The sequence below is a fragment of the Heloderma suspectum genome, chromosome 2, assembly GCF_057233095.1.
Source record: "Heloderma suspectum isolate Gila_16-S chromosome 2, 16-S_ref, whole genome shotgun sequence".
In the NCBI taxonomy this organism is placed as follows: domain Eukaryota; kingdom Metazoa; phylum Chordata; class Lepidosauria; order Squamata; family Helodermatidae; genus Heloderma; species Heloderma suspectum.
The window spans coordinates 49,134,126-49,278,304 of record NC_139459.1 but is presented as its reverse complement, the minus strand read 5'-3'; the positions used below and the strand labels follow the sequence as shown (position 1 = coordinate 49,278,304).

Genomic DNA, 144,179 nt, shown 5'->3' with positions numbered 1-144,179 from the left:
GTAAAAATATTATTTTCCCTAGAACTGCTTAAGCCTGCCATTACTTCGGCTTGTTAGAACACTAGATAAGCACGAGTGATAAAAATTGCCAGTTTTTATTTCAGCACGTTGACCAAGGTTCTTCATTTTGGCCACTGGAGAATTCCAGAACCACATTCTGTCTGCTCCTGCTTCCTCCCGCCCCCAGCCCCAGTTTCTCCTTTATTTGATAGATGCCTGCAATTCAAGACGTTTAGACTGTCAAATTCTTTCCATTCATGCATTCTATTTTTGCCTTCTGATAAGTGACATAATTAATAGTAATTCTGGTATTGTACTTCACTCTAACATAATCAAATATAATGTTTTAAGAGAGTTTATAACAATGCACTACATATTCACAAGTAGGAGACCCCAAGAATCGGTCCATCATTAAAAACTACTTCACTTTAAGCAAGCAAGCACCAAATAACCTTAAAAACCTAGTGAATAAAATCACTTTGCATTTCTTCCTAAACCTCACCAGGCACATCAGTTGAGAGTAAAATCTACCATAGGGATCCCCAACCTCTTTGGACCCGTGAACACATTTAGGAATTTGAGAAACTGCTGTGAGCACCACTACAAAATGGCTCCCATGGGGGATGCGGCCAGTCACATAATGTCACAATTGGCCTTTCCCTTTACAATCAACACCACAATAGAGAAGGCTTCAGGCTAATACGACTTTATTTTGCTAGTGGCTAGTCTCTCTACAAATGCAGATTCCAGGAAAACTCTCAGGCTGCCCCCAGGCTCAAAACAACTAATCAACTATCTCTAAGTAGAGGAGATGAACCGGAAGGAGAGAAGGTTGTCAGCAGTTTGAGGTATGAACCTCCTGGCCAAGCTAGCTTTGCAGTGATGCCCCTCTCTTAGGATAGCTTCCTCCTACGTTGGCTTCCAAGAGTGGCTATCTGGGCGGACCATTTGAGCCCTGCCCCTAACTTTTCCCACTCTGCTTTGCGTCGTGCCCTAGCATCTGTCAAGTCACACCCCTCTTCCTCCTCCTCCTCAGAAACTTATGTTCTCACGGTGGAGGGAGGGGTCAAGGACTCAGTCTGGGCCACCTGTTGGTCAAGGTCTTGGGAGGACTCCCTTCCAGAGTTTTGGCTCACTGGGGAGGGTCCCTCCCCCAGCCTCTGATCTAGCTGCTGCTCCAACTCTGATTCAGAATTGGAGCTGTCAGACATCTCAAGGCATTTAGACTCATCCCTAATGGCTGCTGTGAGGGGCTAGCTAGTCAAAAGAGATGTGTGTGTGGGAGAAATAGTGAGGCTAGAGGATGGGAGAGAGGAAGAAATAGCAAGGCAAAATGATCGATGGGAGAGAAAGAGTGCAGCTAGAGGCTAGGAGTGGGAGAAACAGCAAGGTAAAGGGGGGGGGGGAAATAGCTAGGCTAGATGCTGGGTGTGGAGAGAAATAGTAAGATAAAGAGGCAAGTGGGACAGAAAGACCAAAGCTAGGGTCTAGGGAGATAAGAAGGCTAGGGATGGGGAAGGCAGAGAAATAACGAGGGAAGGGGTTGAGTAGAGAGAAATAACAAGACTAGAGGTTGGGAGTGGAGGGAGGGAGAACAAAGGAGAAAGGTCTGTGTGGACAGAAGATTGGGTGGGCCAGGAAGCAACTCTTTCCTTCTCTTCCTGCCTGCTGAACAGCTGATCAGCAGCAGGTTCAGGAACAGCAAGGAGGACTTGGCTCGATAACATTTTTCATGTTTTTTAAAATTAAAAATACATTTTTTTTAAAGTGGCAGGGAGCGGAGAGCTGCCCAGACATCATTGGAGCCCGCCTCCCGCTGGGGCACCATGGTGCCTATAGCCACTGCATTGGGGACCCCTGTCCCCTGTTACCCTTTAAGTAACTTGGTCCCAAACTGTTTAAGGCGTTAAAGGTTAAAAACAGCACTCTGAATTGGGCTCAGAAACACACCAGTAACCAGTGCAGCACAAACTGAACAAATAAAAGTTCAGAAAGCAATAGTCCAGGTATGAGATTATTTGTGTTTGAAATGTGACATACAAAGGCAGGACAGAAGTGCCTAAATAAAGAGATATGCAATTAAGTGTGTGAAGGCTAGAGTCGCCAAGGGAGTGAGAGTGGACCCCAGAGAAGAGGAGAAGGAGGCTGGGTGATTTCAAACTCCCTTCCCTACAGCAGAGGACTTTTCCCATCTCAAGTGCTGAAGGTGGGGATCAAGTGAAAACTCTCATGACAGGATTGGGACCAGAGGGATCAAACAGTGACTGCAGGCAAGGGAGTTGTCAGCAGCAAGGAGGAGCAGCTGCCATCCAGTAGCAATTTTGGACAGCTCAGGTTGATGATGGGCCCCAGCAGATGCACAATGATGCCAACCTCTGACATGGGCCTAAAGACAATACTTACCTACTTCGACCTGACACAGCAGCTGCATATACATCCACCCTTGTATATAGCTTTGTGAACCTATAGATCCCGGGGCGGGGGGACCTCCAGGAGCCAATTTCCCCCTCTGGAACCCACTGGGACTACCTCCTGCCCCGTTACTGCTGCACCACTGAAAATGCTACTGAAATTCAGTGGCATGGTGGCAAAAAAAGCCCCTGCAATTTTGCTTTTAAACAAGGTCCATGCTCCCCTGATTTTTTTGCTGCCGTTGCTGTCACCACAGCAGCAAATTCAGTGGTGACAGTGGAGTGATGGTGGGTGCCGAAAGTCCAGGGGGGCATATGTGGGCCACATGTGGCCCACTCCTGCTATAGACATTAGTAAGTCCAATCCTTGCCCCAAATGCCCAACTACATTGGAGAGATGAAAGCAGAGGTATGGAATAATTCATGCCATGCTTGATTAGATTTCTGCTTCTGACACATATGTGCCATTGCATCAGTGTGCTTTGCTTCACAGTTCTCAGTTCCAACACAGTTAATTTGTTGCCATAACTTCCAGTCTTGCACCAGTCTGCCACACAGTCTGTTTCATTGGGGCCATAAGATTACCCATCTATCTTCCTGGAGACAGACTGTCATCAGGCATTTGAAAGGTCTGGCCAGACCAGTGGAAATAAACTTTCCTTGGCTTCCACACTTTGCAGCTAACTGGAGGTTTTACCTTGCAATTTCACTTCTCCCCCTGCATTTTCTCAAGCAACCTGGATTAAAACGGTTCCTTTTCTTCATATGTCCACTACGTGTTCTTGAAGTTTCACAAATACAATGAAGGGAATTCAAATCAGCACTACAGCTCTGGATATTCTTCAAGTTCATCTTCTGTCAACAACAGTTACAGATGTTGGTTGTGACTATTTGAATTGCAAGTTCAGCAATAATATTTGACTTCCCAATGCTTCAAAAGAATCTCCGTTTATCCACCACCATGTTATCCATGTGGTTACCAATGATAATTTCTGGTGGAAAATAAATCTTACATAGAATGAGTTGAGATCAAAATTTTGACTTATGTAGATTAATGACCAGCCTAAAATGGGCACATGTTTCTGAAAAGTGGTTATTACTTGCATGTCCTCTTTGACACGAAGAGGACATGCAGTTCCAGGACCATTTCTTCAACCACTTGCATTTTAGCTTGTAGCCTTTTGAAGTTAAAGAGCTGTTCGGAATCTCATATTTATTCCCACATTTATATCATAAAAAAGTAAATAAAACTCTAAAAAGAGCTTTTTGAGAGCACACTCCTTTGTCTCTGTTAATTACAGAAAAGGCTTTAAAAGCATACTTTGTCTCTGTCATCACCACCATTCCACTGGAATAGGAATACACCAATACTATTAAACATTTCCTACTTCCCAGAGCAGTAAGAAGTCCAGGAATAGCACATCACGGTTTAGTTTCTTTTGAATGAGAATGATGGAGTCTTTGAAATATCTGCTTATTTACAGTTGAACATATTGGAAGCAAATGGGCTTATAATGCAGATAGCAAAACCACTAATCCTGTGTGAGATCCCTAAAGAGCAACTGAACCATAGGGAGGCCTCAGCATTAGCAAAATCCAACTAAACGTTCCCAGCTCCCCATCTGTTTCTCTGCCTAAACTGCAAATGTTTTCTGTCATCCCCCGCCCAAACTCTGATGACACTAATATTCCAAAGGTTGGAGGAAGTTTCCAGCCAGGTTTCTCCACGACAACAGAAGGAGAAGCGAATGGAGGATTACCCGGATTCTTTCAAGGGATTGGCTTTAGTGTGCTTGCATCTGTGCAGGGTTCCACAAGCGAGTTCACCACACCAGTATAAGTCACTTCACAGAAGATACTTCTTGGGGCGGGGAGTGAAGGTCATCTGACTGGCAGGGGCTGTTCAACCTAAAAGAGAGGCTCCCCACGCGCTTTGTCCTTTGATAAAATCCTGGGAGGTGTTCTCCAGTATCTTGCCAAAAATCACTCCCCCCCCCCGCATTAAGTACTTCCTTAAACTAACAGTCATCACAGGAACATAGTGTTCCCCATGCCTTGAAGCTGCCGAAGCGGTGAACAATCACCTTCTATCTCTCTCCCCACCCACCCCCACATTACTTCCTTCCTTAAATAAACAATCATTATAGGAACACAGTGTTCTCGATGCCCTGCTGTGATCAATCAAAACTTCAAAGCTTTGAAGCTTTGACATTAAGGCTCTCTAAGTGTGTTATTTTGACTCACGAGAATCTCAGTAACTTCAGGAGTGCACATTTAGGGAAGAAGTCTCATTGACCACAATGGGAGTTACTTCTGAGTAGACACACACATGTTTGTGCTGGGAAAGACAGGGAGGGGAAACAAAGGGATGGGAAACCAGCCCCCTCTCTAACCCAATGGTGCACAGGAACAAAGGTGTGAATTAGTTACTTCCAAAGGGAATAAACCAAACAATGGAGAATCGCAGCTTTGGGAAAGCACTTTACAGCCTTTAGGGAAGTAGTGCTTTAAAATGTGCTATTTCAGCTGAGGGGGATCTTTGTAAATGCTGGTGTGTGCATTCAGGGGACAAGTCTCATTGACCACAATGGGAATTACTTCTGAGTAGACACTAAATGGTTTGTGCTGGGAAACACAGGGACAGGAAACACCCCTTGACAGGGTCACCTGGGCAGGGCTAGCATACCCAAGGTAAATGCAGGGGTTGGGGCACACAACTATACTGCAGAGAACCTGACCTAAGGAAAAGAATTGGACCTTAAGCAGTCTCAGGAAATCCGGTTTTTCCGTGATAAGCTCCAGGGTGACTGCTGGATGGCCACGACGTCATGTATCCCTACCGACCTCCAAATGTAGCCAGATCAGAGTAAATTGCTGGTGGAGACATCCCTCAGGCTATTAAGGGCTATCCAGTTCTTATTAAGCCCCTGACAAAATCATAGTCAATGATAGGCCCATTCACAATCATTGAGACAGCCAAATTCATATGTAAACATTCACATGAGCCTCCGGGTCTAGCAAGCAGTTTCCAAAAGCTGTACAAAATGTCTGTAAAATCAGCAACTAGCACTGAAAGTGTGTTGTCCTTTGCATTTGTGATGAATCTAATCTACCTCTCTCTCTCACCCAAAAAACCCTCCCAAAACAAGGTGCTTGTGTTCCCATATTTATTCTTTCTGAGCTCGAAGATCTTTTAGGGAAGCTCATAGGCACATGGCTACAAAGTCTAGAACTTTCTTGTTGGTGGTCACTATTCTGTGGAATGCCTGAATGGCTCAAGAAAGCCACTTAGCTTGTTCTTTGGCTTCTTTTAGAAGAATACATTTATTTAGGCAAGGTTTTGTGCTCGCTGATTATTAGCTCTTCCATACTGGAGTGATAAGTTCGTAAGAAGGGCCCTGCTGAATCAGACTAAATGCCTAGCTAATCCACATCCACCAGCAAGATGCCTCTGAGAAGCCCACAAGCAGGACATGACGGCAATAGCTCTCTTCCACCATTGCTCCACAGCAATTGGTGTTCAGTGGCATATTGCCTCTGAACATGGAGGTCTCAGCCATCATGGCTAGTAGCCATTGACAGACTTAGAATTTTGTTCCGCTTTGCTGATATTTAATAGGCTAAGAGATGGTGACTGGTCCAAACTCACCTAGTGGGTTTCATGGCTGAATGGGCACTTGGACGTGGGTCTCCCTCGTCCTAGTCTGACACTCTAGCCTAGCCTTCCTCAATCTGTTGCCCTCTAGAAGTGTTGGACTACAATTCCCAGGATTCCTGACTATTGGCCATGCTGGCAAGGATTGATAGGAAATGAAGTCCAAAACATCTGGATGGCACCAGGTTGGGGAAGGCTACTCTAACCACTACACTACATTGTTTTTTCACATTATGAAAATTTTCACATTATGTGCACTTTTAACAGATTGTGAGCTGCTGTGAGGGTGTTTACAGTCTCAGTTGGTCCTGATATCTTTTTTAAAAGATAAATAAATACTTTATTTATTTAATAAATAATACAATCTCCAAACTGCCTCTGCCTTTCCTAAAACCACATTGGTTGTCAGGTTCAAAATCTCTCAGCCAACATGTGTCAGAAGGCAATGGCACTTCATTCGTGGCATGATCCCTTCCATCTGTAGCTAATAAGGAAACCTCTCTGTGGTTATTATTGCAGATGAAGCAATTTCCTTTCTTTTTAGGCTGCCAAATAACAGAGGCAACTTTATGCTCTTCAGGTATCTCTTTTCTCGATGCCACATTCGTTTTTTGGGGGTGGGGGGGATCAGAAAGATGTTAAACAAGATATCTGTGAATTGTTTGATCAATTTCAGGCGGTGTGCCATCAGTACCGGGTGCTTTTCCATTAGATAATGACTTAATGGCCTCTGTGGTTTCAGCCACAGAAGATTCTTGGGCCAGAAGTTGATTGTATCATGCTGAGGTAATTCCTGTATAGCTTTCTTTCTTTTTCTTTCTTTTTTTTCTGATAAGTGAGTCATTATTCAGTATGTTTTTCAAAGCTTCAGCCTGCCTCTCATGCATTTGATTCTTATCGCTCAAAAGAGCACTACCATCTGGGTTCCTAAAAGGAGCTGAACGACCCTAGGCGGACCTTGCGCAGTCTTTTTATGTGCGTTATTAACTCTTTATTGGGTTATTGATAAAACAGCTAATCTTAAAGCGAGCTTTGCCATTCTTCCATCAGTGTTGAACAGAACCTATTATACTAACAATCTGAAAAGTTATGGCCAGAACATAATATTATGGCCGTTGCACAGCTGCTGCCAAAAGGAGCTGCCCAGCATCTCATCCTCCCCTCTTCTATGATGTTTGGTAATGCAAAACAAAGTTCTGTCCAGTCCGTGATAACCCATGAGGCAAGGCAGCAAGGGCAGGCTAGGCATGGTTGAGCACCTGCCAAGGGCCCACACATCTGAGCAGGGGCTCGCTGATAAGAGCCCTCAAAATTGGCCCTCCTCGTCACCATTGCAACCTGCTTGCTTACCTGCTTCTCGCACTAGTCCAGACAGTGGAAAGGAGGAGCAGTAGACACCACTGCCTACTTGCTCATTGGCTCTGTGCCTGTCAAGCAAAATAGAGCACCAGTTAGAGATATTCCCAAAGCGGGTCTGCTGTTTTGGAGGAAAACCAGGCTCCTAGCAGTGGCTGGATGCGTCAACATTCAAGCCACAAAATGTGAAATCAATTAATTGATTTGACTTTGATATAACTTAGCAGCCGTACAAATAATAAATACATATTTTGAAAAAGGAACTTCACACAAAACAAAAGAAATTCTCTAAGGTTTGAACAGATGACCAATACCAGTATGTCCCTAAAGGAAGATCAAATTTGAGCATGACCGTTTTCTTGACTAGCAAGCACCAATAGCAATTTTACTTCCACAAATAGAAGCTGGGGAAGATGGGAGAGGGGCTGGGGAAGATGGGAGAGGGGCTGGGGAAAGGGTTAATCCCCTCCCCATGCATCAACATTATCTCAACCTCCACTGGGGGCACCACAGCTACTCTAAATCCCAGACTCATTAAACCCAGTCATGCATTTAAAGTATCATGTAGTTCATCAGCTGCTTGGGACAACTACTCATGAGCTGATGGTGTACATGGAGACTTCCATGCCACTAGTCCTCATTATTTGGCAGTTAGAGCAGCTTGAGATAACAATGCTCTCACTTATCTTGCAGTTTTGGCATGAAAGCTTTTGCTATCTCCTTTTCTGCGGGGGGTGAAACATCGAGGCAGTTGGGAATATCTGCTTCAGTGTTAACAGATTTCTTGGTAATACAAAGCAAAATGATATTACAAATAATAGGGATCCCGTTTTTTGCTTCTGGATCCTAAGTGCGTTATCTACTTCCAGATAACTAATGGGAAGTAAGTTGCATTTATTTCAGTGCTATCTACTCTCAATTAGTGGCCACAATCCAGTGAAGTATTCCCCAACTTGCTGGTCTCCAAACGTACGTGATGGGAACAATCATCATTCCTAGCCGCAGTCAAAAGGAATTCTCGCTACCTGAACAAAATTGAATTTTCAGCCCTGAAATTAAATACAGCAAAATAATTTGCCACATTTCAGATTCCTTACCTGCGCTGCCTTCCGATCACATACTGTGCATTGGGGGGGGGGGCTTCTCTCCTCCCTTTCTCCATTCCCACTTGACATCTTTTGCAGTTAGCAGCATGGAGAGGATCTTATTTTCAAAAGCAGAAAAATAAGGTGGTGTTCTTTGGGCAGCCGATAGAGACAAGACAGATGGTCTAAGGAAAGCCGCACTTCTCTTTGGGACCTGCTGGGAATTCCAATCTTCCTGTGTGTTCTGTTAAAACTGAAAGGAAGTCTGGGGACCACCTGCAGCCTTGGCAGAAGACCGGCAAAAGCCCTTGCAAAACCGCCACAGTAGAAGTGGCGAGGCCCGCTGGATTCTAATCCCTTCTCTAACAAGGCTTTCATTCAGGCCTTCCCCCAGATTAGAAGGTCTGGTTTCTCAGAAACCTTTTTGAGTGAAAACAAGGCACTCCTGCTTTCAGAGGTCAGGATCCGATTACAATGCTAGAGAATTTATAGGTGGCTACAGATCCTGACTTGAGACCTGTGCTTAGCCTTAGATAACTACAAATAAGGCTGCTAATCAGATGGAGAGGCCTTGCTTTCTCCACCACCCTCCTTTCTCAGGGCTTCAGCCTGATTTCAGTGAGCCTCCTGTAGCTTCTATTGTTTTTCTACAGGCTTCAAAAATGGGGGGGGGGGAAATAACTTTCATATTCTGTCGCTAAATAACTGTTTGCATAGACACAAGCCAATTCTAGTTTAATTGATCGTATTTTGAATAACTCCACTGGATTATGGAATAATCACATGCCCATCTGAACAAACAACAGAGGGGCAGATTTTAAACTTGGGGAGTTTCTGCATGACCGTTTCCCTTGCATCCCCTTTAGCTTTGATCACAAAAAGTGGGAATGTGAAAAGTGGTACCTGGAAGATCAAAAATAAGGTCATGTTTCGACTGATTATTCCAGAGAATGGGGAGATTGTGCCTACCACCGCTAGTACTACATGTGTCTCCCACTCCAGTGCAAACAGGAGCATGACCAAGATGGAAAGGAGGGGCTTAGTCAAATACCTGTACATATAGCCCTTTAAAAAGAAAATAGTGCACAGCTACCTCTCTCTGCCAGTAATGTCTCAACTTAACAGGATGTTATCTTTCTTTTCCTTTAGAAGTTCCTCTTGGGAGTTAAATTGACTGGACCAGAAACTGTTTGCCATCCAGTTTAGTCAATTTAGAGCACAATCCTATTGAGATAGTTGGCAGCCTCCAAAGCTGGAGGCTGCCGAGTATCCAATGCAGGGCAGCTGTAGCACAGAGGCATTCCTCATCTCTGTGCTCTGGCCAGCCTGCATTTTTTACTAGATGGCTGATTTTGGCAGTCTAACTGTGGCTTCGGGGAAGGAAGGAGGCCAAGTGGTGCATAGGAGGCCATGTGGTCTCTTCCCCTCCCCACCCCTGGGACCGCCCTGGGACTTTCCCCCCTTTTCCACGCTGTTTCCAAGTGCGGAGACATAGTGGGCCAAGAGAGAACTGTGCCAGCTCTGAGGGTGGGGGGGGGGAGAGCTGGGAGCATGGTTTCTGGGAACCACATTCAGAGCCCAGGCTCCAATCTCGTCTCCCAGAAACCAAAAAATCCTATGGCTTTCCAGACAGTGCTCACTTATTGTGCTTCTAGCAGTGAAGCCTCTAGCACTCATCTGTTGAGCTGGTGTGATGGCATGGAATGTTCAACTGTTTGCCAACCCTGGTGAAAGGAAGGAAGGAAGGAAGGAAGGAAGGAAGGAAGACTCTGTGCACGTGCAGCTTTGCCTTCTAAACATAAGCATGCTGCCCTGATGCTTAACACATTGACTTAGGAATAACCATCATTTTGTTGTAGAAAAGGATAATACATTTATATGTAAAATAAAAATAATTATAAAATGAGTATCTGTAACCATGAACATGCCTGGCCAGGCACCCCCTGACAATAAAATGTAAGAAAGAAAGAAAGAAAGAAAGAAAGAAAGAGAAAGCAAGCAAGCAAGCTCTGGTGAGCAGCATCAGCCCCAGTGAGCCCCAGCATACCTATGCCAGCCTAGGTGCTGACTCCTGGCCTGTTTGCTGCTGTCCCCTCACCTGGCGATCACTGGGTGGTCATATGGGGGGGCTAGGCCGAGGGGCCCTTGTTTATAGCCCCAGGTCCACACCGAGCTGCACCTCCGGCCAAGTCTGCTGCATGTGCACCACTGTTTGCAATAGTGAACTGCAAAGCATGTAGGGGAGGCATATCGATGTTAACATTCAATGTGCTCAATGGATATGTGCCACGGAGCAAAGGCGAACTGGAAACGTCATTTGGAAGACACCAGTGAACACAGTGTACATGAGACTGCCATGTAAAATGCATATCAGATCCAAGATTCGCACTAAGGTCGAATCTACAATGAATTCAGCGTCCCGTCAGGTTAAACTCTCTCGCATTAAAACGTGATTATTCACATTCACCCATTTTCCCCGTTGCGATGCTTCATCAAATGCGTGAGCTCAGTTCACTCTTGAGCACTGTGCTGTTTTCCTGCATGCACTTGTCTGATCTTGGAAGCTAAGCGGGGTCAGCCCTGGTCAGTAGTTGTATGGGCGACCGCCTGGGAATCAGGCTTCCTGCATTGAGCAGGGGGTTGTTCTATCCCTTCAAATGAGACTAAGTTTTACCCCCTCCTATCCCCCGCTCCGGGAGGGGGTAAAACTTAATCTCATTTGAAGGGATAGAATAACCCCCTGCTCAGTGCAGGAAGCCTGATTCCCAGGCAGTGGCCCATCCAACTACTGACCAGGGCTGACCCCGCTTAGCTTCCGAGATCAGACAAGCGCACGCACATCCAGCCCTTTGCTTGTTGCTGAGGAAACAGGGGCTGCTGAGGAAGGTATGTGGAAGAAGACATGGGGCCATCGAGAGCTGTGATTGGACAGGAGGGAAATACAAACACCGCCGTATATGGACAGGCAGGGGCGAGGTCTATGACCAGATATGGTAGCGAAGGCGGAAAATCAGAGCACATTAAGGGGAAATACTGGGATATTAGGGTATTGAAAGCGGGAGCACAGAAGTTGGAAATTCCGGTTCCAATTCAAGGCGGCTACTGCATAGTGTGAAAGGCGGGCGGTGAAACCTCATTGGAAGTGAAAAAAAGTGGTAAGTGTAGATCCAGCCTAAGTCGGCAAAAACAGTTAAAGAAAAGTACTGCTGCTTTTGCTAGTTTTTGCTTGCAGCAATAAGGGTACATGAACTGCATCGATTTCATGGATTTGTGCCTAGCAGACTCCAGAGGGATTATATGTAGGTGTTTGACATACGCACCGGAGAAGAACATTTGAAGGAATTTTAAGTTAGATTTACACCGCCCTCAGACAGCTGTTTGCTTGGCTATTGTTCTTCATTTAAAAATAAGGGAGGGAGTAAATTAATACATAAGAACTGCTTTAGAATGAAAAGCCAGAATTATTTTCCATTGCTTAGCAACCACTCCTAAATCTTTTATTACCTGCAGTCACCATATCTTGCTGGGTAATGTTGCAAACCTGCAGTAGAACTGCTATCAGCGTGGGCACCTATATCTCTTCTGTTTCTTATCAACCGCCTTGAGATAACTACAGAACAGCCATCGCCAGGGTCCGGGGGGGCAAGGTTTCCTTCCGTGAGCCAAGTATGAAAGAAGTAAGCTGGACTATTTCTCTGGGGGCAGTGCTCTCTCCTATAAATATTCCGACAACTTATGCCAATAAGCAAAGACAGAAATCTTCCTGGAGGTTGAAGGGAGTGTATTTGTACCAGAATAGTATTTTTAGAATAGCATTGTGTCACCAAACTGGAAAATACTACAGTTTTATGTTCCCTCCTTCACAACAGGATATCCTTTGGTCTAGTACCTATCTCTGGGCTTAACTACCTCACTGTCTTGAGCACACAGCTCAGGCAAAGCCACTCAGTGAAAACTGCTAACCTAACAAAGGCCTGAGGAGAGACTGAGGGCTTATATAATGCCTGTCCCAGGTTCACCAGTTGCAGCTGGGTCTGCTTCTTCAGTGGCTACACCTGGGCCTTCATCCTCATGTGTAGACCCTTGTTCCCAAGTAGACCTTTGCTCCTGAGTAAACCCTGAGCCATGGGTGCACGAACCTCAGGCCCAAGGATGAAATCCAGCTGGTTTCATGTTTTTGTGCAGTTTTTCTCCCATTCAAAAAGGTTGAAATGCCTCTCCTAAGTCTCGGACCCTGTCTCCATGACAACAGAAAGAGAAGCGAAGGGAGGCTTACCCGGACTTTTTCAAGGAATCACTTTAGTATGTTTTGGTCTGCACAGAGCTCCATGAGCGAGTGCACCATACACCGCTCCAGTGTAAGTCGCTTCACAGAGCATACTTCCTGGTGGGGTGCAGGGACTGGAGTAAACGTCATCAGACTGGCAGGAGCTGCTCAACCAATAAGAAAGCCTCCCCCACCCCCATCCAGGCTCTCCTTTCTCCTTCCCCTGATACTCCCGTAAAGCGATGGATGGAAGCTTAGCCTCACCGACCACAATGGGAGTTACTTCTGAGGAGATCCCCTTCCCCAAGATATGCCCAAGTCCACCAATTGTTTTTTATTTCTCCCCCTCTAAAACCACTATCTCACTTTGTCACTATCACGCAATAGCACTAATGTGCAATAGTGACATAGTGAGAGATAGGGGGGCATAGCTGTTGCTAGACAAATGCGTGATAGTGACCTAGTGACTTAAAAAAAACCCTTTGTGGGTGTGATTGTTTCAACCTGAGAGCCAGTGTAGTGTAGTGGTGAGAGTGACGGACTGGGAGGCGGGAGATCCGGGTTCTAGTCCCCACTTGGCCATGGAAGCTCACTGGGTGACTTTGGGCCAGTCACAGACTCTCAGCCCAACCTACCTCACAGGGTTGTTGTTGTGAGGATACAACGGTGAGGAGGAGGATAATGTAAGCCGCCTTGAGTTCCTTGCGAGAGGGAGAAAGGCGGGGTATAAATGCAATAAATAAATAAATAAATAAATAAACCTTCCTTTCTGGATGGGTGATTTGTTTCATGTCTCTGTGCCTCTATCACACATTTGCTCTATCGCGCAAATGCTGTATCGCACTATTGCAATTGCATGGTAGAGCAAAATGCGTGATAGAAACATAGAGACATTATCCCTAATGACGTCCAAATGCAGCCAGTTTGGAGTAAGTCACTTATGGAGACATTCCCTTGGTTACTGGTGATAAGAGCTTTAAGCTAAAATATGCTGGTATTTTTAGAATTTTGGCCCCACTGCTTTGCCTGCAGCCCCATCCACCACTAGAATGCAGCCCCTGCAAGCTTCTCCAAGATGGATTTTGGCCGTCAGGCTGAAAGAGCTTCTGAAAGAGGTTCTCCTGGGTCTTCTGGCAGCCGGGTGGGCACTCCAAGGACGACTCACAGTGTCCCACCTGCTCCCTGGCTGCCCGGGCTCTGGTGAGCCGTGTGATGAGTGGGAAGAGCCAGAAACCATGACAAGGCTCACAGTGGGGTTGAAGGGGTTTCTCGAGACCTTGGGCAAGTCATCCCTGCAGTGGGACCGCTCAGGTTGTCCCGTGTCTTCTGTGGGAGTGGGGTTGGCTGAGGAATCCCAGTCCTCCTCCAAAGAGGCCTCCTCTTCCAGGAGCCTGACACTCACAGAATGGGTTAATCCATGTCACAAAATCCAGCCTTCCCTCCCCCTTCTAGAACATGGCTCTGAACAAAGGACATACCCAGGCATGCCAGGCATCTGTAGGTACCATATTTTGTATGACCACATATCCGAGGTTTATTCTTCCTCCTCATCCCACTGCCCTGGCTGAGTCATTTGTTAACTAAGGTACATAGAGAAATCACTGCCTGATCAAGTCGCCTCCACCTACCAATTGGTCACTTTGGAATTCCAAGTCCTCTCTGCAGTGCCGGCTTCAGGTTTTTGACGGCATGGCCTTGGGCATGATGCCCTCAGTGAGCCCTATCCCTCAGTGAGCCGACCGTCTCACCGCCATTGTCACAGCTCCTCTTGCTTCTCCTCCTCTTTCTCGTCATTGCTGCCATTTGATGGTGTGACAGGTAGGGATGTACGAAAGTTCCGCCACGGATCTCGGGGAGGCCGAATGCCAGCGCATTTGGCCCCCCGAAATCGGTGGCGGAATGGCCCGCCACCCTCCCGGGACGGGACTTACCTGGGGCGGATCTTCCTGGTGGCGGCGGCGGCGGCTCCGGCGGCGGCGGTGGCAGCCGGTCTTCCGACCGGCTGCCGCCACCGCCATTTCCAAGTTTAAAAAAAAAAAATCGTGATAGGCTACGTAAATGTTTACGTAGCCTATCACGGCTGATTAAAAAAAAAACCGCGCGTACGCAAATGGCGGCTATTTGCATTCCTTATTTTGGCACGTCTTAGTCTACGTAAACATTTACATAGACTAAGACGGCAAAAATAAGGGGAACGCAAATAGCGTAGACGCTACACTATTTGAGTTCCCCTTATTTTTGCCATCTTAGTCTACGTAAATGTTTACGTAGACTAAGACATGCCAAAATAAGGAACGCAAATGGCGGCACCCATGGGCACCGCCATTTGCGTACGTGCGTTTTTGTTTTGTTTTGTTTTTTTAAAATCAGCCGTGATAGGCTACGTAAACATTTACGTAGCCTATCACAGCTGACTGCAGGGACGCAAACAGCAGCGGCTATGGCCGCCGCCATTTGCGTCCTTGCTAGCCAGCGGCTGGATGTCCGGCTGCTGGCGGAGCCGGCCAGCAGCTCTGCAGAATCGCTGCGGAGCACAGCCGGTCGGCCAGGATTCCAGGGGGGGAGGAACGGAGCGCCTCCCCCCCCAGCGAGGATTCCGGGGGCAGGGACGGAACACCTCCCCCCGCACCATCAGCATAATCCCCGAAAGGTAAGTGATTTTCGTACATCCCTAGTGACAGGCAGAGAGCCAGTGAGCAAGTCGGCAGCGGCCTCTGCTGCTCCTCCTTCTCACCACCACTTGGGCCAGAGCGAGAGGCAGGTGAACAAGCCGGTTGCAATGGTGAAGAGGAGGAACAACTCCAGGGAGCTCTTGTCAGTGGGCCGCTGCTGCGGCATGGGCCTTTGGCAGGTGCCCAACCATGCCTACCCTTGAAGCCGGCCCTGTCTCTCTGGGAGTTGTCCACACACGCTCATAGCGAGACCTGTGATTGTTAAATCTCCTTTTGTCTTTCATGCTACGGGCTAAGAGTCACTTAGCTCTACCTCCAAAACATTTTATTTAAGTGATGCTCATCCATCCATCCATCCATCCATCCATCCATCCATCCATCTGTCTGGCTGCCCAATTGCCACACAGGGGAGGTAGAGCTGCCACTACTCCACTTGATTAATAACCACTAAGATCCACTTTCTGCCCCTCCCTGTGCTAAACCACTTCGTACATCCTAGCCTGATTTCAGGTGCTTCTAGATAGAGGGCTCCTAGTGCTACCAGTCAGAAGGCATTGTGCAGCTGTTCTGACTTTTCTTCCTTAACAGATTGTATGTGGAAAGAAAAAAAAGACAGAAGAAGCAGCTGGAAAACATAGGAGGGTTATCACTTACAAGTGGATGATGTGATCATCTGGACCTCCCATGAAATTCTGTAAATGAGGCAGGGTGACAGCACATTCAAAGCCTTGTCTGGAAGCACCTTTCGTGGCCTATCCTTCTCTGCACATACAAGCCTTAAACCAAGATTGCCTGTGTGTTCAGGTTAAGGGTTATCAATCATGTGGGATAGTGGCAGCTCTACCTCCAAAACATTTTATTTCTTTATTTTATTACTTTTGAAAATAATAGGCTGCCTTTAAGGGAATCTTGCCACCTGTCCTACTTCACGAGGTTAGACGTGCAGGCTCCTGTTTGTCACAATTCCCATATATGTCCTTGTGAGTTCCCTGAATGAATGCAACAGACAAAAAGACAAAGGGGCTGGGAAACCCTGGCCCATAGGCCAGATACAGCCTGTGGCTCCTTTGGATCTGGCCAAGAAAGAAAGAAGGAAAGAACCTAAGAGATCCCTGCTGGATCAGACCAAGGGTCCATCCAGTCCAGCATTCCGTTCACACAGTGGCCAACCAGCAGTCGACCAGGAACCCACAAGCAGGGCATGAGTGCAACAGCACCCTCCCACCCATGTTCCCCAGCAACTGGTGTACATAGGCTCACTGCCTATGGCACTGGAGGTAGCACACAGCCATCAGGACTAGTAGCCACCCTCCCTTCTTTGGCCCAGCTGCTGTACATGGCAATTAGGCTTAGAAAAAGGGTCCCATTCAGACAACCTTGGTTTCCTAAACCTAATCACCATTTGAGGAGAGTGGTATCTGAGAAAGGAAGGGTTAACCCTCCCCAGCCCAAATACTGAGACCCCCCTCCCCCCCCCACTAATCTCCCCTCTGCGGCAATTGAGAAGACAGATGGATGGATGGATGGATGGATGGGGGAGGGGAGAGAGAGAGAACTTGAATGGCAACTGGCCTTTGAGTGGCCAATAAGAGTATGCTACTTGCATAACTTCTATTATTCTTTATCCGGGGTCCCTTCTGAGTGCCAGGAGCCATGCTGGGTCCAGCTGGCTTGGCTCAGTAGGCTCCTCAAACATCCATCCATCCATAGTCTTGCCTGGCTTGGGTTTGCTGGGCATTGGTACTGACCCTTCCCGCTATACAGAGGCTAAAACAGAATCTTGGAAAACACTCCCAGCTCTACAGAAAGGAGGAGATCCAACAGCTGCGTTAACCATGACTATACTGCAGGTGGTATAATTCCACTGAAATGTCTCCTTTTAGTAGCTCCACACTGAAGCCAGCCATGAGAGTTTTCTGTGAAATTAAAAGCATCAGAAAAGGAAGTATTTCTTCCACAGCATTGCAATGGTGCAATGTTGTGCAGCACTGGCACAGTATCAGAGGATATTTCCCAAGTACCACCTAATATGCAAGTGTAAAATAGCAGCAAAAATCTGAAGACATCAGAAAAGGATTAGCAAGAGCCTGTCCTGAAATTTCTCCTGCTTTCCTTCCTTCAGGGCTCCCCGCGTCTTCAGAGATAAAGATTATGGTTGCTAGGGTAACTGAGCAAAGTAACATAGCGGAGAAAATTTTGCCTAATTTAGTTTCTCAGGATTCTCAAAGTACTATTAGTCCAAAAGCCTAGCCTAAACCTGATTATAAGGGATCCGTGATTTGCTTAACCAAACACATTATAATGCCTAGTCATGCCTTATGCTCATTTCTGCTCCAGAGATGGATTCACACACTTAACTGTATGGTCTCCAACAAATGCTTCACATTTGTGAACTGTTATGAAAGTCACATACGAGACAGATGGCCTTGTTGTCAATTTGCACATTTTAGGCACTGCAGAGAATGGCATTTTATGCACTTAAACAAAGGGAGCCTAGTTCACTTGCTTAGCTCAGTTGACAAGGGCATGTTTTGCATGTAGAAAATCCTCAGTTCAGTCCTTGGCATCTCTGTTTAAAAGATGCCATCTAGGGTGGCCATATGGCTTACTTTAGAGAGGACTGTCCTCTGTTTGAAGGGCTGCCCTGTCCAAGTCTGGTTTAAAGATAAAGAACCATATGAACCTTTCAGGAGCACCTTCTCCCATATCAACTTGCCCATTCACTGAGATGCACAGATCAGGGCCTCCTGGTTGTCCCATCATCTGCACAGGTACATCTGATGGCAACCAGGAGAAGGGTCTTTTTTTGTTGTGGCACCCCATCTTTGGAATTCTTTCCCCCCAGTAGTGTGACAAGCACCAACCTGGACCGTGTTTAGGCACCTGTTGAAATATATCTGTATACCCAGGCATTTGCTGGTTTTAATACCTAGCTTGGCAGATTTTCTTTGTTGTTTTTACCTTTGTTTTTTTATTTTAATTCTTGTTTTAATACATTTTGTACATTGCCCTGTGATTTGATAATGAAGGGCTGTATATAAATATTTTAAATAAATAAATATAAAGGAAGTCCACCAGCCTTGAAGCTTCCCATCTACAGCTAGCCCTTGGACAGCTGTCTGAACAGGCAGCAACACAGGTCAGATGGTCACCATCTTCGCCACTATGGTGAAATGAACTGCATTTCTATTTAAATTGCCCTAATTATTTCTACATTTGCATCTATACGTATACATTAGCATCTATGGGTCTTGTCTATGAGTGTGTGTAGGACACAACTGAAGGCACTCACGGGCTGCCCAGTTATACACACTTAGGCCTAGCTCCAGTGCTTAATGTTTTTGAGGGGCCTTGGGCAAGACACCGTCAATAGGCCCCCTCCCTCGGTGAGTCTACCCTCTCACCGACATTGTCACCAGCCGCTATTGCTCCTCCTTCTCTTTCTCATCATTGCTACCATTTGCTTGCTTGACAGGCAGAGAGCCAATGAGCAGGTAGGCAGTGGCATCTGCGTGTTGCCCCCCTCCCTCCCAGCTCAGAACTTGCTGTGTTGAGCCAGCAAGGTCTGAAAGGGAGTTCTGCTTGTGTTTACTTGAATGCAAGAAGGAGCATCTCTTCATTAGCCTAAAATCTCACATTTAAAAGGGGTCTTTCTGCTTCTGTTTTAAATGCAGGATCACAGCGGAACTCCCTTTACATGTGCTTCCTTTCCTCCCTCCCCTTTCCCCCTCCTTCTCCCCCTTATCTGAGTCTTCCATATGTTTCATTGGTCTCGCTCCTCTTCTTGCAGCTTTCCTTTTTTCATGGACAGAACTCATGCGGTATTCAAGTGCAATAATTCAATAGCTCATTATCTCCAATCTTTTTAGCAATGGAATAAGGGTCATTTAGTGCAGGAGATGCTCTGGAGGTTAACGGCATCATCTAAAGGGCCCACAAACTTCCGTGAGTAACCGATCTCAATAGCAGGATAAAAGTGCTGTGTGAAGGAGCCCTAGAACTCTCCACTCAATTGTGGACCCCGACTGATCAGAGCTCCAGATGAAACGACTTCTGCCAAAGGAATGCATTCCCCTTTCCCCCTGCAGCCCACTGAACCCCTACCCCAAATCTGCTCTGGAGATTTTGGGGATCAAAGAGGGCTAAAGGGGGGAGGAAGAGACAGGAAATTTCCATTCCATTTGCTCATGTTGTGTTGGGCCTTAACACATAAAGGGCCCCTATAGCACGGTGTTGATCCTCTTTCAGCTCAAGGGCCAAATTCAATTTCAGAGAAGCTCTTGGGAGTGACATTCTAGTAGTGGGCGGGGCTGAAGGCAAAAGGGGTGGGGCCAAAATACAGAGAAAGGCCAGTATGTTGTAGTGTAGACCTCTTGTAGCCAGGTTTTGGAGAGGCATTTCAACCTTTTAAAAAGTGGGGGCGGGGGGGCAGGACTGCACAAAAGCTGGAAAACCACCCAACAATCAGTGGTTGGGGTAAAGGGGTTGGGGCTGGGGAAAAGGGACTTGGCCTTCTGAGGAACCATGGAAGGCCAGACTGGGATCAAGGGGCTGGAGCATCTCTCCTATGAGGGAGCGTTAGAACAGCTGGGATTGTTTAGCTTGGAAAAAAGGAGGGTAAGGGATAGGGATGGGCGGATTCCCTACCTTCCAGTCCATGGGGAATCTGCCCGCAGGGGGGAGGCGATCCATTCCTCCCCCTGGAATCCCCTTCGGCCAGCTCCACTCTGCGGCAATTCTGCAGAGCCACCAGCCACCTCTGAAGCGCCAGCGATACGGCCGCCATGCCGTATCGCTGGCTGAAGGGGACTGACTGCAGGGGACTGACTGTGGATGCAAATGGCGTCCAAGACACCATTTGTGGCCGTAAAGGTCTTAGTTTAAGCTAAATGCAGCCATTTACGGCTGCATTTACCTTAAACTAAGGCCTTTACGGCCGCAAATGGTGCCTGGATGCCGTTTGCGTCTGCAGTCAGTCCCCTGCAGTCAGCGATACAGCATGGTGGCTGTATCGCTGGAAATCTGGAGCCGGAGAATCCGTCCAAAGAGGATTCTGCGGGGAGGTGGAGGTAGGTGTTCCGCTCCACCACGGACTCCAGGGGGCCGGATTCTTTAGAATCCAGCCTCATTGGAGTCCATGGCAGAATTCTCCGCCATCCCTAGTAAGGGGAGACATGATAGAGGTGTACAAAATTATGCATGGTGTGGAGAATGTGGATAGGGAGACATTTTTCTCCCTCTCTCAAAATACTAGAATCCAATGAGGTCATCCCATCAAGGTGATTGGTGGGAGACTCAGGACAAACAAAAGGAAGTACTCCTTCACATAGCGCATAGTTAAACTATGGAACTCACTACCACAGGATGTAGTGTTAGCCACCAATTTGGATGGCTTTAAATGGGGGTTGGACAAATTCATGGAGGAAAAGGCTATCAATGGCTGCTAGTCTTGATGATTATGTGCTATCTCCAGTACCAGAGGCAATAAGCCTATGTACACCAGTTGCTGGGGAACATGGGTGGGAGGGTGCTGTTGCGCTCATGTCCTGTTTGTGGTTTCCTGGTCGACAGCTGGTTGGCCACTGTGTGAACAGAATGCTGGGCTAGATGGACCCTTGGTCTGATCCAGCAGGGCTCTTCTTATGCTCTTATGGATTGGGACCCTGGACCTGAAGGTCAACACTCCTGCCATATAGAGAACGTAGGCCCAATTGTACATTTTTTGTTGTTGTTGTTTATTCAGTCAGTCGCTTCCGACTCTTCATGACTTCATGGACCAGCCCACACCAGAGCTTCCTGTCAGCCATCGCCACCCCCACCTCCCCCAAGGTTGATTCTGTCACCTCCAGAATATCATCCATCCATCTTGCCCTTGGTTGGCCCCTCTTCCTTTTGCCTTCCACTTTCCCTAGCATCAGCATCTTCTCTAGGGTGTCCTGTCTTCTCATTATGTGGCCAAAGTACTTCAGTTTTGCCTTTAATATCATTCCCTCAAGTGAGCAGTCTGGCTTGATTTCTTGGAGTATGGATGGACTGGTTTGATCTTCTTGCAGTCCAAGGCACTCTCAGAATTTTCCTCCAGCACCACAGTTCAAAAGCATCTATCTTCCTTCGCTCAGCCTTCCTTATGGTCCAGCTCTCGCAGCCATAGGTTACTATGGGGAAGACCATTGCTTTAACTATGTGGACCTTTGTTGTCAGTGTGATGTCTCTGCTCTTAACTATTTTATCAAGATTTGTCATTGCTCTCCTCCCAAGAAGTAAACGTCTTCTGATTTCCAGTGAATAATGTTGGTTTATCTGGGGAAGAGATTGTCTTTGCTGTGTCTGTAACACCTGAGCGGAGGTACAAAAGGTCTTAGGGGGAAAAAATACTAGAGTAGCAAGTTGCTAGACTTTGTATTATGTGGGTTCATAAAATATTTCCTTGTGTGTTATAAACAGTATTATAAAGATATCACATCAGGCATGTCCTCCAAATTATTCATGAACTGCAATAATCCAAGAAATTATGCATCTATAAATGGATAAAACATGTTGGGGGAGGGGGTACTAAAACTTAGTAAGAAGTATAAAAACAACACGTTATACCTTTTTATAGATTTAGAACTTATCTAGAATTTTTACAGTATATGAATAATGTGAAATACATGCTTTGTGTGGTATCTTTATAATACTGTTGTTTTAGCTGACCACATATTTAAATGCTTTGGCTGTTCTTGACTTGGCCTTGATTGTCTTTAGCTGTATGCCAGTATTTTTTTTCTCTTTTATATCCATGTTCTGTGGTTTCGCCCTGATGTAGAGGAGTTGCCTAAAAACACCTTGAGATTTTGGAGCTTTGGGAGTAAAGAATGGAATCAGATATTACATTCTATTATGGGGTTTTCTTCAGTACTTTGGATTTACATCTTTGGCTTTGCAGGTTTTTTCTTGCGCATTTGAACAAGAAGGCGACAACAATTCCCAAAATGCAGTTTGCAACATGGTCTTAGAGGTTTCACTCACTCAGCATCCCTGGTCTCTGCAAGCCACATGATACCTGTGCATAGCCTGAGCCTGTCCTGAATCTTTCTGCACAGTAGTTGCAGGGGACCATGAGATAAACAAGGTTGAGACGATCTATGTGGAGAAAGGTGTCCGCTCACCAGCAAGCCAACCCCTGTGCCACACTGTACCTCTTCTGGGTTCTGTTTTCCACACTTCCAGTTCAGTGCTAGTAGCAAACCAGACTCATATGGAAATGTCATTCAGATGTCATTAGAAGAGAAGCCCACTCTGCCTTCTGCTATCAGCCAGGAGACCTAGGGCCACTGGGAGGTTGCATCCCCTGCTTCCCAGGAAGAAGGCAGAGACCGCCCTGGCCAAGGCGGAGACCAACCTGGCCCATCCAGAGAAGGAACAGTAGCAGGGAGCTCATCTCCAACTGACAATTGTCCTGAAACTGCAGAAGCAAGGGGAAAGACTGCTGTGGCCCCATCCACTAGCCAAAGGAACAAGAGCCAACCAATTGCTCCTCAACAAGACCATCAGCCTGGCCTGCATTTCAATGCCCACTTAGAGCTCACCACCTTGTTCTGGCCATGAAAAATTGATCTCCCTCCTCTTCCTTTCCCCTCTACTCCCCTTCCTTTGTGTGTCGTCATTTTAGTTTGAAAGCCTGGTGGCAGGGCCTGCCTCTCTTTTTGTATTGATGAGAGTGAAGTTGGGAGACAATAGTTGTCTAAAACGTGGGATTACAATGCAGTAAATAAATGAATATAGCCGCAGGGAGCTTCGATGTAAGAGTAGAAGAGGGAATCTGACCAAAAGGCTGGAGACTTCTGCAATCGTTTAACTGACTTTGTGTCTTGTGATCAATAATGAATCTATTGACACCACAGGTGGAGGAACTGGGACCTGCACTCTGCAGACACTCCTGTGTTGCTTCCTTAGGTTACAGCACAATCCTATGCATGTTTAGACAGAAAAGAAGCTTTACAACTCCCAGCATTCCCTAGCCAGCATGGCTAGCTGGGGCATGCTGGGAGTTGTAGGACTTTATTCTGTCTAAACATGCCTAAGATTGCACTCTTAGTTTCTCTTTTGTGCTCTTCCACGTACATCACTGATTGACTGCCTCTTTATTATAATCCTCTAGGAATCCTTCTGGCTGTTCCATTTGGTAGCTAACGAGGAAGCTGTGCTTACTTCTAAAATTAAATTGGAGGAGTATATTGTTCATCATTGGGATACAGAGAAGCATATTTCAGTGCAAGGTTTAGCCAATTAAGGGCGCAATCCTATGCATGTTTAGACAGAAAAAGCCTTCAACACTGAGCATGCTGCAGCCAGCATTGCTGGATGGGGCATGCTGGGAATTGTAGGCTTTTTCTCTGTCTAAACATGCATAGGATTGCGCCCTTAATTCTTAAAAATGATCATGCATATGTGATCCCTGCTGATCCCTTGGTAACAACAGGTGTGCAACACATTTGGCAAGGTTTTCTTTGCACAAACTCCCCTCCTGCACTATTAATGTACTCCCAACAGAAATATACTAGTTTGCCACCATTGCTTCAACCTGCTATGTTTACAAGTAACATTAATACTATTCACTCTGTCAAGAAGTTCAGATTGTAAATATCAATCTGTGAGTACAATAACTAATCAAACTTTTGATACGTAGAACCACGCAAAAGAAAAGTGACATCTCACAAGGGTCAAGATAGTAGAATCCCGTATTATTAGGATACCCTGTATTTGTTTTGTTTTTAAAGCTGTCTCTGCACATTCTCATTCAGTCACATCTATGAATCTTGAGAAAGGAGCATCATCATCAGGGTCAGCCCTGTCATAAGGCAGAGTGAGGCAGCCACCTCAGGCAGGAGATGATGGGTGTAATGAAAGGGCAGCAAATTGTTATTTACTTTATTATTGTATTTTTATTGCCAGGGATGGGGAAATGAGCTTGTGGAATTTTCCATGTCATGTGACAAAATAACTTAGCTAACCTTGGGTATTATGCACCTTGACTTGGGGCAATCACTTCTCCACCTCAGGAAAATGTCTTGGTCTGATCATCTTCATCATTACTCCGGGGCGGGGGGTATTTTACAAAGGAATGTCCCTTGAGAGTTTATCCTCTTGCTTTAATTTAAAAAGAAAGTTTTAGGAATCTCTCTAAATTGAAACCTAACATCTCCTCATTCTTCTTATATAGGAAATTGACATTCAATGTTGCAATGAAATTGATGTCTACCCAATTCGAGAATGAAACCCAACCTTTACTAGAAGGAATGGCAACTCTCCTAACTTTTAGTGGAATTGTAATTTTACCTTAGGAACAAGACATGCTCTCGTTTCATTGAAAGATTGGAAACTAAGGGCACAGTCCAGCCAAAATTAAGCAATGTTAAGTTCTATTGATCTCAGCGCGGAGGGACCTAATGAGCATTTATATCTCTCGCCCAAATCATTGGAACTTAAACATGCTTATCTTTAGCTGGATCTCAAGAGTTTGTAAACTGCATTCAAGACTGAATGCTTTTGAATTTCTACTCATCATAATCTCTGCCTAGATGTTAAAGTTTGGAATAATATGGTCACTTGTTTCTGCAGTGGAACCAATGCATTACAAATTCACCATTGTTCAGTTTATTTCCAAATGTTGTAGAGTGCTGTGCATGCAGTTTGCCACCATGTCCTGTTCTTTCATGTGTTAAATCCATCCCCCACATTATCAATTCACACGTGAACATTGGGAGAAAATACAACATAAAAAACAAGCTTAAAAAAGGTAAAGGTGTCCCCAACCAGTCGTGTCTGACTCTAGGGTGCGGTGCTCATCTCCGTTTCTAAGACGAAGAGCCAGCGCTGTCCGAAGACGCTTCCGTGGTCATGTGGCCAGCAAGACTAAACACCGAGGTGCACGGAACGCTGTTACCTTTCCCGCTGAGGCGGTACCTATTTATCTACTTGCAATTTCTTGCTTTCGAACTGCTAGGTTGGCAGGAGCTAGGACTGAAGACGGGAGCTCACTCGGGTCTCGAACTGCTGTCCTGCCGACCTTCCGGTCTGCAGTTCAGCGTCTTAACCACTAAGCCACCACGGCCCCATAAAAAAAAAAAAAAAACAAGCTTAGTGATTGTCTATATAATTCCACTGCAATTCCTTTTTGTACAGTGTTTATAGTGTAAAAACTATCTTTATGAAATGATAAAACTGTGTAACAATGTACAGGAGTGCATGCGCATATCAGTAGAACACTGTACAAAAGGAATCTTGATACAACCATATGTACAAACATGTTGAAATTGCTTTATTGCAATGTTTTATCCATGAGCACGTGCTATTAGTAAAGTGGAAGGTTCAGATGCAAATGAATGGAAAACTACAGCAAATTCTACATGTTCCAATTCTGTACCTAAAATTAAGACAATCTCCTAGTTAAACTAGTATTCAGGTTTACTGGAAGCATACAGGGCAGAGCGAACCCACAGAAGAATCAATGAATGAAATGGGGAAGATCTGCTCATCGCTAACTGGAACCACATGTGTGCTAAGGAAACAGTAAACTATGGATTGGTTCTAGACTTAGTTGTGCTTAGAGTAGACCCATTGAACCCAATGGGACCTAAGTTAGTCATAACTAACTTAAGACCCATTGAGTTTAATGAGTCTACTCTGAGCATGACTAAGTCTGGATTCAAACCAATACTATTTATGACACATTAATAACTAAAAGGCATAAATTATATAAAAATGCACTTATCTCCCCCCACCACCCTTCAGGAATAATTCTACAGGATTTGACTTGCATAATTTCCTTCTGAAGTAACATCAGTCGCTAAGCCATGCTTCAAGAGGTAGAGGATTTACAAACTCTTGCATTTCCTGTCCACAGAGCCACCTTAAAGCTCCTGTCATTTTAGCTGTGGAACTTTCAGAGCTAGTTCATAGGAAAAGTGACAGGAAAGAACAAAGGAGAGCATTCCAAGTGTAACTGAAGCAGACATTTAAAACAAATCAGTGAACTCCTTGTAGGATATGCCCTTTTTATTAAGACACAAGTTATAAGTGGATCCAAACATTTTTGCAATGAAAGTAAAAACTCAAGAACTTGTTCATTAAAGAGAAAATCTCTAATAATTTATTGACCTTCAGTTTCACATTGTGAAAAAAATGCAGTTTTACAAAACCTCAAAATGTGGTGGCAAACAGAGAGACACAACATAGACATTTCACTTCTTCACTTGTACAGTTTTCCTTTTTCTTTTTGTACGTGAACCGCATCTTCAATTGTCAGACAAGGGACGCTATTCAGCTCTAATCACTCTTATTCAGACAGGTGTCAGGCCTAGAGAAAAGGGGCTACACAATTATACCAGAAGTGGTAGGCTGTCCTTTGTTGCCTGTCTCCACAGCAACCAGCCCACAAAATACGAAGAACTTTCTTGTCTTATGCCAAGGTTTTTGTGTGCACTCTTGTGCGAATTGCATTTGTCTCAGAAGTGTGGGCTGTTTTTTTGGACTGGAATCGCCAAGTAGTAAGTCGGGATTCCCACGTCAATTGAAAAGAACAGGAGCCCAAAATATTCGCCTGCAGGGCTAAAGGCCCACCCTGATTTTCAGTTTCCTCCAACCTATACCCAGGAATTAAATCCAAGGACTTGAAAGCAAACCACTGCTTTGAAATACAACTGCAGAAACTTCAGATGCTTTAGGAAATTGGATGGTATTACAAAACAGATTTGTGTCATAAGCTAAACAGCTATATAGAGAGCCACTGCAGACAGAATTCTGTCACTTCTCTCAACAAAGAAAACAAAGGATTTTTGACCCTTTACTCAAAACACCTTGAGTCATTAATGCCTGTGCTAAGTGAACACAAGAACATTCTTACGGTTCAGCACTACTTCACAGTTACTTTGTTTGCATGTAAATTTTTAAAAAGGCCAAAGACACCTCCAATCCGATGAAACTGAGGAACAACTCTTGCATAAAGGGTTTATGGTGGTCAATTTTATTAGAATTGAATTTAATGTGGGGATGTTCCTGGTAAAAATTAATGTTCTAAGGATTTCCCAGTTTTTAAACAACCAATGATGTATAATTTGGAAGATGATTTATTATTTTACGTTATTAATCTAACACATCTTTCTATTGGCATTTTTTGTTGTTTAGGGTGCAATCTTATGCATGTTTAGACCGAAAGAAGTCCTACAACTCCCAGCATTCCCTAGACAGCTATGCTAGCTGGAGCATGTTGGGAATTGTAGGCCTTTTCTTCGTCTAAATGTGCATAGGATTGCGCCCTTAAGAGGCTTTTTTATAGTCAACTTCCACAGTGATTCTTAAACCTGCAAAACCGACTAATAGTAAATGTCAATGGCCATCTCCAGAGCACAAAGTGGCCAATAGCAAATTGCATCTGTACTCGTTCTGCACTTCAGTGCAGCTGTACTGAGTGCATTGGTCCAGAATAGCAGTGTCTTGACTGACAAATATCTCAGTGTCATGAACATGCACAAACCTAGCAATGCCTAGCAACACTTCACCCTAGGCACTCAGTACATCTGAATCAGAGTTTTATTCTGGAATCCTCTCATGCAGCCTTCCTTGTTATAGTGATAATGAAAAAAAATGTGAGCACTTGTCAAAAATTTGCAAATCAAAACAGTGGTTTGCAATACAAAGTTTATGATTTGTGTAGTTCAGAATTTCTTAAAAACCTTTCTGCTAACCATGCTAAGAACAATTCACTATTTGTAAAATTGCACACACACTCCTTTCTTAAGAAATGCATATATTGAGAGTCAGGAAAACTAGCCCTTGGCAGCATGAGAAAACTCTTAAAGACTGAGATGCAATCCTAAACATACCTCACCCTTCCCCAGCTTGATGACTTCCAGATGTGCTGGACTACAACTCCTATCATCCCCAGCCAGCATACACATCAAAGGGCACCAAGTTGGAAAAGACTCTACTAGGGAATAAGCCCCACTGAACACAGCAGAACATACTTCTGAGTTAAGACATACAGGATTTTACTGTGAACACTGTTAAAATGTTGTTCCATATGATATAAGCAGTTAAGAGTTGAGCTACATCATCATAATCATCATCATGTAGGCAGGCATTACCATTATAACTCCTTTTAGGCATGCATGCATGCAATTCAAAGTAATTTTGTTTATACAACATTAAGACAAGACAAGACAACCAACCACAATGGAGGACTGGCAGCTTTACTTTGTCTGGGCTATATCAATTCTTATGAAAATCCTATCTAGAAGTCTGCCAAAGAAATGATGTGTGAAAAACAAGAAAGGAATTATCAGGTTTGAAAAGTAAGAGTAAACTAAGAAAATAAATTTGTTGGGGAAGGCATTTCAAAATCCTTTCTTTGATCAGGATTCTACGTGACACTTCCAGCTACTACACATTTGAAAGTGTGACTTGCTAATTGATGCAAACTAATACAAATGTTTGAGGACGTAGCAACTTTTTCCTTTGTCATCCTAAAAATTATGCCAAATCTTGTAAGAAACTGATGGGGCAGAGTGGGAGGGCAGTAGGTGTTTATATTATTTCAATCCAAAAGAGAAGATCCAGTTGAATTAGTGATGATTTTTAAAAGAAACACAACACTTCTCTCTCTCCCCCCGCCCCCCAATTTATGTTGTTTCAGATCTGTAAATCAGAAAGACTTCCCTTGGTCAGATAAATGGGACAATGGTAAGCATCCCATCAGCTGAAAATAAATAAATAAATAAACAAAACAAATGTTGGATAATGCCATGAATAGGGCTCTGTGTAAAGAAATTCTGCAGGGTGTTTCCCTCCCTTTCCAGTAGCGATGAGGCTGCACAAAAAGAAAGCTGTAAAGCGACTGTGGCTGTTTCCAGATGAGTTCATTCGAAAAGGCATGACTAGGCAAATAATGTGTAACAGGGATACGATCAGCAAGCCACACCACATGTAACCTAGAAAGTCAGCAGCCTGAGAAAGTGACCTCCATGGCTTCTTCCTTCAGTACATATGTAACTTAAGATGCTACCTTGTAATCCTTCCATTCCTGACCCCTACCTCATTCTCCTCTCCTCAAATATTACACAGCCTTTTTCTTGTGCAGCACAGCAAGTCAGAGATCACAGAATGTGCAAAACATACGATTCACATACGCCCTTATAACTTGAAGACGACTCTAGGCATTGTTTCAGCATGCAAGCACTGAACAATAAATAGCTATATCTACAACAAGTAACCATTTAGGAATAGGAGAGTAATTAATAAATACAAGAAGAAATCAAATGCACAAGGGGAAAGAGTAATTTCCCTTCACCCACTAATGCTGCAAAAAAAGTATTTTTTAATTATTATTTTTTTAAGATGAGCTGCTGCTCTTCAGCAAGTAGAACGCCACTTGCCACAGCAACATCAATGCAGCTCGGCAATTGGAATGGATGCTCCAGGCACTGCCTAGGAGAACAAGTTCACCCCTGTAGCCAGGGATACAGCTGCATCTTCATTCACAAAGACACACAACTTGTTGCTCCAGACCCAGCCCACTTCCTCTGCAGCTGCTGCTGACATGTCAAATGGTTACAAAGAGAGGTGACAACCATTTCAAATCTCGCACACAAACAGCAAAGTCCATGAAAATTGAGGGTTGTGCTGCGTTGTGGAGCCCTGAAAACTTCAGTTCCCCCCCTTCCTCCCCCTCCCCAGCTTTGAAGGGCTGATTAAACTTGACATTAATCCACAATTACTAACACAGGGGCCAGATCATACGTTCATTCACTCATAGTTAAACCATGTGCTGATATACTGAAGACAATATTCCCCTCCCATTCCTTCATTTCCAGCTTTAAGAATTTAGAAGGTGCAGAAGATTTTCTTCAAACTCAAAAACACACGCACACGCAGGAACAATTTTTCTTCATTAATAACCGCTTCTCCACAGTTGGTTCCAACATTTCTTCACCAAATCATGCAGTAAACTAAGAAAAGAAAGGAAAACGTTTTAGAAGATTATGTTGAAACAACATACTATATACGTTTTTTGTCAAAATTCAAATAGATATTAAAAGCCAGGTCTAGCTCATAGAATTCTGGTCCTTACCTGCTGATAGCTTGTTGACCCCCCCCCAAAAAAAACCCACCTTAAAGCCAAAGTCTGCACCTCCAGTTAATCACTCTGTATTCTGACAGTACTCAAAGCAAATGTTTTTACTTAATATAAATAATGTGGGGGTAGGGGGAAGAGGGACGAACAGTGCTTGAATATGATAGATTCAGCATCAAATTTTCTCATGTACTATATAAGCAGATAACATGGCGGAGATAGAGTAAAAAGAAGTCATCTAATGCAACCTTTCTCAAACACACACAAAAAGTTGCCTGGCAGAAATAGCAGGATACCACTTTGGTCATGGGCCAAATCAAACTAGCAAAGGAGGGAGACGAAAGACAGCCTGTTGGAGAAGAGAATTGCCAACCAATACCCTATTAACCATGGAGAATCCCGAATAAAATTGATTCAGAATATGAATGGCAGACATATTAATCCCCTTATTTAGAACGTTTCTACTATTCATTATGTCAGGACTGTTTCGCTAGGTTTTGTCATGCGACAATATAGTACGCTTGAATGCCTCCCCATTGAAGCCTTTTCTGTATGTTGATTATTCAGTACAAAATATTGGCTTTGGATGCCACCGTTTGGCGTCCATACTCCGCCTTCTCACTCCATTATGCTCAGAGCCAGTTTTCAAACCAGGCACCATGCTGGTTTTTAAAATAGCAATTAATAGCTCTGCCAGAATGTATGAAGCCAAGTTTGATGGGATTTCCGCTGGTGTAACTGCAAAACTGCTCCAGTTAAATTGGTGCAACTGGTTTGAAGATGCACGCATGTTACTGAAAGCAGAATTCAGCCTCAGACCAAAAGGAGAACCTCAATACAGAAGGGTGCATTCAAGATAATGCTGCAGCCCTTGCTTACCATCTCTCTCAAATTAAAGACAACGCCCCTTTTGTTGTTTTTAAAACATTTCCCATTGATTTGAGTCTTTTACACATTTCTGTGAATGGTGTGCTACTTCTTCCCCTCTGCCTCAACCACTGAAGCCAATATAATGACTCCAGTCATAATGTATAGATTATATAGATTTTTTTTCCTTTGTAGGGTTGGGGAACTCTGCTCAAGACAGCCTGCAAGTCTGAAGGAAGAGACAAAGCAGACTTAAGGTTTTCCCAACTGCTGTCAGGCCAGGGCCACACAATGCCAGGAAAACAGAGCCCAATCAGAAGTAATTTCCTTTCTGTCTCTCCCTCCCACTGACAGAGCAGCAGGAGCCACTAAAAACCTCCTGGATGGATGTGCATGCAGCCCCAGAGACGGAGTTTACAGCTACATCCATTCAGTTATCTCAACACATTACAGAAGCTAAATAATAGCTTTATGGGGGGAGAAAACAGCACAGCAAGGAAATGTGCTCTGTGCCCTTATTAACTCAAATGGGCAGCCCTTTGGATATACACATGATATACATTCAGGGGGGGCGGGATTAAAGAACAATTCGGAGAAAAGTTGAAAGAGCATGCAGTGTTTCTCTTGGCACATTTCTGAGTCTAAGAATTTGTTACTACTAAGTTGGTCGTATTAATGAGCATTTAAATCACCACAAATGGTGTGATTTGAAGAGATGTGGCCAGCTCTCTCACTATTGGCCTCTAAGAGGCTTGATGTCTTATTTGCTTAATTTTTGAATTATGGGAAATTTGCAATTAGCCTTAGGTATGCAAGATATTCTCAAACTCAAGTGTTTGCTATTATTGGATGGAAACCAGCATTTTCCTTTAAAAAGAAAAAAGATGTATTTTAAAAGCCTCAGCCTGCCTGCCATCCCCACTGCTTTCTGCAATATGGAACAATAATACTGATATACCTTACAAGGTTGTTGTAAGAATTACTTTGACAACTTATATGAAGCACTTTATAATACTGTAAAAGAGTGGGAAGATCAAGCATGGGTGAAAATGAGGATGGGTGAGTTACAAGTGGTTAGCTGTTCAACATGAGGGCAAAACTGTTATTACAGACATAACCCTGGGATGCCAGTATGGAAGCCTGAGAGCCAGCACAGTGTTGTGGTTTAAGTGTTGGACTAGATCTCGGGAGATCTAGGTTCTAGTCCCCACTCAGCTATGATGCTGACTGGGTGACCTTGGGCCAGTCACTGACTCTCAGCCTAGCCTACCTTACAGGGTTGTTGTGAAGATAAAATGGAGAGGAGAACTATGTAAACCACTTTGGGTTCCTTGCAAGATGAAAAAAGGCAGGATATAAATATAATAAATAAATAACACAATTAAAATATACAAGTCAATTCCTAATAAATTTCAGCTCACAACCTCTACAGTGCAAAAACCTAACTCATAAGCAGTAAAAGCTTCAACTGGAACCAAAGAAAGATTAAGGCTCAGTAAGATCCACCAGGATATCAGTGAATCATCTGGGAGCATCTAATCCTATAGCCCTGAGAAAGCCAAAGTGGGGCACAGCCGGGAACACCTTGTCAACAATTCTTGACCAGGGAAACTTCTTCACGGGTTCGTAGAAAATAAAACTAGGCAAACCACATATGCACCACCCTGAGTTGTTTGGAATTAAGGTTGCAATCCTGCAACCATGCTGGGTGATGGGCTTGCACTTTGGTGGCCCAATTCACAATCACTATCCCTAAATGGTTCTCGTTATTTATTTATTTCTGTTACAAAGGCAATATGTTGCCCTACTTTTATTGCAAGAGCCACTTAGCCAGTTTCTTTTAATCTCGCCACCAATGTCACAAGAAGATAATAAGGGCACGGAACCTTTACAGCCTGGCTGGTTTTATGGATCCACAATGCAGCTTCCAAGTGCCAGCAGAAATTACAGGCTTGTGTCTACTTGGACATCTTGAACTGCAATGCCTGGATTACTAATACTGGAGTAGCCCCACTGTCAACTAATATGTGGGTTGAAGCTTTGTTTGTTTTTAAGATTTTTTTTTACAAAAGCAGAAGCGGTTGTGAGCAGGATTCTAAGAAACTCAAAAAAATTGCGCCCCAAGCCCAAACATTTCAACTCAGACCCAAGCCCCGCTAAATTCAATGGCTCTACCTTCCTGTGTTTAGGATTGCAAATTAAGGATTAAACCCAACCTTGGGTTAGCAGATGTCTGCTAGCACAACAGGAATTTCTCCCTCTCTCCTCCCTACTGCAGCCCTCCATGCCTCTCTGACATCTACTCCAGAGGGTTTTCCAGCCCACCAGAGCAGGTTTTGAGTGCACACAGCGGTGGGGGAAGGGGAAGCAGCCCTTTCCTGGTTTTCTTGGTGGAACCGCTTCTGTCAGCAGAATGACAGCTTTGGATCCAACCCTCAGTTTAAAACAAATCTTGCAATTTTGGAAGAGTGAAAAAGGGATGGAAAGGCAAGTTGAGATTAAAGAAATAGCTGGCCATTTCTTAAGAAAAGGATATATTGCAAGGTTTTATTGGTATTTCAAAGTGGGGGGAAAGATCAGAAGGCAAAAAACATTTACACCAACAGCAAGAGAACTGTACAAGCACCTGCATGAGCTAGTTCAAATTCAGAGTTGCTTGTAAGCAGATGCCATTCCACTGAAGTCACCAACTTTGCACCTGCCCACATCATCAGGTGCAAACTGGGCCATAGCACTAAACTATAACGTAGAATTTATGGGCTTTGGAACGCTCTGAGTCGCAGACCAAATTATTACTTGTGCCAAATGGCATGTCTTCTTATAAACTGTAAGGTCAGCATGATTCACCAGCCGACACAGGAACCAAACTCCTTTTTCTCCCTCTGAAGCAGAAGCTTTTTCCTTACATGTTATAAATAATCCTGATTTCACCAAGTTAAGCTACGTGAACCCGCAGCATTTTCATTTGGTGATATACTCCTAAGGTCTTTTCAAAAGATAGTCCATGCAAGCAGATGATAGTTGCCCATTTATAAATCAAAGTTAACAACTATACTGCTTGCTGTACTATCATAAATATTTTTATTTGCAATCAGTTCCACTGATTTCAATTTAACTTGTTTTCAAGTAAGTGTCATTAATAAACAGTGGAGTCAGGTAGGCAATGGTATGAACATGCTAATCTCATGGAGTTCAAGCAACATTATCTGTTGTAAGAAAAATATATTAGTTTGAACTTGAACTAATTCAATTATACCATCTCCCTCCAGATGTAATTTTATCAAGATATTTTGTAATTATATATAGACCAATTCACACAAGACTTTTTTCCCCTATATGCGAGCAACCCCCCAACTACCCTGAAGGAAATGCTTGCATAAACATATATAACATGTAAACCAGACAATCATGGATACATCCAGAAGCGATTCCTGGGTCATGAACACAAGTATTATGGATGGCTGTATCTGTGCCATTGCCCAGTTCAGACATTAGATCACTCACACAGATACTTAACAGGGGCAAGTCACAGTACTGAGCTGAACAGTTCGTGCAAACTGATCTTATACTGCATGCCAATGAGGTTTAATTAAGAAAGTGGGGAACTATTCCTGATTCTGTCAACAATGGGACAAGCTGAATCATGAATATAAGAATGTAAAAACAGTGATGCTGAATCAGACCAAATGCCTATCTAGTCCAGCATTCTGTTCACACAGTGGCCAACCAGCTGCCCCTGGGAAGCCTACTAGTAGGACATGAGTGCAATAGCACCCACCCATTCCTGTGTTCCCTAGCAACTGGCATATAGAGGCATACTGCTTCCGATACTGGAAGTAATATACATCCATCATTACTAACAGCCACTGATAGCCTTACCCTCCATTAATTTGTCTAATCCCCTTTTAAAGCCATTAAAGTTGCCACTTTTTAAAAGCTATCCAAGTTACCACCAAGCCACCTTTTCTGCTCCCTTCAGAAAAAGCACTACAGTTGACATTTATACCTATTTAAATGTAAAACAGCCATTTCTATTTGCAGGTGTGGTTTCTCACCTGTATGGACACACATGCAGTTAAGAAGGGAGATGCTTCCATGTGCTCACAAACGCAGTGGGAATGAGTGAATAGGGCACTGTGGTTATGCTGTTCCACACATCTAGCGTTGGGTCATAGCAATCTAGCGTTTTGCATCTCTGGATGCCAAAATATCCCCCAACAACATACAGCTTGTTTCCAGATGCTACTGCATGACAGCTCATTCTCTTAGCTGTCACATCTCCCACTTTAGTCCACTGGTAAGTTTCACTGTTGAATTTATATGCTGAGCATGCAGAGAATTCAGTATCGCCACCCATAATAAAAATCTGGTTGCCCAGAACAGCTGCAGCTGTGTATCGCCATGGCTGAGGACAGGTAGCTGGCACTGTCCATCTGTTTTCACACAGGTCATAACATTGAACTTTGGGTAGCTTATCATGGCTGACACTGGTTCCGCCAAAAGCAAATAGCTTCAACTTTGCACTGACTACCGCTGCATTGCTGACTCCTTCTCGAAGCGGGGCAACCATTGTCCATTTGTTGGTCACAGGGTCATACTGTTCTACTTGCTTTAAGGACACTGAAGGAGAAGCTGGAAGACAACCGGTGGCTGCTGTGTGCCCTCCTACAACATAAAGACAATGTTTGAGTTCAGCAGAACCATGACCAAACCGAGCAACTAGCATGGGAGCAGCTTTAGACCACTCTTCATGAAGTGTATCATACACCCAAACATCTTTAGAGACTCCATTTTCAGACCCCCGGCCACCAGTAATATAGACTTTACAGCCAATCGCACAAGCACTGAACTCTTTCCTTGGGCTTGGAATGTCAGCTTTTGGAATTATCTCCTTTGCTTTTTGGTCAACCAGGTACAACTTGTCACACATAAAAGTTTGTCCTCCCAAAAGAAATAGGGCATGGCCCGTTTTTCGAGGCCTTGCACACAAACTGGTGACTACGCCATCATTCTGCAAAATCTTCAATTTGCACCTTATTGCTTCTTCTACAATCTCCTTGCTCTTCCTCTGCTTGGTGATAAGCTCCTCAGTTGCTACATTCTCCATTAGATAGATGGCCGGCAGAAGAGCAAGTCTCACAGTCTGCAACAATTCCGGCAGGTAACAGTGGCGTTTATTCAGATCATAGTTAATCCAGTTCATGGCAGACTCATATACTAACCGCTCATCTTCAGTCTCTAATTCTTCACTAGACAAGAGCTGTACAACCATGTCTTTGGGAAGCTGGAGAAAATCTTCGCTTTTGCTGATGGTTTGGAAGTTGCTAAGGCACATCCTCCAAGAGAGATCATAAAGTTTGGTACATTGGTGAGCATCTGATAGAAGCAGCATGCCAAGGCAGTTAGTGGGATGAAGGTTCTTCTCTAAGAATTCTGCACAAGCATCTCTGATGTCTTGGAATTCTAACATGTCACCTGCCTCTAGAAGAGATTCTGCATTTTCTTCATTAATGATGACCCTTGAGGAGTAAGCATAGTCCAGGAGAAGTTCCAGAACTTCCGGGTGGATGGAGTTATGGAAGTTGACCTCACTGGCTTGGCTCTCTTTGAGTCCTCCACTGAACATGGCTTCAAAATAGCGACTGCAAGCTGCTAGGACAGCTCTATGGCAAGGAAATGATTTGTTCCCAGCATGGAGAAGCACATCTGTAAAAAGACGCTGCTGACGCAGGAGGTTGAGATGAGTGAGGACGCTATCAGCATATGAAGATTTGTGGAATAAATATATGTTTATGGAACCGGTGCTGGCCCTAGACTTGCGATTCTCATGCATGCTGACTGACATTTTCTTCCACACCTAAACATAAACAATAAATACAGTTAAGAAGTCTTAGAAGAACAGTGTAAAACATTTTTTTTTTAAAGCAGCAATTAAACAGCACAATCTGATACATTAATTTTTCTGAACCGGCCCGGACAGCTTTGGCTATTGGGTGGTATAGAAATGTAATAGACAGAATAAAATTAATAAAATATACATGTTCAGTGGAGCTTATTCACAGATAAATATACAGCCTCTAACTTCTCTTTTTACCAGCTTGCAAAGCATAACACTATTCTGAGCAATGTTAAACAGAAGCTGAGGTCAAAGAACTCCATGCCTGTTTGTATTTTCCTAATACAAATGTCTTAAGTGACATATCTAAAAATTATTGCTCAAGACAGCAGGTTTATCTTGGCAAACCAGATCTCCCAGTTCCATGGCAATATAAGGTGACAGTATAAGTCAGAATGTGTGTGTGGGGGGGGGGGAGCCCTGTTTTATTTCACACCTCCCCAGTGTAGAACAGCTGATTCATTAAATATGCACAGATACACATACTTAAAACATTCTCCTGCTTTGAATCACAGCAGGAAAAGCAAAAGGGCACGCTACATTCAGGAATGTGAAAATACTAAAAGGAATACAAGCATCCACAAATTAACCTCATTAAGATGGTATCCTGATAAGACTGCTCCACCCACAGCAAGAAGGTATGTAAAAGGTAAGGCAGAGATAGATCAACCATAGCATATTTTTACTTTTACTACCCTAGTGCAGCCTTCCGCAGCCCAGTTCCCTCCAGACTGTTGGATTACAATCTACATGGTGTGGGCTGGTCCATGAAGAGTCAGAAGCAACTGAACGAATAAACAAACATCCCCAACCAGCATGGCCAATGGCAATCTGGTGGGCACCAGACTGGGGAAGGCTGGAATGCTAGGAGTAGACTCTGCCTGAGAGCTACACCCCCTTGAGTAAAATCCAACATGTCCTACTTAGAGTAGACCCATTGAAATGAACAGAACATGTTAGTCATGACTAACTTAGGACTACTTCATTTCAATGGATCCACTCTAGGTAGGATTTATGTTATTTTACCCCATATCTCCAATAGAAGATATTCTAAACTACAAGCACTGTGGTTTAGCACAATGCTAAACCAAAGTACAGCCCCAATTCTGGAGTCTCCTCCCATTTTTAGGGGGGAAAGAACTACTAATCTTAGGGGGAGTATGCTTACAGAAAGCATAGAGATTCATATTTTTCCCATAGGACAAATCCTTGGGGTTGATTCACTGGAGAACAGGATTTAGATGCTGCTGAAAAACTGTGGGTTGGATTCAGCCTTTATTCCATCAACAGGAGCAGCCCCTGAGCAGAGTTCCATTCAGAACACTCCTGCAGATGGAAAAGAGGGGAGGCGGCTTTTGCTGATTTCCCCCTCCCTCTGTAGCCCCCAGTGCCCCCTCCCCCATTCTTCCAGAGGGTCCACCAACCCTCCAAAGCAGATTATCAAGGTGCATAGAGAATGGGGAATCAACAAAAGATCACCTTCCCCTCACTCCATCCAAGAGAATTCCCCTGCCAGAGTAAGTAGCTCTTCTATTCATGGCAGGCTTACACTGGATCCAACCCAATAAGATTGGGTGATGATAGGGATACAAGCTGTAGCAACATGAATCTACAACCCAGCACCCAAACAGGTCTTTAATATTGCTTCTAGGTTCAAGCTGCACCATTCTGTTCTATTTAGGAAGGCGCAAGAGACGGGAGGGTTTGGGTGGCCAGGAGAACACATTTGTGAGCTAGGAAGGGAAGCAGCTAAGTGGAAGGCATACCACAAGTGACCACAATGGAGAGCTCTCATGCTCATAACAGAGTTTAAAAGTCCAGTGGGGTTGGGTCTGCCTGCTGCACAAGTCCAACCAGCTTTGATTCAGGTTTCATAGAAACCACCACAGCCCACAGAAAAGAGCCAATGTCTCCACAGCCTAGGCCAAAGGTAGGAGTGAAGGAAGTTTAAAGGACAGAAAGATATAATTTGCCATGACCTCGATGAAACTTTCCCACAAGACTAAGCCTGTCACCCAATCAGAAAAAGTCAACATAACCTGGAGAAAGAGAAGCTAAACTATTCATTAGTCTGCTTCCAGGTGATGAGTCAGAAGCGACACTTGGGAGGACTCAGCCAGGCCCTAGAAATATAGAAACTGGAGCTCAGGGAGAAAAGGCCTGCTTTAGAACATGAAATGTCCACAGTGCTCCAGTTGTGAGGGGCCATTACAGGTGAAGAAAGAGCCCCACTCCCCAACACCTCCTTTGATGCCTGAGAACCCTCCTGTTTTGGAGACTCATGGAGACAGTGTTGGCTCTTATTCTACCTCAGAGGTGGGCAACTTGTGGCTCTCCAGATGTTCTGGCATACAGCTCCCATCATTCCTCACCACTGGCTGTGCTGGCTAGGGCTGATGAGTGTTGTGGGCTAAAATATCCAGAGGCCCACAAGTTTCCCGTCCAGTTACAGCTCATCTTGATTCATAAGTGCTGCTCCCCATTAGGCACATGTGGAAACTGATATGAGTCCAGATGTTTTTTTAGCTTTACAGTCCAATCCTAATCATATCTACTTGAAACTAAGTATTACTGATTTGGGAAGCATAGTCTCAACTTGAAGGGAAATCTGTAAACTGGCAGCAATAACATACAATGAAAGACGCATACCTCAGTCAGTGCGAGAGGTATGACATACCCTAATCGCTGAACATGCAATAATTGTTTTATTATCTAGCTTTTTGGTTGCTTAGTGACAATCATAAGGAATGAACAGCACTTTAATTATGTTTCTGGCTTACATTTTGCAAAACAGTCATATTTTATTTATTTTATTCTATCTTTATTTATGTATTTATTTATTAAATTTATATACAGTCCAATAGCCAAAGCTCTCTATAATTTGCTTTCTGGGTATAATGTTTCACATTTCTGCATTAGCCAAAATGTGGTACAAAGTAAGTTATCAAGAATGATATTACATAATATTGACTCAGGTTGTAATCCTAAACATACATATTACGGAGTTAGCCCCACTGATTTTACATGGGTTTAATTCAGAGTAAACATGTTTAAGACTGCACTGTCTATATCATATAAATCAAATTAGACATGAGTATTATTATCTGTTACAGCTAATAAAATTATCTGACAATCAAACATTAATTTGGCATTCAAGAGTCCCAGAAACTAATCCTGGATTAAAATGTACCTTGCTGCCTCAAGGAGTCCACTGCTATACCTTCTGGAATGTTAGATTATATTATCACCCATGAGTTGGAGTCATCAGGTAAAAAACTGCAGTTGGAACTATTTACATACTATGAAACTACTTTAGTACAAAATATTGTCTATATTTTTCCTGATTCGTTTAAACCACTGAAATCATACATCTAGAAGGAACTTATTACTCATTTCACCCTGCTGCAGAAAGTCAACACCATCTGAGGCTACAGTCATGACACAAGTAGAAAGCAGGAGCAAAGGAAGCCTGTTGTTGTTGTTCAGTCGTTAAGTCGTGTCCGACTCTTCGTGACCCCATGGACCATAGCACGCCAGGCCTTCCTGTCCTCCGCTCTCTCCCGGAGTGTAAAGGAAGCCTAGCATGTCCAAAATACCTGTAACCAAGAGGTACTTTATATAAAGCGATCTGCAAAATCAAGTAAGGGTGCAATCCTATGCATGTTTAGACATAAAAAAGTCCTAAACTCCCAGCATTCCCCAGCCAGCAGTACTGGCTGCAACACACTGGGTGTTGTAGAACTTTTTTCTGCCTAAATATGCATAGGACTGCACCTTTAATTAGGTAAGAAGCTCCTGAGATCTGGACCTATAACAAGTTTTGCCTTGAGCTCTGCAGAGATAGGATGCTTCATGCATGTGAAAGAAACTCTAAAAAGACATAAAGTCTGCTCACATAAACATTTATGATAGGATCAACCCTTCCTAGAAGTTGTCCTTGGCAGGAAGAGGGAAAATATATGGTTTAATGCACACTAACAACAAACATTTAAAATGTACAAAAAGCAAATAAAGTGTACCTGCAGTAGGACCAATTCCATGAATTACTTGCCAAATCAAGACTCCCATAGATGTGGCTATAAACAGCATCACAGAGGAAGTGATCCTTAAAATGTAAATTAAAAGCCGAACGCTAAACAAGAGAATGCCCTAGGAGTTAAATGATTTCTCTGATTTGAGATTAGTAACTGGTAATCTAAGACCATTTGCAGAAATGGAATGAAATTGGAGGAAAATTCACTGATGCAGATTGCTGAAGATCACCAAGTGATCCTGATCTCAATTTTAAAAAATGGTAAAAATCAGTATAAAACCAATTCTGTTAGGTCTCTTTTCTGCACGTGAAAGCATCTTTTAGGTATGCTCTTTCAGCAAACCATGCAGTTGCAAGGGATCTTATGCAAAGTTTTTGTGAATCCTAACCTTAAGCATTCCCTCTTTCATAAAATTGTAGTTCCAGAATAATTCAGGGCAGATCAAGTAAAACCTAGATTAAAAGGCACGCAATTTCCTTATCTTTATTCCTTCCCATTTCCAAGAACAACCACTAGAATAAACTCTGATACATGAGTATCTGGACCAAAACAGACATTACTTCAAATCGTTATCTAGCAGCTATCTTTTTCATTTTTACTCTAGAGTAGGTGCAGGGCCCCCAATCTGGATTTTGAAAGCCCCCCAACCCCCACACTAGGGTCTGGATCAGGGACTCTGTACCTACACTAGAGTAAAAATGAAAGACATAGTTGCTAGACAGAGATTTAAAATAATGTCTCTGTTGGCCCTCACTGTTATTTACGAAGACCTTAATGAATACATCAGACTTCTAATATGTATTAGTAAGATTTCACCCCAGATGGTTTGAAAAATACAGCAGAACCCATTATCAAAACTTCAACTATATGACTGGCTGGCTGTCTCCTATATTGCTCCATCTCAACGTACCCATTTATATGAACTTTAGACTATTTGAACATCTTGGGTATCCCACAAACCAGCTGCATAAGTAAGGTTGTACTGCATTCCGAGCTGTCACTTGAAACATTTGTTGCTGCAAATTATGCAATCCACAAATATTTTAGCAATTTAAAGACACTGAACGTGGAGTGGGGGAAGTGAACAGATGAGGCAACACCCTGCAGGTAACTTCCTCCATACGATTAACATGTAACCTGCACATTAAAAATACAGCTTAAACTAACAGTGCAATCCTATGCAAGTATGTCTACTCAGACATGAACCCCAGTAAGCTCAATGGGACCTATTCCCAGGTAAATGTCTGTAGGATTGCAGCCTAAAACACTGCATGTTTAGGGATTCAGTAGGAAAAACATCAAAGCAACTGCAAAAAGCAACTGCATATGCTCCTTGTTTTATCTACTTTTTCAGGCTTTTTAGAGTATAAGAAATGCCTTGCTTAACCAGACCAATCTTGTCCACCACTCTGTTTCTAACATCAGCCTATTTTTGCAAGCTCATGAGCAGGGAACTAGCCCCTGTTGTTTGTCCCCCAAGATCTTGCATGCCAAGGTATGCTGTCTCTGAACTTGGAGGCTCCACTTAGTCTCCAAAGCAAACTGTGATAACTGAGAGTCTTGATCAAAGCAATGAGCAAATGGCCAAAGAACTGATTATGAGTAATCATTTTACTGCAAGAGGAGAGCTGTCATTCAGCTGCTTGTTCTAAAAGTTACCCAGGAAATAAAGTGTGTGTGTGTTTCAGAGCTCAAGTCAAGATTTGCACACATTTTGTTTTAAGCCAGCCTTCCGCAACCTGATGTCCTCTGGATGTCTTGGACTACAACTTCCATCATTCCCAGCTGGCATGGCCCCTGATTACAATTATGTATTGTAATGCAATACATCTGGAGGGCACCAGGTTGGGGAAGGCTGTTTTAGGCAGTTGTTCCAATAAACGATATATACTTACTTTCTGTTTTTCATATGCAGCAATAATACTCTACCAAATTATAAAGAAAACACCCTAGGGCAAAAATCCTCTTTTACTTCCTGTCCTCTCAGACTTCAAAGGGGCTGCATGAAAGGTGAGCTCAGTTACTAAGCAAATGTTGATACAGTTCATCATTCTTTATTACATGAAATCATATATGGCTAGGAAAAGATTCTGCTCTGTTTATTTAGCTAATTTTGGTTTACGCAGAGACCTACTGGCCAGTGTAAAAATTAATGGATTTCAATTTACCAGAGACAGATACTGCTATTAACCGTTGAACATCCATATTACTATGTATCCATCAGTATTTTATTTTCTTATCAGTTTTGAAATAGACAACAGTGCAAAAACAGATTAGTCTGCTTTCTTGAATTTACACAGAAAGTTATTGTTTGGATAATCTTTTGCATAGGATTTTAAATATTCAGATGAAGTATCAGTAAATAACACAAGCCTAGAAGGATAGTTCACAGTGAACACTCACAACTGAAAAAGTGACAACTTTGGGGTGAAATTTATTCTAAGTCCTACTAAGACCCACTGAAATGAATGGGACTTCAGTCAGACGAACTTAAGCCCCACTCATTTTAATGGGTCTACTCTAAGTAAGATTTATGTTGGATTTTACCCTAGGATTGCCTTATATTTTGAAGTTCCCTTTATTCCTGAACATCACACCATAAATGATTGAAATCCCAGCTTCATAAAACCATACAGAAATGCATATGCCCTCCTTTTGGGGGGGTCTGGAAATCTTAAAGGGCACACTCCACATTTTCCAGTGATTTAGGGGAGCTGAGTGAGAGCGTGAGCAATTTTATTTCACATTTCAGTTGTACGTTGATCCCGCCGATCAAAATACTACTTGTACTAAGACGCCTAAAATTTTTAAACATGTACAGCCCGGTTCCTTTTTTCCACTTCCTTGCCAATTCGTACGTTCCGCCGCTGCCTGGAAGACCAGCGAGAGGGACATGTGCGCCTCCACAAAACACAAAAGCTGTGTCAACGGCTGCCGCGCACGTCTCTCGGCTTTGAAATCAAGAAGGGAAAAAATCCGAGCCATCCCTGGGAAGAGAGAGAAAGGAAGGAAGCAGCCAACACACCCTCTGACCCTCCCTCTTCCTGTGGAACGGCAAAGGAAGAAAGCGCAGCAACCCAGCTCCCTCCTCGGCTGCACAGCCGTCCCGCGCGGGCGAAATCGCAGGAGCATCTCCCCCCCCCCCATGTCCAAACGAAACGTGCGGGAGATCAAGCCTGCTCTGAAGTTCCACCTTCCGACACTCTGCCCGCCCGCCCCACATATCCCACAATGTGGAGACTGTCTGAGGGTAGTACTCAGCGGTGCACTCTGGACATGCTCAAAAGCATCCCTGCGCCGGCACTGAAAGCAAAACCGCTTTCGGGAGCTACTGCTGCAGCCCTACGCTTGGGAACAAGTCCCCTTGAACTCAGCGAGGCTTACTTCTGAGTAAACCGCGCGCGCAGGCTCGGGCAGGTAGCCCGCCGCCACGGCGCATCAACTCAAGCCTGCTCGACGGATGCAACGTCCGCCCAGCCCTCCTCCTGAAATCTACGGCCGCCGTCCCCTTCGCCCACTGAGCCGGCTTACAGCGACCCCGCTCAGCCGGCCCCTGAACTAGGCAAGGCACGCCGCTGCAACAGGTCGGAGGGGAAGCGGCTCCGTCAACTTACAGCCGGCGCTTCCTCCGCGGCGCTCGCGTCCTGCCTCCTGAGACCCGGGCAGCTCACGGCATGGACGCGCGAGAGGAGAGGGCGCCGGAGCCGGTCCTTCCCCGCGCCAGGGTCAGCGGGCGGCTCGCTGTCCGTCCTTCAGCCGCCAAGTTCTGCCGAGCCGCGGCTGGCTGGCCGGCCGGCTCCCCTCTCCACGGCGACAACAGCCGCGCCGACCTGCCGGGGCGACCGACCGCCTCAGCGTGTCCGCGCGCAGAAGGGGCGGCGTTGGCGCTGCCTGCTGCAGTAGGCAGGAGGGCGGCAAAAGGAGGTGTGGCGGCAGCGCGCTCTCGCCGCCTCGCCTGCCGCTCTTCCTCTGGCCTGGACGGGCGCGAGGGGCCGCGTATATGGGGCTGCCGGCGGGGAGGGTCACATGTGCCAAGAGCGAGCGGCGCGCAGGGGGCGGGGGGAGGAGAAGCTCCCGGCGACGTAGCCTGGGCGACGCGGGGGGGGAGAACAGAGGCTCGGGGCGGAGCGCAGGGGCGGCGCCGCCCTTGCCTCGGCCCGGGAGGCGCCGGCGCGCCCGGGAGCCTGCGGAACAGCGGCCCCCTTCCAGCGGTTTCCCGCTAGCCTCGTGGTCGCCGCGGCTGGTGGGTGTAAAGCGCATCTCAAGAGCGCTGGCTGGGCGTCCCTGCGCGGAGCTGTCCGAGAGCGCGCGCCCCGTGTTATAACGTGTGCGGGAAAGCCGAGACACCCGGTTTAGAGGCGAGCGCCCAGGGCAGCGCATGGGGCGACAGTGAGAGGGGGCCACAGGCGGGGAGGGACGCTTCCTGTGATCCATAGGGCGGGGTGATGTGGCCCGCCGCAACTGATGTTAACGTCAAACTTTTCCCAGTTTCCCCCCAGCACGGTGTCACAAACGTACACATTTTGGCTGCCGCACATCATTGAGGTGGGGGGGATGAGTAGGATGCTTGAATATTGTACATTTTAAAAGTCAGTACATAACAGTAGCAAAAATGCAAGATTTTAAAATTATTGCTGTTATGACCATCGCCTGAATGGATTCCATCAATAATAATAATAATAATACAATCCAATAAAGAGCAACAATATCCTCGGCACAAACAAAAGTGAAGGGGCAAGAAAGCTACAACACTGTAAAGCGGAGAGAGGGCATAAAACCCAGTTGAAACGCCCTGAGCAAACCAAGATCTTGACTTGGCACCCCAAGGATTGTGGTGTCTGCACCAGTCAAATTTCTTTGGGAAGGGTATTCCAAATCTGGGGTACTGCCACAGAAAAGGCCCTTTCCGGCTCCCAGGTAAGTATGTAATAGCGGGGCCGTATCTGCATGTTGCTTATCGTACAGTACCTCACATTCCTACAGCCGACATAAAGAGTGGGTGGGCTTCAGCCAATTCTACTACCCTCCCATTCACACAGCTGACAGGACAGTTGCAGGCCTTCAGACAGTTTGTACAATTTGCATGGCTGGTATCCACTTTTATGATAGGGAGGAAAGGTTGCTGATCATCTCCAGAGTCGTCTTGTGCCTTCCAGTATTCTACAGCACCAAATAGCAAGCACAGGCCATTGCTATGGAGATGCAAGCTTTTGATACAAGTTCATTGCGCAGCAACAACCTGAATGCAGCACAAGTTCATTGCCTTTGTTCCTCACTGCAAGCTGTATCAGGCCTGCAGCATCTCTTCAACCCCTCAACAAGACTTCTTCCTCATGACTGTACCTCTCTCTTTCCGTATCCATCATGCACCAACACTTCCCTCTCCTGTTGTTGAGCGTACCCGCCCTCCTGTGAAGGCCAAGTCAAAACCAAGCCCTAGGACAGAGGGTGGGGCAAATCCACACGAGACCGAAAGCAGGCTGAGGTCAGAAACACAACAGTACTATTCAGAAACAAGGTAGCCTAAAGCACAAGGCCTTGAATGAAGCCGGGATCAATGACAGTGAAACAGTCCAGCAACAAGCATAGTCCAATGAGGTGAGTCTTAAACGGGTCCAGAAGTCAGCAGCATGGCAGATCAGTCAACAAGCAGAGCAGAGTCAGGTAAACCTGTTTGCAGCAGTCTGGGAGCTGAAAGACATTGGGCTTCCCTACATTAAGCAAAAATCCTGCAGCCTTACCAGGGCTTCGTCTTCCAGAGTCTTTGCAGGTTTATAATCAGCACAATACACCACTCCCCCTCTCCACCTTGTTTTTGCCAGTTCCTTCCCTTATGTTTCATTTATACCTCCAGCAGTTGGCACTACTATATCGCGTGATTTAGATTTATTACTGCATTTTTGGTTATTTATAAAATGGCGGATTCCTGCTTGAAAATGACGGGAGAGACATCGGAGGTTGATGGCATTGTGAAAAGGACTCATGAACTTCCTGAGTGAACCATCATGAGTGCACAATAAATGTCTCATGGAGAAATGGCCATATTGTTTCAGCAGTTAATAGGACTCAACTGAGGGCTTATATAGTCTGGACTTCTGGATCCCACACAGGTCTAGGAACTGGCTGCAAGTGCTTAGTTCTGCTCTCAAGGAGCCCTGTACCCATGAGTAGCTCTGTAACTTTGGGCTTTCAGGTGTGTACTACTTGCCAAGTGGCAACCTAAGCCTACATTTTTTCTGGGGCCACGAGGCAGAGCAACCTCCCCCTCTGACTGGGAAGGGGGTTCTTCTGTCATAGGTGAGCCAGGGACCCACCCTAAGGGTCCTTCTAGGGTATCCTGTGAGAGACAGATCTGGTGAGGTTTCCATCTGAATATTGAGGTCTTCCTCATTGTTGCTGGAGTTGAAGAGCTCAGTCTGCCTCCCAGGTTTTCCTGGCTCTGGGAGGCCTGAGTCCTCATCTAAGGAGGAGGAGTCCTGGGTCTGGCCAGAACCAGGTATGACACTACCTTGCACCCCAGTCCTGGGTTCTGTCTTTATCAACCTAAGCTTGTGAACACACATCAACCATATAAGGAAATATAGTCCTGGTCAACACAAGGAGCAGAACGAAGTGGCAAAATGGAGGCAGTAGAATAAAGTGGTTCTGATAGATTTACCTACCATGCCGCATCATATATACTAACCATGAATTCAATTGTCTCAGTGCTGGTTCCTATGTAGGTAAAATAGTACTATCCATGCACAAGGGAAAGGTAGCAGCAGGCTTGGAGGAACCCCAAGGTTTGCAGAAGTACCCTTAAAAAAACTTTTAGGAAAAAAGAGGGGGAACCCCCAAACAGCATGATGTTGACTGAGCATATTCAGTGACCACAGAATGCTGGCTGACTGTTTAGGGGAAAGAAAACTAGTGGAGAGCGAGGATGTAATGGAGTGTCCCGGAAGAAGGCATGGCTTGCTGGTTCAAATGCTGAAAGAAGCATTCTATACTGCAAGAGTTTGTTGCAGGCCTCACTTGTTCCTTACTTGTGATATTTGCATCCCTCCATTTTGCCCCAGTTGCTCAGAGCAACATAGGTCAGAGCAACATAAGATCTTCAGGAGAGGCCCTTCTTTCAAGACCATCACCTTCCAAGGCACATTTGGTGGCAGCACAAAAGAGGGCCTTCTCAGTGGCCGCTCCCTGGCTGTGGAACTCCCTGCCAAGGGAGGCTAAGTTTGCCTTCTTTCTGCTGTCCCTCTGCTGGCAAGCAAAAACCACTTTATTCAAGTGGGCAGTTGATGTGTAAGGAGGTCTGTTGAGCTGGGTGCTGTTCTTACTCTGTTGTGTTTTTTATTGTTTTTAGTTGTGTTTTAATGTATTTGCTTATTGTTTTTCTGAGTGATTGTAAGCCACCTTGGGTGCCAGTTTAGGTAGAAAGGCAGGGTACAAATCAAATAAATAGAGAAATAATTCTTTTTACCCTCCCTGGGAGCCTCCCCTCCCCCCAACTGTCTCTGCTCCGGTGGACTGTCAGGATACTTTTTTTACAACTTGTAACTGATTGGTAATAATCCTTTCAAGAGACTAGTGCAGCAGTTCCCACATAGTAAATCCGGAGGCAGCAGGAAGTGTGGGAGGCTTCTGTGGGAGTGAGTTGTCAGGCTGTTGGCTGTGGGTGGCACAAAGTTTGGGGGAAGATGGATGGGGGCATCGAAGCCCTAGAAGAGAAGACAACAATGGTGGGGTCTGAATAAAGAAAACATTCTCTTGGTGGCCTCTGGTGATCTTAAGAACTACCAGGACAAGAGACTCTCTACAGTGAGTGGGGAAACTGGTCCTCCAGACATTGTTGGACTATAGCTTCCACCACCTATAATGTTTGGGCCATGCTGGTTGGGGCTGATGGGAGTTGGAGTCCAACAACATATGGAGGGCTACAGATTCCCTGCCCTTGCTCCAGAAGCAAATAAATGGTCATCCCCTCCCAATGAAATCCCATTGATAGTTTTCTTCTCTATGGACATTCCTAAAGAGAGAAGGGCCTGAGAGATTAAGGGACCTGGAGGCAGCATGTATCCTTGTTACCAGCTAATTTTAAAGCCACATACTATTACATTAGACCAGCTGCCACCCACAGGACAGTGAGGTTGTGTGATGCAGTTTGATGGACAATTAATTTTGTTATTATAGGACATATTTTATTGAAAGGGGAAATAATATGTGCATACTGGTTTCTAAAAGGGGGCCCCATGGAACATGTTTAGGAGGGAAATACCCATTTGTGACAGCAATAGTAAACACGATTGGAAAACTATGTATACTGTGCGGAAACAGCTTTCAGTGCAAAATTACTTCATATAGCATGACAGCCTCCGCTGTCACAAAGAAGCAAAGGAAAAGTTAGGGCTTGTCTGGATAAAAAACAGAAGATACCACCTTGTTTCATTTCTGAAGTGTTTCTTTGGTCCAAGTATGCGCATTATGATTTACTGTTTGAAAAAGTACAAAGCAGCTGATTGAATCACAATCAACTGCTTTGATCACAATCTATTTGCAAGTTGCCTGGTTCTGATGGAAATATATCCTCTTTTAGAAAACAACCAATCCTGCAAATACATGGCCACCACACTCTCCCTTCCGATCTCTGCTTTCACTCAACTAGTTTTGCTGCAACCAAAGCATTTTCTCCAGAGAGTTCCTCAGCCAATAGCTGGCACTGCTTGAATCAAGGCAAATGGCTCTCGTATGTTACTCTTACATGCTGGATAGACTATAGTGCAGAGATAAATATATGTTGCTCTTTGAAAGCCCTTTCCTTGGGGTCTTAACGTTTCTTAGGGCAATGCCAGACTGTAATGTGTAACTGATATGAAGAGCAAACTTTGACAGCAGGATTATTCAGTTACTTTTATTGCCAGTGACTGTCGAACTGACAGAAAATAATAAATAAGATGAAGGGAAGGCATTCTTTTTTCATACAGGGCTGGTGTCAAGGGTAGGCATGGTTGGGCACCTGCTGAGTGCCCATACCCTAGTGGGGGGCCACTTAACACGAGTCCCCCGGAGTTGCTGCTCCTCTTCACCATTGCAACCGGCTTGTTCACCTGCCTCTCGCTCTGGCCCAAACAACGGTGATGGTGAGAAGGAGGATCAGCAGATGCCGCTGCCTACTTGCTCACTGGCTTTTTTTATGCCAAGCAAGCAAGCGACAGCAATGATGGAGGAAAACAGGAGAAGGAACAATAGCAGCTGGTGACAACAGGAGTGAGAAGGTAGACTTAGGGAGGGAGGGGGCCCATTGAGGGTGTCTTGCCCAAGGACCCTCAAAAACCTGGAGCTGGCACTGTTTGCATATGTGTGCACGTGCAACACACATGCCGCAAGAAACAGCTCTGTAAAGGAGACCCTGGACAAAGGTAATCAATCAAACAATTTTTGTTTAGACACATGATCTGGAGCTTTGCTCAGTGCAGCAGAATGCTTTTTGCATCATAAATGACCTAAGCATGTGGTTGAATGAAATCTCTCCCCTACCTTCGCCACTGCTGCTGCTTCCCTGCCCTCTTACTGGATACACACATGGGAGTGCATCTCTGAAACCAGGGCTTTCATACAGCCTCCTCGAACCCTTTGCAGAGAAAAGTGGCAATGACCCTTCAATCCTGGTGGAAGAAGATCTGGATAACAGCTCACTAGCTGAGCCTCATCCATCAACACGCTAAATAATTTTCAGGAAGGTTGATGCCTTTTAACCAATGAGCAGCTAACACTGCTAAAATACTTAACGGTTAAATAGCTTGAGTGCTGATGCTTTTCTGCCTCCCTTAAGTCAGAGTTTTAATTTCCAAGCTGGGTGCAGGAGCTTGAAGCCAGTTGAGAGGTGGCAAATCACCCCAGAGTTTAAAAATAGCCCTACAGGAAGGTAAACAAACCCAGTTAAACTTCCCACAAAGAAAGCTCAAAATTTCACTTGGCCATTTGGCAAATGTGTTCTTTCCTCACCAAAGAAAAGGAAATGATTAAAAAAAAAGTAGAGAGGAAAAATAATAGTACTGCCATTTGAAGGCTGCAGTTTTTAAAAGGCTGCAGTCCAGATCCACTTACGTGGAAGTAACGCCCATTAAACTCATTTGGGTGTACTTTTGAGTAGCCCTGAATAGAATTGCACTGTAAATTATATTTTTTAAACATAAGAACATAAGAGCCATGCTAGATCAGACCAATATCAAGAACGGCAACAAGAGTATAACAAGAAGACCAAAGACATCATGAACACCAGGTAAGTGTATTCAATAAAAAGGTAAAGGTGTCCCCAACCAGTCGTGTCCGACTCTAGGGTGTGGTGCTCATCTCCATTTCTAAGCCAAAGAGCCAGCGCTGTCCGAAGACGCTTCCGTGGTCATGTGGCCGGCATGACTGAACACCGAGGTGCACGGAACGCTGTTACCTTTCCCACCATAGTGGTACCTATTTATCTACTTGCAATTTCTTGCTTTCGAACTGCTAGGTTGGCAGAAGCTGGGACTGAAGACGGGAGCTCACTCCGTCATGTAGCTCTTGGGTCTCGAACTGCTGTCGCCTACCTTCTGGTCTGCAGTTCAGCATCTTAACCACTAAGCCACCGCGGCCCCTAAGTGTATTCAATACATGTTGTTAAAAAAAAAAAGCATTCCTCTAATTAATTAAATATATTTTTAAAAGGGCACAATTCTATGCAAATTCAGACAGGGAAAAGTCCTACAACTCCCAGCATTCCCCAGACAGCCATGCTGCCTGTGGAATGCTAGGACTTATAGATTTTTTTTTCTGTCTAAATGTGCATAGGATTGCATCCTAAGTAAGCCCACTGAAACAAAATAGCAATTTGTAGGCAAGCAACTAGAACATGGCAAGAAAATCAGGTGCAAGTGTGAGAGATGTGTACTTTAGAAGACTGCTCAGATATTACAAAGACACTCTCCTTTTTTTTTTTTGCACGCTGTCCTGTATCTTTTATTTTTAAAAAATGAATAGGGAACTCTTAACACTGAAAGCTCTTAGTATGGCGTAGATTTACTTTGAATGGTTTCATTATCATGATTTGGTGTTAATACCAATGCAAATAAGTTTTTCTAAAATATGGAGCAGCAAGAAAATAGATATGATAAATATACCCACGTCCATAGCAAGTGATTGCTTAGGTCAAGGGTGCAGAACCTCAGGCCCAGGGGCCAAATTCAGCCCACTTGGGGTCCCAATCTGGCCTTCCTGGGTTCCCCAGATGGCCACACCCCATTTACCCCAGCCACCAGTTGTTGGGTATTTCCCAGCTTTCGTGCAGGTTTTTTTCCCCATTCTAAAAGGCTGAAATGCCTCCCCAAGGCACCGTTACTGGCAGTCAGAGCTGTCAACTAAAATATGCTGGTATTTTTGACCCCGCCCTTTCGCCCCACCCACTATTGGAATGTGGCCCCCAAGAACCTCTCTGAAATGAATGTGGTCCTTGGGCTGAAAGAAGTTCAACACTCCTGGCTTAGTTTATGCAACAACCTCACAGTGCAACTCACATATGGACCAGCATGTGCATTTCTGAAATAAAATGTTTAATTTAGAAAGATGCCAGAGTTCGATGAGTGTAGGAAAACAACAATGGAAATACCACAGTATATTAGGTTATTAACTGTACAGTGCATCTTGTCGACATGATTTCACAGACATTATTTGTTCCAATAGCTGACAAAGAAATAAAATAGCTCAGACCTGACCGCAATTGTGGATCTGGCTGCTATGCTATGCGCATTGTAATACTAGGAGCCAGCCCATCATCGGGGATCTCTGGATCCTTCTCTGTGTTACATCCCTGTTAAACCAGATTTAAAGTAAGAAAATGCTATTGTGGTTTTACTGGTCAAAGTGATGAAAACATTTTTAACCAATAAACACCAGCTTTGATAGTGCTGCTTGGCCTGTACACTTTAGTGTGTTTTAAGCTTACCACCATAAATATTCTCATTGTTTTCACAGGGTGGCCATGTGTCCTACTTTACAGAGAACAGTCCTCTATTGGAAGGCTTGTCAGATGAGCGACCACTATTTGAAGACATCCTTTGTTTGAAGGACTGTTCAATCCAAGTCTGGTTTAAAGAAAAAGAACCATAAGAAGGGAGAGCAGGGACCTTGAAGTTGCCCATCAGCAATTTGCAACACCTGGACAGCAGACTGAGCAGGCGCACAGGTCACCTGGTCACAGGTGAGGTGTATTTTATTCCTGTTTAAATTATAGTAATTATTTCTAAATGTGTATCTTTGGTCTTCTTTTTTGGTGATGCCTTTCAACCAAAGTCAGGCCAGCCTAACTTTCAATCAGAACATTTTAATACATAAGTGGTTAAAAGTCAAGGAAATTCAATCATACTAAAGTATAATTCCATTAAGCCACATTGCCAACATAGGTCCTGTTTTCAATGCCATTCAGTGGATACATCCTGAGCTTTTTGCCTTGTACAATCATTTTAACAACATTATTTTGTTAAACTGCTAAACAAAGAACATGGCGTTAAATGTATTAGGAGCCTTCAGATGTAATTTAGCTTCATGCCTTCCTAAGTACTTCACACTTTGAAGTAATTAGAATGATCTAATTAATGCCAGACAACAGCCCTAATAGTGTCAGAGGTATCCTACTGGAATATAACTCCCACAATGGCCAGCACCTGCCTTTCGTATCAATTTATTTCTATACGTTTAGGCTGTTTCCATCCCATGGTTGTAACTGAATGTCCTTTTATTTCATACAGCGCTTTCTTGCTTCATGTTGATAACAGTTTAAACATTTACAGGAAAAGGGTTGGATGTTCAGATATCCTTAATTGTGATCCTACCTGTTGCTTGAATCTCTTTTGACATCTTCACATGTTACATTCTTTGATGTACAGCTAACGTTTTTTTTAAAAAATGCATGCCTAAACATGTAAAAACTTGAGCACACTCCGGGAGAGAGCGGAGGACAGGAAGGCCTGGCGTCCTATGGTCCATGGGGTCATGAAGAGTCGGACACGACTTAACGACTGAACAACAACAAAACATGTAAAGTCTTCATGTGACAAACAGGCATTTGGAAGCACATATATCACACAGCTATTGGCCGCAGCTCCCAATTGAGTGTGCGTTCCCTGAGTTTGTTACTTCATAATGTATGAAACAACCCTTTTTTACATTCCCCCCCAAAAAACAGATGTTTGTCCATTATAGGTAAGCATATACAAGTGTATTTACTAAGGTCTTCTAGACAATGAACGTTTCCATCAGCTGCCCATGTTTTATAGCACTGAAAACAGTGGTGTAGTGGCTCAGGACTCCCGGAGGCAGCACCGACACTACGGATGCTGATGTTGTCTGCAACCCTCCGCCCTGAATTCCCTGTTCCCTCTGAACTTAGCTGCAGTTCTCACTGTAGCTGGGGGGAAGTGGATTTTCCATGCAATGATATATTGTTTCCTATTATAATGCAAACTATTTTGGGTTTGAACAGGCAATTAAGAGCCTGGTGGAGATAAGACTGCTACAGCTGGTTTGTTGATATGGTTCAACACAGCTGCCTAAATGTTTGAACTCTCCTTGGGGGCGTGGCTATGGGGACTGTCATGATGAGTGTCTGCTCCACCCAGGTTGCACTCCATTGTGCATGCAGTTGCCCCTGCAAGTGCACCGGAACCAGTGGAGGTGGAGCAGCCCTGTTGGACACTGCTCTGTGTTTCTATTGAAAAGAAAAACATTTTCATCCAATTCTTAGAAGAAAAGAATACATCATAAACAAGAATATAACAACTGAAATGTGGTAGGAAAGATATGGATACTTTCAATGCCCTCCAGCACCACGTAGCAAGACTGTTGGCCCAATCCAGCTCTAGCTGTAGTTACATATGAGTGGTTGGAGCAAAATGTGGATGGGGATGTGCATTTCATAGAATCATGGAATAGTGGGGTTGGAAGGGGCCTGCAAGGCCATCGAGTCCAACCCCCTGCTCCATGCAGGAATCCAAGTCAGAGCATCCCTGACAAATGGCTGTCCAGCCTCGTCTTGAACGCCTCCAGTGTGGGAGAGCCCACCACCTCCCTAGGTAATTGGTTCCATTGTCGTATTGCTCTAACAGTCAGGAAGTTTCTCCTGATGTTCAGCCGGAATCTGGCTTCCTGTAACTTGAGCCCATGATTCCGTGTCCTGCACTCTGGGATGATCGAGAAAAGATCCTGGCCTTCCTCTCTGTGACAACCTTTCAAGTACTTGAACAGCGCTATCCTATCTTCCCTCAGTCATCTCTTCTCAAGGCTAAACATGCCCAGTTCTTTCAGTCTCTCTTCATAGGGCTTTGTTTCCAGTCCCCTGATCATCTTTGTTGCCCTCCTCGGAACCCTCTCCAGCTTGTCTGCATCCTTCTTCAAGTGTGGTGCCCACAACTGGACACAGTACTCCAGATAAGGCCTAACCAGTGCTGAGTAGAGGGGAACTAGTACTTCCTGGGATTTGGAAGCTATGCTTCTATTAATGCTGCCCAAAATAGCATTGGCCTTTTTTGCATCCACATCACATTGTTGGCGCATATTCAGCTTGTGATCTACAACAATTCCAAGATCCTTCTTGCTTGAATGCCTTTCCCACTGAAACTAATCCAGCATGTTCTTTGATCATCTATACTGCATTGCTTTCAATGGGATGTGCATTTGGATGCTCATTCCCATCCACGTTCTGTCCCAACTAATCAACTGCTTGTGATTGGACTAGGGTGATGACCATTGTCCTGCTTGCCTTGGCAAAGGGGACACGTTCCCTCTTCCCTCTGACACACACACAACCTGGCAAATACTTTCACATAGGGGTACAAAAATTGTTGAAAGCCCAATACAAGCTATTCCACTAATTCGTGGGCCTTGCTGTAATGTGCAGAAATAAAACACTGATGCAGTTTTACAAGCAATGCTCCAGTCACGTTTTGCATTTCCCATTTCAATGGGTAGGATTGTTTATTTGTAAAAAAAAAAATTATATCCTCCAGTTTTGCCAGACTGTTGTGGCAACTTGTGGCCCTCCAGAGGTTGTTGGAGTGCAACTCCCGTCAGCCCTAGCCAGCATAGCCAATGGTGAGGGACAACGGGATTTGCAGTCCAACAGTGGCTTTTCTCCATGAGGCATTTATCATGCACTCATCATTCCCTATTCACAGTTGTTTACAGTTCATTAGATGATGTCATGACCTTCCAGTTTCGTTTCTGTGTCTAACAAATACTTTCGGCAAGTTTTTTCAGAGCAGGGAAAATACGGCATTTAACTGTGAAAGTGAAAGAAAGCGCTGTTTTCAATTGTGTATTTGTGCAATTCTACTATACCACAATGCCACCTAGAGGTTATGTAGCAGAGAAGCAGGAAAGGAAATGCTCCTCATATAGCTCAGATCTCCATTCTGTGAAGAAACTGAAAGTAGGTGCAGGGGATTAACAGCCTTTTGTAGAAAAGTTCAACATCTGGAGGGTCACAAATTGCCCATCCCTGATTTAAGTCTACCAACCATGCAAGAGAGGCTGCAGGTACAACTTTCCCCATCCAATGCTTCCTAGGACTTTTTGTCTACCTCCTTCCTCTCCCTGCTGTAGCAATTTGGACCCCAAATATGCCCCACAACAGGCAGGGAAGGCGTGGACAAGAGGGCTGGGGAAGAAACAGACAGGAGTAGCTGCAGCTGTTGCGTCTTCTGTTTAATTGGTAGTTTTGAAGCTACAGAACAAAACTCTGGTTGCAGCAGGACCACTCTGCCTTCCTCCAATGGAGTTCACCGAGTAGTGCTAAGCTGAGAGATGGGGACCCCGCTCATCCCCCAGGCCACTTGGAAGAGAAATTGCTAGCTGTTGCTAGCCCTGCCTACTTTTTATCCCACATTAACAAATGTGGCAATGATGAAACAGTTGTCTTTAACTGTGGAATGATGCATTCAAGAGCTGAAGGCAATCTTTGCTTGGGAAAACACTCTTAAGTACAAGAACTTCAATGGCCTCTTCAGTCAAGAACATGGTGTTACTATAAATGCAATTCTGATCTCTCTTTCTATTTATAACTAATCTGTCTTAATGAAGAATAACATACACACAAATAAGTTAGGCATTACTGTAAATTAAAGTGGTCTCAAATGTTGGCATATTTATTTCCACCCCCGGAATATGTAAAATCAGCAGCTTACCTACCCACTGTGTTTTCATGCATTAGTAACAATTGTGAAAACCACTGACTTGTAAGAAGATCCATTAGTGGTAGTAGGGCTAAATGGTTGCAGGATCGTGGCCATCATATCTGTGTTCTAAATATTGATTAGATGTAGCAAACCTTCGCCTCTAACCACTTCACACATTTAGCTGGCAGGGCTGTTTGAAAGGCTTTGTAACATGATCAATAAAATGCATCTGTACTGCCTATTGATTTGAATCCATAAAACGGCGTGTGACCTTCATAGACTTGAGTTTTTGTTTAGGTTTGAAAACCAGATTATTGACTCTTAATTAAATTACACATCTGACTGTTGCTTAAACCAGTCAAGTGTTGATATTTTAAGTTTGTATACTGCTTGGCAATATACAGACCTTCAGAGCATGTCCAGGCATGCCCGCACCTGAAAGAAAAGTTCTGTAGGGAGCAAAATGTATGTCTATGTATTGGTCTAATTAAAGGGCTCAATGCAAAGCTGTTTGGGAAATGAAAACAGTACAGCCTGCTCTTTATAATGAGGCAGGTATTTGATCACTGAAGAGGTGATACTTAAATACACAGAGAAAGCAATGGTTACATAAGACCGTGTGAAAATCTGTGTTTAGATAGCAGTCCAATTATTGCCTCCTGTCATATAAAATGATAGGTTTTGCTGTCTGGAGTTGGTCATAAGCTATGTATTGAAATTTAGGATTTGCATGTGTGTAAATCCCATTGCCAGACTTTTTCCTTAAGGGCCAAACTAGATATTACATGCAGATGTGTGTCACACTCGCTGGATGGGAAGGCGGTACTTAATCCTTTTCCTGCTGGCTGTTTTTCTTATGTTCAAAATTGGGCTGCCAATCTTCTCTTTCGTTTGTGGGGCAAAAGACAGAGAGATCCATATCTTTTTCCCATGTGAGGGAAAGATTGCTGTAGGGAGACCATTTTTGAACTAGAAAATGGCCAGCAAGGAAAAGGGTTAAGCACTTCTGCCCCATGTATTCCTCTGTTCACAACTGCAACCTCTCAAGGGTGTGTGTGTGTGTGTTTGTTTGTTTGTTTGTTTTAAAGGCCCACTGGAGGACCTTTACATGCCTCTGCATGCAGCATCTAATTTGGCCCTAAGTTCCTATAGATCTTTTGGACAAAGATACTCTGGATAGGTTCCAGTTTTACTTCCATTCAACGGCACTTGGCTTCCTGCCACCCTGCCCCGAATTAGCAATATTTTCCAGATTAGCAGTGTGATGTTTAAAACCACTTTTCACAGGACAGCCATGTTAAGCATTTTAAGGCAGAGAATGAGAGCGAGGGAGACAGGGGCAGGCTGAGGGAACATCAGATAAGAGGTAAAGCAGGGCCATTCCACAAGCCCTGCTGAAAATCTTTTTTTCCCCTTTTCCCTCCCTATCCCCTTTTCCTTGTGTGTTGTGTCATTTTAGATTGTAAACCTGTGGGCACAGACTGTCTTTTATTGATTGATTGTACTCCACTCCAAGAGCCTTTTGGGGGTATGAAGCATAAAAATACTTTAAATAAATAATACATTTTAAATTTTATTCTGAAAATGTCAATGCTGCTCTTCAGTAGAAACGGTCATGGCAACATACAGTAAAATATCCACATGTTCCTAGGTCTTTTCTGATCAAAACATCTATATGCTTGCTAGTGTGCCATGGGAGCCAGCTAAAAAGAGCTGGCTTTGTGAAGGCAACCATATTGCAAAACAGTTACATTGTGCTGTTGCGGTGCCTCAGTTGCTGCAACTCTCCAGGTGTAGCAACTTTCCAGATGCATGTGGCCAGTTTAGGTAGGATTCTGTCCACCAATCCTTGGGAACAGAACATAGAAAGCTGCTTTATACCAGGTCAGACTATATGGCCATCTGACCCAGCATTGTCTTCTCCAGGGGTGGGGTATCTCCGGTCTGTAGGCCTTATCCAGCCCACAGAAGTTCCCCATCTGGCCTGCCCCCTAATGTCATTTGGCCAGCGGACGGAGGGTCCTCTGCCCTCCCCACAAAGTTAGTTCCCCACCCCTGATCTGCTTTGACTGGCAGCGGCTGTCCAAGGTCCCAGGCGGAAGTCTATCCAATGACTTCCTACCTGCGCCTAGTGACTACAGATGGCAGGGAGTGAACCTGGGACTTTCAGCATGCAAAGCGTGTGCCTTGCTGCTGGCTTGTGGTCCCTCCCCTCCTAATACCTGTGTGGTGTGGTAGCACACAGGAGAAAGATGCAGTTCAAAACGGATCCACTGTACCAGGGAAAGGCAATCTGGTACCCTCCAGATGTTTTGGACTACAACTCCCATAATCCCTGACCAGTGGCCATGTTGATGGGAGTTGTATACAATGGATAGCCTCAGAGACCAATGGCCTCTGGCTTCTCCTGTGTTGGGCCTGGCATGTTGGAGTAGGATCCCAGCTAGCCCTTCAGGCAATCACACAACACCACATTAAAACCTAGGGAATATTGGTTCAAATCCTTGCTTAGCTTATTGGGTAGTCTTAAGGAGACAGAGGAATATTTCATTCGCAAAGCACTACCTGTAAAATGGGGTTATTAATGACCTGTACTACAGGGTTGTTGGGAGGATGAAAGAGTTGCTTTGGGGAAATGGTGTGTGTACTAAAAGCACAACAGAAGTGATTTGTAAGTTTTCTATGGGAATGTTAGCTTGACGACTATCCATACATTGCATTTGCAATAGCGCTTTGCTCCATTCCCGTATACTTTTGCTCTAATGTTGCTTCTGGTAAAGGGAACAGGATTTAATCTGAGTTATGGGACTAGGCCTGGAATTTATTTTTGGATGCTAGGTCTAAGCTATCGTCTGTATCTCTGGGATTCAGTTATAAGGCTTCCACTTCTAAGCCAGCTTGTGCCTCTCTTCTCCCACCCCTCTTTGGCAATTACTTTGAATGTAATGAACAGAAATAATAATTCATTTAGGGTGCAATTGTATGCATGCTGGGAATTGTAGGACTTTTTTTCTGTCTGAACATGCATAGGATTGCGCCTTTAATTTCTAATGTTAAAACAAGATATATTATTAAATGCAAATAAATACCACCACCACCACCCCAAACATTTAAGTATGTAGCAGTATCGAATCAGTGTTCCTGGCACTTCAGCTGGTTTCAAAACCCAGAACAGAATGATCACTGGAGATGGAAAATAAAATAGTACTAAATAATTTCCAATGAATGTACTGGATATTACTTCAATGTATGTTCTTTTTTATATGTCCCTTTTAATTGTGACAAATACCTAGTCACATAGGCAGAGAACATGGTGTCTGTATTTCTTGACCTTCTCCTCCTCCTCCTTCTTACAGCAACCTTACTGTACATTGTAGTAGGCAAGTAGGCAACTAAGAGTTTTGGATGAAACAAGAGTGCCCCCTAATGTTTTCAGGATGTAGTTAAAACCAACAGGAGGGAAAGAAAATTTCCAGTTAACAATGATGACAACATAGAACTTTCCTTGCCGGAGTTGAACTGTTAAACAATAAACCAAAGATCCAGAAGGTACTACTTGCAAAGAGAGGGTGCAAAGTAGCATGCAATTTCATGTAATAATCCACAGTTAATCTGAGGTTGCATATCATCACTTGCACTAATGCTGCTAATCTTCCAGTGTGCCTGTTTTACTTCTGAGCACTGAAAGCAACTCCTGCATCACCAGGGCTAAGGCTGCCAATTTTTGAACCAGCCCTTATTGTTCCCCCTTTCACAGCAGTTTGATTGTCAGCAGTTAGCAGACAATCATGTTTATGCCGTGAAATGCTTCAACTGCTGATTTCTTCATATCAACCCTTTTGTTTAAAGAACACAGGAAGCTGCCTTAAACTGAGTGAGGCCATTGGTCCATCTAGCCCAGTATTGTCAACGCTGACTGGCAGCAGCAATCCAGGGTTTAGAGCATGCGTTTTTCCTGCCCTACCTGGGGATGCTGGGGATTGAACCAGGGACCTTCTTCATGCAAAGCAGGTGCCCTGCCACTAAGCTGTGGCCCCTCCCTAAGAGAGCAAGCTATTCCATCGTGCCTAACTGTAGGCCAGCCACACCTTCACAAGCTGCAAATCTAGAGGCCCACCTTCATCTCTCTTATTTCTTAACCCTCCTCATTCCTCTGCATTCCTCCTGAAAACAGCTCTTTTCCAGGAAGCTTTCCTTGGCTGACCAGCTTTGGTTTTATTGGCACTCTGTTTTTTAAAGAATAATTTTCATATCATGTTTCATTCTTTTCTCTTTTGTTCATTTTATCTGTTGTTGTTCACCACTCCAGAATCTGTTAAGATGTGGAGTGGTATACAAACGTTGTAAATAAATAATCATACACTGAAGAAGCCCACTCTGGACCCAATGGTATTAGACAACTACCGCCTAGTTGCAAATACCCCTTTCTTAGGGAAGATTCTGGACAGGGTCATGGCAGAACGTAGACTAAGACGTGCCAAAATAAGGAACGCAAATGGCGGCACACATGGGCACCGCCATTTGCATAAGCGCGTTTTCGTTTTTGTTTTTTAAATCAGCCGTGATAGGCTACGTAAACATTTATATAGCCTATCACGGCTGACTGCAGGGACGTAAACGCCGCCATTTGCGTCCCTGCTAGCCAGCGGCCAGATGTCCGGCCGCTGGCGGAGCCGGCCGGCAGCTCCACAGAATCGCTGCGGAGCAGAACCGGCCGGCCAGAATTTCGGGGGGGAGGGACAGAATGCCTCCCCCCCGGCCAGAATTTCGGGGGGGGGGACGGAGTGCCTCCCCCCCACCACGAATGTCACCCTTCGAAAAGGTAAGTGACTTTCGTACATCCCTATCTAAATGAAGCCACTGGGAGCAGTCATTAGGGGATTTGGAGCCAAGTGCCATCAGTATGGTGATGATACACAGCTCTATCTCCCTGTGACATCTGAATCAGGAGAGGCTGTGCAAGTTCTGAATCAGTGCCTAATCTCAGTAATGGGCTGGATGAGAGCAAGTCAGAAGCTTCTGACAAGTGAGAAGCTCTGTGGGTGAGTGGTTCCCGAGTCCAGGAGATAGGCTCATTGCCTGTTTTGGATGGGGTTGCACTCCCTCTGAAAGATCAGGTCTGTAGTTTGGAGGTACTCCTAGATCCATCATTGTCACTGGAGGCCCAAGTGGCCATAGTGGCTCAGAGTGCCTTTTACCAGCTTCGGTTGTTTCGCCAACTACGGCCTGTCCTGGACAGGGATAGGTTGGCCACAGTAGTACAGACATTAGTAACCTCAAGACTGGATTACTGCAATGCGCTCTGTGTGGGGCTGCCCTTAAGGCTGCTCCGGAAGCTGGAGCTAGTGCAGGACGCAGCAGCTCAGCTGCTGTCAGGAGCTGCCCCTTTTCAGCATGGAACTCCTGTGCTGAGGGAACTGTACTGGCTGCCTATCCACTACTAGCTCAGGTTTAAAGTTTTAGTACTAGTGTACAAAGCCCTAAACAACTTGGGACCAGGATACCTGAGAGATCACCTCCTCCCTTACCAGCCTGCCCAGTCACTGAGGTCATCAGAGGGCTTGCTCCTGGTGGTTCCACATGGACCTATGGCCTGATTGGAGTCCACCAGAAGAAGAGTCTTCAGTGTGGTGGCCCCCTTTCTTTTGTACTCCCTGCCTCTGGAGGTCAGGCAGGCACCAACACTGTGTTGTTTCCAGCACCTCCTGAAAACAGGACTGTTCCAGGAAGCATTCCTTAATTGACCAGGCCCGGTCTCTATTGGCATTCTGTTTTTTTAAAAAGCATGATTTTAAGGTGGTTTTTAATCTTTTTATTATTTTAGGGAGCAACCCTATGGCCGCTAGTCTGCAGCTAGATGGCCATAGGATATGTGGGTTTCCGGGAACCAACCTCAGAGCCTGTGCTCTGAGGTCAGTTCCTGGAGAACCAGCCTTCCCCCCTTTCTGTGCTGCCTCGCAGGCAGTCTGGAATGGCCTCGCGGTCTGCGCTCAGATGAGGAGGGCGGGGCAGCCAAAATGGGGCGTTCCGGGGCAGGGAAGACAAAAATGCTGGTACGACACATCCTATGTGTCATCTGGTAGCCTCCTCCCCCACTCTGCCTTCCCGCAGCTATACAGCCGAAATCAGCTGTCTAGCCACAAATGCAGGGCAGGAGAAACGCAGAGGGAACGATCCCCTCTGTGCTTCTCCTGCCTTGCACTGGATGGGTGGTTGCCTCCGAGTTTGGAGGTGGCTGCCTATCCCCATAGAATTGTGCCCTTACTGTTTTATCTGTTGTGTTCACCACTTCAAAAACTGTTTTAGATATGGAATGGTATACAAATATTGTAAATAATAAATACTCTAGAGGGATAAGGAAAGAAGACAATAGTTAGACCTACCTTCCTATTGACTTTTAAAATGAGCTTGGAAAACAGCAGTCAAAAGCTTAAGGTGGGTTGAGTGAATTTAGAGCAGGTCTTTAAGACGCATATGTTAAATTCACCCTGCACAAACCCCCACGGCAGCCTTTCAAAACAGAGATTTTGCAGGTGGCTTTTGTGCAAAGTTATTATCTTAATGAGAAAATGGGAAAGGCTGAAGAATAAACATAAAGAAGTAATTATTTCATAGGGCTGTAAATGTAACAGAATGCAGGCCTACAGAGAACATAAACAACTGCAAGATCAAAAGGATTCATGGATCACCTGCATTGGCGTAGTCAGTGGAAATTTATAAGCTGCGTTCTCCCAACTTTGCCAGCTCACCATAAGTGTACAGTTAAACATCCATACAAATTATACCTATTGTTTTCTAGCAGATACACTCACTTTTCAAAGATTTATGTGTGACGTATTGACAGCCTCTAATCACTGTGATACAATTCCCATTGTGAGTTATTAAAATATACGTTACATTTTAGATGCAATAAAAGGTACGAGCGAACATGCCTCTTTTCTTCAGAACACATAAATACCACATCTGGTCCATAAAAAATGTGCATTATAGAGAGTTTGTATGGATGCCAGATACTCCTAACATAGTGGTGTTTTCTCCATTTAGCCTAATTTTCCAGATGTTTTATTACTTGTAGACAAAAGTGTTGTTGAGCAGTTGATTGAAGTCCATTTATTTGAAGAAGTGAGGGGTAAGGTTAAGCTTCAGGAAACAGTTAACTGTTGTCTGATGGGGAGCCTTGTTTAATTCACTCATAATTTTATTACATAAAAAGTTGCTTTTAGCCCACTCTGCTGGTAAAATTCCCAGATTGCATTTCACACAAAATGTATATCTTAAATGTAGACAGAGGGATATTTTTCAGCAAAATCATCATTCTATTGATATGATGTTACACAAGATCATATACTGTAGTATAAAGCTACGGTGTACCACACCATACCATAGTAAGGGCAGTACTCTTGTCAGTGCCATTCTAATCACTGATGTTTAAACATAGCAAGTCCTAGAGCTTTTCTACATGAGGCTGTTAATTTCTGTATCTACTTTTGGCTTTGTTGCAGAATTGAGATCCAAGCTTTACACAAAGAGTTTTTCTTTTCCTGCTTTTCCACTACATAACCTATAGCTGGAGCTGTGCTATAGCGGAATCACAGAAATACACCAGTAGTTCTTTTGCTTTCAGAAATAATGCCCCACTTTCCCAAATGGGAAAGTGCTCTTTAAAAAAAAAAACCGAAACTGGAGGATTATGACATCACCTAAAGAACCCATAAACAACCGTGATTAAAGGTGCACAATAAATGCCTCATATAGAATAGCGTTTAGAATCAGAGCATAAATACAAACACAGAAGGAAGAGATTAAGTAGTAAGTGTCACTAAACTTTGGCAATCCTTTTGCTACTCAATGCAGTGCAAAGTGAATACAACATGTATTTCTATGGTCCATACTAGCCTTCTCCAACCTAGCGCCATCCAAATGTGTTGGATTACAATTCCCATCATTCCAAACCAGCATGCCCCAGTTTGGAGAAGGCTGGTCCATCCTATCTGGAGGTGGATCTCAACAACCCACTTGACAGTCAAAACAAACTATATAAATATGATCAACGGTGTATGCATGCCAAGCTGCAGAATGTTTTTATATAGGGTTAGATCTGGATTTAAGCTGGAACAACTGTGCTGGCAGAAATGGACTTCCCTGCTTCCTCCTTCCCACGCCAGCTGTGCCAGCCCACTGAAAATGCTACACAGAGGGTCAGGAGACCCTGCTGAATGGGGTAAGCTTTGTGTAGGGGAGAGAGGGGAGGATCCCCCCAAAATCGGGCAGAGTAGGTCCCCCCCTCTTGTGGAAGGCAAATCCTGGATCCAACCACAATCTATGCTAACATGCCCTTATCTCATTTTATCTTCACGTGCACAGTCCTCTGTGAGACTATTGAGGACCAAACCAGACATGACAGTGGAGATGCATGAATGCCTCTCCAACACAGGAGGTTGCTAAAACCAGCCACGGGGGGTGGGGGGTGTTTTGAATTAGGACCATAGCGCAGGGAGAGGGGGGCTAACCCTTTCCCCCTCTACCATCACCCCAATCCAAATGCACTTTTGAAGTTGATATGGAGGGGGAAATATACAGTCACAATGGATGCCTGTATGTTTTTCCCTCCATTGCTAACAGGGAAGGGGGGGGGTTTGCATTGGGGCCATGATGCAAAGAAAATGGTTTAAGAAATCCCTCCCCCTGCAACCTGTCCCCAACCTAAATGTGAAGACCTGTCATTACTTGCCTTGAGCCATCCAGTGGGATCAGGGTTTTGCACAGAATGGTAGTGAAGGGGCCCAGCTCCCCATGGGTTGAAACAGCCCTTAGTTTGATATAGCAAAGCCTTCAAGCAAACTTGAGCAGTTGTCTGCAAAGCTATGTGGTGCTTAGGGAAGTGACTGAAAATGGTACTACAGGCTTCAAAGAGACGGACACATTTAAATCAACTGAAATTAATTAATGCATTTTAAAAAGCAAAATACGCCTGAGGTGCACACCCCTTGGTTCTCTTTAGTATGCATGCCAAGTTTCAGGTGTGTAGGGTTCACGGTCTTGGCACTGTGGCACAGACAGACAGACAGACATCCTCTTCAATACTACAGCAGAGCAGAATGTATTTGTTTATCCTGCCCTTCTTGCAAGGAGCTCAGGGTAACACACATGGATCTCCTTCCTACCCTCGTTTCATTCTTACAACAACCCAGTGAGGTGGACTAGACTGAGAGAAAGTAGCTGGCCCAAAGTCACAAGTGAGCTTCATGCCTTGAGTGGGGATTTACACCTACATCCCCCTGGTTCTGCTCTGGAACTCTGACTACTCCACCACACTGGCTCTGATTTCAGCAGGGATCACTTGTGTCCAACACAGCTCTTGTCCCCCCACACCCACCCACAAAACATTGCTGCAAAGAGGGTTGCTCCCTGAATGCTTTGCCTTCATTCCTCTTCCTTTCCTATACATCAGGGTGGGTAACCCATGCCCGCATCTGCAGGGGTTAGTGGACCACCCAGCATGGTCAGGGATGATGGGAATGTTAGTCCAAATACAACTGGAGGGCCACAGATCCCCACTCCCACCCCCGGTATCTTGAGAGAGACTGGGCCAGTTCAGGTGACATAACAGCCCATCATCAGTTAATTTACCAGCCAGGGCCTGCAGTGCATGCCGTCCGACATTTTGAATATGCAACTCCCAGTTGTGGCTTGTTGTGTTGTCGAAATCTAGAACAAGACGATGGGTTATGCAAAGGTAGTTTAACCCTCAGATAACTCCTGCTGCCTGGGTTTGGATGACATGACACACTGCGGCAACCCCCAGGTGGGGCTGCATATTCAAAATGTTGGACGGTATGCACATTGGGTGGCTTGTTTCGATTGTGTGAACCAGGTCAATGAGTCGCCTAAGGCCACCTAGAGTATTTTGCAGAGGGGAGCAATTCAGGTACCCTATGGGCTTTGAAGAGTGCTCATCTCTCTCTGCATATTTGCTTGACGGCTTCCTGGCTTATCTCTAAACTGCCAGCCCTGACATGGACTTCACAGCATTTAATCTGAACTCTGGATTCCACTGCTCAGTCCTCATAACATCACTCAGGTCCCCTAAAGATGTATGTTTGTCTTTAGTCATTGGATAGCAGACGATGGAATACCCCCACATGTGTTGCTGGCAAAGCTGCTTCTTCACACTTTTCCCATATCACATAGCTCAAGAAACTCAACAGTTAATCGGAACAAGTGCCGGCTCCAGGTTTTTGTGGGCCCTTTGGGCAAGACACCCTCAGTGGGCCTCCTCCCTCGGTGAGTCTGCTTTCTTGCCACCATTGTCAACAGCTGCTGCTGCCCCTCCTGTTCTTTCTCATCATTGCTGCCTCTTGCTTGCTTGACAGGCAGAGAGCCAGTGAGCAAGTCAGCAGTGGCATGTAGCGCTCCTCTTTCCTACCACCTTCATTGACTGGGCCAGAGCAAGAGGTAGGTGAAGAGGAGGTTGCAATGGTGAAGATGAGGAGCAACTCCAGGGGGCCTTTATCAGTGGGCCCCTGCTGGGGTGTGGGCCCTTGGCAGTGCCCAGCCATGCCTACTCTTGATGCTGGCCCTGATCAGAACTAAACCAACATTTGCAAGCAAACCCCATTTTTACTTGTGCTGTGAAATTGATGCTGTTCCCCCTTGTCATCCACCCTAGATTAGGATTGCAAAAATCCCTGGGGTAGGGGAGGAAATCCTCCAGAAGGACATCACAGCCCTACTGGATCATACTAAAGGCCCATCAAGTCCAACATTCTGTTTCCCACAATAGACAACCAGATGTTTCTGGAAAGCTCCAAAGCAGGACAAGAGGGCCTTTGCCCTGTGTAGATGTTCTCTTCATTAGATATTTTGTACTGAGTTAAAAAAAAAAAAACAACACACCTTTAGAGCTATATGTTGTTGTTTTTTCCATAGAGCTGAAGAGGGGTTTGTTTGTTTGCCAAGCACAGAGACTTCCCATACGCTGTTGTTAGAAGTGAAAAAAGTCTCTAGACCAGCCTTCCCCAACCTGGTACCGTCCAAATGTTTTGGAGTTCAACTCCCAGCCAGCATGGCCTGTGGTCAAGAATGCTGGGAGTTGTAGTCTAAAACATCTAGAGGGCACCAGGTTGCTGAAGGCAACTCCAGACTATGCATCCCCAAATGGGCTGTCTTTGGAAAATGTATCAGCAGGAGAATGGGTGGACTTCCCTTCCAGATCAGTGGAGGCAATCTGTCACTATTTTTAACTCCTCTCAGATATTGCACAGATTCTACCATATACACTAGGGCTACTTTGTTATGTTCTCAGAATTCGAAGCAGATGTAAACCTGTCTCAACTGTGCCACCAATTTAGCTTTTGTGGCTGTTTTACATTACCACACCACATGGCAAAGCAGATGGCTGGCTGTGAGTATTGTCTATTCACACAGAGCTTGTGCTTTACGTTGCACCAGGAGAGTTGTCTGCATATGGCCTCAAGAAGGCTCTTTCTTTCCTTGGAAAGGGAAGAAGTTACTTCATACATTGTCGTTTTCTTTGTGCACTGATTAAATTTACCACCTGTTCCTCATTTCAAAGAAGGGTTCCTTATTTATGAACCTTATTTATTTGTGAGATGCATCACAACTGAAAAGCAACTTTAATTAAATACATTAGAAGGGCAGCATATTCTCATAAAGCACTGCTAATGTTCTCTCACACACATTATAAATATAGATATATAGATAAATGGTCTCACAATGAGGTCCTTCACACAACATGACAACCCAGAGTATGGGTTGAGTATGGGTTGTTGAATGATGGGTTGTTGTGTGAACCCAGCTGCACTAGCAAAACATGGTTTGTTAACCATAAACAACCCACGAAGAGAACCCATGGTTTGTGGTTGGGTTGTGAACTCTGGTTTGTTCATGGTTAACAAACCATGATTTGTTAGCGTGGCTAGGTTCAAACAACAACCCATCATTCAACAACAACCTACAATTCAATGGGCTTCTTCACATGGAGCTTTTATCCTCCTATTGAGATTGGTTACTCACAGAAGCTTACAGGTGCTTTAGATGACGTCATCAACCTCCAGGGCACCTCCCACACTAAATGACCTTTGCTGCATTTTTTAAAAGATCGGAGATAATGAGGTATCAAATTATCACGCTTGAGTTCCGCTTGAGTTCCCTCGTGAAAAAGGAAAACCTGCAATAAGAGGAGCTAGACCACCGCGCCATCTAGCGGCTGTATAATAAAATATATGGGAGACTCGGATACAGGGGAAAGGGGGGGAAGGAAGCGTGTGTAAAGGGAGTCCATCGTGATGCTGCATTTAAAACAGAAGGAGAAAGCCCTGTTTTAAATGCGGAATTTTAGGCTGATGTAGAGATGCTCAATGATAACCCATACCCAACCCATACTCTGGTGTTGTGTGAACCAGGTCAATGTGTTCCTTATCTAAGAGCTCTTCAGGTGGCAACCATAGAATCTATCTGAGGAGGAGGAGGAGAGAAGGAGGCGGAGGTGTGACGTATTATATCTAGAGCCAAAAGAGATTAGAGAAAAGCACAAGGGTTGTGAAGAAATAAAAACACAGTCTCTAGTCTGCTCTTCAGATTGCTGATTTGAAACTTTTAATTTTTTACCAGTCTATCAAAATGTGCTCTGTGTCTTTGTATGAGCCACAGGCTGAGGTAGAAAGAAGGGAAGCTGCCTTACATTGACTCAGGCAGACCATGGGTCCATCTAGCTCGGTACTGACTGGCAACAGTTCTCCAGGTTTTCAGACAGGAGCCTTTTTCAGCCCTACCTGGAGATGTGGAGTATTGAATCTGGGACCTTCTGCATGCAAAGTGTGTTAGACCATTGAGCTATAGCCCATCCCTTGGTATGAGAATCTACCAAATAATAATTTGATGAGGGAAGGAAGACAAGGGAGGGGGAACCATCTGCACAATGAACCCACTGTGCATCTATGTCATCCTATGGATAAAATGGGGAAAGCACCTGTGGTCTCAGAATATCCACCCAGAGTGGGAGCCTGTCCATTGTGCCTATGCAGGATTAACATAAGAACATATGAATGTCAGAAGAGCCCTGCTGGATCACACCAAGGGTCCATCTAGTCCAGCATTCTGTTCTCACAGTGGCCAACCAGCTATCGAACGGGCATTGAACTCAGTGGGACTTACCTCTGAGCAGACATATATCAGATTGCACTGTTCATTAAATAATGAGCTCAGACTCTGTTGTGGTGAATAATATAATCTTCTAAAGAAAAAGTAATAGTATGAACAAATGTAGTAAACATTATCACAGTCTGGTAGTTTTACCAGCCTATATGAGGGTTGTGGGTTTTTTAAAGCATGTTTTCTTCAGAAAAATATATGTTGCTTTGTCATTCAGAACCATTATCTAGTAATTGTTGATGGACTTCTCTTACAATTGGAATAATTTGCTCTGTCTTCCAGTATTCCACACCTTCAACTAGGTTAGCATTCTAGTCTAGAATGCTATTTTAGGTTTCCAGTATTTTCATACACACCTATATTTATGTTCTCTTTTCCTAAATAAATCGAAATTATGTTTAAATCATATTTTTCTTTGCTCCAAGTGACATTGGCCCCTTTGATTGGCTATTATGTGCTACCATGTGCTTCTGGCCTATTTCCTCCCCTTCTACATTTGGGCAATCAAAAACATTTTCATCTTCATCCCTTTGGGATGATTTAACCTGAACCAGATGCTTCCCTGCTCCTGACAGCTTTCCCCTAACTGCTCTGGTCACCATCCAGTCCGTTTCTACTGGAAGTATCTCTACAATGGATGTGACTGGACCTTTCAATCAATCATTTTGTGAGATTACGAGTTCTCAGAGGAGGCATCCCAGAACAGGGACTCAAGAAAATGGAAGGTTAGGCTCCTCTAAGGACATGTATTCCTGCTGTCATTCATACATTTTTTAAAAACCTTTTTGGGTGCATCAGATTGTAATTCAGTACAATTGTGCTTTCAGCATCAGACATCTGGGACACACTTGAGACACCTTTATACATCTCATCCCCATCTTGGAACCTGAGACGGCAAATGCAAAGAGATGCCTAGACCATCATGCCCCTGGCTCTTTCTGTTGTCTTCAGTTTCTCAACGAGGTGTGTAATAGTTTCAAGTCATTATGCACCACCCACTGGAAATTAAACGTCATACTAATGGTGTTCATGAGCTTGGATGCCTTGATTGGCATGAATTGGGTCTGTCCTAAGGCTTTGCTTGACAAACTTGATGGGTGAGTAAGGTAAACTTGCAACAAAATGGGCAACACATCTGCAGGGCACCTGGTTGGGGAACTCTGACTAATATTGTATTCACAAGACTGAAAGAGAGATTCCATTAAACTCAATGGGGCCAATGTCTGAGTAGGAGACATGCAGAGGGTTGCAGTGTAAGGGACTAACAGTGGATCCTTTAAAGCAGGGGTGTAGAACCTCAGGTCCATGAGCCAAGTCCAGCCCTCCTGGGATCCCAACCTGCCCCTTCCCTTGTCCCTACCCCATTTTCTCTGACCACTGATCATTTTGTGGTTTCCCAGGTTTTGTGTATTTCCCCCCTTTCAAAAAGAGCTTTAGGCTAAAATATGCTCTCACTGTTGGTGCTTTTGGTCCTGCCCCTTTCCTATTGGACCCGCCCCATTTTGCCTTTGGCTCTACCCACTGGAATGCAGCTCCTTCCCCCCCCCCCCCGCTTCTCCCAATTGAATTTGGCCCTCAGGCTGAAAGAGGTTCAGTGCCCCTGCTTTAAAGGAAACTGGAGAACTTTAAAAACATTATTTGGGGTCTTTTTATAGGTTAAGAGATGGGAACCAAAATTACGTTGTACTGCTTCCAGCGCCAATTGAAGGCCTTTTTATTCTCCCAGTATTTTAGCATTTTAGCTTTCTAGTTTTTTAGCTTTGGTGTTTTAAATCTGTATTTTAAATCTCTGCATTGCTGCTAGGTTTTATTCTGGTTGTACTGTTATATTGTTGTTTTAAGCTTTCACGTTTTATATTGTTTTATGCTGCACTTTGTGGTTTTAATTTTTATGAACCGCCCAGACAGCTTTGGCTATTGGGTGGTATAGAAATGAAATTAATGAACCAATGAATGAATGAATCAATCAATCAATCAATCAATCAACAAACTTACTTTCTGGTTAGAGCAGATTCCACACTAAGAAGCCCATCACAACAAAAGACTAATTGGCCACAGCCATGTCTCAAGATGAAGATGAGAGAGGTAACCAAAATGTTACTTCCACTATGCTCTGCTCCATTCCACACTTTTTCATTCTCCCTGCCTGATATGGGGCAAACCAAGATTCCTGTTTGTTTCAGCTGGGGAGAGCCGAAGTGGGTGAAGGAATGAAAGCAGAGGGGAGGGGGGACAGCAACAATCTCTGGGTTGTTCCTTAGCAACATTAGATGACACAAAAGCAACAGTCTTGTAGCACCTTAAAGATGACACAGGCTCCACAAAAAAGCTGCTGGTGTATACATACAGGTGACCACTAATGCAAAATTCCAGGAACATCCTGCAAAATAATCCATAGGCATAGGAGGGGAGAATGAGAGGCAACTAAAGGAGATAGGTGAACACCTGGCTGGGAAATGCTGGGAGTTGTAGGACTTTTCTCTGTCTAAACATGCATAGGATTGCTCCCTTAACCAAACTCTCATCATTTCAACACCAGCCTTGGTTACTCGAACTGAAGAAAACAATAAGCAGAGTCTAGTGCCACCTGGTGGCTGAGATTCAAGACTGATTGTGAGAGAATCCCTGCTCTCATCTGGAATCTTCAAAATGCTTCACAGAAGTTCCATGTGGGTGTAGTATGACTTTCAAACAAGATTCCATGTTTGCCAAATCTTGCGTACATCATTTATAATCAAGGGGCAGAGCACTAGTGCTCACAATATTAATAAGGCTCTTCGTCAAAGGGCTTCCGCTTGAGTCAGGGACTGATGGGAAACTCCCCAGTTCAAGGAATAATTCCGTTCCTAGGGTTGCCACCTTTGCAGCCAGCATCATTTTGGTCTTTAGCAGTATATGGCAGGTGCAGTTTCCCTCCAGCAAGGAGATAACTGTTGAAGGCGCAGAAGGCCAGATCAGATTATACATCTCCCCCATCTGGGCCAATGTGTAAAGAATAGTAGGGCTGTGCAGGGATCCCCCAACCAGCTTCAGAAGCCGATTTGGAGATTCCGAAAAGGCCCTGACCTGCCTTGACCTGGTTTGGACCCTGTCCGACCCACTTCGGACCTGGAGTCTGAAGCGAGGTTTGGACATCCAAATTAGCCCTGCCTGGTCACATGAGCTCTGTGCCACCCCGTCAGCCGTGCAAGCCCCCAGTCCCTGACCAGCTGTGCGAGCCCCCTGCTCCTTACCTGGACACATGGGGAGTGCCTGCAGCTGTCACCTTCTTCAAGGGAGTTGGTATTTTCTTTTAAAATGGCCCTTTTACACCTGTAATGTTGCGTACATGACAGCCTTATGGTCACCATTTGCATTAGATTTTATTTCCTGAAAAGAGGAGTCACTATTTTAAAAGAAAATGGCGACTCCCTTGAAGTGGGCCATGGTTGCAGGCGCTCCCCACGGGTCCAGGTAAGAAGCAGGGGGCTCACACAGCAGGGCAGGCAGCTGCCTGGATCAGCCCAAAGCACTTTGGATCGATCTGACCCACTTCAGACTGCTTTGGGCCAATCCCGACCCACTCTGGCACCAGAGCAAAGTGGTCCGAATTGGCCCACTTCAACTCGGAATTCAGATCCAGAGCCAAAGCAGTGCACAGCCCTAGAGATCAGTGAGTGTGTGGAGGTGAGTGCCCGCCCAGCACTCCATCTCTGCTGTCCCTGCCTGTACAATTGAACACAGGTAGGTGAAAACTGTGTTTGGGAAAGAAGCAGTTCTCTCCTGCACATGTGAAATGGGGGACTGGAGGAGTTGCCCTGGGACTGGAGGGCAGAAGGGAAGCCCACTCTGCCTTCTGCTATCAGCCAGAGGCCCTAGGGCCCACGGGGGACTGCATCCTGTACTTCCCAGGAATAAAGTCCATTGGCCAGAGAAGGGAAGGGCTCCCTTCCCCCTCCCTGCCAGGAAGGCTCCAAGGGAAGTTGGGTAGACCAGTAGATCAAATGGGTAAAGCAGTGGAGGCCAGGCCCACCCACCCAGTTCTGTCGGCTCCAAGTGACGGTTGCCTTGCAAGGGCGGTGGGGGGAGAATGCTCTGGCCCCATCCATTGGGTCAAAAGAACAAGAACCATCGATTGCTATTCAAGCAAGAACACTAAGAAGGGAAGATCAGCCTGGCCTGAAGTGCATTTCAGTGCCCACTTAGAGCTCACCACCTTGTTCTGGCCATGAGAAACTGATCTCCCTCCCCTCCCCTCCCCTCCCATTGTGTGTCATCATTTTAGTTTGTAAGCCTGATGGCAGGCCTGCCTCACTTTTTGTACTGATGAGAGCGACTTTGAGAGACAATTAATGTCTGAAAAGCGGGAGAAAAATGCAGTAAATAAATGAACTGTACATAGCCTGACATCAGAAAGTATGCAAAGTATTTTTTTTAATATTAATGTGCATTACTGTTTCAACATCAGGAGTTCTCAGAGTTCACTGTCCTGAGAGTTACTGCTGAAGTACCTTGCTTGGCAAGGGCTAGAAGCAGGATGAACTGGGGAAAGTTCCAGGGCCCACGACAGCCCACCTAGGATAGAGATTGGTAACAGTGTGCATGGATAAGGGGTGGGGAAAACATTCATAGCCAGTTGTCTCAGTGCAGGCTGCCGCTTGCCAAATAAATCCTCCCTTGCTGCCCAGTGTGAAATCACTAGGTACTAGTTAGTTCTTTTGGGCAGTGGGAAAGGTGGGCAATTTGTCACACAGTCAATAACACACTGCAGATTTTGCCATTGTATGTTTACATTTGTCGGCAGGCCCGACGTCAGAGGTCAGCACCAACAGGCGGTTGCTGATGGCTCCAGTCATCAAGAGGGCCTGCCACTACAGCCACCTGGGCTGGTGCCTGCCATTTTAATTCCCCCACAATGCCTCTGGGGCCAAGGCATAGTATTGTTCTACTGGCCACTGTCAGGGTGCCAGGAGCAGTGTTTGTAGTTTTGCTGCTGCTGTGTTGACCCCATGGTGCCCCAGCTAATGGGCTCACCGTAGGGCGGCAGATTCTGGTGTCCCCAATGGGCCCATCCAGGAAGATGTCCCGAGGGCCCACCAAAAGTGGTGCTGTCCCTGTTCTAGCCATCACAATGGCTAGAAATGGCTAAAAGCAGAGTGCTGTTTTGGATCTCTCTCCAAGGGCTTTATCTCCATTGGGAGTTCTCTCTTCCTCACCGCATGCATTCATGTCCTTGGGCCAGAAGGAGCTTCCTGTCCATCTTGTAATACAGAGATAGAAGAACAGGAAAAACAATCTCATCCAAACAAATAACCACCCATATTCTGATAGGTTCATACACTAGATGTATGCATAAATACAGTACTGAAAATATGTTACAAACATGGTGTGGCCCATATAATTGGAGTTAGTCACAGAAGGAGAGGGGCCTTGGAATGTTTTGTGTAAGACAGGGAAAGTCCCTGGCAAACACTACCCAGGATGTTTCTTCCAAACAAACAAACAAACCAAGGTACTATTTAAAAAAACAAAACAAAAAAAACACCCCAGCCTCACTCACAACATAGTGGGCTGGGAATCAGAGTCTGACTTCACACCTCCCTGACTCTTTCCAGAGTTCTTGGACTGCTGGCAACTTGGCATGGAACCTGGGGTGGGAGACGCATCCCACCACACTCTAGACAGAGGCTTCATGCCTTAACAGCTGAGTGACAGGCAGAAATGTAAAAGGTGTTGCTTTTGCTGGCATGGAAAGGCAGTGGCAGGAAAGCTGCTTATCATATGACTGTTAAAGGGACAACGGTGGGAAATCTAATCCATCCTGAGATATGTGTTTGCTTCTACAGCACAGTGCTGGCTCCAGGTTTTGGGGGGCCCTTGGGCAAGACACCCTCAATGGGCCCTCTCCCCCTCACTGAGATTTGGGCACTTATCATGTTGTGATTATTTCTTTGTTTGGGTGGTTATATGAAGACTGGGGTAACTGCAAGACATAGTCAATTATTTACTATATATTTACATATACATATATATACACACACATACACTATATATATATATATATATATATATAGTAAATAATTTACTACGGCTTGCCATCACCCCAATCTTGATGTAGTTATATTATATATTACACACACACACCCAGCCCTACATTATATTTGGATTTGTTTTCCGCTGGGACCAGAACGCCTCGGCTTGCCTCGTTCCAGTGGCACAGGCCAAGGAACGCTCGAGTATCGATCGGCACGACAAGACAAACAATGGGGGGGGGGGCGCGAGAGCGAGTATTGTTTTGTCACGGCCTTTCTCGAGAGCCCGGCTTTCCTCGGCCTGAGCTAGTCCGCGAGGCTCGCCCGGGCACGAAGACCTCTCGGGGGAGACACTCTCGGCGTCTGCCACTGAGAGCGCCGCCAGCACCCAGCGGGGCCCCGACCGAGCGCCTTTCCGGCCGCCTGTTTTCCTCCGGCCTAGGCGCGGGCGGGCAAGGGGGCCGGCTTCTTTCCTCCTCCTCAGGGCGAGCGGGATGAGGAAGGAGGCGGCGCTCGACGGCGCTGCTGGGGAGAGGCTGCCTCCCGTTCGTCGGGTGACGGCGGCGGCTGGGCTTCGGCCCCCGGTTGCAGTTAGAGGCGGGAAGCTGGAGCCATGGAGCTGCCCGGGCTGCTGCTGCTGCTGCTGCGGGCCTCCGCGGCGCTGGCTGCCTCGTCCTTGCACCAGCCGCACGCGGCGCCCCAAGCTCAGGAGCAGCTGCTCTCGAAACAGGAGGCGCCGCTGGGCGCGTCCCCCTTCGGCGCCCTCTGGCCTCTGCCCGCCTCGCTTCGCATCTCGCCAGCCCGGCTGCAGCTGGCGCCCAAGCGCTTCCAGATCGTCCACGGCCCGGGGTCGTCGGCGGGGCCGCGTTGCTCGTTGTTGCAGGATGCCTTCCGCAGGTGAACGTCTCTTTCCTTTCCTCCCTTCAGGGAAGGGGCAGCGCGCGCGAGCGCCAGCCCGCCCGTCCGCCCGGGCAGCGGAGAGCTCTTCCCTCTGCCCAGTTCCCCTGAGAGTGGAACGGGGTGAGCAGAATTGTCCAGGGCCGCCTTCCCCGCCCCGGTGCCCGCCAGATGTTTTGGCGGGCACCGAATTCCTGACCATTGGCCATGCTGGCTGGGGCCCAAGGCAGCTGAAGCTGAACATATCCGGAGGGCCCCAGGGCTGCGAAGTGTCTGAAGGGCTGCCGCCTAGGAGACGGAGCAAGCTCGTGCTCTGTGGCTCCCCAGGGCTGCAGCTCAACATTGAGAGCGCTCTTGCCAGTGGAGGCTGGGGGCTCCGATTTCGGTGGGGCAAAAGTCCATTCTGGGTTTCAGTCCGAACCAGCCAGAACTCCAGAGGAGCTACCCAAGGTGCGGAAACCTATCCCCAAACTGGGTTCAGCACCTTGGATAGCTCCTTTAGAGGTCTGTCTGGTCCGGACTGAAACTCAGAATGGATGCACAACACCACCGAAATCAGAGCCACCAACCTCCACTGGCACACGGGAACTGACTGCCTCTGGAGATGGTGAGCTGCCCTTCACTTGGAGGCAGTTAAGCAGAGGCTGAAGAGATGCTGTAGCTCAGGGGTAGGCAGCATCAGATTCTCCCCCTCCCCCCATTTTTGGACTGCAGCTCCCACAATTCCTTGGCTGGGGGCTGATGATAATTGGAGTCCAAAACATCTGGAGGGCATCAAGTTCCTACCCCTGCTGTAGCTGCAATTTGCATTGTAGATCCTGCATTAAGCAGGGGGTTGGAGTAGATCACCTCTAAGGTCCCTTCCAACTCTGTAATGAACATAAGAAGAGCCATGCCGGATCAGTCCACTAGACCAGCATTCTGTTCACACAGTGGCCAACCAGCTGGCCATGGGAGACCCACAAGCAGGACACGAGCACAACAGCACCCTCCTGCCCATGTTCCCCAGCAACTGGTGCACATGGGCATACTGCCTCTGATACTGGAAGTAGCATATAAGCATCAGGACTAGTAGCCATCGATAGCCTTATCATCCATGAATTTGTCCAATCCCCATTTTAAAGCTATCTAAATATATCTAAAAGCTATCTAAATCTAAATAGCCATCACTACATCTTGTGGAAGTGAATTCCATAGTTTAACTATGCGCTGTGTGCTATGGTTCTACTGCGGGGTGGCTCTTTTCTATGAGATGTCACTTGAGTTGTCAGTTGTTTTTTCTCCCCCCTCCCCGTGAAGGACTCGTGTTCTTTCAGCAAAACAGTGCCCCCTCTGCACTATGGCCAAACAAACATTGGTAAAATCTGATTGGTGAATATTTTCCAACGTGGAGATAAAGTGACAGAGTCACAGTAGGGATTGCAGTACCGGATCAGACCAAGGTCCCCCTCTGTTTCTAGCTAGAGGCCTGTGAACACTCTCAAGCAGAGCATGAAAATGTTAGCCTGAGATGTATTATTTAATTATTTGTTTGACTGAGTTTTTAAGGTATATGATTCTTGCCTGCCTTCCAACTGCCCATTCAAAACACTACACCTAACTTGGATATGGATAGTTAGAGGATCTGTTCTCAATGGTAGGGTGCACTGAATGTTAATCTGTTAACATAATCTGTTAATCCGTTAGATACGCTCCTCACCACTCCTCCCGCTCTGCACTGGATAGGCAGTCGCCCCTGGGGTCAGAGGCGACCTTTGATCTTGATAGGATTGCTCCCTCCGAGTGCAATCCTGTGGATGTTTAGACCAAAAAAAGTCCTGCAATTCCCAGCGTGCCCCAGCCAGCTAGGGGAATGCTGGAAGTTGTAGGACTTCTTTCTTTCTAAACATGCATAGGTTTACACCCTTCGTCTCTTTCCCATTGAGTGGGGGTAATTACATAATATTTTTTCCTTGGGATAACCTGGAGTCTTAGGCTGAAGTGATATGAGAGTCAACATCCTCTGGCATTTTTTCTTTTCTTTTTATTTCAGAAAATTTCTATAGCACTCTTTTTTTTAAAGTGGGTCACAAGATAAAATCATGACAAAATGCCATAAAACCAACCAATAAAACAGTAATAAAACAATAAAACAACCAATAAAACATTAATAAAACAATAAAACAACCAGGAGCAGCTGGCAACAGTCAGGGAAACGCCCAGGCAAACAAATGTGTCTTGAGTTGTCAGTGGAATCACTCCACACTAGGAGCCCACCGGATCTCATTGGGATGATCATTCCATATGGTGGGTGTCACAATGCAAAAGGCCCCACTCCGCACTATGGCCAAACAAGCATCAGTAGGCCACGGTATGGTAAGCAAGGCTCCCCCCTGAGAATGTAGAGACTGAGGCATTCTATATGGGGGAAGGTGGTCTCCTAATGGCATGAGCCATTGGCCATTGTTGGCTGTGGATGATGGGAGTTGTAGTACAGTATATCTGGGGGGCGCCATGTTAGGGAAGGATGATATAAACCATAATAGTGTTGTCTGGTTACTGAAGTTGGCTGTTCCAGTGTTCTCTGGTTTGTGGAGTTTGGTGGCCACAATCTAGTTCGGTGCATTTAGGCCCATTTGATTAAGCATGCCTAAACCCCTGTTTACACAAACAAGGAATTTATCATGTTACGATTACTATCATGCATTATAACCTTTGGGTGTTGATGAAGTAAAGCAGTGATTTCCAAACATATTTAAAGACATTTTATTTATTTTCAGCACACAGTTTAAACTAAAGTATCACAAACAAAAAGTAGAACACGCCTTCAAAATACAGTAGATACAGCCACAAACAAAATGGTGAGCAAAACAAAAGTGCAAGTTGCGTCTCAGCAAAAAGTTTAAAAACTACAGTCATCCTACTTCTGCTTTCTGCAACACTGAGTGAGAAAGCATTCCTGCAAATACATGATGAAAGCTCATTTTCTAGTTGATATTCTAGTTGGGTTGGAACATGTATAGAGTCACCCGGTGGAGCTGGGCATCCGTTCCAGGAGAACATCTCTTATTTCTTATCATAGTGTTGTATCCAATGTTAGTCAAACTTAGAGTACTCCCATTGAAATGAATTGGACTTTAGACTAACGTTGGATACAACCCATTGAATCATAGAGTTGTCCAACCCCCTGTTGATGCAGGAAATCCACTACTACAGCATCCCTGATAGGTGGCCATCCTCTGTCTAAACACCTCTAATACAGGACCTCCACCTTTCAGGCAGCCTGTTCCACTCTCAAATAGCTTGTACTGTCAAGAAGCTCTTCCTAACGTTAGTTAAAAAAACCTTTCTTGTAAGTGGAACCTATGGGTCCTATGTGATTCTGGTAGAAAGCAAAGCTTGAATAATGTCTTTCTCTGCCTTTGGATTCACTTCCAGATATTATGAATACATGTTTGGATATTCCAAATGGCAGAATCGTGACAAGGAAGAAGGTCTTTTCGAAACAGAGCTATCCTCACTTCAGGTCATTATCACTTCAGAGGATTCTGAATGTGATAAATACCCTGGCATTACATCAGATGAAGCCTGTGAGTATCTAGCTGTGTAGATGTGTGGAACCTAGTGGAACCTTCCTCTTTCCCAGCTATGTTGATTCTTTGCAGCATCCTTCCCCATCCTGGTGCCCTCCAGATGTTTTGGATTTCAACTGCCATCAGCCCTAGCCACTATGGCCAATGATCAGGAATTCTGAGAGTTGGAGTCCAAAGCATGAAGGGCATCAGGTTGGGGAATGCTGCATTACAGCCTTCTGTAGAATGCCTCTTTTCTTATACTTGCTTGTGTATATTATTTGGCACTTTTTCCTAGCATATGTACTTGCTTATCTAGCGTTTTATTAAGTGAATAATTGAAGAAAATAGCTTGGCTCAGCTCAAAAAAGGTCTTGAATATGACTCACTGAGATTAATGGCTGTATTCATATCTTTGTTGAGTTTTTATCTAGCAAACAAGATGGGATGGAGTGCTAAATATGGTTGGATTTTTATTTTTTTATTTATCAATAAAATTTCTATACCACCCCATAGCCAAAGCTGTCTGGGCAGTTCACAGCAATTAAAACCATAAAATGCAATATGACAAAATGCAATATAAATGTTTAAAACTACAGTATAAAAAATAAAATAACCAAATAGAAGCTAGCAGCAATGCAAAGATTTAAAATACAATACCAGATTTAAAACAGAAACTGTAAAACTAAAACATATGAAATGTATGTTCTTAATAATCAGGATGAATTGTGTAATGCTTACACTTGTCAGTGCTTCATGCAGGTACTCAGAGTACTCCCAGGTACTCAGGCAAATAATTGATTTTGCAAATTACATAGAAATCTGGATGATTGGAAGTTTAGGTGAAAACAAGTAGGGCTGGCAACAAAATGTTGCAGTCTGAAGTCCACCTGTTCAATGTTCCAGTCAGTTAGCCATGCCCTCCTCAAAAATACACTATTCCATTTTCCCTCTCACCCGGCTTTTCCCAACAGTTAGCATTCCATTGCCACTATGTATACTCAGTCTCAAGTGGGCTGGTTTGGGGATTTCCCGCACCCCCTAATTAAGGATTCTTTTCCCTAAAGATTTTCTTACTTCTGCAAAACCTTCAAATACCTCCTTTATATGTGTGGATGGTGCCATTTTGTTTATATAAGGATCCACACTCTCCTCTGAATTTCAGAAATAGAGGGGATGTGGTTTGAATGTGGTCCTGTTAATTACAGCAGATTTACTAATGGATTCAAGCATGTAGGCGTGCATGGGCTGATGGCCTTGAATGTTAACGGACTTCTAAGACAGGAACGGGTGTAAGGTTTCACTTCCTATTCAGATTGCTGTGTTTGTGTATACTCGCTTTATGTTAGTTGTTAACCTTGCATAAGCACGATGATGCATGAGGGTCTCTGAAACTGGAAAGGGAGAGAAGTGTTTGCTAAGCTAAGAGCACACTTCCGCTTGAATTTTCATTGGGATGGGTTGTTAATTTTAAGAACCCACTTAGAGCAGGCCTGCACAACTTGTAGCCTTATATGGCAGCCGTATCAGGGAAGCTTACGGCTTTTGCGGCACACTTGGGACTGCAAAAACAGAGGAACTATTAAGCAACTGTGGCTTGAAGACCTGTGTTTGGCTTGGAGTGGGGAGTCACAAGTCGCACAGGTTGACTTGGAGAAGAGTCTGTTTATAGCAGGAGTGGGCAACCCGCAGGCTGCATGCGAGGCTCAGCCATCTTTTATGTGGCCCCTTGAGCTTCTAGTAGGCCTTTTCCCAAGCCTTTCCTGCCAGGGCCCCTCTTCACCCAAGTAGGAAGAGAAAAGCACTTGGAAAACACAGATTCCTCTAGTTTCACACTTTGGAAAGCCTCCCCTCACCCCCCTCTGCTCAACCTATCGCCAGGGAACAGTTGAGCAGCAGGGCAAAGGGGTCTGGGCTGCAGATAAAAGTTTAATGCCATCAGCAATACTGCCCCCTTTTCCCTGCTCCTCAGCTGTTCTCTGCTGAGCAGCATGGGAGAAGGGAAGACTTTTGAAAGTGCAAATCCTGTGGAATCTCCATTTTCAGAAGTGTGCTTCTCCTCTGCTAATAAGCTTAAGAAAAAGATTAAAAAGCAGCGCAGGGGGATGTCATATTCATTGCGTTCGCTGGGTGGGGGGAGAAGAGGTAAATCTCTCCTTCCCCCGCCCCCACCCCCAATAATCCGTATGTGTAGGAGAGTGAGTGAATGAGTGAGTGGAGGGGGAGTGAGAAAGTGTGTGCGAATGGGGCAAAGGGGGACTTGGGATCTGCTCACCATTGTCTCCGACCCCACCCATGTGGCCCCCAACAGACTACCCTCAAGGGAATGTGGCCTTTGGAAGGGTAAAAAGGTTGCCTGTCCCAGTTTATAACGATAAGAAGACCACCAGTGAACCAGAATTAACGTGTTATTTTACCTTAATTGCAGAAGGTAATTGTTGCTTTTTTAAAATTTAGGAGTTATAGCAAACCATTTATTATCCTGGCTGCAATCTGGCACAATGACCTGGTTCACACGATCACTGCAGGGTGTTGCGGTGCCCATGGGCTCCAGGTTGGCGATCCAAGGTCCCACCTCCTCGGCTTCTCGTTACGTGTGAACCTGGTGAGGGTGGGTTGTTGGGGTGGTTGACAAGCCACCCCGAACCCATGGCCTGTTTTAGGGTTGTGGGTTACTTGTCAACCACCCCAACAACCCACCCTTGCCAGGTTCGTACAAAACAAGAAGCTACGGCACGCCCCCGCCATGCCCCAAATATTCAAAATGGCAGCAGCTGCCACAACAACAAACCCCACAGGTAAATTCAGCCACAATGGCTTCTCATTACATGCAAAATGAGCCATTGACTTCAGTTAGATATAAGCAAGCTGCATGCAGGAGTGCCAACCTAATTCTTAGAATTCTTGTTCTTAGAACAAAGCAATTGATGATTTCATAATCTTTATTACTGAAAGGCATCTCAGTATTAATTGTTGTTTTCCCTTAAAGATCAGCTCCAAGTATCAGAACCTACAGCTGTTCTGAAGTCAGGAAAAGTTTGGGGAGCTTTAAGAGGTGAGTCATAAGATAAGAAGGGCCCTGCTGATTAAGATAAATGGGTTATTCTATAGTGGCCAGCCAGATGCATGAATGAAGCCCACAACAGAGCATGAAGACAACAGCTTCCTCACCCCACCCTGTTTGTCCCCTAGTTGTTTGTATTTGTGGGAAAACTGTCACTGTACAGAGAGGTTCCATTTAGCCACCGTGGTTAATACTTGTTGATAGATTGATTCCACCTGCATTTGTCTAATGCCCTTTTAAAGCCATCTAAGTTAGTGGCAATCACCACACCTTCTGGCCATAGTTATGCATTGAGTGAACATAGGATGCTACTTTTTACTGAGTCAGACCATTTGTCCATCTAGCCCAGTATTGTTGACACTGACTGGCAGTGGCTCTCCAGGGTTTCAGGCAGGATTCTTTCCTAGCCCTACCTGGAGATGCCAGGGATTGAACCTTCTGCATGCAAAGCATGTGCTCTGCCATTGAGCCACAACTCCTCCCCTTCTCCTGAAGAAGTACTTCATGTCACCTGTCCTCAATCTACTGAACATAAGAAGAGCTGTGCTGAGTCACACCAAAGGACTCTAGGCCAGCATTCTGTTTGCACAGTGGCCAACCAGATGCCTTTGGGAAGCCCTCAAGCAGGACATGAGTGCAACAGCACTCTCCCACCCATGTTCCCCAGAAATTGGTATGCAGAGGCATACTGCCTCTGGTAGTGGAGGTAATATCACTAGTAGCTATTGATAGGCTTGGCCTCCATGAACCTGCAAATTAGTTTCACTAGGTGACCCAAGTTGTAGCACTGTATCTAGTGTATCTCTGCACCATAATTTTTAAACCTATATCACAGCTTTCCCAACCCAGTGCCCTCCATATGTATTTAACTACAACTCCCATCATCCCCAGCAGTGTGGACTTCATTAGGACTAATAGGCATTGTAGTCTAACACAACTCCCATCACCCGAGACAACTCCCGTTACCACCAGGGCACCTTATTGGGGGAGACTGCTCTATCGCGTCAACTTCTTCCCCTAAATAAAATGTTTTCACGTTTTTAATGCATGGTGAAGTGAGCTGATTTTTTTTTCAACACGAATCATGTGGGCATACGAGCAACTTATGTTCATGGCTGAAGACTGACGTGATGGGGCATGTTCAATATGGAAACACGCATATGCTGTCTAGATTGAAAACCATCCCCAAATTTCATGGTGTGAATCAGCCCTGCATACTGTATTTGTGAAATATGTAGGTAATAGGAGACCAATATATTTATGATGGATTTTTAAAAGCTCCTCTAGACATTTGAAGGAAGCGATGAGAGAGGAAGCATGGGTGATTTGCTCTTCCTCATCCCATGCTTCTAGGTCTCATCCAAAGCAAAGAGAAGCACACATTCCTTGTGGGGAGATGTTCATTCTTTCCCAGCGTAAAGAGAACAGTACTCTGACACGTGGGATACATGCTTCTCCCTTTCACCCATCCCCTTTGGATGAGGTTAAGAAGTTTAGGAAGAGAGAGCAGAAGTTACTTGTGTTTCGCTTCTCACCACTTTCTTGGAATGTCCAACATGGTTCTTGTGTGGCATCTGTGTTACTTTGCCAATTCGATCTATTTGACTTCCAGGTTTAGAAACATTCAGCCAGCTAGTAAATGAAGATGACTATGGAAGTGTAAGTAATGTTCTTCATGGTACAGCAGACTACCACTAATAATTTGGACTTTCCTTTGGGTTCATTCGCAGCAGCTGCTATTAATCATTTCAGGTTTGACTACTCCAGCCTTCCCCAACCTGGTGCCCTCCAGATGTGTTGAACTGCAGCTCCCATAATTCCCAGCCAGCATGGCTAACAGGGCTGCTCTGTGCTTCAGAGGCTGCTTCAGAGACTGTTTGGAAGCTGCAGTGTAACCGAAGGTGGGCTACCAGAAACAGATCAAAGGAGTGCTTCAGACTCTGCACTGGCTACTTGTATCCTTCCTGATACAACCCGAGTTGCCCCTTTTGACCAAGCACAGTAGTGAACTGTATGGCTGCCTCTGCATATCAAGCCATACAGCAGGCTTCCTCAACCTGGTGCCCTCCAGATGCTTTGGACTTCAATTTCCATCAGTCTCACCTAGCATGGCCAGTGGTCAGGAAAGCTGGGAGTTGTAGTCCCAAAAGTCTGGAGGGCACCAAGATTGGAAAGGCTGCCGTAGAACTTGACTTCTGTTGTAGTATTCTTGGTATTTGTCAGTCTTCGTTTGAAAAGACATGAGAAGTTTCTACTTATTTTTCTTAAGATAGGCTTCAGAAAATCAGGGTGGCAACTGGTAAATGTACAGAGAATAAAGCGATCTGGAGTGACTTCAAACTTGCACTACAGCTGTGGATAAATGTATCCCTTAAGTCAGGATGTTGGCTTTGGTGTGAGTGTTGCATGCCTCTATTTACTGAAGCAGAAGGGTTCTACAGATGTACAGGCCAGGCTGTAGCCTTGCTTGAAAATCACAATTTTCCTGAATGTCTGTCAAGTTCTACAAACTTCCATGTCTCCTGTGCAGTCTGTAGATTTAGCTACATTTCTTGGCAAAGACATCAACCTGCATATTTTTCTGTACATTTCTAAAAACACTTAGCTAGTTTTCTTCATTTTAAAATCCTTGGAGATGACTAGCTTTACTGGAATGACTAGTTTCACTGATTTTAAATGTTGGTGTGGCCTCTGCAACTTGGGCACCAAGTAACTTAGAGGTTGCCCCTGTCCAGAAATTGCTCAAGAACATTTAGGTTTGGTATTTGGGGTTAAGCTGGTGAAACTTTATCTGGTTAATTTAAAAAAAAAAACACACCAAATTCTTAGCTGTGGAATAGGATGGGACATAAGTTCAAATATAAGTACTGGAAGAAGGCATTTACAAGACAATTCTTTGCTGTGACCATTGGTGACAGACCATCTTGAAAGCCTGTGTAAATGTTTTGAGTTGAGTTTTATATGGACTTTGTTTATATTTGGATGCACCATAGGTATTTGCCTTTTCCTGTGCCTTCTACAGTATCTTACCCCAAAAGTTAAATTTTACTGCCTCTTAAGCCTTCTCTTCCTCTTTTTTGTATGAATAGTTCTTTATCAATGCATCTGAGATTTCTGACTCCCCACGGTTTGCTTATCGAGGAATCTTGCTTGATACGTCGAGGCATTTCTTGCCCTTGAAATCTATCCTAACCAATTTGGTAAGTTGGCAGCTGAGTCCGATCTCCTCACCACCAGAATCCTTTGCAGGGGCTGGTGTGGCAATTTTAATTGAAAACATTATTTCCTTACAAATAAAATAATTAATGTTAAAATCATTTGAAATATTTGATATATCACCTACAAAATGGCTAAATGTCCTACAACAGAAGTGGGGGGCTGAATTCAATTTTGGAGAAGCTCTTGGGGCCTGTATTCCAGTGGTGGTTAGAGCCAAAGGCAAAAGGGGTGGGACCAAAAATACAAAAAATACCAGCATGCTCTAGTATAAAGCTTACTGCCAATAACTCAGCCTTAGGGAGAAGTATTTCAACCTTTTAGAATGGGCAAAAAACTGCACAAAAGCCAGGGAACCACCAAATGATCAGTGGCTGGAGGAAAGGAGGTGGGGCCAAGGAAAGGGAATGTGGCCATTTGAGGAACCCAGGAGGGCTAGATTTGGCCCCCAGACCTGAGGTTCCCCAGCCCTGTCCTACAATATGCAGGAATGGTTGTCATCCAGAGCATGATGCATCTGCAGCTCTCTCTTGCAGTGGAAGTGCTCATTGGCCAGACATCTTGCATAGGGCATCACTACAACACCCTAAAATGCTGCATTTAAAAAGGGGCTTTCTGCTTCCATTTTAAGTGCAGGATCACGACTCCCTTTTTCACCTGCTTCCTTTTCCCTCTCCCTTTTCCCCCTCCTTCTCCCCATTTCTGAGTCTTCCATTATCTTTCATTGAACTCTGTCCTCCTCTTGCCACTTTTCCTCTTTTCACGGAAGGAACTCAAGCAGAACACAGCGGGTAATTTGATAGCTCATAAGCTGCGATCTATTTAAAAACGGAACAAAGGACATTCAGTGTAGGAGACGCCTTGGAGGTTTACAGCGTCGTGGAAAGAGCCCACAATCTTCCGTGAAGGAGCAATTTCAATCGCAGGATAAAAGCTCTGTGAGAAGAAAGCCATAGTTAGTCAGTGGTGTGCACTGCCCCCTCAGATAAGTCACAACCTCTGGAAAGGACCAATAGTGGTTGCTTTGGCAACTGTATTACTCCCAGGCCTTCACAACCAGGTTCATTGGCTGCTTATAGAAATGGAACAGCGGATGATATGAGGGATAAGAGCATCCTGAGGGGACTTGCTTAAAAGTAAATTTCATGTAAATGTATTTAGGATTGGGTGTCAGGCTTTGTTTCACTAAGGTCTGTCAGGATCAGGAAGATTGTAGGGGTTGAAGAAGCAGTGGTGAGGTTGCTTTGCAACTCAAAGTACTGCAGAACGTGGCTGCTGAAATCAGACTTCACTAAGCGGTGGATTAGAATCCCTCTTTAAAAACTTTCTGAGGAATGCAGAGTGCCTAACTGAACTACCATCTTGCCTCCCGTGTCATAGGACGCCATGGCTTTTAACAAGTTCAATGTCCTGCATTGGCATATTGTAGATGATCCTTCCTTTCCTTATCAGAGTGTTACTTTTCCTGAACTGAGCACCCAGGTAAGTACATGTCATGTGGAACCTCTTCTGATAATTCCCTGCATTACGATAAAATAATAAAAGAAACAACCAACCTTTTGGGAAACATAAACTTCAAAAAAGGATATTGCATAAGCTGTTATTTCGAAGGCATAATGAGCCAAAGTTTTCAATTTAAACAGTTTATTCTGTACTCCCCATCTCTCTTGGAATGGCATTGTTGCAGGTTTCAAAGGAGTAGCTATCTGCATTTGTTGCCGCAAAAACAACAGAGAGTCATTGATCAGTGGCAGGGATGGATGGAGCGCTGAGTGCAGTCAAAGTGCTTCCCCTGCTCGTAGATCAGCACTATTGCAGCCAGTGCCGGCTCCAGGTTTTGAGGGGCCTTTGGCCCCCTCCCTCCGTAAGTCTGCTGTCTCGCCACCATTGTCACCAGCTGCCATTGCTCCTCCTCCCCATCATCATCATCATCATCGCTATCTCTTTTGGCTTCCTGGAGAAAACTGAAGATTATAGAAACGCTTTAATTGATTACAGGTTGCATGGGTATGAAAACATATCTAGTGAGTTAAGGTACAAAAACTGTTCTTAGACATTTTGGATTGTTCAGATGCCTTGATGTTTCCCCTGTAACCTGCTCCCCCCTTTTAAAGTTAAGAACATAAGACGAGCTCTCCTAGATCAAACTAAACGTATCCCTAATCCAGCATCCTGCTTCCCACATTGGTCAACAGTTCAGCTTAAATAATGCCAATAGCAATCACCTATTTGTTTTCACTTTTGTCTTGCTTTTTCCAATCAGCTTTATATAGTAGACTGGGGGTGGGCAACTTATGGCCCTCCAGATGCTTTGGCCTAAAACTTCCATCAGCCCTAGCCAACATAAGGCTGACCGGAGTTGTAGCTCAAAACATCTGGAGGGGCGGAAGTTTCCAACCCCTGCAATAGACTAATGTGGGCTTTAATCTTTGACTATTTATAGTTCAGGCCTTTGCACAATATCGTTCTTTTTTTCTGGCCTTGAAACAATAGTACAGGCATACTTCAGTCTTGCGCAATTTCTCACCCATGAAACCAGTTGGCAGCCATCAGCCCACAAGGGTAATGAACAGGGCAGCCTTCCCCAACATAGTGCCCTCTTGATGTTTTGGACTACAACTCCTATTAGCCCCACTCGGCATGGTTAATGGTATGGGATTATGGGAATTGTAGTTCAAAACATCTGGAGGATGCCAGTTTGGGGAAGGGTGGAATTGGGTGGAATTAGTTTCTGCTGGAGATTTAAATCTCCTTGGAGACATGACTTTGGGCAGGTCAATCTCTCTCAGCCAAAATTACTTCATAATGCAGACTGATGGTCAACAAAATTCCTAAAGAGCTTTGTGCACTGAAATTGCTCAAGAAATAATGAATACTTGGACTATTGGGGTGGTATGTTTTAAGTGCCTGTTAAAGCTCTGTCTCTTCACCCACGCCTTCGCTGACTGACACGTAACAACCAGCCATTGGTTAATTAATTAAGAGATCAATCCTATGGCCGCTAGACACTGTCTAGACGGCTATAGGATTTTTCAGTTTCTGGAAACAAAGGTCATTCCAGAAACCATGCTCTCCGCCCCCTCATAGCTGGCACAGTTCTTTCCACGCTGCCGCTGTCTCTGCACTCATAAATGGAGGATGGAGAGGGCGAAAAGGGGGTGGTCCCAGGGGAGGGGAGGAGACCACAGAAGCCACTTGAGACAGGTTCCTATTGGGTCTTCAGGCCCCTTCCTTCCCCCTCCCTGAAGCCACAGCTAGACACACAAAAACGTGCACCTGGCCACAGATACAGGGCAGCTGGAGCATGGAGGAGAGGAACCCCTCCGTGCTTTATCCTGCATTTGGTAGGCGTGAGCCTCCAAGTTTGGAGGCTGACATCTGTCTCTATAGGATTGCATCCTAACCCATTAATTAATTAACATGGATTTAATTTGTTTAATCAATTAATTAACTCATGGTTGGTTGGGGCCACAAGTGAGTGATCATGCCGCATCCCACCTTCTCACAGCATCTGCTTTGCATCCAGTTTAGTAAACAGCACTGGGCTATTTGCTGCAGTGTCTGAACCTGGCACTCTGGGCTGTTGAGGGAGAAACAACCAAGAGATTTAAACCACGGTTTGTTGTTGGGTTGCTCAGATAGAGAAACGTCAACTCTGCGTTGTTTCTCCATCAACAATCCAAAGCGCCATGTTCATACATCATGCCAAACAACCCAGGGCATTCCTGGGTTGTTTGCCATACCGGCTGCAGTGCAAAGCGAAAGCAGCAGGCAGGCAGGAGGCAGTGGTCTTATTTGTACATAACACTGACAAGCCATGGGTTGCCGTCGTGTGTGAACTGGGCCATTGTGCTGTCCAGTTGCGTTATTGTTGTCTTTTGAGTTTTCTGGTTTTAACTGATAAGGATTTGTATATATTAGCATGATGTTTTATATTGTAATGTCTGTTTGGGGTTTTTCTATGGTAAACTGCTTTGAGGTATTTTTTTCAAGTATGATAAGTGGTCTATAAATTGATTGTGGGTGCAATCCTATGCCTATTTAGACAGAAAAAAATATTTCCGCTCCCAGGAATGCTGGAAGGACTTTTTTCTGTCTGAACATGCATAGGATTGTGCCCTAAATAAATAATATCCCACTCCTTGAGGGCTGTAACATGTCTCTGCAGTCAAGTATAATCTGCTACTCAAAATTACTGACATCCTTGTGGCATGTTATAAATGAACGTGTACATGTGGACATTTTCACAGGGGGCCTATTCATACGATCACATTTACACCCCCACCGATGTCTGTCTTGTGTTAGAATATGCTCGGTTACGAGGGATTAGAGTCATCCCAGAGTTTGATACTCCAGGACATACAAGGTCTTGGGGAAAAGGTAAGATATGTGTTATTCTGAAAGGCAATTAATACTGAAATTAACCAATATGGAGCTTTACAGAAAAGGAATATAAAGATTAGTAGTTGAGTGCGTTATGAAAAAGTATGTTTCTTTATTATGAAAAATAATTTAAATCCAAAGCAGTTCACAGTTCTCACCAGATTACATATAATTTAACTCAGCCTTCCCCTACCTGGTGCCTTCCAGATGTGTTGGCCATTGGCTATGCTGCCTGAGGATGATGGGAGGTAACCCAGCACTTCTGGACGATGCCAGGTTGGGGAAGGCTGAATTAACAGAAGTGGGTTTCTTTGGTTTGGCCTTTAGATATCTCCTGATGAAGAGCCAAATGTCACCTTGAAATGGGTTGAGCTTAAGGTGGTTGTTGCAACCAATCTGTTTTTGTACTCTGTTACTGATCACTTCTTTTTTCTGTTTGCTTCATACTGATAATAAACTCTGTCAACTGGTAAGGGCACAATCCTATGCACGTTTAGACAGAAAAAAACCCTACAACTCCCAGCATTTCCCAGCCAGCTATGCTGGCTTGGGAGTGCTGGGAGTTGTAGGACTTTTTCGGTCTAAACGTGCATAGGACTGTGTCCTAAAACAGCATTGTTGCTTTTCTGTCTGAAAGCTTGCAAACTGCTGCTGGTCAGTGTAAACAATATTGAGCTGGCTGGACCAGTAGAGTGACTTGGTATAAGGCAGCCTCCTCTCTTCCTAGCAGAGACAGCATTTCTGCTAATGCCAGTGAATAAGGTTTAGGAGGCTCCAGGAAATGGAAACAAGTCTTCAGTAGCCTTGAATACAGAACAGAAATAGCTGATCCCTGGAATAAAATGACTAATAGCATCAAGTAAATGCAAACTTCACGTGAGACACAATTTTCCAGGTCTGATCTTCTGCCGTAATTGTATTCATTCTGTAAATTACAACTTTAAAAGAGCTTGAAAAACATTGTTTTGTGTTCTTGACCGTATTGAAAAAAATGTATTTAAGTTCTTGGAATTGTTTTTAAAGCAAACATAGCAAATGCAACTTTGTAGGGCATAAAATAACATTTTGTGTGTTTATTTGTGTGTTTTATTTAAGGGCAAAAAGACATCCTCACACCATGCTACAATGGAAAACATCCAAGTGGCACTTATGGACCTGTAAACCCCATTTTGAATACAACTTACGATTTCATGGCTCAGTTATTCAAAGAAATTAGCACAGTGTTTCCTGATGACTACATCCATTTAGGAGGAGATGAGGTGGACTTCACTTGTTGGTACGTTGTGACATTGAAAGTCTACATTGCTCACATGACTGAGATATGTCTAGCTGGAAAATGTGACAAAATGATAATTATATAGGCCAGGATTCATATGTACCCTAGCTTTTCTTTTTCCTGACCTTAGCCCCTTGCATTATGTCAGAGGCCATGTTCCCCTGAGTTTGTGGTTGTGGTTTGTCATAACACAATAGGAGGTTGCTTTCAAACAAGCGAGGGGGCTCAGAAGCTCTGCTTGCATGCTGGACTGAGCGTGGTGCTTTGGATCCTTGCAGTTTCTCTGATTTTACTGAGTTGGGACTGAGATCACTTGGAAAAACCTGGGGATGAACATAACAGCACAAGATATATGTTGTCTGGCTTGGCTCCCTTGCAACATCAGCAACCAAACACATATTAAAGGAACAGTAAACTCCTTTATTACAGCAGGACACAAATACAAGCATCTCATCAGAGTGCACAGATCAGAGTCCTTCGTGACCCCAAGTTCAAATAAACTCAGATAATCCAACCAGGAGCCAGAAACAGGGTCTTAAAGTCCAGCAAGATTAATCGAAGACAAGTTTATCGAATCCCAAGGCACAGGATTCAAGGCATGCAATAGTTCAGGGTTCAAGAGTAGTCCAAGCAAGAGAGTGTCCAGGATCAGCAACATTGTACCTCCAAGCCTGTTTTGCCTGTGTGCCAGCTTTTATGTGGGGCAGGGTGACTAGAGTCCCTCACTTGTTAATCCAAGGGTTGGATTAACCACCTAGCTGGTTGTTTTTCTTCTCGCTTTTTCAGCTGCCAGCTTTGCCTGGGAGACAGCCTTGGACATGGCCCTTTCTCAGCCGAGTCTGCCTCCTGGCCTCTTATTGAACAATGTTCCTGAAGCTGGGGTCACTCAGGTGCTTCTTCCCACGCTAGCTCTGACTGTAAGGGCCAAGGAGTAGCTGCCTCCCCCTGGCCACAATCTACTGTGAAACCAGGCAAATTCCCAGCACCCTCCATACCTTGTCTAGGCCCTAAATCAGATTCTGCCTTCTCTGAATCAGATTCCTCCTCTGAGACCATGGCATCAGGGGAAGGCATGACATATGTTGGTCTGAGAACAGGTCTTTAGGGCGCAATCCTATATATGTTTAGACAGAGAAAATCCTACGTCTAGCATTCCCCAGCCAGCCAGCCCATTAGTTCTTCTCTAGCATGCTGTAGCATACTTCTCTAGCATGACTATTGCAAGAAACATACTTGTGTTTCTCTTTTCCTTTACAGGAAGTCCAACCCTAATGTGACAGAGTTCATGAAGAAGCAAGGGATTTGGTTTATCTATTCCAAACTGGAATCATTTTATATTGAGAAGTGAGTTTCTTTCTGTTTCAAGTAAGACCACTTACAGACCTGGTCCACACAACACAACAATGTCTGAACCCAGGGCGGTTTCTGCAGGGTGGCTTTTTTTTCCACAAACAAGCCACCCTGAGAACCCATGGTTTGTTGTTCGGTTGTTCAGGGTGGTTTGTTTTCAGGGTGGCTTGTCATGATGCCTGAACCCAACAGAATGGGTTCTGCATGGCTTGTTGGATAGGGCTACAGAGGTGCTCAGCAAGAGCAGCAAAAAAACCTGACTGCTCCTCAAGGTGCCCTCTGGCTCAGTGCTTCATTTGACAGCAACCAGCTTTATCCTCTTGTGAGCCAAGTTAGCACAGCTATGGACGTATATGTGATTAAGTTACCTCTGAATAAGCACACATACCCCCAATTTGGGACCAGGGTGATTTGGGAGGTGGGATTTAAGCTTTCCACCCTCCTGTTTTCATGCTGAAATCCCCCCGCCCCAATGGGGAATGGTTAAAAAAAGAAAAACATCTCATTTTTTTTAACCATTCCTCATTGGGGGAGGGGCAGAATTTTGGCATGAAAACAGCAGGGAAAATAAATCCACCCAAATCACCATGGCCTTGAATTGGGTGGGGGGAGCACACACTTATCTAGAGGTAAGTCAGTCACACCTACACACACAGCTGTGCTGGAAAGAGGAACAGGCGGCGAGGAGCAGCCAAAGAGGCTTTTTTTTTTAAGTGTTCGAGAAAGAAAGTAAATAAAACCTCTCAGCCACCTCATCCCCCGAAGTAAGGTAAGCCCCTCCCCCCCTCCACTCTGAAGATACAGCATACGCATGTCAACACAAGCGCTTCGCCAGGCAAGAAGTGTGTGGGGCGTGAATCTCATCACAGCAAGAGTATAGAGGAGTTGTGCCGCAAAGGCCCCTGGGATATGTGCAGGGAGCAGGCGGGAGGAATACATCGAAACAAGCCTTGGAGAAGCTGATCATCCGGCGGCACCATCGTGGGTTAGAGATCGATTAACCATGGTGGCTTTTTCTCAGCGTGGCTTATCGTGACGAGCGAGCCAGCCCACTGTATTCTTGCTGTTTCTCCTACTTGCTGCCTTATCCTCCAAAATCACCGCTATACTACTGCCAGCAGGAAATTCTTGTAGGTTAAGGGAACATGTGATTTAAAACTTTACAAGCATGATGTTCACACCTTCTCAGTGTCATGCAGGGGCAGTATCCAATCCTGCCTGTCCACACATAGGGCCCGCCACCCCTTTTGGTCCACACATGGCCAGCCCCGCAAATCTTGCACAAGCAGCCCTTACTGCCAACACAATTGCAATTTAGCCCTTCCCTTGGCAGGCCCCGAAATGATCGGAAACACTCATTTCTAGAAGGGGGCAGATTGGCGAAGCTCCCTTATGTGCAACAATAATCAGTGGTCAGTCACTACTGGATACTGCCCAGGAACTCATTCTGTTTGAATTCAGCACAAATGAAACCTGAAGGCCAAAATCCAACACTGAATGTGGCACACTTGAGCTCATTGAAATCCGCGTCTGAACTCCCTCGGCTTGTATCCAAACTCTGAAACAAAAATTAAGTTAGACAAATCAATAAATATTTTTACCCATGATCTTTGTTTCCACAAGATATCTGACAAGCACATATAAGTGAGACAGAAGCACTAGAGAAAGGTATGCAGGAAGGGGGATTTGACTGGAGGCTGTGAGAGGGGGCAGTTTTCTCAGGAACTTTACTTTCATTCAGTTCTCCATTGGTAATATGGAGATAATATTGGCCTGCCTTTCAGGACTACTGCACAAATGCATTTGAAGTGCTTTTGAGTATTTGGGAAAAACCACTTTATAGGGATGACATGTCGCAGTTGCTGGAGTTGTGAGCTTGGATGCAGGAACATAAGAGCCCTGCTGGATCAGACCGAAAGCCTCTCTAGTCCAGCTTTCTGTTCCTACAGTGGCCAATCAGAAGCCCCAGTGGGAAGCCCACAAGCAGGACATGAGCATAACAGCACCCTCCCACCCATGTTTCCCAGCACCTAGTATTGAGAGGCCTACTGCCTCTGGTACTGAAGAGAATCTACAGCATCATGAGTGGCAGCCATGCCATTGATTGTGGGTTTGCATCTTAAACATCAGCCAGCCCTTGATCCCTGGGCTGTGCTTTCAGCACCCTCCCTCTGCAGGAAAGAGCTTTGACAATATGATCAGCTGCCGGGGGCTGGAAGAGACAGCCAGACACCCATCCATGTATCTCCTACTATATTTTATTATTTAATTATAGAAACGTTTAATTATAGAAAGCTGCTTTTGGAGCCAGTCTTGGCTGAAATGCAGCGTATAAATGTAATAAGTAAAGAAACAAGTGTAACACATTTTTCCAATCTCTTTGTCCTAGAATATTGAACATGGTGTCTTCTTTTCACAAGAAAGCCATAGTTTGGCAGGAAGTCTTTGATAATGGCGTGGTGGTAAGGCCTGAGATATGATCTGATCTATTCTGTGTTAGCTGTGAGTGCAATTTTCATGTGCAAGAGAAGTCCTGAAGACTTCTGTAGAGCTATCAGCATGGTAAAACCACACATTTTCGGAAAGCCTTAATCTAGGGATAGCTTTTCTCAAGACAGTATAAGAAGCAACTGTATGTCTTCCACAGAATCTGACTTGTAATGTGACTGTTCTGTGTTTTTCAAAAGTACATAGTATGACATGGGAAAGGAACAAACACTCTTGCTCTACAGAAGTCTTCTGGACACACATTCTCTCTCTTTTTAGAGGTCTTCTTATTTCTGAAACTACATTGGATAAGTCTTGTTCATCTAACAGGGAAATTCTTTCCCTGATATCTGAGAGCTCCGAGATATCCAACACCCTGCCAGGATCATGCTGGCAGGATGCAAGTGAGGGAAGAGCAGTGTTTTTGTTTTCCACCCTTCCCTGCTTGGGTTTTGCCTTCCTATTACCATTCCTTCCTATTGAAGCCAATGAAAATAAATTAATCTACACCAGCTCCAGGGCTGGCGTAGATTTCCATCTGGTTTGAGGCGATATCTGGGTGGCAGGAGAAGTGCGCAATGTGTTATACATGCGGCTGCCTCTGAAAATAGTCTGGAAACTTTAGCTGGTCCACAATAGGACAGGAAGACTGTTAATAAGGACTGGCCAATGTGATCATTATGCTAGTACTTATCCATCTGCACTAGTTTCCAGTCCATTTCTAGGCCTAATTCAAAGTGTTGGTATTAACTTTTAAAGCCCTAAACGGCTTGGGGCCAGGTTACCTGAGGGATTGCCTCCTCCCATATATACCTGCCCGGACCCTAAGATCATCTTCAGAGGCCCTCCTCTAGGTGGAGGTGAATGAGGTGAATTCACCAAATGAGGTGAAGCGGGTGGCTACTAAGAAGAGGGCCTTTTCAGTGGTGGAATGCCTATGCTAGGCTGGATTGTCTGCATACTATCTAAACCCCATGTGTTTCAATCTTTTCAGCTACAGCCAGACACAGTAGTTGAAGTATGGATGGGAAACATGTACAAAGAAAAATTAAGAAAAGTAACAAAAGAAGGGCACCATGCAATCCTGGCAGCACCTTGGTACCTAGACTACATTAGTTATGGCCAGGACTGGCAGAAATACTACACTGTCGAACCACTAAACTTCCTCGGTTTGTTAAATCCTTGCAGTTGTCTTTTTCTATGGGCTTGATCCAGTTAAAGTTAGACATATTTAAGCCACACTGGTTCCAATGAGAGAGTTGCATGAATTGATTCATGTTCATGGTCACTCATCCAGAGTCCCCTTTCACACAAATTAACTCTCCAGTTTGTCAGTGGAAATGGCATGCTAATCTGTCTGAATTAGCCAAAACCAGTTTAATTTCTCTTCTTGCAGAAAGGATATTAGTTTTGTCATTCTAATAGAGCTAAGATACTGAGCGATATATGGAGTTTGGTCATCTGGTGGTTTTGTTTTGATGCTTTGTAGTTTAAGCACAGTAATGATTATAGATGCTAGATTGCAACTCTAGCTGTATTTTTTTTTAATAGACGAGCTGTATATTTTTTTTTAATAGTCACGACATTTAAGGATGGATATGTGATAGTCATTCACATTAATGAGTTCTCCCACAAGCCTGAGAGCTTTTTGTATCTGAAGCAGAATATTTGTATTTGTATTAAACTGCGCCTATATTTAGAGTATGAAATGAGCAAATGCTTTTTCTTTTCCTTAAACACAGGATGCAAATCACAGAAAGAGCTGGTGCTTGGTGGAGAAGCTTGCCTCTGGGGAGAATATGTGGATGCAGCTAACCTCACCCCAAGACTCTGGTGAAGTTCATCACTTACCTGATTTTTTTCATCACAAATGTTAATGGTCCTGATATAATCTTATTGATGTTGATGTCTGGCCTTGACACACACAAAAACGTACACCAAAGTCATAAAACTATAGTTTCTAGAGGTCTCTTCTTCCCCTCCTTATTTATTCATCCTATCTGAAAGTCCTGAAAAGAGCTTTCATGACTGGGAGGTACAACCTTGACTGGGATAGTCCTAATGGCAACTGCATGACACTCAAATACTAGAGGTCAAATGATGTAGTCAGATTATATCATCTATATCATCTACTCCTGCCCCACAGCCCAAACCTCGTAATTCAGACCAGTATGAGCTATTTGCAAGAGGTGGAGGTGTACTTACACCAAGCTACCTGCAAAGAAAGGAGCACTAATGCGCTTAAAGTAAGAGGATTGAGGGGGAAAAGAACTGAACCACAGCCACATCTAACTGGCCTCGGGCCTCCAGTATTGAAATGGTCCTGTTCAATGAGTTCCAGGCATTACTGCTTTGCCCTATGGGATAGGTAGTACTCTCATATCATAAGTGTGCTTCTTGTTGTTGTTCAGTCGTCTCTGACTCTTTGTGACCCCATGGACCATAGCATGCCAGGCCTTCCTGTCCTGCGCTCTCTCCCGGAGCGTGCTCAAGTCCATATTCATTGCATCGGTGATGCTATCTAGCCATCTCATCCTCTGCCGTCCCCTTCTCCTTTTGCCTTCAGTCTTTCCCTGCATCAGGGTCTTTTCCAGGGAGTTTTCTCTTCGCATTAGGTGGCCAAAATATTTGAGCTTCAGCTTCAGTATCTGTCCTTCCAATGGGCACTCAGGGTTGATTTCCTTTATGATTGACTGATTTGACCTCCTTGCAGTCCAGGGGACTCGTAACAGTCTTCTCCAGCACCACAGTTCGAAAGCATCAATTCTTCAGCGCTCAGCCTTCCTTATAGTCCAGCTCTCACAGCCATACATTACTACTGGGAAAACCATAGCTTTGATTGTACGGACCTTTGTCGGCAAGGTGATGTCTCTGCTTCTTACTATGCTGTCTAGGTTTGCCATAGCTTTCCTCCCAAGGAGCAAGCGTCTTTTAATTTCATGGCTACAGTCACCGTCTGCAGTGATCTTGGAGCCCAAGAAAGTAAAACCTGTCACTGCTTCCATTTCTTCCCCTTCTATATGCCAGGAAGTGATGGGGCCAGATGCCATGATCTTCGTTTTTTTAATGTTGAGTTTCAAACCAGCTTTTGCACTCTCCACTTTTACCCTCAACAAGAGGCTGTTTAGATCCTCTTCGCTTTCTGCCATTAGGGTGGTATTGTCTGCGTATCTGAGGTTGTTGCTAATTCTCACGGCAGTCTTAATTCCGACCTGTGATTCATCCAACCCGGCGTTTCTCATGAACTACTCTGCATATAAATTAAATATAATGAGTTTCCGCCATGCATTAAAAACGTGGTTGTTCAGGCAGGTATTTGGGGTGGGTTAGGGTATTTTAGAAAATGTTTTTATTGTAGAATTTTATTGTTTTAAACTGTTTTATTATATGCTATACATCACCCAGAGTGGCTGGGTGACCAGCCAGATGGGCAATTAATAAATTTAATAAATAAATATAAATAAATAAATAAGCAGGGTGACATTATGCAGCCTTGTCGTACTCCTTTCCCAATTTTGAACCAATCGGTTGTTCCATGTCAGGTTCTTACTGTTGCTTCTTGGCCCTCGTACAGGTTTCTCAGGAGACAGGTAAGGTGGTCTGGTACTCCCATCTCTTTCAGAATTTGCCACAGTTTGTTGTGATCCACACAATCAAAGGCTTTAGCGTAGTCAATGAAGCAGAAATAGATGTTTTTCTGGAATTCTCTTGCTTTCTCCATGATCCGGCGAATGTTGGCGATTTGATCTCTAGTTCCTCTGCCTCTTCGAAACCCAGCTTGTACTTCCAGTAGTTCTTGGTTCACATGCTGCTGAAGCCTAGCTTGTAGGATTTTGAGTATAACCTTGCTGGCATGTGAAAGGAGTGCAATTGTACAGTAGTTTGAACACTCTTTGGCATTGTCCTTCTTTGGAATTGGAATGTAAACTGACCTTTTCCAGTCTTGTGGCCGCTGTTGAGTGCAGCACTTCAACAGCATCATCTTTTAGGATCTTAAATAGCTCAGCTGGAATACTGTCATCTCCGCTAGCTTTGTTGTTAGTAACGCTTCGTAAGGCCCACTTGACTTCACTCTCGAGGATGTCCGGCTCAAGTTCAGTGACCGCACTATCATGGCTATCAGGGACATTCAGATCTTTCCTGTATAGTTCTTCTGTGTATTCTGTCCACCTCTTCTTAATCTCATCTGCTTCTGTTAGGTCTCTGCCTTCTTTGTCCTTTATCATGCCCGTCTTTGCACAAAACGCTCCCTTGAGATCTCCGATTTTCTTGAAGAGATCTCTAGTCTTTCCCATTCTATTGTTTTCCTCAATTTCTTTACATTGTTCATTTAAGAAGGCCTTCTTGTCTCCCCTTGCTATTCTCTGGAACTCTGCATTCAGTTGGCTATATCTTCCCCTTTCTCCCTTGCTTTTCGCTTCCCTTCTTTCCTCACCTCCACTGTATATTCATAAGGGATATGATTTAGGTCATACCTGAATGGTTTAGTGGTTTTCCCTACGTTCTTCAGTTTAAGCTGAAATTTTGCAAGAAGCAGCTCATGATCTGAGCCACAGTCAGCTCCAGGTCTTGCTTTTACTGACTGTATAGAGCTTCTCCATCTTTGGCTGCAAAGGACATAATCAGTCTGATTTCGATGTTGACCATCTGGTGATGTCCATGTGTAGAGTAGCCTCTTGTGTTGTTGGAAAAGAGTGTTTGCTATGATCAGCGTGTTCTCTTGGCAAAACTCAATTAGCCTTTGTCCTGCTTCATTTTGTACACTAAGGCCATGCTTGCCTGTTATCCCAGTGATTTCTTGACTTCCTACTTTAGCATTCCAATCCCCTATGATGAAGAGGACATCTTTTTTTGGTGTTCGTTCTAGAAGGTGTTGTAGGTCTTCATAGAACTGATCAACCTCAGCATCTTCGGCATCAGTGGTTTGGGCATAGACTTGAATTACTGTGATGTTGAATGGTTTGCCTTGGATTCATACTGAGATCATTCTATCGTTTTTGAGATTGTACCCCAGTACTGCTTTTCCCACCCTTTTGTTGACTATGAGTGCTACTCCATTTCTTCTAAGGGATTCTTGTCAACAATAGTAGATATAATGGTCACCTGAATTAAATTCATAGAATCATAGAATAGTAGAGTTGGAAGGGGCCTACAAGGCCATCGAGTCTAACCCCCTGCTCAATGCAGGAATCCAAGTCAGAGCATCCCTGACAGTTCGCTGTCCAGCCTTGTCTTGAATGCCTCCAGTGTGGGAGAGCCCACCACCTCCCTAGGTCATTGGTTCCATTACCGTATTGCTCTAACAGTCAGGACGTAACTGCTACTTTATCTACTAAGTCATCTCTGTTGGTTAGGGTCAAGTCAAGGATAGCCGATCCTCTAGTTCCTTCCTCTACTTTCTGTAAGAGGAAGTTATCCGCCACACAAGTCAGGAATTTCCTGGAGGGACCATGTTTTGCAGAATTTGTCTCCCAACAAATATCGGGGAAAGTGAAGTCCCCCATTACTACTACATCATGCTTCCTTAAAACATTGGCTATTTGCTTTTCAAAAGTTTCATCCTGATCTTCTCCTTGGTTGGGTGGCCGGTAGTAGACTCCGACCACCAGGTTCTTTTTATTCTTTGCTCCATTTATTTTGATCCAGATGCTCTCGATGGGGCTACCAAGCTCATCCTCCTATATTTCTGTGCAGAGATATGTATTTTTCACATTCAGTGCAACCCCACCTCCCTTTCTGTTCCTCCTGTTCTTTTTGGACAAGTTATATCCTTCAATTGCTGTATTCCAGTCATGAGAGTCATCCCACCAAGTCCCAGTTATACCTATCAAGTCATAATTTCCCTCCTGTATTAAGAGTTCAAGTTCATTCTGTTTGTTTCCCATACTCTGGGCATTAGTATATAGACATCGAAGACCATGTGCTTCATAGTCTGTTCAAATATTCAAATAATGTTCATAGTCATAGTTCAAATTCGCCCATGCTTGTCCATTTGAGTTCGCTGATTCCCAAGATGTTGATGTTCAATCTTGCCATCTCATGTCTGACCACCTCCAGCTTACCTTGATTAATTGATCTTACATTCCAGGTTCCTAAACAATATTGTTCTTTACAGCATCGGACTTCCTTTTCACCACCAGACACATCCACAGCTGAGTGTCCTTTCAGCATTGGCCCAGCCGCTTCACTCTTTCTGGCGCTACTTGGAAATACCCTGTGCTCTTCCTCAGTAGTATATTGGACACCTTCCCACCTGAGGGGTTCATCTTCCGGCGTCATATCTTTTAGCCTTGTGATACGTTCCATGGGGTTTTCTTGGCAAGAATACTGGAGTGGGTTGCCATTTCCTTCTCCAGTGGACCGCATTTTGTCAGAACTCTCCGCCATGACCTGTCCATCTTGGGTGGCCCTGCACGGCATAGCTTATGGCTTCACTGAGTTACACAAGCCCCTTCGCCACAACAAGGTAGTGATCCATGAAGGGGTAGTGTGCTTCTAAATACACTTAAAACCTCTGTTCATATCCTTTCATAACCAGAAAAGGGGCTGATTTTAAATTAGGTTTTCTGGACAAGCATGCTTGACTGCCAACACAAAACTTACACAGACAACTAAATAAAGCTTTTATACTGCCTAGGAGTGTAATCCAAAACCTGTGGCCATATACCTTTTGTGCTACAGAATTTAGACATGCTTAAAGGAGCAGTTGTGAAATCTAGGATTTCTACACATATGCATGAATATTACACATCACTTTTTGAAGACTGACTAAAGGTTTACAACTTTCCAGAAGACAAGGGTTGATGTTTACTGAGAAGAACCGTGTTTCTCTATCACATGGAAAATAAACATACATGGTGATTGCTTGAAAGTTTGGATATTAATAATTAGAATAGTAATGAATACAATGCATAAGCTAAAGTGTCATTTTTATAATGCTGTTTGAAGTCTGGGTGGTTTTTTGTGCTTCATAGAAAAGCAAGTTGTAACTCCATGTCCAGGTTCAGATGATCACAGGGAGAAAAGAAGCCATCGTGGCTTCTCCCCCTGCACGTGCCGCATGCGCGCCTGTTGTTTACATAATAACTGGCACTGCAGAGTGGGTTGGCATGTCATCAGAACCCGCAGCACGGCACAGTGGAGGTGGTTTCGTGCCCACCGTACAACTGCAGTAGGGCTTCTCCAAACAGGCTCAGTGTGTTTGATCTACAGTGTTTATAGTGCAGATACTTTAAACCAAATTATTTTGCAGGGAAATTAACAAATTGGTTTTTAAAAAATCTGATTTAAATAGTCTTCATCCTGCTGTAATTCTAGGCCTCGGGCAAGTGCTGTTGGAGAGAGACTCTGGAGCAATAAAAATGTAACTGATATTGCAGATGCTTATAACAGACTTACTGAACATCGTTGTCGCATGCTCAGGTGAGAAATTGGGCAACATAGGTTGCAATCCTATACCACCTTACCTGGGAGTAAGTCCCATTGAACTCCCATGTAAGTACCATGTATAGGATTGCATTAAGTACTTTGTAATATAGCAGTATATTTCCATCAAGATTCTCTGTAAATTTCTTGCATCAGAACTCAGAGTTATTCAGGACCTAATCAGGCTTGCAGTAAAACAGTACCCGAATGTATTTGGCCTTATAATTAAAAAAAAAAAAAATCAAGCTAGTTAGACTACTTGGTTTTAACATTCCCCCTGAAGAAACACCTAGTGGATTTTAAAATGCATGATATATTTTCAGTTTTTGCATTGTACAGAAGCCTAAAATAGTCAGATTTGCAGTAATAATAGTAGTGATCGTACTGCACACTGGTGAATTGGTCAATTATCAAAGTAGTTTAAGTAGGCTGTCTCTCTTTAAGAAACAACAACAACCTTACAGGTCTGTCAGCCCCAGTGTGGAAAGAAACTACTGGCGGAAATTCAGGTATGAGAGGGGGTACAAGTGATCAGCTCCCCTATCAGCAATCTCCATGTGACTTGATTTAAAGCTGAGCTGAGTTTCAGGAGTAATAATCTGAGGGCTTTAGACTTGCTGGGGAGTCTCTGACCTGTTTGTCTGGTCTGCTATCATATATTATTCAAGCTCATTTCAGTTCTGATTAAAGCAGTCACTTAACCCATGCTTTGGATGGACTAAGTAGGGAGTTAAGTATCAGCAAAGAGAACTTACAAAAGACACATACACATGCTTACTCTACTGTGATACACACACTCTTCAGAGGCTTTTCTCTGGGTGCCTCCACCCAGTGAGACGAGGTGGGTGACCAGGAGAGGGCCTTTTCAGTGGTGGCACCCTGGTTGTGGAATGCCCTCCCCAAAGAGGCTCACCTGGTGCCTACACTGTAGTCCTTTCAGCACCAACTGAAGATCTTTTTATTCTTCCAGGCTTTAGTTGCACTGCTTTAAGCTCTTCACATGATTTTTTCTGGTGCTGGTTTTATTATCATGTTGTTTTAACTGTTTAAGATTTTACACATTTTATTTTTGTACTTCATGGTTTTAAACTTTTATTTGTGAACTGCCAAAAAAAGTTTTAAATAATTACTACCCATATCTCTTTAACACTGCTGCCCTCCCTCAACATTTTCATTCTCACCACCACCACCACCACCCACACACTTTTTTTTAAGCAGTGAAATTTGGACAGAATTGACATAAAATGGAGCTTAGCCAGGTGGTGGAGTAAACTATGTAAAGAAGAAACAGACTTTATTTAGCCTCTGCAGCTAAATAAAGCTACAACACATGGCTTGTGTAGCCCCGTTCCCTGTTATTTCAGAACCAGAGATCCAGGAGCAAAGCTATGGGATATTATTTCACAAATCAGTTTATTATTGATATTATTTCACAGATAAGCCTAATTACCACTTGTTTGCAGGTTACTAGTTATTTCAAAAGGTAAAATCATACTCTTCTCTCCCTCTCAGGCGTGGAATAGCAGCAGAGCCTTTATTTGTCGGATACTGCCGCTATGAAGCAAGAGACCCGTAACAGTTCTACAACAGGAAGCTACCATAGTGCCTTTTTGAAAAGGGAACTTGCACATTCCTAGTTGCATATTTGCACTAAAGCACTCTGTTTTAATTTTGAAATGCTGGAATTGTATCCTTAGGGAAAATTCTTTCCTTTTAGTTGTTTCAAAATAATTGCTATTGGATTTGTTTTTTAGAGAAATTAAAATCAATAGTTTTATTTAATGAATCTGTGACTGAAATTCCTGCGTAATCAAGCTGCAAGATAGTACACTCTTTCACTACTGAATGAAATATAAAATACTACTCCACAGGTGCCAGCCCCGTGAGACAGAGCAATGACTTACCTTTCAGTAGAAATAGCATTCATTTTGTGGCCCAAGTAGGACAAGTTACAAACAGCTCAACACTTTCCTGATTTGGCTAGGAAGGCTCTAAGGCAGTGATAGGCAACCTCCAGATGTTTTGGACTACAACTTTTGTAAGCCTTAGCCAGCCGGGCCACTTGTCAGGGATTCTGGGAGTTTTTTATTTCTATTTATTTATTTCATTTCTATACCGCCCAATAGCCGAAGCTCTTGTGGTCCAAAATATCTGGAGAGCACCAGGTTGCCTTCCCCTGCAGTAACCAATGTACAGCATGGAAGAAGTTAGCAGAGAGGAATGAAGGACCACACAGGGGAGAACCAGGTTGTGAGTAAAGAAGATTATGTGTATTTCAGGCTGAGGGGTGGATGTGCATAAGCAAAGACTGGGGTGGATAAAAAAAATGATAAATGTTTCGGTGGTCTTTGAGTGAGGGTTGAATGGGGTGCCGAATTAGTGGCAAAGTCTCTGCACCACAGTTCAAGGGTTACAACTTATTTTATGAGGGATTCTTGTGACAGCAAGTATGGCTTCCTTTGGTCAGGTCAGAAATTTTCATTTAGATATTTGAAGGAAAATACGTAACGTATCATTGTGAAGTATTTAGGAATTAAATATATGCAGAACGCTAGAACTCCTGTTCAAAGCCTTCTACATGTTCACTGTAAGTCGAAAACTACTAGTGCATGTTCTTATATTTAGGTACCTGCAACATGCAACATAGTATAGTAGCCCAGAGCAGGCCGTTGGTTAGGTTTCCAATTTTACTCCTTCAGCAGAATAATCTGTTCCAATCACAAATCAAAACTGGAACTGGCAAGTATTGTTTACAAGATATATAGTTATTCATATGATAGTAGGCAGCTGTAGCCACATATTTGTCTGTTGCAAATCAGCACATATGAACTGCTTTGTCTCAAAGAAAGCAAGTCCTTGTTCATCCCATGATGACGTTATGCCAAACCAATCCCCTTATTAAGCAGAGTAGTTTGCTCATGAACGCTCATTGCTTGGTAGTTTGCCAATTCCAATGTAAAGGTGGCAGTGCCAGACGTCAAAGTGCGTAAAACTGTTGAATAACCCTAGGACAAACCCAAAATATATGGTTAGTAATACATCACAAGATAAGTTGTATCAACTGACACAAGTTTTAACTTCCATATAAGGGCAACTATTCTGATTCAAAGGCAGGAAAAATGTGTTCTGCAAGAGCCATAAATATTTTTTAAAATAAGAAGAAACCCTAGCGCAATGGCAGAATGCATGCTTTGCATGCAGTCAGTTAAAAACGAGGTTTTGAATTTGCCTCACTGGGTGAGAGAGTGTAACCAGAGGTGACCCAAATCTATTAAAAAGTGCAATATATTTGAAAGTATCTTTTTAAAACTTAAGCAGGAAAACAGTGAATGCCCTTTAACTTTAAAAACAAATGAAGACATGCCACACAGGAAGTTTGAAGATATGAATGGTTTAGAGAGAAAATAAATGCAAAATAACATTTGTATCTATAAACCACAAAGTTGTGTGACTGTTACATGCAAAGATTACACCGTGCAAAGTAAACTACAGGGCAATATCCAATGGTGTCTTTCCATAATCACAAATAGCTCTAGTGGAACACTGCTGAATCTTTCCCTTGTACATGCGCTTGCCCATTTTGCTTGCACAACTTGTGGAACGCACAATGGATTGCACAAGAGTTATGTGCAACTGGTTGTTAAACAGGTTGCACAACCATAATGCAGAGCAAGTCACTTGCACAAATGTAACTTTAGCTGAATTCTTCTCTTGTCCATAGTTTAGAACCTATTTCCTCTAGTGCAATGTCGTTTGCGCTAATGGAATGACATAGTTGGATACTGCCCACAGTTTAACTCTTGCTGAGGCCTATTAGAAAAATTGTATTGGGGCGCAATCCTATGGGTTACGCCCTGGGTATTTGAGGCTTATGAGTATCCTATGCAGAGAGGGAGGCGCCTTGCACCTCCCATGCGGCATTTTAACTAGATGGCCATTTTTGCCTGTCTAGTGGAGGTTTCAGGGGAGGGGAGGGGAGGGGAGGGGAGGGGGCTGGGGCAGCCACAGGGTATGTCATATGACTGCATCCCCAGTCTCCTCCCCACCCCCAGGAATGCCTCCTTTCCCCCGTCTCCACGCTCCATTTACCAAGTGCAGAGAGACAGCTGGCACAGGTCTCTGCGCCAGCTGTGATGGGGAGGAGGCAAGGAGCACAGTTTCCTGCCTCTGAATTCAGAGCCCTGTCTTCGAGCACAGAGCCAGGAAACCGAAAAATCCTATGTCCCCCAGACTCTGTCTAGGGGCCATAGGATTGCTCCCACCAGGATTGCTCCCACATGGCTGCAGCATACAAAACTTAAGAGTAGACCAAACCAGCAGCAGTTTAAATTCTTATTTAGTTCCACATAACCTTACCTGTCTAGACTAGTTAAATGCAACTCTTAAAGCTTTTGACTATATAACTGTAGCCCAAATCTTTAGGGGAAAAGGGGAGGAGGAAAAGGACAGTTATAGCTACCTATTCAGGTCCACAAAACCTGAATCCCCAAAAAGGGACCTGAGAAACATCTGTCTCCAGTTAATGGCTCTCTGGTAGCAGAGCTGGTGAAAGATAGCCTCTTAAAAGTGCTGCTGCCACTTAAAATGTACGATCCTAAGCTAGATGGACCAATGTCTGATACAGAATGAGGAAGCTTTATGATCCTACTATGCTACAAATGTAACATTTTTAACTGAGGTTTTCCTGATTTCCTTTCACTCCTGCTACTGTTAACATTGTAGAGTAGAGAGAAGTGCTGGCTGAACCAGGTGATACTGTGGTACAGGAGTTTAGCTAGACAACATGCTGTTGTTGTTGTTCAGTCGTGTCCGACTCTTCGTGACCCCATGGACCATAGCACACCAGGCCTTCCTGTCCTCTGCTCTCTCCCAGAGCGTGCTCAAGTTCATATTCATTGCATTGGTGATGCTATCTAGCCATCTCATCCTCTGCCGGCCCCTTCTCCTTTTGCCTTCGAGCATCAGGGTCTTTTCCAGTGACCTTTCTCTTCGCATTAGGTGGCCAAAATATTTCAGCTTCAGCTTCAGTATCTGTCCTTCCAACGAGCAGTCAGGGTTGATTTCCTTTAGGATTGACTGATTTGACCTCCTTGCGGTCCAGGGGACTCGTTAAGAGTCTTCTTCAGCACCACAGTTCAAAAGCATCAATTCTTCGATGCTCAGCCTTCCTTATAGTCCAGCTCTCACAGACAAATGTAGCTAGTGGGAAAACCATAGCTTTGATTATACGAATCTTTGTCGGCAAGGTGATGTCTCTGCTTCTTACTATGCTGTCTAGGTTTGCCATAGCTTTCCTCCCAAGGAGCAAGCATGTTTTAATTTCATGGCTACAGTCACCGTCTGCGGTGATCTTGGAGCCCAAGAAAGTAAAATCTGTCACTGCTTCCATTTCTTCCCCTTCTATAAGCCAGGAAGTGATGGGGCCAGATGCCATGATCTTCTTTTTTTAATGTTGAGTTTCAGACCAGCTTTTGCACTCTCCACTTTCATCCTCAACAAGAGGCTCTTTACATCCTCTACGCTTTCTGTCATTAGGGTGGTATCGTCTGCGTATCTGAGGTTGTTGATAATTCTCCCGGCAATCTTAATTCCGACCAGTGATTCATCCAACCTGGCATTTCTCATGATGTACTCTGCATATAAAGAATATAAGCAGGACGACAATATGCAGCCTTGTCGTACTCCTTTCCCAATTTTGAACCAATCGGTTGTTCCATGTCAGGTTCTTACTGTTGCTTCTTGACCCTCGTACAGGTTTCTCAGGAGACAGGTAAGGTGGTCTGGTACCCCCATCTCTTTCAGAATTTGCCACAGTTTGTTGTGATCCACACAATCAAAGGCTTTAGCATAGTCAATGAAGCAGAAATAGATGTTTTTCTGGAATTCTCTTGCTTTCTCCATGATCCAGCGAAAGTTGGCGATTTGATCTCTAGTTCCTCTGCCTCTTTGAAACCCAGCTTGTACTTCTGGTAGTTCTCGGTTCACATACTGCTGAAGCCTAGCTTGTAGGATTTTGAGTATAACCTTGCTGGCATGTGAAAGGAGCGCAATTGTACGGTAGTTTGAACACTCTTTGGCATTGCCCTTCTTTGGAATTGGAATGTAAACTGACCTTTTCCAGTCTTGTGGCCACTGTTGAGTGTTACAGACCTCCGTCCATAGTTCCTCAGGCACTCTGTCTATCAGGTCTAATCCCTTAAATCTATTCCTCACCTCCACTGTATATTCATAAGGGATATGATTTAGGTCATACCTGAATGGTTTAGTGGTTTTCCCTATGTTCTTCAATTTAAGCCGAAATTTTGCAACAAGAAGCTCATGATCTGAGCCACAGTCAGCTCCAGGTCTTGTTTTTACTGACTGTATAGAGCTTCTCCATCTTTGGCTGCAAAGGACATAATCAGTCTGATTTCGATGTTGACCATCTGGTGATGTCCATGTGTAGAGTCGCCTCTTGTGCTGTTGGAAAAGAGTGTTTGCTATGATCAGCATGTTCTCTTGGCAAAACTCGATTAGCCTTTGTCCTGCTTCATTTTGTACACCAAGGCCATGCCTGCCTGTTATCCCGGTGATTTCTTGACTTCCTGCTTTAGCATTCCAATCCCCTATGATGAAGAGGACATCTTTTTTTGGTGTTAGTTCTAGAAGGTGTTGTAGGTCTTCATAGAACCGATCAACCTCAGCTTCTTCGGCCTCAGTGGTTGGGGCATAGACTTGAATTACTGGGATGTGGAATGGTTTGCCTTGGATTCGTACTGAGATCATTCTATTGTTTTTGAGATTGTACCCCAGTACTGCTTTTCCCACCCTTTTGTTGACTATGAGTGCTACTCTATTTCTTCTAAGGGATTCTTGCCCACAGTAGGAGATATGATGGTCACCTGAATTAAATTCACCCATGCCTGTCCATTTGAGTTCGCTGATTCCCAAGATATCGATGTTCAGTCTTGCCATCTCATGTTTGACCACCTCCAGCTTACCTTGATTCATTGATCTGACATTCCAGGTTCCTAAACAATATTGTTCTTTACAGCATCGGATTTTCTTTTCACCACCAGACACATCCACAGCTGAGTGTCCTTTCAGCATTGGCCCAGCCGCTTCACTCTTTCTGGCGCTACTTGGAAATTCCCTCTGCTCTTCCCCAGTAGTATATTGGACACCTTCAGACCTGAGGGGCTCATCTTCCGGCGTCATCTCTTTTAGCCTTGTGATACGTTCCATGGGGTTTTCTTGGCAAGAATACTGGAGTGGGTTGCCATTTCCTTCTCCAGTGGACCACATTTTGTCAGAACTCTCTGCCATGACCTGTCCGTCTTGGGTGGCCCTGCACGGCATAGCTTATGGCTTCACTGAGTTACGCAAGCCCCTTCGCCACAACAAGGCAGTGATCCATGAGACAACATGCTGCTTTGCCCCTTTTCTGCAGGTTCAGCTAGAGTTTTGGTTTCTGAGTTGTTCTAGAAGGACGCTTGTTCCAGATTCATCCTCTCCTGTCTAAGGGGATGCCTGCCTGTTGCAGGCAGTCAGGCTCCCTCCATAAAGGAGACAGATCATACTCTGCCTTTCTGCCCATGAGGCACAGTCAAGCTGGGACAAGCCCAAGAATGCTCAACTGCCATGTTCTATGGTGAAAATGCAACGTAAACCAAGTCTCCGTTTCGATGATGGGGGTAGGGATCTCTACTCCCTAATAATAAAGCACCCACAAAAATTATAGTTCCTTTGGGAATCGTAGTACACACATTGCATTAGGGAAATCTCACATTTGTAGCATAAGTACACAAAATACCCCGCAGCACAGAACAAAATAAATACACATCTTCAGTTTGCTGCAGCTTAAGCACATACCATCATTTCTGCTAGTGGAACAGATGCAATCACCACTTTGTTATCTTGGCGACTCTGAATTTCCTGAATGCTGCCTCTTCTCTGTGCAAGGTCAGCAAGTACCACACCAAGGTGATCTTCACCCACAGTTATTTCCAGGTTCATGAGAGGCTCCAAAACCTTTTTATCAGCTTTCCTCAAAGCCTAACAAGCAAAATTACAATATTCTTAAAGGTGAATGCTTGTTCAGTGTAAATAGCAGTATGTTTAACAAAAATATATAGATTATGGGGTTGGCTCGCATTACAGCTTTGGTTGTTGTGCATGAGCAGACAGAAAATCCTATTTCACAGTAAACAAATCAAAAGCTAGAATAGCAACAGAAGTAAAAAAAAAAAAAGAACAGAAAAACAATACATATTTTAAAACAGGAAAATTATGGTCTAGAAGATTCCAAAAGATGCCACCAAAATATTGTCCCATTGAGAAAGACAGCTTCCAAACAAACAGAACTACAAAGGGGCATACAAACTTACAGGTACAAATGACCTGGACAAGACTATTTGACTCCTTATACCTTTTGCATGCATCGAGAAACACAAGCAGAAACCATTGTCGGAGATGTATCTGAGTTTACAGCCACTGAATGCACCATCACTACTACATCTTGAACTGGAAACCCCAGAAGTGGTCCTGCAATATGAAAAACAAATAATGCATGAGCATTTTAGCACTGAACTAACTTTTCAGATAAAAGCATGAAGATGACATTTCTTAACTTCTGCCTTAGTGTTTAAGTGGCATTGACAGACATGTGATGTAGATGTCTCAAGCCCCACTAATCATCCCGTTGTTTGACAATTTACACTTGGTGTCACTAAGGCAAAATTTCACGTCAACTCTCCCTTATTAAAGGCTATTTATCATAGAATAAAACTGATTTATCTAAAATGAGATCTTCCATATTGCTCTGTGACCTACAAGATGCATAATTTGAGAGGAAGCCTGAGAGAGCTACAGGTTGTCTTGGTGACAACCAAAATAGCACAGGAACATCATATGGGACTAAACATTGGAGGAAAAAGGAAACTGCTTTACTAATAGAATGATACAGAGAGAAATGGCAACAATTCTCTCTCTAGCATCATATATTTTAATAACAATCATTATACTATACTTACAGGGAAGCCCAAATTATACCTCAGAACCCAACAAGCCCCACCCCCTTAAGGGATTTTATAGCAGCAAAGAATATGCTAGATTACTGTAATATGTATGTTTAAAATCAAGGGGCTTTTTGGCTCCTATCCTTCCCAAGTGTCAGAAAAACCTGAAGGTAGCACAGTATATATGCCACGCATTGTTTTGGTGTTACAGGTCAGAGAAGAAGTTAAAGCACCCCAGTTAACACCACTAAGGCCCATCTAGGCCTACCTGGGAATTCTCCTACCATTTGGCATAGGGGACATGACTGGCAAAAGGCACCAATCATAGCAGAAGGGTAGCTTGGTTCTCTTTTTTTTTTTTTTAAAGATCATATTGTGGAATTAAGAAACGCTCTCAAGCATAATATTCAAATTATTTGGGTACATGCAAAAACCATACATAAATTTGGGAATGGGAGAGATTGTTTGCTACACACACACATAAATACATGTGTCATGGTCTCCTCCACCACAGTCAATTCTATAATGACAACATAAAAATACTAAATGGATTTTCAAGAGCTGCACTGCAACAGAAAAACTAGCATTTGTGACACATCTTGGGAGGGAGGTGGGAATGACAACATCCTTCATAATCTATCATTACAATACTGCTTACTTTTTAATCTACTGTACCCCACTGGGCCTTGACTTGAAAATGTACCTACTAGGAGATGGAGTCCTTTAGGATATGACTATATATTAAAACTCTGCTGGGTGAAGGATAGAGGAAGAAAACAAAATGAGGAAATGTAAGAATATGGATCTAGATTGATATCTCTTTGCCATATATTCCCTTTATATTTAAATTATGTGATCCCTTCTGAGTGCTCAAGTCTAACCTAAATCCAGAAATTTCTAGTCATCCTGGGTGAAGTTCTACAGGGCAGTGGAATTCTCTGCCAAACACAAGTCTATTGTTTAATCAAAGCTGTAGGTTCCATCACACAGATAAGATTTTCCTATCTGTCACAGAGAGATTATCCTAATTCTTTTAAGTTGCCACCTCAGTCAAGGCTATTAAAAGAGGGCTTTTAACTTCAGAAAGACATGAAACTGCACAACTTTATGCATCTTTTCTGGTGAGCATTTAAAGGAATGTGCATAGTGTTGACTAGGCTATCTAAGCTGAATTAAATCACAGTTCCAAATTTTCTATTATCCCAGGGCAAGGAAAAATAAAGAGTATATGAGGAATTCAGTAATTAGGCAGACAGAGCTACCTTGTTGCATCACCTGAAGTCCAACAAATCTGTCCAGAAAGTGGACATCATAATACATCCCTCCACTGACCTCAGCTGCTTGTTTCCATACATGTCCTTAGCTATGTCAATAAACCTAAAGCTTCTTTTATCCATAGAATGGCTTCTGAATATATTTGTTCTTCTTTACAAACTACTAAAGGTTGCAGAGCTCAGGTTCTGGGCAGCACTCCCATATGCATCTAATACATCTAAATGTTTTGTTTTAAACTGTTTATTTGTCAGAATTCTTAACGAACTGTAGCACATATTTTTCAGCAAACAATTCCAATACATTCAAAATAAGTGTTGAAGTGGCCCTTTTACCTTGAAGGCATGAAGAATAAATTCCATTTTCTATAGCTTCACAAAGGTCTGGCTGAAGTGAGTCACATGTATTTTCAGCATACTCAATGACTGGTGCTGTTACTGACATTTCTTCCACACATGGTCTCACTCCCAGTTCCACAGTCACCTGGTGTCGTTTTTCTCCTATAGTTCTGTCCAGTGTATCTGAGATAAAGTAATCATGGATCATGCCAAATTTCATACTTAAGGGCACAATCCTACCTAGATAGGTGGCCGCCTCTGAACTCGGAGGCGACCACCTATTCAAAGCAAGGCAGGAGAATCACGGGGCGGGGGGGATCGTTGCCTCCATGCCTCTCCTGCCCTGCTTTTTTTGCTAGACAGCTGTTTCCGGCTGTCTAGCCACAGGGGGCCGAGCGGGTGAGGAGGCCGCTTTATGACACACAGGATGTGTCATGCACACAGATGCGCTCTCCCCACCCAGGAACGGCCCCAGCCCTGCCCCTTTTCAGCCACTCCGCACTCCTCTTCCGAGCGCGGAGGACAGGGCTTCTCCATGCTGCCTCCAAGGCAGTGCAGACGTAGGGGGAGGTTGGTTTTCCAGGAACCGACCTTGGAGTGTGGGTTCCAAGGTCGGTTCCCAGAAAACAGCATATCCTATGGCTGTCTAGCTGCTGTCTAGCGACCATAGGATTGTTCCCTAAGAAAGCGAACTTGAAATTTGTTAACTACTCATTAGTTTTAAAGTCATTCAATTGCAGGTGCAGGATAGCTGCCTTACCGATAGCTTGAACTGAGCTGTGGATCGTTTCTCGGTAAGCTATCTGAAGAGGTCCAAGATAAGTCTCAAGTCCATATTCACGTTTGATTCGGTCATGAATGATCTCAATGTGCAGCTCTCCCATGCCACAAAGGATAGTCTGGCAAATGTTTGAAAGTATCATTAACGGTTACATCAAAAGCACTGGTTATACTGTTAGAATTTTTCAAAGTGTATTACTTTGTTCTCTTCCAAAGAGGACAGCAATGACTGGGGATAGATCTGGGTCAAGGGAAACTGCAACATAGCAGGCAGAATGTGCTACACTGGCTCAGTAGTGCCCATTTAACTGAACTGAGAATAATGGGAGGAATTCACAATATAGATTAGCTTAAACTATGTTGTTGCTATAGATCTCAAAAGGAAATGAAGCATGTCACAAAGCAAAGCAATTATGTTCGTATGCCAGCAGTGAGGTATGAGGTGGACCTGTAGAATAAGAGGCATGACCATACACCAGAAAAAGTAACAGAATATAAAAGGAATACATGAGTTTTATGAAATTTTCTGGATTTCAAAGGGATAAATAAGAGGACTTTCATTATCCAAGACAGAATATAATGAGTTAATATTAAAACAACCATTTTGATTAAGAAATTTGCAAGGAATTTATATCATAAACAAGGAAACAAAATTTCTGAATATCCCTCTTTACCCTAATAACATTCAAATGGCTCAATTTTTCTTTCACATAGAAATGTGTTTTGTTTTTTTTATTTGATTTGTACTCTGCCCTTCTAGCAAGAAAAATGGCACTCACGGCGGCTAAATGGCATAAATATTGTCATACATTATAAATATAGGGCCTCTTAAATCTCAAAACCACTTCCCAAAGGAAAACAGTGATCACTCCAGTCAAGCATGGTTTACAGACAAAGTCCCAGGTGCAATATATGTATTACCAAAATTTGTTATAGCAATTTCCTACAAAACATCATAGAAGTGGTTATTTTAAATTCTACACTTCTCAGTGTTGTTCTACCACAGTAACAATGTTTCCAAAGTCATATTTACAAATGCAAATGGGTTTTAAACTAGTTTAATCATCATGGCTTTCCCAACAGAATGGGATTGTCATTTTATGAGAGTGCCAAAAAATCCTGTTATGGTTTTTTTGTCCTTTCAGAAAACTTAAATTCTCATGGATTCTTCAGGGATAGCCATGGCAGTTAGGCCAACTCAAGTCTCTAACATAAAATGATATGCCCTGAGAGCGCGCAATGGTTTTTGCAAACATTGCCATTAAAAACATAATCAATGAAACACAGATAATAAAATACTCAGAGAAGTTTAGTAATGGTTGGACACTGTAAACTTACTTGCCCAGTGTAAGCATCTGTCTTGACTTTCAGACTTGGATCCTCACGCTGCAGACAAGTCAAGGCATTATCCAGATCTAGAGTTAAAGCACTGACTACATTAGGTATAAAGAGCACATTTGGCTTTAATGTAGACTCAACTGTAGATGTAAGTATCTCAGAGATTAATGACAGGCAGAGGAAGAGGTGGCTCCCAAGTAAAGGATGTGATGTCACCAATAAATTATTCCTGGTCCACCCGTCCACGAAAGTTGAAGTAGTGATATACTGAAACAGAGTGTTACAAGCAAACCCTTGCAACTAAAGCTTTGCAGAATCAACCTGCTAGTATTCCTGTACTGCTATATTAAATGATTCTGGCTTCCAACCAAAAATATAGACCAAAAGGTCCACCTTTTAAGGGAAGGCAAGTAATTCAAAACTGGAGTCAGAATCAGGTCAGAAACCGAGATTTTCTTCTCTTTCCCCGCCTTTGAGGACTGTGATGCATTATAAGCTGCTTCTGAAATACCCCCAAGCCAATTTCAAGGAATCTTGTGTCATGTAGCACAGGGGACTGCTGCTCATGTCCACCCTTGGGTGTACAGAGCTAGTTCAGTGGATCTTTAGACCCTAGCCTTAGAATCTGAATTAGGCATTTCACTCAATAGTTAAAAAGTTACTTTAAAGGTTTACATAGTTTAGGATGCAATCGCTGCATGTTAGACAGGTTTTTTTTAAAAAAAGTCCTACAACTGCCAGCATCCCCCCAGCCAGGCATGCTGGCTGGAGGATGCTGGGAGCTGTAGGACTTTTTTCTGTCTAAACATGCATAGGATTGCACCCTTAAATGCTTTTATAAACTAGCAAAGCTTACTCATTCACACCCCCAACCCTGCAATGGATGTCAGGTTCTGAATGAGAGAGTCTTCTTAACAACATTTGGGTTTTCTGTTAAATGTGCACAATTTCTTCAGGACCATGTATAGATTAAGAGTACCTGGTTGCCTGGCCATGGAAGGTGGCTCTATTGTACAAAAGAAGACTGGCTCTGGAATCTCAATGCCTGCTAAGAGAAGGTTCTCTACTTCACTGGTTCGACCGCGCTTTGGCCCCACATTTCTTCCAGCTTGTTGAGCCGCAGCCACCGCGGAAGCCTTTGATGAAACAATGGTGTCGCCAGTGGCACTCTAATGCACGCCAAACAACAAATGACACATTGTATTGTCAACATATAACTGGTTTTCATCATTAAAAAGCACTGAAAATTAACCAATTAGTGAATGTTGTCTTTTCCCAGTTAAAAGGCAAGCCAATTTAGGCTGACAGTAATTAAAGCAAGTTCTTTGTTCTGTATCAAACCAAGTTCTCTCATCGTTTTTCTTTGCCAGTATAAAGAACTGTACTTTAGAAAATGAGGATGTTTCACTTATTATTTCTTACTATAAAACTAAGGCTGCAATCCTATACCGACTTACCTGGAAGTAAGCCTCACTGAACTCAGTGCAACTTACTTCTGAGTCGACATGTCTAGAATTGCACCGTACGTCTTGTATGCTGCACTCCACTTATTGCCACAGGAGAATTTGCTGTGGCTGTAATGAAAAACATGCCATCAAAGCAAGGACATAATAATGTAATTTGCCACTTGGGAAAACTGGTCAATCAGCAAAACGGTTAAATTTCCCACATTTTATGCAGTTTTGCAAAAATAAACATTTAGGGTTCTTTCTTTTTTTACCTGTTTGAACCCAACGGTCAGGGCAATATTGCCAGCTGCTAGCGAAGCGATTTCTATTTGCTGATCAGCAAAAGGCAGAAGCAGGCGACTCATTCGCTCTCTGCAATGGACAACTGGAGTTAAGAGATTCCTTCTATAGAGGCGTCCATGCTGTTATGCTCATACCCCTTTCCTCCCCGTTTTTACTTACGTGCAGTTTTTGTTAATATTATATACAGCTGACTGAGGCTTCATGGTGCCAGAGTAAATACGCAAAAAAACCAATGGCCCACGCCGCTTGTCATGCAGAACTTTAAATGTCAAAGCACATAAGTCATCTTTATACCACTGCCTGAAAAACAAAACCCCGAGTGGCAGTACATAAGGAAAATGCGTCTTCTTTAGCTGCACGTCCACTCATTCAGGATACCATATTTACTCATAATTTGAATAATAAAATAAATGAGGTGTCCTTACTGGATATTTGAACAGGTATTATCAGTACTAATCTATTTAGGCTGAAACAAAAAAAACCCTCGCTTAACAGAAAGAACTAGGGTCATGATCCAGCAACAGGAATTAACATAGGGCTCATTGGAGCCCTCGGCCATGCATGCACACTGCAGCACACCAGCTCTTACGAGGAATGTGCACGTTTCCATATATAGTTCTTTCCAGGTATCACTCTAATCCTCAGGATTCCAGCCGACAAGATACTTGTTGCTCCCCTCCTTAAGATGTTAATAAAAAGTTTCCATTTCACAGCTTTTTGAACATATGCTTAAACAAGTGAAGGCACATCATCTTCTCTTACTCACAGGAAATCATAGCTGCATTCATCTGGTGCAGGCAAATACTTAGTGACTGCATCCAATAATGGCTGAACACCTTTATTTTTCAGCGCACTTCCACAGAACACAGGAACCGCTTTCCGAGCGAGAGTTACTCTTCGTACGGCTGAATGCAGCTGCATCAAGAAGAGTCACAGTTGTAACAGATATTTACTTAAGATTCAGTTTAACACGTAGACCAAGAGGCTTGCTCTATTGACGTATGTAGCTCAAACATTATATCTGAATTGCATCTTTAGATGGCATTCTGTTCTAGTTGGTCATAAATTTGCCCTGGATCCCATATTCTATTCCTTTAAAGAAGCAAACTGAAGAATCATATGCTGCATATGCACACATACAATTTATCAAAGACACACATTCTGTTCCCTAATCACAAGAGAGTAAGTAATGGACTTCTGCTTGATATCCATTATGAGCTATTTATCAAAGACTGTGAACATTTCTCTTGAGGCAGATTCTGTTCTGAAGCTACTGTAAACAAGGCAACTGATGAGGAGTTCTATGGAACGGGCTTTCTGGGCACATTCATCAGTAATCAACCTGCAGGCATTCAGAAAGCCTGAGAAAGCCTTCTTGAATATGCTTTAGGTTTATACACTTGACTTCATGGTTGTGCTATTGCTGCTCATGGCTTGCAGTTCCACAATGCCTTCTGTTCCTTCTATTGCTTTGTAACTTCCGTGTGTTCTTGTTCATTTGTTTTATGGAGCGGGTTTATGATTTTTGTTTTGACGTATCATGTTGTCAGCTGCTTTGAAGTGAATGGCCCTTTCTCACCATGGTTTAGCATTAGCTGAAACAAGGCTGAGCCCACACCCACCAATCATAGAATCATAGAATAGTAGGGTTGGAAGGGGCCTACAAGGCCATCGAGTCCAACCCCCTGCTCAATGCAGGAATCCAAGTCAGGGCATCCCTGACAAATGGCTGTCCAGCCTCATCTTGAAGGCCTCCAGTGTGGGAGAGCCCACCACCTCCCCAATCAACTCTCCAACTGCCTGTGAAACTCTTCTCATATTCAAAAAGTTATGGGGCTGCTTGAGACATGTAAATTCAAAGCTCCTTTGGATGCATGGCACTAACTTTGTGACTCTGCATCCTGGCCTGGGTTAGGACTGTATCTGGACTGAAATACTGACATCACAACAGAAGATAATGATCCAGTCAACTTGGAAGGGAAGGTGACTATTACCTGTTTGCTAATGATTTCCAAGTGCTGAAAACGTATCATGCATCTGCTGATTTACATACAACCATCTTCCCTCCCTGCCTGCCACCATCTCATCTTTCCCTTCACCAAACCACATTCTTCAATCCAATTTGGTATAGTATCCTATCATTCCCTTCTAACTATTGACAGTGTATTTGGTTGCATCCCTCTTGAGCTACACATGCAGAAGAAAATACTCTACCCTGTAGAGTTCAGGCAAACTCAAAACATTTTATAATATCCAGTTCATACACTGAGCAACCCAAGCCACATACCTCATCTGCTGGTACTGAATCAAAATTCTCACTGAAATCCCCAAGGACCAATTCAGCAAATTCATCATCCAGATCTGCAAGCTTAGAGAGAAAACACATTCTTAAATTATTCTCATGACACATTATTTAGGATAGTCCCCCAATTGTCTAGATAACTATCCTCAAGTTAAAGAGAGTTCTATACATTTCCAAAACTAGTGATTTAGAATGTTAAGTGATCAGCAAAGTGAAAATGTGAATGCTCATAATTGCTAGTTAAAAGCAACTTCATTTTTAGCTCATGCAACCATACCTGTCTTAGACTGATGTTAACCAGATATAATTAGGGTTAAGAAGAAGAAAACCTCACACATGCAGCTTAGGCTTTCCTAGGAGAATAAACAGACAAGCCATTCAACTGTTGCTGCAAATACCACCAGTAAGTCTTTAGTGTCTTTCAGTGATCAACCAAAAGTGACATCTGCCAACAACTGGGTTCACACGACATGACAACCCATCATGGGCAGCCAGCTATGGTTAGCTGTCATGTCATCCAAACCTGGAACACTTTCCATGAGATGGCTTATTTTTCAGGAACAAGCCACACCAAGAATCCATGGCTTGTTGTAGGGTTATTCTCACCCACGATGGGTTGTCATGTTGTCTGAACCTAGGAAAGTGATTTTATCATGGGTTGCAGTGGTTGACTACAGAGCCGCTTGGCAAGAACAGCAAAAAAGCCAGTGCTGCTCAATTCACACAATCTCACCAGCAACTGCCCTTCCAAAGTGAGGCAATGGCTCTTTGGAGGGACTGTCCCTCGTTCCCTCGCATTTTTTAAAAAATGTTTTGGTGCCTCAAAAATGTGCAATTGTGGTAATAATTTTTGTAAAATTATTATTTTTGTCAGTCTTTCACAAATACGCTATTATGGCTGTCCGATATGTGCAGTCTTGCCTGGTTACTTTCCTTGTCTGTTTCAGATGTTAAAGGAAGCAGTGAAGGAAGTAGGTAACAAACAAGGAAACTGACAAAATGAGGTTGCATACAAGCTAATTTGCGCACAGTTGCGAAGACTGGGGGAGAAATAATAGTAAGGGAAAGGAGGGACCAGTAGCGCAATTCAGAAGCACCAAAAATGGGGGGAGGGGCGCCAAAGGAGTAGGTGCACCAAAAAGGGAGTGGAGACAATATCTCCCCCCCACCAGCAATGTGATCCTCTCACTTTTAAGTGTTGGACTGACACTTCTCAGTGTCCCCCACCTTTTCAAGACTTCCCCAAGTTTCCAACTACTCCAGAGAGGGACAATACTAACTCCCCCCACTTTTCATAGCTCCTTTTTGGAGCACTTACTGCTGCGGTTACGGCAAAAGACTGACAAAAATAATTAAAAAATACAACCCCAATTGCACATTTTTGAGAGACTAGGGAAAAAAAAAAAGTTAAAAGCCAGGAAAAGAAAAGCGGTAGCGATCGGAGCAGGGAGGGGAAGACAGGTTTTGCCGTGAAGTACCCTGGATATGTGCCAGAGCCAGCTGGAGGACTGAAGCGGAAGAGGGAGAGAACAAGCCACTGCAAGCCCAGTTGTCTGTTGGGTGTACAGTGGGTTGTTCTGCAAACAAACAACCCACCGTGGCTTATTCGCAGGGTGTCTTAGGGTAACGTGAACCTGTCCAATGTGTGTAATGGGCTATGGAAAGACCAAAAAAAAAAGAGAAACTAAAATCCTGTGATGTGTTGTTTAATCTATTCTAACACTACAACACCTAAAAAGGCAAGAGAGTTTCAAACAAAAAACAAAGGATTGTATCCAACGTTAGTCCTAATAGATTCATTGAAATGAATAGGAATGTACATTTAGTCATGACTAACTTGTTTCATTCATTCAAGTCCCAGCATATATGATATTTTCCCCTACATGTCCATACATGTGTGTAGGAAAAATATCATGCATGAAGCAGCCCTCAGGGTTGCCTAGTAAAGTGCATGAAGAAAATTCCCTTGAAATTACAGGGATCAGGAAACAAGGTAGGGCTTTAATGATGACATACACTTGACGTTTGTTAATGCTCCAAAGCCGTTTAACCTTAGTAATTTTGTTCTTTGTATTACACAAGTATTGTCCAGCTAAGGGCTAAGGGCTCAGACCTTTTATGTCAGTGTCAAGTTGTGTTTGATTTCACAGGCAGCATCCTTAATTTTTCACTATTCATTATACAGTGCCATATTGTCTTTGAAGCTGAAAGGAGTATATCAGAATAGATTGGCTTGGATCACACCCTCTCCTCCCTCCAGCAGCCCCCTGAAAAACCTCTTCTGAGGATCAGGGGATGCTCCTGAATGGGGAGGGGGGATTGTGGTGCCCCCACTCACAAAAGGGGCCTCTGCCCAAATTTCCAGCAGTATCTCCCTTCCCCTCAGCCCACCAGGAGGGTTCCCTGACCTCTGGGAGAGGCCCAAGAGGAGGCGCCTTGTACTGCTTCCTCCCTGGATCCAAGCCAGTATTATTACATTAAGGTTCTAAGTGTTTATATATTTACTTTAGAACTTTACTTGTTCTATCAAGGCATTTCTTGCATCAGTGGCATCCCGCAACAACTCAGGATCATCAGTTTCTTTCAAGGATTTCTGTTCAAAAGTCTTTCCATCATCCAGTCCAGTTGCAGCTTTCCAAACAAGTTCATCCTTGGTAACCACGTCAACTATTCCCCTAAAGGTCTTTGCCTCTCCAATTGGCAACTATATACAAAGTATAAAAAAAAAAAAAGACCTGGTAGTATCAAGCTAACCACAATACCAAACTTGCATATGAAGCATTATTCAAACTGTAAATCAAGTATGTTAATTATTTTAACACTGAAAGTTTCTTAAATTACCTGTAAAAGCAAAGGCTTAACCTTCAACTTCTGCTTGATGCTCTCAACTGCAAGGGTGAAACTAAAGACAAATCATTACACTTTTAGCGCGAAAAAAAATGCTTGCTTCTATTTATGAAATATAGCCTTTTCCCTCCAAAGAACCCAGAGTCATAAAAAGATAGGGAACTAAAAACAAGAAACAGCACCTGAGCCCAAACACCCCAGAAAACAACCCCTGTGCAAGGTTCCAAACACTAAGCTCTCCAATTCAACACTCCCCACTCCCTGAGCTGTGTGGGTTTTCAGCTACACACAAAAGAATCAACCTTTAAATGGTACATGCTTAACAGTTTGTTAAGTTAGGATTAAAGAAAACACAGACTAATGACCCAGCCTCTGGCTTTACCAGCAACAAGGCCCATCAGACACAGCACATCCACCACAACATGTAGAGTTGTGTTAACTAGCCCCTAGGTCTTTGCATCAGCAGCCACTGCTGCTTTAGCTGACCCAGGAAGCTGCTCCCACTGAGCTCATTGGCCCTGAAAGAGAATAGCCATCTTAGTACCTCGCTCCATTTTTATCCATCTTGTTTAAAAAGCAGAGTCGTGGTATATGGTGCTTGTCTGCTTGCCTCCAGACCGTGAGAGACTGCGCCTAAGCACAGATGGAAAACGTCAATCCTTGCAGCTGACCGACTGCCTGATGTCACCAGCAACTACTTAAACACTTATTTACCACTTATGTACAAAGTGCAAAAATGGACATGGCTCTTAGTATTATATCCAATGCTAGACTAACTTAAACCCAATTCATTTCAATGGGTCTATTCTATGTAGCAGTAACACTGGATACAACCCCTAATCAGAAAGTTTGCAACAAGGCAGATGAGATAGGATGTGAAGTCAGCAATTAACACAAATGGGTAGGAATTAGAGAGTCCAATGGCAGTTAACAAGCAGATTCAAAGGACTGGAGGAACACAAGCAAGGAATTGGAGCATCTTTCCTTTGAGAAAAGCCTAAGAGCTTGAGGATTCTTAGGTCACAGAAAAAAAAAGCTAAGTAAGGGGCAGATACAGAAGAGGTCCCAACTGGGAATGGGATGGGGAAAAAAAATCCATCATATTAGAGCTGAATATGTTTGAAAACTTACTTGTTTTGCAGTAAGTTCATAACAAATTATGCTTCACAGTAACAGCCCTATTTTTCTAACCCCTTTAAAAAACCAGTCATGGTCTATCAAGGCAATCTGTCATTGAAGCCGCTCAGTGAAACCTCCACATATTTGTGATACCGATGGACAAATAGAAGGAGGGACATGCCATGCTTGAAAACCGCAAGCGGTATCTCACTAACTGCAACTAAAGAGAGAACGCTGAATCTGATGGACTGCGGTTCAATCCAGGAAGGCAGGACTTATCCTAGGACGCAGATGATGCAAGTTTGGATCTCAGTGGAAACATTCCCCCCTGTGGGCTTGCAGCACGACGTTATGCAGAAATGGGAACTGCTTTGACACATGGACTATGCATCACCAAACAGTTCTAAAAGGCTGATGTCCTGCTTCTTCGCCCTCCTTCTGATTATGACATATAGCTGCACGAGATCCATGACATACACACTCCTCAAAATGTGATGCAGGACCGTGAGCATCTTCAGTGCCCTGAGTTCTTATCAATTAAAATCAGGGATACATAAACAGGACTAACATAAAGCAAAGCTGCTGCACAGTACAGAGTCATTGTTACCTCTACACCAGCTGAGGCATCAAATACAGCCACTGCTCCATCCAGTACTCTTAGGGAACGTTCCACCTCCACTGTAAAGTCCACATGGCCTAAAGTCCAGTTTTCAAACAGAAGAAACAAGGGGCATGCACTTCATAGTATCGTAATGTTAGAAAGGCAATTTTTTTTTACTAACATTTTACTACTTTGTCATTAATAGGCAGGCACGTCACCTAAAACTACAACAAATTTATCAAATATCTAGTCAAAGCAATGGTCCTTGGTGAATTTAAAGTCTAAACATTAGATAGTTACATTATGAAATACAGAGTGTGGGTTTTCTAAAATTATGGAGGGTTTACATCATAGTTTTCTTGCTAATGGGCAGAATCCAGCAGAAATTTCTCCTGAACAAGGAATATTTGCTTTCTTGTGGAGCTCCTACTCATTTTAATGGAGATTATACAGGTGAAGACCCCAGGGGAATTATTCCCACCAAATAAATAATAATAATTCAGAAGAGGAAGTTTCTAAGACTTCATCAGAATATTTAAAGCCACATATACATTTTCAGTGCCAGTTGAACTTACTTTGTTACATTTTCCTTTACCTTATCACACCTGTTAGAATCAGAAAGCACTCAAAATAATGTACCTGGTGTATCTATCAGGTTAATCCTATAGCCCTTCCAATCAAAAGTTACAGCAGCAGATTGAATGGTAATGCCACGTTCCCGCTCCTGTGCCATGAAATCTGTTACAGTGTCCCCATCATCAACATCTGTTTAACAGGAAGAGCATGTACCTTTTCAGTGTGGTCAAATAGCTTGAGGTCTTACTTCATTATCAGAATAAAATACAATGTATCATGGTAAAAAAAATGCTATAAAACAAATGCTTAGGAACTCAGTCCTATCTAATGTCAAAGACTGGACAAGCTGGATAGGAAGCCAATGATTTGGCTGTGAACTGTATATGGGTACCAGTCCCCCTTGCACCAATGCAGCCAGACGTCCCATCACTTGAACTACTGCAAAGAATTTAGGCTGACCAGGTGCACAAGTACAAATGAATGATGCAAGGTACTGTACAAATGCCGAATGGGCAGAGGCGAGGGATGTTGTCAGAAAGTCATAGCAGGGGCAATGCTAGCCAGTACTTTAACCTTGAGGCCAAGACCAAAACCTCTTCACTTTAAAAAACATAGGGATTACAACCTAAGAGATACAACACTAAAGGAAACAGAGCCAGGAGGGAGAACGAAAAAAGCAAATTCAGCACTAGTTCTCAGTTACAAGATGACACCAGCACCCTCAAAGTAGATGGACACAGTGCTGCAGGCTGCTCACAGCTCAAAAACAGGCCACAGCAGATCTTTAAAAATAACCTTACATGCCAGCCTTCTCTTCGTTGGAGGGCCACTTGTTCCAATGGCCACTTTAAGGGGGGAAGGGGCCCAGCCCAGTTGGTGAAGGCAGCAATAAGTCAAGATGGCAGCTGGCAAAGATGGTGTGAACAAAGCGATGTGGCAACCAACTTACCTGAGGCATAGGCTTGAGCTGCAAAACACTAAACACACTTTCTATAAACTAAGAGGATAGAACAGATTATAAACCTTCTCAAATTTTGTGAATTATTGTAGTTAAAATTCTCTCTCAAGCACACAACACTAACCTCCAAGAGTTCTTGTGTACCCAGAATAATACAGCATCCTCTCCGTGGTAGTTGTTTTTCCTGCATCTATGTGGGCCATAATACCAATGTTGCGGATTCTGCATAAGCAAAGCGAAGACTTTTCACTTAGCACCTATGCATTTTTAATTATTATCATTTATTAAATTTATGTGTCACTTCCCACCACAAAAAGCAGTCCCAAAGCAACCTACATGCACAATACAAAAATCCATAATCAATATAACAGGAAGAAGAAGAAGAAGAAGAAGAAGAAGAAGAAGAAGAAGAAGAAGAAGAAGAAAACAAAATCTTTATAAACCATAATCAGCACAATTCTACAAATAAAAATAAATACCACAAAAACAATACAATATGAAAAGTGTTCATCCACAAATACACAAAATCTCCAGCCTCAGCCCAGCTCACTGGAACGAACATCGCAAAAGCAGCCCACAACAACTGGGACATAACTAGTGTCCAAATGCCTGGGGAAAGGAGCGTGTCTTTGCCTCGCGCTGGAAACATGACAGTGTCAGCGCCACATGAGCTTCCCTGGGGAGAACATCCCATAAACCTGAGGCTGTCGCAGAAAAGGTCTGTTGCCACACTGCCACCCGCCGAGCTTCTCTTGGAGGGGGCACACACAGAAGGGCCTCTGAAGCTCGCCTCAGTGACCAGATAGGTTCATATGGGGAGAGGGTTGGGTTTCTGAGCCACATAGGGGATAGCTTTATAGCCTAAAACCAGCACTTTGAATTTGGCTGGGAAGCAAATTGGCAAGCAGTGCAGGAAAATGGGGACTGGGCTTATTTAATGTTGTTATTATAATTTTACAAATCACATACAGAGAAAGCAATTCTGTTCATCACTGTACAAACGGTACGTTCAACCCTGTTCTTCTGGACAACCCTTGAAAATACATATCAATACTCACAATTATCATGGGAAAATCTAAGCACAAATCAAAGAAATTTCAAGAGAATTTCTGCCAAGGTCACACCACAGTGGCTCACTACACTCCTTTCCAAGTTGAGCTACAGCTACTACCAATGGCCAAATTGTTCACTAACTCACTCTGCTCTTCTTTCTCACCCCAATTATTTGCATAAAAAACAAGGAGAGCTGTGCTGGTCCACAAGGGGGAAAACATCCAAAATCCACATATAGGCAATACCTTTATTAGGACCAGAAAAAAAGAAAAGAGTGTGCTAGCTTTCGTGTTCTCCAGAACTCTTCATCAAGCTAGGAGGTACAAATATCAGGGGATAAGAGAAGGAAGAAAGAAGTCAAAAAACCAGGTGTCGTGGCCATGAGGTCTGTAGTCTCAAGATGGAGACTGCAGACTGAATGAATTAATCACTGGTAGGAGCTGCAGGCATCAGATTATACTTCGCATTCTGGGACAATGCTCAGTTATTGCTTCTCTGTCTTGGTAGTTACTGGGCAATTTCTTCCACCACACCCTGATTTTTCTACCAATTCTTTGCAGTTTCAGTCACTGTCATTCCTATATTTTAGGCTATGACAGTCTGAGCCATTATACTGATGTGGGAGTTGAAACAGGGCTCCGAAGTCCAACACAAAACTTATCAGACCACACTGACTCTTGCAATATCAGCAGATTAAAACACTACAAAATGCCTACTATGGTGAAAAGTAAAGGACTATAAAAATCAAATTGAAAAATAAATTAGTCATACTGTCTCTTCTTCCTGGTTAACAATAAGATCTCAGTTTAATGAAATGAAACATATTAAAGCCTACACTTATTCTCTCAACCTGAAACAATGACCCTTTCAGACAAAAGTTAAAGCTTCCTTTTTATGTCAACTAGCAAGCCATTGGGAAAGTATATACTTTTTGAGGTGGGTCCTTTTGGACTTTGTTGTTGTTGTTGTTGTTCAGTCGTTCAGTCATGTCCGACTCTTCGTGACCCCATGGACCACAGCACGCCAGGCCTTCCTGTCCTGCTCTCCCGGAGCGTGCTCAAGTCCATATTCATTGCATTGGTGATGCTATCTAGCCATCTCATCCTCTGCTGTCCCCTTCTCCTTTTGCCTTCAGTCTTTCCCAGCATCAGGGACTTTTCCAGAGAGTTTTCTCTTCGCATTAGGTGGCCAAAATATTTGAGCTTCAGCTTCAGTATCTGTCCTTCCAATGAGCACTCAGGATTGATTTCCTTTAGGATGGACTGATTTGACCTCCTTGCAGTCCAGGGGACTCGTAAGCGTCTTCTCCAGCACCACAGTTCGAAGCATCCATTCTTCGGTGCTCAGCCTTCCTTATAGTCCAGCTCTCACAGCCATATGTTGCCACTGGGAAAACCATAGCTTTGATTATACGGACCTTTGTCGGCAAGGTGATGTCTCTGCTTCTTACTGTGCTGTCTAGGTGTGCCATAGCTTTCCTCCCAAGGAGCAAGTGTCTTTTAATTTCATGGCTACAGTCACCATCTGCGGTGATCTTGGAGCTCAAGAAAATAAAATCTGTCACATTTCTTCCCCTTCCATATGCCAGGAAGTGATGGGGCCAGATGTCATGATCTCCGTTTTTTTAATGTTGAGTTTCAAACCAGCTTTTGTACTCTCCACTTTCACCCTCAACAAGAGGCTGTTTAGATCCTCTTCGCTTTCTGCCATTAGGGTGGTATCATCTGCGTATCTGAGGTTGTTGATAATTCTCCCGGCAATCTTAATTCCGACCTGTGATTCATCCAACCCAGCGTTTCTCATGATGTACTCTGCATATAAGTTAAATAAGCAGGGCGACAATATGCAGCCTTGTCGTACTCCTTTCCCAATTTTGAACCAATCGGTTGCTCCACGTCTGGTTCTTACTGTTGCTTCCTTTGGACTTGGGTACTGCTAAATTATCATAAGTGCTAGGATCATCCATTGATACCCATTTGTGCAATCTTGTACTTGTTTGATACTCTGTAACTACCTGAGGTCTGCAATGTATTCTTTCACATGTTCTGAATGTTTATGACTCTACTAACTGAAGGATATTTATTTTTGATCTCCAGGTGAAAGAGTATTCTTCCCATTAACTACCAGCTCCTTCTATAGAGCTCTGGGCACTTGGTTCTTTAATGCACGACAGCATTTTCCCCTGGATTTCACTAGCAACTACACCTACCAAAGCAGGGACGTATTAGGTAACTGTCGGAGGGAAATGCAGCATTTAGTAATATTGTATTTTCTAAACATCAATTTCATAAACCCAATCCCATTTACAATATTAACGTAGAGCACAATCCTATCCAGATATTTGCCAGCCTCCAAAATCGGAGGCTGCGAACTATCCTATGCAGGGCGGCTGGAGCAAGGAGGGGATCCTCTCCTCCATCCTCTGGCCACCCTGCATTTTTGCCTAGATGGGTGAGCGCCCCCGTCTAGGCATGGCTTTTAGGAGGGGGAGGGAAGGGGCCTGGAGATCTGATAGGAAGCTGCATAAAGCAGTTTCCGTGGTCTTCTGCCCTCCCTGTGACTGCCCCCTTTTCCCCGTCTCCATGCTCTGTTTCCAAGCACAGAGAAGTAGCCAGCACGGAAAGAACCATGCCAGCTACAAGGGGGAGGCAAGCGTATTTTCTAGTGTCTAGTGGCCATAGGATTGCTCCCTTAGTTTCCTCATTACTCAGGCATTACTTACTTAGACACAGGTGGAGTGATAATCGAGCGCAAGGATTTTACTTCACCTGTTGAAAAGACAATTGGACAGAACTTACATTTATAATTATTTCAATGAGTATAAATGATCAGGTTTCACAACACACATAGGTCCCAACTCTTGCACAGGAACTTACTATTGAACACAAGGTTTTCCCCCTTTATTTTTTATTTATTGTTACATTTATACCCCTCCTTTTTTCCTCTTGCAAGGAACCCAAGGTATCTTACATGGTCCTCCCCATTTTATCCTCACAACAACCCTGTGAGGTAGATTAGGCTGAGTCAGTGAATAGCTCAAAATCACCCAATCAGCTTCATCGCCAAGTGGAGACTAGAACGAGGATATCCCAAGTCCCAGTCCACACTCTAATCAGTATACCACCCTGGCTCTCTCTGGCTGAACAGTCTATCAGCTGTGAAAGCACAAACTGTTTAGGCCAGAGAGTTGGAACGGGATGCCTAAATTCACCCTTCCCCAACAGGTGATCAGCACAATCAAAGCTGACAGCACTAACCATCTCTTTATCAACATATTCAGGGTGCAAGTAGACTGCACACATCCATGGGGTAAATGGAGATCTTTTTTTCCCCTGCCAACAACACATGCATAACTATATCATATTAGGAAACTATGCATGAAAAGCTATTTCTGGAGATGACTGCTTTTATCAGATTAAAGAAAATTCATTTTAATGTAATATTGCTGAAGCACAATTCATCAAGAGATACAACTCTAATACCTGTGGTGTGAACAAGGACAAAAGTTTTTTGTTTTTTTTTTAAATCACACTACATGCATTCATCGGCTTACCATTCACAAAATGTTCTGTGAATGAAAGCTGTTAAGGTAATTATCACTGCCTGTACTTTTTACATTTCCGTTCCCTCTGACTTCACTATTTACAATCCTACCCACCCATCCCAATCATGTGCATATAAATCTGCCAACTTAAGGTTAACACTTCATGCATCTGATGACGTGGACACTGTCGACAAATGCTTATGCCACAACAAATGTGTTAGTCTTTAAGGTGCCACTAGACTCTTTGTCATTGTTAAAGTTTTCAGCAGAATACTCAGGAGCTATCCTGAAAACCCCTTTGGAGTCTCATATTCTATCAGCTTGTTTCTTATAGAATTCTAGCATCAATTTAATAGATGAAAAACTTCACACAAGTAATGGGGTGGGGCTGAGAGAAACTCTCTAACATTTGGAGAGTGCTGAAGACATCACAAGCTTGCTTCAGGATTAGCTGGACAGTTCCCTTCCCCAGCACAGTGGTCAAGTAAGACCAGCAACCCTATAAGAGAGAAGCTGGGCAGGGAGGCAAGCATCCAGGCACACTATAACACTTGCTCTTGGATCAGCTCAGAGTGTCCCTTTTACTGTTCAGTTCCTCTATGTTCAGAGGAATTAAACATTCTACATGTATAGGAAGTGTTTGTTATTCTCTGTTTGCTGTTTAAGAATGCAAGAAGAGCCATGCTGAATCAGACCAAAGGCCTGTCTAGTCCAGCTGCTCACACAGTGACCAACCAGCCGCCTGTGGGAAGCCCACATGGAGCTTTGTTTAAAGTGTAACGTCTTTAATGGAACAGTTGTATTCCATGAAAGATCTGAGTTGCTTTGGGGTTGAAAAGCGGGATATAAGTCTCATAAATTAAACACTTAACAGTTTTATTGTTTTCTTACTATCTTTCCCTAAATATCACCTTTTACTATCCTCAGTTACAAAATAACTCCATATTACATTTTATAGGGGTGATCTCTTATCACCCATATAAAATTTTATTTTATTTATTTATTACTTTTATATCCCGCCTTTTTTCCTCCAAGGAACTCAAGGTGGCGTACATAATCTTCCTCCTCCTCCATTTTATCCTCAACAACAACCCTGTGAGGTAGGTTGGGCTGAGAGTATGTGACTGGCCCAAAGTCACCCAGTGAGCTTCCATGGCCGAGTGGGGCCTAGAACCCGGATCTCCCGACTCCCAGTCCAGCACTCTAGCCACTACACCATGCTGGCTCTGTGACATAGAAGGACATGTAACAACAATACGCAGAAGTATGTTTTAGTAAGTACCTGTATAGTAGTGCAGTGGGCTTATATGGGCAATGCAAATTAGGAATAAAAAATGTTTTAAGTTACCTCCTGGATAACAGTAATTTCTTTGAAGATTCAAACAGTCTTTGAAGCTTTTTACAGCTAGAACTCTTGCTTTTCTGCAATACATACACTTTAAAGAGAAGAAGCACCATTAGAGAAAGGAAAAACCCTGATTACATAGCAACATTTTTACAAGTTTAATAGTAGATTACACGTTGCTGTCAAATATGAGCATGATTTTATAGACTGCGGTACACTGGCTGATTTTAGATATTCTACACATATGCCACAGCCTAGATTAAAATATTGGGTTTAGTCAGTGATCTCTGCTAAGACAATTCATAATGATGAAATCAACCTGCTTTCATTTTTGCAAATAGCTGTTAAATTCTCTTCTAAATTAAACATCTCTTGATAAACTCACCTCGCTATGTAAACATACCATTTTGAGGGGATTTAGTATAAATTTCCTTGTATCTCGCAGCATGTTTACTCAGTATCCTGGCAATATAAGCAACTGCGACAAAATGGGGAGAATAGTTAACTAAAGCCCTTCAGGTGTCGTATTTGAAATCGGTAAGAGACGCGTTAACACAGGCAGCGAATGAAGCCGTGATTTATGAGGAAACAGGAAACATTTAAATGCTATTCAGCAGCCAACCCATCACCTCCGTCAGGTCGTTAGTGTATAAAGTCCTCTTTGGCCATCATCCACTGTCTGAGAATCAAGGAAAAAAACACCAAAGAGACCAGAAAGGGCAAAGCCACTGAGCTTGAGCATGTCTACAAACTTCCGGTCTCCCCCCATGGAATACACGCTACTTCCGCCGGGGTGTCACCATTTTTGTTTTCCCTCCCTACTAATTCGTTCCGGAAGGCATCATGTAGACTTCACATAAAAAAATCCAGCCAATAACTGTCTTAGTAGTTCTATCTTTCCTCTTTCTCCTGAACTCCAAACTGGCCGGAGCAGCGGAGAGAAGCAGCAACGCGCTCGTTTGCATGGAGGAACGCCAAACAGCCGGGCCTGTTTACTCGGATGCGGAACGATGGAGAACGGGACCAGTTGCGACCCGGGGCCGTTTCAGAGTAGCACCACCTTTTGCTTTCGAGGCCGGTGGACGGGACGGAGCGGCGCCGAGCGGGAGTCTAGTTGGTTCCAAGGCGCGGAGCCGTCATGGTGAGAGAGGGGGTTGGCGACCTCGGCTCTGAGTCTGAGCAGAGTCGTTCGCTGGCGAGAGGCTTCTTCAAAGGAGGAGGGTAGCGGTTCAAGGCGCCCCTGAGACTCCCCATGGCGGCAGCCGAGGAGCGGCTGTTAGAAATCTGTATTTTTATGTTATTGTAGCTATAGAAGTAGTATAAAATTCTGCAGTCCAGTCACATACATAACTGAAGCTGGAATCCTATACTCACTTATCTCGGAGTAAACCCTATTGAAGTCAATGGGGTTTGCTTCCAAGTAGCCATGTGCAGGATTGTACTAACTCTTCCATATAACGTATCGATGGGTAAGCGACAGGCAACATTTAGGCTGCAATTGTATCCAAGTTTAGACAGGAAAAAAAAGCCCTACAACACCCACCATTCACCAGCCATGCTGGGAGTTTTAAGAATGTTTGCTGTCTAAACCTCCATAGGATTGTGCCCCTAAAGTTCAAAAGCTTTATTATCTTTGTCTAATTCAACAGTAGAAAGAATCTGAAGGTAATATTTTTCTTTGTCCCTCATACATTCCCAGAGGGATAGTTGTGTTAGTCTCTGGCAGCAAAAGCAACAGAGTGTTGCAGTACCTTAAAGGCTAACAAATTTATTATGGTATAAGCTTTTGGGGGATTAGAATCCACTTCATCAGAGGCAGGAAGGGTTGTCCTACATTCGCCTGGTATTTTTGCACAGAGATTGTTAGTAGTGAGCTTAGAGAGAAATGAAATGCAAACAGTACAAACTGATAATTATATAAATACATATAAAATTGTTTGTAGCCATTCACAAAGCGCTATCGATAACACAAACATCCTGTCATTGGTATGCTAATTAACACTTCTAGGGGGATGCAGTTATTTTGATTCAGGCTACCCCTGGTAGAATTGAACTTTTTGATAAATTGTAATTTAGCTGTTCCATGCTAGAGTTTCACTCTGAAATTCCTTTGAGACACCTAGGTGGTTGTTTTTTCTTTTTTTCTGGAAAAAGCTGGAACATAGATATTGAAAATAAAATGGACATGTGGCAATGGCTTTCTGTGCGTTTTGTTTTGTGGTGGTATCTCTTTAAGGAAAATATCTTGATTTAGACTGGTTACCCATGGGCAATCCTGTGTACTCATTCATGTGGCTAAGGGTGCAATCCAGGGGATGCTGGGAGTTGTAGGCCTTTTCTCTGTCTGAGCATGCATAGGATTGCACCCTTAGTTTACTAGATTTAGACGGTTGTTGGGCCTTGAGCCCTGCCTGCTTTCAGATACTGATGCCAGCAACTGTGGCAAAACCACACGCAAGTCTCTGTTTAATCATAATAAGCTAAAATAATTTATTGTGTGGTAGGAGCAGTATAGCATGAATTCACTTGCCTGTTGCCATTATCCTTTTTTTAAAATGTGTTCTCATTAATTGAGAATATTGAAGGTATTTGAATTTATTTAGGTGGGTAAGGGCGCAATCCATTGGCCAACAGTCAGCAGCTAGAAAGCCATAGGATAGATAGGTCGGTTCCCTGAAAACCACCCTCCACCCCCTCCCGCATCGCCTTGTAGGCAACACGGAACGGCCCCACGCTTGGAAGAGGAGCACTGAGCGGTGAAAACGGGGCATTGCTGGGGGAAGGCAGAAGTGCCATTCCGATGCTTCCTATGCGTCATCTGGCGTCTACTGTCCATCCCCTCCGCTCTGACTTCCCACAGCTAAACAGATGAAATCAGCTGTCTAGCTGCGAAGGCAGGGCGGCTGAAGCGTGGAGGGGATGATCCCCTCAACACTACTCCTGCCCTGCACTGGACAGGCAGTCGCCTCCGAGTTCGGAGGTGGCCACCTATCCTGATAGGATTGCGCCCTAAGGGTATAATCCTATGCATGTTTAGACAGAAAAAAATGCTACATGACTGGGGAATGCTGGGAGTTGTAGGACTTTTTTCTGTGTAAACATGTATAGGATTGTTCCCTAAAGGGTTTTTCTTAATTTTTTTACAAAGTGAAAGTGTTACTTTAATTAATAACATGGATTTAAATTGAAGTATGAGACATCAAGCAGTCGATCTGATTTACAACTTTAACAAAAGTGTTTTTTTGACAGGCTTAGTTTTGCTACAAATAGAAAAGAACGCTCAGCATGTATTGTTGGCATTTGAATTTTTTAAAAACCTCTAAATATTTATTTTCCTTGCACTTTTCAGCCACAAAATGAGTATATAGAGTTACACCGGAAGCGATATGGTTATCGCTTGGATTACCATGAGAAGAAGAGGAAGAAAGAGGGCCGTGAGGCTCATGAGCGCTCAAAGAAAGCCAAGAAAATGATTGGGTTGAAAGCCAAACTTTATCATAAACAGCGGCATGCAGAGAAGATACAAATGAAAAAGACGTGAGTGGAAACCCTTTTGTAGAACTGGTCTACTTTGGTATAATCATGAATTATTGGTATAGTTCATACTTGGCCCCAGTGGAATACTACTTGAAACGTATTTTCGTCCGTTACTGGGCCCTTATACACTTATGCCAGAATGAATACACTTTTCTTTGGCTCTGCGTAACTTCCTCAGGGAAAATGCCTCACTAGTCTACATTTGGCATTAATTTTGCATAGTTGGCTTAGTTAGGATGATTCATCCCCCTGTTGAAAAAGCATTGTGATCAATATAAGATGTGTTTTGCTACAGCTATGTTCAAATAGTTTTCATTCCAAACTTATAACTTGTGCTTGTCGGGTTTAAAAAAAAAAATCTATGTACAATCTATTCCTCTAGGATTAAAATGCATGAAAAGAGAAATACCAAGCAGAAGAATGATGACAAGACCCCAGAAGGTGCTGTGCCAGCATACCTGCTGGACAGAGAGGGCCAGTCCCGAGCCAAGGTTCTCTCCAACATGATCAAACAGAAGCGGAAAGAGAAAGCGGTAAGTAATAGAGGTGCAGATGGAAGCAGTGTATGTCTTCTGCCTGTTGTAAAGCTCAGCATGATACAAGGTATTTGCCTCTGGCCCATTAGTCTTCTGGCATGCTCAGAGGACTGGAGGGCAGGCTAAGGGTTGATGATAAGAGCAAATAACAACTGGCTACTGAGCCAAGCCAAAACTTGCAGACCCCTGCACAACCATAGTGATACCTTTTTGCTGAATAAGTGGCAGCTAATTCCCATTTTAAAAAGCAGCTAGTCTTGTTAAAAAATATATTGTTGTTATTGGTTAATACTGTGTTCATCTCAGTCGTCCTCCACTTTTTGCACTCCTAATAATACTCGCTGTTTCTTTCCAGGGGAAATGGGAGGTGCCTGTACCCAAAGTCCGTGCCCAAGGAGAGACAGAAGTACTCAAGGTGATCCGTACAGGAAAGAGAAAGAAGAAGGCATGGAAGAGAATGGTTACTAAAGTGTGTTTTGTTGGGGATGGCTTTACCCGAAAACCTCCAAAATATGAACGATTCATTCGACCAATGGTAAATGCTCTCAAAGCTTGATTAATCAGTATGTACTTATTCATTGTTCCATGATTGTCTTTTAGAAAAAGTGTGGTACTTCCAACTATAGTGTAAAAGAAGACATTTTTCTTTGAACTGAGAAGAATTATCTACATTTTAGAGGTAGGGCTGCAAAGGGCTTTGTTAATTAGCTGGCTTCCGTTACTACAATAATTTAGGGAGCAATCCTATGGCCAGTAGACACTGTCTAGATGGCCATAGGATTTTTCGGTTCCCAGAAACCGTGCTCCCCACCCCCTTGCAACCAGTGGGTTCTCTCTGCACTGGCTGTGTCTCCAGGCTCGGCTGCAGAGTGCATAGAATGAAAAGGGGTGGTCCCAGGAGTGGGGAAATCGTCTGTCTAGGCAAAAATGCAGGGTGGGTAGAGCATGGAGGAGAAGAGCCCCTCCATGCTCCAGTCGCCCTGGATAGTTGGCAGCCTCTGATTTCAGAGGCTGGTGACTATCTGGATAGGATTGTGCCCTTAAAGTATTAAAAAAAAAAACACTAAGAAGCTAGTATATAATATTGTATGTCTAATAGAGAACTATTTCTAATTTTGTGCAGTGTTAAAACTTAACCTGATTGCACATGCTTGGAATTCAAAGAGGAATAGGAATAGCTACATTCTCATGTTTGTATGATTATTTATGAAGAATTTAATATATATATTAATCTTATTACCTAACAGGGTTTGCGATTTAAGAAGGCCCATGTAACACATCCTGAACTTAAAGCCACTTTTTGTCTACCTATTCTTGGTGTAAAAAAGAACCCCTCATCTCCTCTATATACAACTTTGGGGGTAATTACAAAAGGTACAGTCATCGAGGTGAATGTGAGTGAGCTTGGTCTCGTAACGCAAGGGGGCAAAGTAGTCTGGGGTAAGTATCCAACTACCAGTTACACGTTGTAAGTAATGGACAGAAAGCATGCGTAAGGACCAAATTAGACATGTCATTAAAAGTGTCTCATGCCTTTTAATGTGCAGGTTTTAAATAATGGTACTAATGGTGTATTTCCTCCCAATGCAAAGCACCTTTCAGAAGAAGTGGGGGTTAAATTCCTCCAGCCCTGCTGTGATGTTAATAACCTAGCTTTTCCCAGCAGCAGCTGCTAGGGTCTTCTAAGCAGGGAACAAGGGATTGCCCCCTACTTCTGATAGGCATAGATCCCCCCATACCATTTGTTTAATTAATTACATTTTATTTTTATTTTATTACAATTCTTTAGATCAAAGCCAAAATCAGTATATATTTAACATGTCTTATGGTGTAGTCCCTCTGAGATGTCTAGGTTTTACTTCATTTCTGATCTTCCAAGTAGTCAAGAGAAATTAAACGTACCCAAAATACAACTTAATGCCATCTTGCTGTGGTTGGAGGAAGTTGTTCAGTTTATTCTGAAACTACATTGCTCAAGCTTATTGCAATGGAGAATGTTTCTGCTGAAATGCTGACTATTTCAGTCATGTTAAAAGAATGTTACTTTACCACTGCTTTGTCCAAAGGTACTCATACAGGCCCCAGTCTTATATCAAGAACGGTCTAAATGACCCTTGGAGATGAAGCTTTGTTAACTTCGTCACACAGCGCATAGTTAAAACTATGGAATTCGATACTGCAAGATGTAGTAATGGTCACCAGTTTGAATGGCTTCAAAAGGGGGTTAGACAAATTCATGGAGGATACATCTATGTCTACACTTGTTCTGATGGCTATATGGTACCAACAGTATCAGAAGCCGTATGTCTCTGTATACCAGTTGCTAGGAGCCCAAGCTGGAAGGTGCTATTGCACTCAAGCCCACGAGCAGCTGGTTGGCTACTGTGTGAAAAGAATGCTGGGCTAGAGAGACCATTGGTCTGATCCAGCATGGCTTTTCTTTTGTTTTTAGATGGCTATGCCTGCTGGATCAGAGTCACAAAACAAGCTAGCTTAATTGTACTGTATAAAAAAAAAAGATAGGCTTGGATTCAGAATTAACAGCATCCTAGGGCCCTACTGCCAAAGATGTGGTAGGTTAGATACCGAGTTCTTGCTCTGCCTCCCTTTAAAATCTAAACTGGGTCCCCTACCTCCATGGCATGACCCCCACTGCAGCTGGATTCCCAGCAATTCTGCTAGGAAACAAGGCATGCACTCCCCACTTCCATGGCCACTTCAAGGGGGGGGGGTGCCCACTGGAGTGTTCGGAGGGGGGGGGTCCAGTGCAGCCCCTCCCTCCAAAGTTGCCCATGCCTGCTTTAGATCTGTCTACAACAGCCTTCCCCACCCTGGTGCCCTCAAGATGTTTTGGGCTCCAACTCCTACAAACCCCCGCCAGCATGGTTGGGGTGATGGGAGTTGTAGTTCAAAACATCTAGAGGGCACCAGGTTGGGAAAAGCTGGTCTATAAAGTTCCCTTGCCTGCCTACTGATTTTAAGAACAGCTTCCGCCTTTAGGTCCCATAAAGTTTTCTTCTGCTTTTTTTTTTATTCTGCCTCTTCCCTTTAGGAAGTGTTAGGATTATCAGATGTAAACGTTATTTATCAGAGATATGTAAATCAAACAGGCCTCAACTGCTTCTTGAGACATGGCTCCTCTTAACTATACATGATTTTGTGGAAGGATGGGTTTGTGCTGTGAACCACTCACCTTCCCCTCCAACTTGCTTCCCCACATAACATCTTGCAAGATCCATCTCTCAGTTGAAGCATATTCCACTGGTGAAGGAAGGAGGAGGTGAGGATAGCGGAGGCTCCTTACTACCACTTCAGCTCCTTTTGCCACTGTGGAGCCAGGACAAAGGCTAACTAGTTCATTGCCAGGTACCGGCCATGTCAGGGAGAGAACTTCGGCAGGTGCTACTTTAACTGTACTACAGTGGTTGTTGGTGTGTGGGCAATAAACAAACACACGAGCCGGGGCCTTTTATGAACTTAGTGCAACTTAAAGTCTCATTTTATTAAATATTCTTATACAACTTCTGTCTTTTTCAGGGAAATATGCACAAGTAACCAACAATCCAGAAAACGATGGCTGCATTAATGCAGTGCTGCTTGTGTAAGTGGCACAATGCAGTTGTTTGCATGCACAATAACATTTCCGAACTGATGACCCCCTCAAAATATTTGCAGATAAAGAACTTGTCAAAGCATCAGCATCTGGAGACAGAGGACTGACAGTCTGAGAACTGATTTTTCTTTGAACATTACCAATAATAAAGGAAACCAAGTTCTATCAAAGCTCGCTGAATCCTAATCATTGCAAGGATTTCTGCCTGGTTGGATGTAGGTTATTAAATCCGCTATTGCTTCTAGAAATTAAGAGGAAATTGCAGGAGGCTACCTATTTATTTATTTATTTATTTAATTAATTTCTATACCGCCCAATAGCCGAAGCTCTCTGGGCGGTTCACAAAAATTAAAACCAAACAACACACAATAAAACAATTTAAAATATATAGAACATTAAAACCACAATATAACAATACACCCACAATAAAACCTAGCAGCAGTACAGGAGTTTAAAATACAGATTTAAAAAAGCAAAGGTAAAAATTTAGAAAGCTAAAATGCCTGGGAAAATAAAAAGGTCTTCACCTGGCACCGAAAGGAGTACAATGTAGGCGCCAGGCGAACTTCACTAGGGAGCTCATTCCAGAGCCGGGGTGCCACAACAGAAAAAGCCCTCCTCCTAGTAGCCACCCGCCTCACTTCCTTTGGCAGGGGCTCACGGAGAAGGGCCGCTGATGATGATCTTAAGGTCCGGGCAGGCACATATGGGAGGAGGCAATCCTTCAGGTAACCTGGCCCCAAGCCATTAAGGGCTTTGAATGTTAACACCAGCACTTTGAATCGGGCCCGGAAATGGACTGGCAGCCAGTGCAGCTGGAAAAGTACTGGCGTAATATGAGCTCGCAGGCCAGTCCCTGTTAACAATCTTGCTGCCCTATTTTGGACCAGCTGAAGTTTCCGGACCGTTTTCAAAGGTAGCCCCACGTGTAACGCATTGCAGTAATCCAGACGAGAAGTTATCAGAGCATGGATAACTGTAGCTAGGCTATCTCTGTCCAGATAAGGGCGTAGTTGGTATACCAGCCTAAGCTGATAAAAAGTGCTCCGTGCCACTGAGTTCACCTGTGCCTCAAGTGACAGTTCTGGATCCAAGAGCACCCCCAAACTACGAACCTGGTCCTTTAGGGGGAGTGCAACCCCCTCCAGAACAGGTTGAATATCACCTAGCGGGGCAGATGAACCACCCACTAACAGTATCTCCGTCTTGTCTGGATTGAGTTTCAGTTTATTAGCCCTCATCCAGTCCATTACCGTGCCCAGGCACTGGTTCAGAACAGCCACTGCCTCACCTGGGTTTGATGAGAAAGAGGGGTAGAGCTGGGTGTCATCGGCATATTGATGGCACCTCAGCCCACACCTCCGGATAACCTCCCCCAGCGGTTTCATGTAGATGTTAAACAGCATGGGGGATAAAATAGAGCCCTGTGGAACCCCATGGCACAATTGCCATGGCACAGAGCAATAATCTCCCAGCACCACCTTCTGGAATTGGCCATCCAAGTAGGAGCAGAACCACTGTAGTGCAGTGCCTCCAACTCCTAACCCAGACAACCTATCCAGGATACCATGGTCGATGGTATCGAAAGCCGCTGAGAGGTCCAGGAGAATCAACAGGGTCGCACTCCCCGTCCCTCTCCCGGCAGAGGTCATCCCACAGGGCGACCAAGGCAGTTTCCGTTCCAAAACCAGGCCTGAAGCCCGATTGAAATGGATCTAGATAATCCATTTCATTCAAGAGTGCCTGGAGCTGTCCTACAACCACCCGCTCAAGCACCTTGCCCAGGAAGGGGATGTTGGCCACTGGCCTATAATTGTTAACATCCTCTGGGTCCAGGTTAGGCTTTTTCAGGAGTGGTCTAATTACTGCCTCTTTTAAAGCAGCAGGCACCACTCCCTCTCTCAAGGAGGAATTTACAACCTCCTGGACCCAGCCGGACAACCCCTCGTTTGATTTAATAAGCCATGAAGGGCAAGGGTCAAGCACACAAGTGGTCGATCGGACTTGGCCAAGCACCTTGTCCGCATCCTCAGGCCTCAGTAACTGAAACTCATCCAATAAAACTGGACCAGACGGTCCTCTGAACGCCTCTACCAATGGAACTGCATTAATGGTGGTGTCCAATTCATGACGAATCTGAGCGACTTTATCCTCAAAGTGCTGCGCAAACTTGTCACAGCGTGCTACCGAGGGTTCCACCGTCTCTCTCCCTGGCCCAGAATGTAACAGGCCGCGAACCACTTGGAAAAGCTCCGCTGGACGATACTGAGAAGATGCAATGCTGGTGGAAAAGAACTGCCTCTTTGCCACCCTCACCGCCACAGAGTAGGCTCGATAGTGGGCTCTTACCTGTGTTCGGTCAGACTCAGCACAGGTTTTCCTCCACCTGCGTTCTAGCCGTCTCCCCTCTTGCTTCATTGCCCTCAGCTCAGGTGTATACCAAGGAGCTGGCCGGGCTCTGCTCAGAGGGAGAGGGCGCTTGGGCGCGATCGTGTCAACCGCCCGAGTCATCTCTGCATTCCACAGAGTGACCTGGGCTTCGACAGGAGCACCAGCCACACCAGCAGGAAAATCCCCCAGAGCCCTCTGGAATCCATCGGAATCCATTCATCTCCGGGGGCGGACCATTTTAATAGGTCCCCCACCCTTGCAGAGGGGAAAGGCCGCCAGGAGTCTAAACCTCAGCAGGAAGTGATCTGACCATGACAAAAGGACAGATGTTAATTCCTCCACTTTCAGATCACCATCCACCTGCCCAGTCGAGAAAACCAGATCAAGCGTGTGTCCTTTTATATGCGTTGGGCCGATGACATGTTGGGACAGCCCCATGGTTGTCATGGCGGCCATGAAGTTCTGAGCCGCCCCGGATACAGCGGCCTTGGCATGGAAGTTGAGATCCCACAGGACCATCATCCTGGGGGTTCTCAACACCTTCTGCCAGAAGTATGAATTTTAGTCAGAAAAGAACCCAAAATGGAAGAATGCTCCTTCAAGAGCTCAAGACAAGTGACCTTTCTCTTGAGGAGACATAATGGTGGGGTGAGGGAGTTTGCACTGTCTTCACACATTCCTGAATGCATGAGAGTGGGATTGTGCCCATCAGCCATGCCAACGTATACCACAGCCCTGGTCCTGCATTTAGCACCTATGCCTGTAGGGCTCTGCCACACAAGGGGGAACTTTGATTGTCCCAGGAGTCCCCCTTAAACAGAGGATCCCTATATACTGCTTGAGAGCTAGGATACCGCTCCCCCGCCTGCATTCAGGACTGTGTGAGGGGGGCATGTGAGCTCCCTTCTAGCAAAGC

The 144,179-nt window shown here is 44.1% G+C and overlaps 4 protein-coding genes across 7 annotated transcripts; 2 read left to right on the top strand and 2 right to left on the bottom strand.

Annotated features, from left to right (window-relative positions):
• Positions 1–26,455: 26,455 nt before the first annotated feature.
• Positions 26,456–45,323, bottom strand: ENC1 (ectodermal-neural cortex 1). The gene is made up of 3 exons (XM_084833479.1): positions 44,967–45,323; positions 35,478–37,279; positions 26,456–30,430 (listed from the first exon to the last, which is right to left on the bottom strand). The coding sequence occupies exon 2, from the start codon at positions 37,265–37,267 to the stop codon at positions 35,498–35,500; it is 1,770 nt and encodes a 589-aa protein (XP_084689605.1). The 5' UTR covers positions 37,268–37,279; positions 44,967–45,323; the 3' UTR covers positions 26,456–30,430; positions 35,478–35,497.
• A 31,890-nt stretch (positions 45,324–77,213) lies between these two features.
• Positions 77,214–106,148, top strand: HEXB (hexosaminidase subunit beta). Its single transcript, XM_084833478.1, has 14 exons — positions 77,214–77,614; positions 81,032–81,183; positions 84,155–84,220; positions 85,842–85,888; positions 87,319–87,429; positions 88,826–88,927; positions 91,696–91,825; positions 92,924–93,104; positions 94,362–94,448; positions 96,844–96,916; positions 97,936–98,110; positions 98,684–98,774; positions 104,259–104,363; positions 105,879–106,148. Exons 1-14 carry the CDS (start codon positions 77,331–77,333, stop codon positions 105,940–105,942), a joined length of 1,668 nt encoding a protein of 555 aa, XP_084689604.1. The 5' UTR covers positions 77,214–77,330; the 3' UTR covers positions 105,943–106,148.
• GFM2 (GTP dependent ribosome recycling factor mitochondrial 2) lies at positions 106,120–133,962 on the bottom strand. Of its 4 annotated transcripts, none has more exons than XM_084833475.1 (20): positions 133,590–133,962; positions 133,190–133,277; positions 131,020–131,065; positions 127,369–127,466; positions 126,350–126,475; positions 125,717–125,805; positions 124,535–124,623; positions 123,985–124,045; positions 123,662–123,847; positions 121,129–121,209; positions 119,608–119,756; positions 119,001–119,141; positions 118,811–118,910; positions 118,070–118,259; positions 117,091–117,167; positions 115,733–115,871; positions 114,970–115,155; positions 112,774–112,889; positions 112,218–112,400; positions 106,120–107,371 (listed from the first exon to the last, which is right to left on the bottom strand). In XM_084833475.1, exons 1-20 carry the CDS (start codon positions 133,632–133,634, stop codon positions 107,243–107,245), a joined length of 2,319 nt encoding a protein of 772 aa, XP_084689601.1. In that variant the 5' UTR covers positions 133,635–133,962; the 3' UTR covers positions 106,120–107,242. The 4 variants fall into 4 exon arrangements, with proteins under 4 accessions (XP_084689601.1, XP_084689600.1, XP_084689602.1 ...); XM_084833474.1 differs by having other exon boundaries at positions 106,144–107,371; positions 133,572–133,955; XM_084833476.1 differs by having other exon boundaries at positions 106,144–107,371; positions 133,816–133,888.
• Positions 133,963–134,257: 295 nt separating this feature from the next.
• Positions 134,258–141,042, top strand: NSA2 (NSA2 ribosome biogenesis factor). Its single transcript, XM_084833472.1, has 6 exons — positions 134,258–134,327; positions 136,536–136,723; positions 137,106–137,256; positions 137,615–137,794; positions 138,507–138,699; positions 140,797–141,042. Exons 1-6 carry the CDS (start codon positions 134,325–134,327, stop codon positions 140,862–140,864), a joined length of 783 nt encoding a protein of 260 aa, XP_084689598.1. The 5' UTR covers positions 134,258–134,324; the 3' UTR covers positions 140,865–141,042.
• Positions 141,043–144,179: the final 3,137 nt, after the last annotated feature.

Coding starts and splice junctions, on each gene's coding strand:
- ENC1 (XM_084833479.1), bottom strand. CDS start 37,267: ATGTCAGTCAGCATGCATGAGAATCGCAAGTCTAGGGCCAGCACCGGT.
- HEXB (XM_084833478.1), top strand. CDS start 77,331: ATGGAGCTGCCCGGGCTGCTGCTGCTGCTGCTGCGGGCCTCCGCGGCG. Junction 88,928..91,695: donor TTCCTGAACTGAGCACCCAG/GTAAGTACATGT, acceptor ACATTTTCACAG/GGGGCCTATTCATACGATCA. Junction 98,775..104,258: donor AACCTCACCCCAAGACTCTG/GTGAAGTTCATC, acceptor CTGTAATTCTAG/GCCTCGGGCAAGTGCTGTTG.
- GFM2 (XM_084833474.1), bottom strand. CDS start 133,634: ATGCTGCGAGATACAAGGAAATTTATACTAAATCCCCTCAAAATGGTA. Junction 126,476..127,368: donor GTACACAAGAACTCTTGGAG/GTTAGTGTTGTG, acceptor CCTGTTAAACAG/ATGTTGATGATGGGGACACT. Junction 107,372..112,217: donor TTCCACTAGCAGAAATGATG/GTATGTGCTTAA, acceptor GGTTTGTCCTAG/GGTTATTCAACAGTTTTACG.
- NSA2 (XM_084833472.1), top strand. Junction 136,724..137,105: donor AAGATACAAATGAAAAAGAC/GTGAGTGGAAAC, acceptor CTATTCCTCTAG/GATTAAAATGCATGAAAAGA. Junction 137,795..138,506: donor AACGATTCATTCGACCAATG/GTAAATGCTCTC, acceptor ATTACCTAACAG/GGTTTGCGATTTAAGAAGGC.